Source organism: Musca vetustissima, unplaced genomic scaffold (assembly GCF_032173495.1).
Source record: "Musca vetustissima isolate MV318-11 ecotype Yass unplaced genomic scaffold, APGP_CSIRO_Mvet_v1 utg13690, whole genome shotgun sequence".
Classification (NCBI taxonomy): domain Eukaryota; kingdom Metazoa; phylum Arthropoda; class Insecta; order Diptera; family Muscidae; genus Musca; species Musca vetustissima.
In genome coordinates, this window is record NW_026880195.1 from 101,429 (window position 1) to 245,607 (window position 144,179).

A 144,179-nucleotide genomic window follows, 5' to 3' on the forward strand; every position below is an offset into this window, starting at 1 on the left:
CTAATTAAGTTTCTGGTGAGCAAGATAGAGGAGGGCCGGTACAGGGCCAACAAAACAAGTTAAATAAATAATAGAAAATATGTTCAATTCCCGTTTTACGTGGATTGGTTTTCTTTTTCGTGGTTACTTTTTAATAATCAATCATTAAAAAAAACATGTGGCTTATAAATTAATTACTTTATAAAAAACTGTATATAATATAAAAAAGTTATTAATAATAAAACAAAACATAATGTGTATTATTACTTCGCACAACGTCATATTGGTCGCCTGTCATCCGACAAAAAAAAAAAACCAAAACTCAGCTGTGGTCTATTTATTTCTAATTCGTCCATCTCCTACGCGAATCGTAGAGAGCTGGTCTGTACATTAATGATTGATCGATGCCTATTGTGGCAATTGACTTGATCGGCGTTTATCTTTTTCCTTTTCTTTATCGCCACCTTTTCGTCCGAATATTCTGAAAACGCCACTGCGACGATCTTCTTTACTTTTGCTGCCTTTAACACCCGATACGGAGGATATTGATTGAGCTTCGCTCTCACTGGAACTTTCGGCAGAGATGCGTGACAAATTAATGGAATCGGGTTGTAATGATACCGGCCGACTTGATTCGAAGCGACTTGTTCCCCAACCTAATTAAAAAACGAAAAAAAATATATATATTAAAAATTAATTCTTAATAAAAAGTAATATCAAATAATAGAAACACAAAGCTTAAATATTAGTATCATATGTTCAAAATGTTTATAGATATTCGATTTTTGAACAAAAGTATTGAAAATTTAAAAAGTCTTTTGAATCTAATCTAAAACATTTTCCTCATTTTTAAATGTCGTTTCCAAAATAGCGCATTAGACAATTTCAAATACAATCCGAAAATTACGTAATAAAAATATAATCCAAAACGTCAAATATAATCCATTCTTTTTTTTTTTTTGAAAAATTCAAACGCGTTAAAAACTACCTTTTTTTTTGAAAAAATAATTTTTTTATATTTTAATCGAATTTGTTCAAATTAAAATTTATAGAAAAAATATATTTTAAAAAATTCTTAAAAACTACCTTTTTTTTTGAAAAAATAATTTTTTTATATTTTAATCGAATTTGTTCAAATTGAAATTTATAGAAAAAATATATTTTAAAAAATTCTTTAACTTAAAATATTTCATATCATCACACAAAATTTTGAACATATGCATAAGTTGTATAAAAAACAAAATAATTTCTAGTACTTTGTAGACTTGTACGTATATTCGATCGACTCAGTTTAGCTGTTTTATAAAAATAGATATTTCCTGTGTCTGCATGCAAAAGAAACAAACCAAATGGAAAGTAATTAGATAATACTTGTTAGAGTGTTATAATAATTATTTCTGGATAAAAATCAAAAATAAAAGAAGTAGGAAAACTATATGAAATTGTATAGCGTTAGAGAATGTTATTTGTAAAAAAATAATTTGAGATTTTAGTGTCGCTAAATCCAAAAACATAGTTATGTATTGATCTGGCATCATTGATCTCTAATGTTGACATTTGTAACATATGGCAACTATAGTTATCTGCCAAAATTTGAAATTAACTGTAATTTTAGTCTTAAGTCATTTCTTACAAAAACAATTTCAAAGTCAATTTCAAATAAACTTTTAGATATAGTAATAAAACATTGCCGTTTCAATACATAAAACGTACGTTTTACAGATTATTGTACCCAGTCTTAGTATATATGCCTCATGCCTATCAGTGTTAAATGGTTTGCATTCAGGATACCGACCGTATTCGAACCGGAGGGCTACCATACATTTATACATAAAGCATATATTAAATTTGTTATTCGATTTGCAACACCTCGAAATATTTACCGGAAACCAAATGTAAAATTACATAGGTATATTATTTTTTAGTTTGTTTGGTCCTAAGAGTTTGTAACTCAGCAAAATATTGGTCCTTGGCCCACTTTATAGTATACCGATTGGGTTCTGTTTTTTAGTTCATCGAAATAATCATTTCCGGCCCTATATACATATATATATATTCTTGATATTCTTTGACGATCTAAGCACGTACGTCTGTCCGTCTTTTTTTAAACACTCTAGTATTTAAACGTGTTGAGATAGATCGCCAACATTTTTTGCATAGAGTCGTCTTTTGTCTGCAGACAGGTCATGTTCGAAGATAGACAATATCGATCGCTCCCATATAAGGGTACCACTGAATCGAATTCTCTGTAATTTGGTTTTTGTAGTTGTGTATGGTAACAAATCTCTCTCCCAAAAATTATTAATATCCGCCCCATATAACCCTTTTTTGGATTATCTGATTTGTTTCGCGTTTTGGACGTAGAACGTAAGGTTCGAGAATGAACTATATCGGTCCGCATTTGGGCCTAGCCCCCATATAATGACATCTACCGATTTTCGGTATTTTCAATATTTAGCGTAAAGGAAGTTATTCCGATACAAGAATGTTAGCTTCGTAATTGAGCAATATCAGTCCTCAATTAGGCATAGCATATCACATAATGATAATTACAAATGGTCGGTAATTCTTACACGATGTAATCAATATTGGTCCCGCTTTAGGTATAGCCTCCAGGGACGTACTTATACAAAATTTTTTCTGCAATGACACTTTTCATATTGAAACATCAGTTTCCACTCAACCCCCCAAAATAAAAACTGGGTACGTTGGTGACGGTCTCATATAACTGTGGCTTCTAAATTGCAGTAATTTGGCGATGTTCTACCCTACGATGCGTTGGTCCCCATTTTGGTGGTTTTAGGGAAAATGCCATTTAAAAATTGCTGACATTTGTGTTTGGTGTACATTATGGTTTATATAGAAATGCCGGTAAAGGGCCACTTTTTGGTATGTTCCCTATATTTTTAATTCAAGTATCTGTTAGTATACCTATGGTGGAGGGTATACAAAGTTCGTCCCGACCGAACTTAACGCTTTTTTTCACTTGTTCTGTTTTAGGATCGGAACATCACAAGTGTTATATACTCCTGAAGGACATATACGCGAGAAGTTGGTAGTATATCCAAGGTAGTATATCCAAGAGGATTGATCTTTAAATTGATACCAATTTTATTGTTCGGATGTGGAAGTTTTAATTAAATGCTTAAGGTGTCTTCGTATTCTGATATTGTTTAGTATTACCACATTAGACATAAATTTCAAGCTGATGACTGAGAAATTTTGAAAGGAAGGCGCCTATAATTTTCGATGATAATCAGATGATATTTCGGGCATTTTTTTTTTTGGTAATCTAGTCGCTCTACACGTTACAATTACTAGCCGAACTTCATAAATTTCTTTCCGAACTGCACAAACTCAATTCTAATTATATTTTTGTTTTTAATTATGACCTACACCTAGATTATAAAAATCTCTAAAGAGAAACCTAGTAAATTACTATTACTATAACCTCGTATATTCATGCAATAATTCTAAAAGTAATATTAGTATATAACAAAAAATACATGCAAAAATTGTAAGACAAACAAACCAACAAAAAATTAAAAATGTAGGTTGAGGTCTTTAGTGTGATGGAATGGATTTTATAAATAAATAATAATGTAATTAAAAAAATGAAAACCAAATACCATCACTGTTATTATTGTTGATGACACTCATATAGCTTGGATTATTTATGGAGTTATTTTCGGTGATATTTGTGTTAGGTGTTGTTGTGAAATGCCACACCGTACGACTATGTTGTGAGGATGATGTTATGGATGACGAGGATGATGTTGTTGTCATTATAACCGATGATGATGATGAGGATTTATTTGAACTGGTGGTGGTAACGGTTGAGCCTTGCTGTTGATGATGTTGTTGTTGTTGTGAAATTTGTTTATATAATGATGATGATGATGAATTTGTTGACTTAAGATTGTTGTTATTGTTAAGACGCTGTTGATTTTTACCATTGTTACTGTTGGTGGAACTGGTACTGCTACCGGTAAGTAGAATCACATTGTTAGAATTGGGACTACCACCACTGCCAATACTGGAATTAGAACTTGTGGACATGGTTGTGTGTACGGTACGTTTTGTGGAGGATAGTGTTGGTGGAGGATTGCCACCGTATTGTTGCATTTGTTGTTGTACACCAGCCGCGGTTTCCATTTCAATGAATTTCGATACCAAATCGGAACGTCCAGAGGTGGTGGCGCCCAGACTGTTACGTGGGGCTGGTATTAGTTTATGTTGCTGTTGGCTACGCATATAGCTGGCTCCAGATTGTTGCTGTTGTTGCTGTTCAGGTAATTGTCCAGAAGCTGCGGCGGCATTGAACGCATTAATGCGCTGTTGAACCTGTGCCTGATGTTGGTGGATTTGCTGACCAGCAGCAGGTGGCATAGTTGTTGGCAAAGGTGGAGGATTTTCTATACATACGACATTGTTGTTGTTGTTGTTATGTGTGTGATGTGGTTTTGTTTGTTTTGATTTTTTTTTTTTGGGAAAATGAAATACAATGATACAATGGTTTATTAAAATGGGGGACAAAAACACAGTTTATGATACCAAAAAGTGACAAGGGACAATAATTTTTTTTGTTTTGGAAACAAATCAACTTAGATTAATGCTTACCTGATAGTCTAGCCTCGCTGTTACGTTTTATAACCACGACATTATCGTCATTGGAACCATTTTGCAAACGTGACATACTGCTGCTAATTGTTATTTCCGAAGTGGCAAATTCTATAATTATAAAGTATATATAATTTAATTCAACTGCTTATGGGGGGAATGCAACACAAATTTATTGTAATTATTACAACTACTCTTTGAAGAAATTAAATGCAAACAAAAAAGAAAAAATACCTGAAGTTGCTGTGCTGGGATTTCTTAAGACAACCAAATTATCGGTACTTTGACGATTGGGTACTGGTGGTGGGGCACCACGTGGTGGTATGGGTGGTTTATGTTCAAATCCTATTGACGATGTTGGAGAAGATGGTGAAGGAGGTTGCTGGAAATCATAAAAAACGTTATAATAACAATTCATTTTAAGTTCCACATTTCTTTATTTCGCTTTAACATATACCTGTTGTTGTTGCATTTGTTTTTGTAAGAAGTTCATTTGAGGAGTTACGGACGAAGCATTTACCGACATATTACTGCTGGTCATTGAATTGGTACGTGATGCAGTTCGTCTTTGGGAATCAGGTGATGAGGTGCGAGAACTTACTGGCGACTCCATTGTATGAGCACTGGCCACTTTAATGTCGGGGAAACTGTTGGATTGTTGCTAAACATCACAAATTATGAAAAAAATAGTCTCTAATGAAATACAAAAACCAAAGAACTTCAGCTCCCCTTCGTACTTACCTTCATGGAATCGTCATAACTTAACAATTGTAGATTTGGCGGTAGACTAGCATGGAATGAAATCTTACGAACCCAATCGTTCATAATTTCCAATGATGGTGCTTCGAACAAGAATTCCGAACCATCGGGTAATTTTAGACGGAATACATATTTCTTCTTAGTGTAGTCTTCGGCACGTTCACACTTAGCTCCCAAAATGTTAACCGGTGCTGTTGCCGTTTTCTGTTGCAAGAAATCGTTTTCGTCCTTGAAGAAGCACAACAATTGGCCGCACAATACGGTGTGGAATTGTTTCCATGAGCGTACAGGAGCCTTTTTACCGCCAGACTGTAAGCCATGTTTACGTTCGAGCATACCCTGAATTTCCACCGGTGGCAAATCGAAACCTTCACCCTTTTGATTTTTGCGGAAGGATTGAGCACGGCGTCTGGTGGTGAATGAGGGAGTGCGTTTTGGCTGCTTGGGTTGTACCTTCATTGATTCGGCTCTCTTGACGTTTTGATCGGAACCACGACGCAAACGATCACCAAATATTGTGGATGAAGAGCTCTTTTGCAGACCGTATTGGTCCTCCTCGTAGGTTGGTCTCAATGGAACTTGTGAAATCTGTGGTGAGTTAGCGCCGGAGGATGGTGTGGTTGTAACCATTGGAGAAGAGAATATGGGTAATTTCTCTTGATTATTGGCATTATTTCTATTCTCCATTTGTTTTTCGGCACGTCTTCTTTCTTCGTTGAGTCTCTGCAGTTCCTTTTGCTTAAGCATTTCCAATCGTTCTTTCTCCAAACGTTCCTTCTCCTTCAGTTTGGCCAATTTTTCACTTTCAACCTGCTTGCGGAATCGCTGTTCCAACAGGGTAATACGTTTAATGGCCTGGAATTTGTCTTCTTGAGCTTCGACCGTTTTTTCAAAGTCAGAATGGCGGCGGAGCAAGTCTTCCACTTGGGGTATGGATTCACCGAGCTTTGTGTCCTTGAGCAATGGCTCGCGACTGACAATCCAATTTTCTAAGATGTCGGCATCCTTAAGGAATATTTGAGTGTCCAAATTCAATTCATAGATTTCCTTGCGTTGCTGCAGGGTGTTGTCCAAAAGTTCATGTCTTTGCTGCAGCACCTGGATCTTATCTTCGATTTCATGAGCCAAGAAATGTTTCTCCTTAATCAGTTTTTCACCTTTCGTCTTGAAATGAGCGAAAGCTTCATCTCTGGCCCTAATTTCGGCATGGTGCTCCTTAATACTGGCCAAAAGGGATTCAGCGCCGGCAACGGTATTGGCCAAATCGGGTGCTGTGATCTTGGCCAGCATTTCATTGACCCAGGCAATCAAGTCGCGGTATTCGTCAAAGTATGACTGAAGTTGTTCGGCTTGCTGTAATTTCTCCTTACGAACATTCGATTTTTCAGTGACATCGGCCCAAGCTTCAATAGTTTCATCGCGTTTAACCTCAATATGTTCCTTGGCATCGGGATAGATTTCAGCCAAGTTATTGGCTTCATTCATGACGGAGTTAACTTGATCGCGTATTGCTTCCAATTCGGTTTCGAATACCAAATGCTTGCGGTTCAGGGCTTGGATACTTTCCAAATCCTGGCCATAGTCTTCGGAAATTAAATTGGCTTCCTTTTCGTTAATCAAAGCAATGGTTTCATCGGCAAAGCGATCATATACATGGACTTGTTTGGCGCCATCCAAAGCATCTTTACGTGCGGCCACTAGATCCTTAAGTTCCTCCCAAAGTTGTTTAGTTTCATCGCGCTTTGTCTTAATCGAGGTACGGTAGGGATTATTTTCTTTGATCAGATCTTCGCCCTTCTGGAGATGGGCTTGAACACGGGACTCATTGGCCGTGAGGTTGGAAACGAATGTTTCAAAGACCAAAATCAATTGTTCGACATGTTCAACATCCTCGCCGTAATCTTCAGAGGCCGTCACAACCATTTGATCGTTAATCCATTCGTGGAGATCTTCAGTCTCACGTAGATATTCGAAAAGAAGTTTACTTTCGTGTAAACGCACTTCGCGATCCTTGGCTAGACGCAAAAGTTCTTCGTACTGTTGGTTGACGGATTCTTGCTTGGCCTGGATGTTGGCGCTATCGAAGTGATGGCGTTCAATCAAATTGGATGCCAATTTATTGACCTTTTCAATCGAAGGTTTGAATGACTGCAATTCTCGCTGGAGCACTTCCAATTTCTTCTGGTGAGTTTGAACGGACAATTCGTCTTTACCATAATCGCTGGACACGACAATTGGACGCTTCTCACGTATCCACGATTCCGCCTCATTGGCTTCGACATAGAACATTTGGGATTCGACGGCATCCAAAAGACGCAAACGTCTGATGCTGGACAATTCACGTAGCTTCACTAATTTGCCCTTAATGCAGTCACATTTGTATTGAATTTGTTCCAAGGCAAAGTGGTTGTCACGAATCATTTGTTCACCTCGCTGAAGCAATGATTGAATTAAAGGTTCTTGCGAGAGAAGTTCTGCCTCCAATGCTTGGTGTTTCTTTTGCAGGGTTTGTACAGTCGTCAATGAAGTGCCCAAATCTTCGGATGCAGCAATGGCTTCCTTTTCATTAAGCCATTGTAATTCGTCTTCGGCATCACGCAAGAACTGTTGTAAACTTAGAGAATCTTCAAGATTTTCTCTGCGGATACCCAGAGGTTCATGCAAAGTATGATAACGCTTGATGGCCGCCATAGCTCGTTCATGGATATCATCTTTAAGGAAATGATCGGCCTGGAAGAATTTTTCATCTTGCTGCTTTATTTGCTCAGCTAGTTCGGCATGATGAGCAACATCCGCTTCTAGACGTTCATGTTTCTTGATCAAATTTGTAACGCCAGCTAAATCTTTACCATAATCCTCGTTGGAGACATGCGATTCGACTTCATCCATCCAATTGTTGAACTCTTCCAAACTACGATTGAAGGTCAGTGCTTCGTAGGCTTGGTTGAGCTTATGTTTCTTTTCTTTGGAGGCTGACTTCAATTTCAACCAATCAGCTTCCAACATTTCCAATTGTTGAGCGATTTCCTCCTTGGCAAAATGATCCAACTTGATGAGGCGTTCACCCTCCTTGATGACGTCTTGTACGCGAGATGCGTTATTGAGGAGTTCACTGTCGAAGGCATTGTGTTTCTGTAATTTGCTTTGCAAGTTACTGGGTTCCCGATAATTTTCATCCATGGCCACTTGCATTTTCTGCACCAGCCAACGATCGATTTCGTAAAGACTGCGCAAGAATTCCTGTAGTTGAAGGGATTGCTGCAGACGTTGTTTGCGTTCTTGTGACAAACTATTTAGTTTGTCCTTACGTCTAACCACATAGGCCAACTTCTCTCTTATGACATCAGCATCACTAGGTTCTCCCTCGAGGATGGACTTGGCAAAGTTCTCCAACTGGCTGACATTGTCTGAATCCAAAAGTTTTTCGAATGCTTCATGCTTCTTCAAAAGTCTTTCGACGGCGGTGTACGAGTCGCCCAAATCATCGTTGTTAAGGAATGCCTCCTTGTTACCCAACCATATCTCAACTTGTTCCACTTGGGCCTTAAACAGTTGCAGTTGATGGGCCTCAGTTAGTTCGCGAGCACGTTGATTCCAAGCGTCATGCAAATTTTGGTGCAATTCTTCCAGAACCTTTAGATTCTTCTTTACTTTGTCGGATTTGTCTTTGTCCGATAATTTTTCTCCTTGCGACTTAAGATCCTTGAATGCCTTGTCACGTCCATCAATTTCGACCTTGCGCTCTTGATGCAATTCCAATTGAATTTCACAATCAGCAATGGTCATGGGTGTGGGTGAAGCGTTCATTTTCTTTACCATATCATTTACCCACAGTTCCAGCTCGCGTACATCCGATACGAATTTGTGGACTAAATATGCTTCGTTCAAAAGATTACGTCTCTTCACGGCCAGATCTTGCAGTTGCTTCCATGATCCAGATAGTTCATCCAATTTACCAGCAATGTCCATGGCTCTTTCGGGATATTTATTCTGCAAGGAACGTGCATTTTGCTCATGTTCGCCAATCTTTTGTTTAACTGCGGACATATCACGCTCCAAAGCATCCTCACGTCTAATTAAAGCTTCCACTGCCGCTAAATCACGTCCAGTGTCTTCCGATGACATTGCCAAGGATTTCTCAGCAATACGTTCAGCAGTATCTTCCACATCACGATTGAATACATGAATCTCATAGGCACCACTCAACAGTGCGCGATAGGCATTAAGAGCTCCCTGCAGTTGTCTCCACTTGTTGTTGAAGTCACGTCTACGTTTATCTATGTTAGCCGATTCCGCTGGCACTTCTCCTTGATTAATAAGTTTATCGGCCAGACTGTTGATGTGTTTAACCCTTTGGTCGTCAACTCGCATATCCGAATCAACATCGTCAAGTTTGCGCATCAGCGCATTGCAGTGCTCCAAATCTCTGCCTGTGTCACTGGCCTGGACCATCATTTCCTTGTCTCTTATCCAAGCTTCAATCTTGTCCAATTGGTTATTGAATTCCAGAATGTCCTGGGCTTCCTCCAAACCACGACCACGATTATCCAGTTCATCCAACAAACTCTTCCAGGCAGATAGAACGCGATCGATTGCTTGTTTAATTTCAGGTGATGACTCGTGTTGTTTGGATAATAATATGAGACCCTTTTCTTGGATTTCCTTGATTCTGCCTTGGTTGGCGGCAACCTCAGCCTGGAAGGCTTGGTGTTTCTGAAGCTTCTTAATCTTTTCATCCAAATTGGAGACCTCGTTATAGTTTCCACCGTCGGCTTCCAATTTCTTCTTCTTCTCGTTGATCCAAGTTTCAGCTTCAGCACAGTCTCTAACGAATTGGGCATAGAGGAGAGCATCTTCCAGTTTGTATCGACGCACGGCACACAGGTCCTTAACCTTTTGACGTCTGGCCAAAACGCCTTGCAAAATGGTTTGAATGTTGGCACTGTCGTAATGACGTTGCTCGATCAATTTGCGGCCATGCTCCTGCAACAGAGCCACCTTTTCTTCTTGGGTCTGTATGAGTCTTTCGAATTCGTCGTGTTTCTTAATTTGATTCTGCACATCCTCAACGGTCTGGCCAAAGTCGGAACTGGACAATGCAGCCTGCTGTGAACTGGACAAGTTATCGATTTGTTTGGCATCCCTCAAGAAGCAGAAGAGGTCGATCTTTTGTTCCAACATTATCTTCTTCTTGTTCCAGGCGGTGTGCAGTTTGGCGCGTTCATCCAACATAGCTGAACATTTTTCTTCAACTTCAGCCGCGGCATAGTGTCCAGTCTGGACCATAGAATCGCTAAGTTCATTCAATGATCGGAATTTATCTTCACGAGCCTCGATTTCACCATAAATGGCATCGTGTTGAATCTTAAGGGCTGTAGCACCGGCAGCATCGCTAACATGTTCCTCAGCCTGTAAAGAAGCGCGCAAATGCGAAGACCAAGACATAATATCACGGACATCTGTGAGGAATGTCTGCAGATCGTAGCTGGCAGCTAGACGGTCGCCACGAGCACCAGAACGTTCTTTCAAATCGTTCCAAGCAGCCACTACTTTGTCCTGTTGTTGGGCAATGGCAGCAGCATTTGAGGGATATTTGGCCTGAAGGCGAACAGAGTCTTCGACCAAAACCTGCAATTGGGCCTCCAGAGCTACCAAATCATTTTCAAAGCCTTCGTGCTTACGCATTAATGCCAAAGCGGAATTTAAATCTTTACCCAATTCTGTGGAGAGTGCTGCATTTTTGTCTTGAATGCGGAAGAGGGCCTCGGCAACATCACGATGGAAACGATGGATTTCGCCAGCGGCATGTAATTTCTGCTCCCTAAGGTTGAGCAACTTGAGAAGATTTTCCCAAGAACCACGTAATTGTTCTTGCCTCTTTTCCACATCTGGAGCATAGGGACTCTCAGTATCGATAAGTTTCTTGGCCAACACTTCGCACTGGTCAACGCGATCAGCGCCAACTTCAACACGATGCTTCAAGTCATCGAATTTATTCTGTAGCAATTGCAAATGTTCGTAATCTTGACCATAGTCTTCTGACGAGGCAACTTGTTCCTGTTCTCTGATCCATTGTTCAACCTCATCCGATTCCAAGAAGTACTCGTGCATATAGAGACTCTCCATTAGACGCAATTGGCGTTGGGAGGCGAGTTTGTGGAGAGATTTGAGCATTTTTTCAATCAGCTGTTGTTTGGCAGAAAGAATCTTGCTGTCTGGATGATTAGCGGATACCATAGCAGCGCAGTTGTGACCCATTTCGGTTACAATGCCAGTATAGGTGTCCAATTCCAATTCAATTGTTTTGTGTTTGGTTAAGAGTTTGGCAGCTGAATCACGATCCCTACCGTATTCGGTGGAACGTAAAACGTTTTGTTTTTCGCCCAACCAGGCCTCAATTTCACCAGCATCATACAAATACTGTTGGGCCTTGAGGGACATATCCAATTTCTTGCTACGTTCATTGGTGTTGTACTCCAAATCGTTCCAGGCATCCTCGAGTTGGTTGCACAAATCTTTAACCTTTTCTTGTTCGGGGTGTTTTTGGGCAACCAGGGCTTGACCAGCTTGTAGAGCTTTGTTGATCATGGGACGATGTCCCTTGATTTCAGCTTCTAATTTCTTGTGTTTTTTGGAAAGTGATTGGGCCTGATGGAGATTTTGTCCTAGTTCATTGGACTTGGCAGCGGGCAAGTGGTCGTTAATCCATTGGAATTCGGTATCCAATTCAAATACAAATTTGTGGTAATTGAGGCTCTCCTCCAGTTCATCACGTCTCTTTTGCATGGGATCACGCAAAAGTTTGAACCGATGTTGAATATCCTTGGATTCATCCTTAATATTGGCTGCATTGAAATGTCCTTCCTGGGCCATTTCTTCACCTGATGAAACTAATTCACCAATCTTCTGTTCCCACATTGTAATTTCGGATTCCAGTAATTGTTGCTTGTTGATCAAATCTTTACAGCTTCTGAGGTCATTGCCAACATCCTTGCTCTTGAGAGCAGCATCCAGTTCACCGACTTTCTTTTTGGCATCTTCAATGGCCCGATTGTGTTCACGCTGGGAGGCAGCTTGTTCCAGTTTACGTCCTTTATCTTCCGACAGTATCAGGAGGTCTTTCCATTTCTTGTTGAGGTCGGAGACTCTCTTCTCAACCTCGGGTTTGCGATTGTTGGCGGCAATCAACTGTTCACTATCCTTGTTGATGTTTCGCAATTGACCTTCGTTGGCACGAAGTTCTCTTTCGAAAGCTTGATGTTTTTGCAGCTTACGTGGCAAATTGACTAAATCGCGATAATTCTCATCACCGGCAATTTTAGTTTTGTCATTGAGCCAAGCATCAAGATCATCGGCTTCGGCGGCGAATTTATGGAAATCTTTGGAGGCCTGTAGAGAACGTTTACGTTCAAATGCCCTATCCTTGACAGCTTTGCGTTTTCCCAAAACTTGATTGCGTCTATCATCAATGCTGAAATAGGAGATGAGATGGTCGAGAATATAAGTGAAACGAATAAAATAGTATCGGATAATTCGACTTACTACTTGGAATCATAATGATCGTTGGCAATCAATTTGTCGGCATTATCAGAGAAAGCTTTTAGGATTTTATCCTGGGCCATTAAACTCTTCTCAAAGTCCAAATGACGTTTCAAAATAGCTTCAACTTCATCCAAGGAGTTCTGCAAATAGTACAAAGAGAAAAGTGAGTGAGGATAATTTTGCGAGATATTAATTTCATTCATTTATCGAAACTTACGCCCAAATTATTGGGTGCCAAAAAGGCTTCGTGACTCTTGGTGGTGGCATCAATTTTATCAGCTTCCCGGTTGAATATTTGCAATTCAACACCCTGTTGCAACCACTTCTGTTTCTCCAACCAGCCACGATGAATTGCATCCTGTTCGGCCTTCAAACGGTCGCAGATCTTTACAATTTCCTCCGTGTTCGGTTTACCATCGGACAATTGTTTACCAAGCTGAATAACTTCAGCAAATTCATTGTCGTGGGCCTTGATATCATCACCCAAGTCGTTGTGCTGTTTCAATAGCTTATTGGCAGTTTCAACATCGCGTGCAGGCTCATCAGAATTCAATTGATCCTTGACGGATTCGATCCATGCCAAAAGTGTTTTGGCACTGTTGTTGAAGATTTGGGTTCCAACGGCACTCTCAATGCGCGCCCTTAGCTCGCTGCTCTTGTTGTGGACTTGCAACCACATTTCTTGAACTTCTTGTTGGCGGGCGGTGACGTTGTCGCGTTCTGCGGGATATGCATTTTTCACAGAGTTACCCAAATAGTTGACTCGATTCACTTTGTCTTCAATGGGTGCCAGTTCACGTTCCATGTTTTGATGACGACGTTGCAAGGCTTGCACAGTCTTCAAATCGGGACTAATGACAGCGGTGTCCAGCTGAATCATTTTCTCACTCATCCATACCTTCGCCTCATCGCAAGTGCGATTGAACAGTTCCACACTGGAAGCGCCCTCCAAACTCTTCTCCTTTTGGGCCTTGGCATTGTTGAGTCTCTGCCAAATTTGATGAATTTGACGCTGACGGGCAATGATTTTGTCCAATTGGGAGTGACCCTGTCTGCGGAAGGTATCAACAGCTGAATCGATTTCCTCAATGCGCTTTGTGGCAGCGGATAGGTCTGTGAGGAATTTCTCGAATTTACGTTTGGCATTTTCGACACCTTCACCTCCTTCGTCACTCTTGATAATGCGCTCTTTCTCCTTCATCCATTTCTCAAAATCGTCACACTCACGATAGAAACCGAAGAGGTGTATGGAATCCTCTAAGAGTGCATGACGTTTCTGGGCCATGTCCTGTAGTTCATCGTAGGTGGCATTGATACGCTTCTGTCTCTTTTCTACACTGTCCGAGTTTTCGTTAATACTGTTCGTGGATGTGCGACGCTTGATGGCTGGCTTGGGAGTCACTGTCATGGGTTTCACGCGTTTCACTGGGACCACCTGTCTTACCAAAATGGTTTTCTTGACCTTTTGCAGGGCCTTTACCTTTTCTGCTTTCGGTACGATGCAAGTGACGGGACGTGGTTCAATTTCCCTCACATAGTTGGCGGGTACGAAACCTTCGTGACCATTCTCCTTACGCACACACCACCAATCATCGTTGGTCTTGGATTTTAACAGCATAATTTCACCCTTCTCCATTTTCATACCTTGACCGTCAAAGGGAAACATGGCACGGACATGGGGCAACATTTTAGTTTCGGTTACTTTACGATGTTCCAATTTTTCGACCCATTCATCTTCCCACACTTCCTTGGGAACCAGACGTGTCTCGTTGACCCACTCCTCTTGTTGTTGTTCAATTTCTGGCATTTCTGGTTCATTGGCGGAAAGTTCCAGGGTACAGATGCCAGCTTTAATAAGTTTATCGGCCTGTTGATTTAGGTTTAGAATATCGCCGGAATAGGCATTTAATTCGCCTTGTAAATCACGATGTCTTTGCAGGAGGGCTTGGGCAGAGGGTTCATCATTGCCGTAATCTTTGGAATTGACCAAAGCCATTTTTTCATTCAACCACGATTCGGCTTCATTGGCATCGGTGTAGAATTGATAGGCCTCGGCTGCATCCTCCAATTGTTTGCGACGGGTTTCTACCAACTCCTCCAAGGCCTTCCAGTGCTCTTCCAAGCTTTCAATGCGTGACTTGACTTCTGCAGAGCGAGGATGTTTCTCAGCCATCAAACGTTTACCGGCATCGGACATTTGCTGCGATTTGGGTTTGCGCACTTTAATCTCGTCCTCCAACGCCTTGTGTTTTTGTTGTAGCGACAGAACAGCCCTCAAATCCTTGGCCGTTATGCCAGTCTTGCAAATACGTTGCTTGTCCACCAACCATCCCTCTTCGTTGTCGTAATCCTCCATGAAGTGATGGAAGTTGCGTGCCTCTTCCAGACAGGCACGACGTTTGGCACATAATTCCTGTAGCACTTTGTAGGCAGTTTCCAGCTCCGCCAGCTTCTGAGCCAACACAGCGGCATCTTTGTGTTCGGATGTTCTGAAGGGTTGTGCTTGACGTGTAAAACGTTTAATGGTTTCACCGTAGGTATTTACTTGCAGCTCTTGCAGGGAGTGAGCTTGTAGCAACTCCTCGACACCCAACAAATGCGGACCGACATCTTCTGATTTGAATTGCATTTGCAATTCTTTTATGGACTCGGTGGTACTGGCCACCTCACGCAACAAATTCATTAGAGTGCTCATTTGTGACAGGTTCAAACGTTGATTCTCCAGTAATTCCAACAGTTTGCGCCATTTTTCCATAACCTCAAATTCGCGACGTTTAACCCGCTCCTTGCCATGGTAGTTTTCGCGTTCCAATTCATTGGCCATAGCTGTTAAATCATTGAAACGTTCAACACGTGCCAGAATATCGGCGGAAATGGCTTCGTGTTTTTTGAGAGTAGCATCGACCTGACGCAAATAGCGGGGATCGGACAATACCTGAATCATTTCCTTCAGATAGCCTTCACGTAAAACCGATTTCTTTTCGAATTTATAATTGAGCTGCTCTAATTTCTCTTGACGCAACAACTCTTCTCTCAGTGCAACTTCCCGATGATGTTCGGCATATTCGAGTAGTTGCCAAGCTTTTTCGATATCATTGACCAGCTGACCATCCTGTGGATTATACGGCGGTTGATTTAAAGCCTTCAGCAGAGTGTTGATGGTGAAATATAATGCTTCGATTTCACTGCGTTCCTTGTATCTGTAAGAAGTGGATAAAAAAGAGATTATTTTTAATGATTTATTTTTTTAAGGAAAATATTTGGGATAAAAATATTATTTTTTATTTAAAAATTCATATATGACCGAGTGTCATGTTTTTTTTTCTATATATCTACTTACTTTGGTGGTTTTTCAATGGTTCGGTACTCCTTGAAAGCCAATAACTCCCGTTGAATGCCCTCCAGTGAGTTGGGAAAATCACGTTTTTGTAGTTCAATGGTTTTCTGACGGATCCAGCTTAATAGATTTGTGGTTAAGCGTTCGTAATAGATTTTCTTACGATCGGCATCCATTAATTGACCCACAATCTGTTTAAAAACAAAATATGAAAATAAATTAAACAATCAATAACAAGACCTCATTAGGAAAGCAATAACTTTAATTAAATTTATTGTCATAAATGTATCTGTCAGATATAACTGCATATACACGGTCTCAGAGGTGTTTCCCCCCAAAAGTAAGGGGGGAAATGCCATTGCTTATTTATGTTTAAATAGACCGGAACTATTAATGCAAATGATTTGCCATAATAGTGAGTGGAATTTTTTGCAGGCACAGTGGATTGAAAGATGAGGAAAATAACAAAATTTTGAAAAAATTATTTCACTATATCCCGACACGATTGTAGTTGATTTTATATACTGATTCGAAAACGGGTTTATTCTAACTAAGAAAATATGTAATGGTATCTGCACTTCTGATTTTTAAACTACATATCTTTTTCATTTCATTTTACTGTGCTGCGCTCAATCTTGAAGCGAATGATAAATTATTGGAGAAAATTAGAATCGGAACAGATTATAATAAATATGTTTGTATTTTCATTTATTATTAACTTACATTGGCAATACGTTTTCCACTCTTTTGCTCGTTCTTCATGCGAGCAAAGGTGTGATAATATGAGGCCACATATGTAAGAATGGATTTTTCATCGGGTCGTGCAGAATCAACATCTTCGGCATCCAATAGACTAGAAAATAGGAAATAAATAAAAATTATTGGTTTTGTCTTCTAATTTATTAATGCAAATATTTTCTTACCTTGGTATACCCAATTCGGAGGCGGCCAAATCAAAGGCATGATTCAAATTATCGATATTTGAATTTTTCGAATTAACAATTGTGCTGTACTCAAACAAATCGGGACGGTGCGAATGGATCAAAGCATTGAAACCCAAACCGGAACGCCATGAGGAGGTAAAATCTTGTATATTAACACCGGGATAACCGTGAGTTTTACGCTGACACCATAACAATAGAGCATCTTTGGCAGAACGTTTTTCAGACGATTCGTTTTCCTCGTCCTGTGGAAGAGAAGAAAAATATAAATATTTTACTAAATATGATATTCAATTAAAATAATAACAGACTATAGGTTTTTTATGTTAGGTGGCCTATGGCAGCATATTCGACCTAAATAAAGACAACTTAATTAAGGGGACCCCAGCCATTCTCGATTTCAAATTTCGACGAGTTACAACCGGCTGGAAAATGAGCATACATTAGGTATTAAATGTTTAAATTTACATATTTTTGACCTGCAAAACTAACACGAAAATCTAACTTTCTTCGGTTCTATATTCTGAGCCTGGCAATATTTCGTGATATTTGCAGCCTCCTGACCGATTATAGGTCAACAGCTCTATTTTATAACCATAGCTCTATTGGTCACCTTAAACCGATCATCATCTAAACAACTGTTCTAAATATTTGGCTAGATCACCTTCATCGTTTAAAATATTAATAGGAAAATCTGAAAAAAGGGAGGGCAATGAACCGAACATTGCCCTCCCTAAATATCATTCCAACATTACCGAATATTATAGGCATCGTCTTTGATCATAACCGGAATTTCATGTAAAAGCGATCTACTGGGGTAATTAAATATGTACGTATTACTTTAATATCCGAGTACATACACCAATATAATTGGTATCAATTTAAAGGTCAACCACTCCAAACCTATCGGACCTATGTCCTTCAGGAGTTAATATATAAATATTCAAACAAAAGTCTGGGTTCATTTGACCCGCTAAATATTGACTCATCTTTATCAAAACACGCATTCTTTGGACTGATCCCCTTCTCTATGTAAAATTTTGTGATGTTCGGGTCATAATCTGGCCTCTGCAGCGACCAGAAAAACGGACAAAAATTAAGTACTTGGTCCACTTCATCCTCTATATATTAACCCGAATAGTGCTGTAATTATTTTTTTCGAATTGTGGGACGAAACTTTCAGCGTCTCTGGATTGTGGGCCACAGAATTCAAACATTTGATTTGTATCCTTTTTTCTTATCAGGATCAATTTTTGGGCGGTGGCCGTATTTTCACACATGTTAAAAGACAGGGGTCTTCTTTGGCCAGAACCTGACCTACATGCAAAATTTGGTGAAGATTGATCCATAACTGTTGCCTGTATCGGACTTACAAAAAGTATGACGATCGGTATACTTAAAGGTGGGGATGCAGATAGTTGTGTAGGATATAAAAATCGATTTTAACCAAGGTCTCCTTAACGCTTGGGACAGAAATATATTCGAGATATTCATAGGACCATATATAGACTTTGAAAAGAACTGTCAATGGGGATCTGCACAATCATGACCTTTCCAATATATTGAAGACCTTAAGGTAATTTTTTTTATTAGACCTCGTACGTAGATTCCTTAAATTAAATATTTTTTTAATGTCACATTACTTACCACATCAATTTCAATTTCTTGAATTTGAAACCGCAAAATTATGGTCCAAATCAAACCTAAAATTAAACGGGGATTGCCATCGACAATGTCCTCAGCACCAATGGATTCCAAACGGACCTAAAAATACAAAAGAAAAAAATAAATTATTATTAAAAAAAAAAAAAAAATAATTTCATATATTTTTAAATAAATATCTTGATATATTTTTTGGTCATGTAAAAAATAAATCTTAAAGTACATTTTTTGGTTTTTAAATAATGTTATGTTTGTATGTTAGCTTGTAATTTGCAAATATTTGTTAGCCAAATATTGTTTGTTTGGATTTCGACAATTCACTCCCACAAAAAAAAAGAAACAAGTTTGACAACACCTGTTGCTGTTGAATTCAGCTAAATTTATTTTTTTGGGGTTGGGGTGTCCTCTGTAGTGAGTTTGTCTATGTGTCAGTCATGTCTGTTTGTCCACAACTTGTATATGACCTAAGGTGAATAAAAATAATAAAAAAAGATATTTTGCGTGAGCCCGTTTGACGTTGACGGGGCGGTTGGTATGGGCAAATAGCACCACAGTTACGTGGGGTATGCAAGCCTCCGCCACATGTCTCATTGTTAACTTTTTTGGAAAAGAAGTGCAGCAATCATTTTTTCATCGTTGATATGCATCTCAGGTTTTCGTGAATTATAGCCTTTTTTATGTTACGTGTAAGTATGTATGTACATATGTCGCGAAGAAAGCACACACACTCAAGTAAATATGTTCCATTTCCATTAGCTGCATATCAAGTCGTCATTGATGGACGAGCCAAACATATGCGGATCGGTGAGATTTGTAACACAAACCTTATTTGTTTTCATTTGAGTTGTAAATGATTTTCTCTTTATTGAGAGATATTGATTTATATATACGTACAAATATGTATGTACATATATTTCTACAGAATACCATAAATCTTAAAGTGGACATTTAATATATCTAAAATCTATTGGGACTTTTATAAGGGGAGATGAATACTGAACAGGTTGAAACATTGAGCTTAAATACCGAAAAATTGGGTCCCATAAAATGGGGGACTACAAATCGTGAACCGATATTAATAACCTGTGGTAGAAACATTTGCCGCCTAATGAGAACATGAATTAACAAATTAGGCCCATTTTTCTTTTAAGAATATGCTCAAAATCTTCAAAATAGCAAAATAGCGAAGTGTCGGTATATATCCTGTACCCTGAAACTTGAACCAATATTGGTAATTTTTGGTATGGAGATTTTCTATCCACTGAGATTCCAAAGAATAAAATTGCAGATAATTTGTTTGAAAAAAATGCGAACAAACTCCGCAAAAATTACAAAATCTGAGAGGTAGCCTTAAATGGGGGCTATGGGGGGTCCCAATCCCATTCCGGGTTTACAAAAAATTTATTTTTTTATTTCATATGGCCCTATAACTTCTCAAGAATGTCGCTATAAAATTTCAAGTGAAAATCATAAGAACTCTTGAAGATATATCCGACTTATTGTGTCAGAATCAAGCGACGACAACAGTCTTTCTCAAAATGTAAACGAGTTTTTCTCGAAACAGTTTTTCTTCAAAAACTATAAATTCTATCGGTTCCAAATTTTATCACGTTATTCTTGACCTACATAGCTATCGAATCTGTAAAGGATTTCCCAATTTTGTGCTCGAAAACAAGAGATTTCCAAAAATATAATTATCCTAGATCCGCCATTTTGCTAATTTCCGAGCGAAGTCAATGATCGTAGTTCATATCAGAGTCAGATATGTAGTATTTTTAATTACATTGAAATTTTGCAGCCCTTATATGGGTATCATGTCAAAACATGGACCTAAATTGAAAGCTTACTGCGCAGAACACGAAATGTCTAATTACTGCCACATCGGTCGAAAAAAGGCTTTTATGGCCATGAAAATAGCTAACATGGGGCGGAACCTTAATTGAAAGATACCGACCAAGAACCTGAGATGTCAAATTACTGCCCCTTTTTTGTACGGGGCCGATACGTTTATATGGATAATATGTCGGATCTTGGATCTATATTGAATATTTCTGAGAACGTTTTTTTTATTTACCAAGGATTATGCATAATTACTATTAAAATACGGGGAATGGCGTGGAGGAGGATATATCCGAACATGGACCTATAGTGAACATTTTTTGTGGAGATATTTCTAACCTAGCAATTACACAAAATTTCAATTTACCTACCACTATTAAAAAATACATAATATGTGGGCTATGACAGAAAATACACCTATATTGAATTTTTTGATAAGGTGTTTACCTACAAAGTTCACGGAATGCAAATTGTGGCCACTTCAGTTGGAAAATCCACCTCGGGACATCAGCATACTAAAATTGGGGAGGGAAATTTATATGAAAAGCTATACCAAAACATGGGAAAATGCGCCTAAGACCATTAAAATCCGAAAATGGCGCGGAAAGCTTATATGGAGGATATATCCGAACATTATCTACCAATTTCGGATTATCAAAGTATTAAAATGGGTTGGGAACCTGAAATAGGGGCTATGTCAGAAAATGGATATTGTTTTTTTTTTTTGACGAGGTATTTGAAAAATCCGCCTAGGAACATCATAATACTAAAATTGAATCGAGGCCTTTATATGAGAGCTATGCAAAAACGTCTATAAAAATATACATTATATCTGAAATTTATTACCCACTGATACATGGATCTAATTACTATATTTTGATAGTGTTACTAATAATTTTTCTTCAAAATGTTTTCTTTATCTAAAAATAGAATTAATTTTGGTGCACTATTAAGATTCGTCTTAAATTTCAATATTAGACTCAAAATTTACTCTCAAATGAATCTCTCTAACTCATAACCTAATAATAACAATTGTTAATTAGTAGTACAACTAGGCACTTGCTTAATGTTATACATAACATACGTACATACATGTATAATAGTTGCATACTACTACTACAACGAATATATGTGTATCGGGACAAGTTTATATAAATTTGTTAGTGATTTCACAGCAAGTGCATTCGTCCGATCGTCATCACGATCATCAACGTTGTTACTGTTTGTATGTTATCTCCATCCACCATATGAGTGTAACAGCGGAAAAGTGAAAGTTTTCTCTTTTCTTTTCTTGTTTTTCTTCATATTTCTATATATGCCATTCCGTCCACAAGTCCAAATAAAATCTAACAAAATATGCAACATCATATCCATATATCACACTTAACTGATGTGTGTTTTTGTGTGAGTGTGTATGTACCAAAAACAACAACACAACGTATGTACTTATACGTCATTGTGTTCATTGTTCGGAGTACGGTGTTGATGATGATGACGATGATGGATCAGTTTTAATGATCACCAGTTATTTGCCTTATATATCGTATTCACTTTGTGTGACATGAAAGTGAATATTATGGCGTTTAAACACGCACCCCCAAAGTGCAGCAACAAAAATGCAGTTATAAAGTGAATGTTGTTGTTTTTCTACTCATATTTTTTTGTCTAGTGAGTTAGTTTGTATATAATTAGAAGATAAATCTGTCTAGTACTTGGGAGACCTTATTAATGGATTCTATTGGGACAGAAACAGACAGGTGTGAGGGTCTTTCGTATACAACCAATTTATTTGTATGAGGTAGAGAGTATAAATTAAATTTGTCATTCCGCCGTTTGCAATCCCTCGAAATATTCACCTGAGATCATATAAAGTTTATATATTCTTGATCAGAATAAAGCAGGCGATATATCGCTTCGGGATTTCGACCGCAAACGGTAGCCCCTAATTTTAAAGTTTTTTTGTGCACACATTTTCAACCTAATCAGCTGTAATTTGGTAGATACAAAATGTTCCTTGACCGCATTCACTAGAATGGCGTCTTCTTTTTATTTCATCATCATTCTTCCTTCGTTACATATGAATCTTATGATCTAATTGATAGTCGGTAATTTATTACATGGTTGTATTTTGACAATTATGTCAATCTAAACAAATCTACTACAGCTTGGCCAACCTGACGGTTGTGACCGACCCGGTCACCCACGAATTATACTACTTACATTCTACTATACACAATACAATTCAATATTGGTAAGATCAGCCCTAGGTGCCCCTACGCGAGTCTTCAGATTTCCAAGGCCTTATATTGCAGGCTTCGATTACACTATCGTAAGGCATTTGTGTGATCTGGCAGTTTTTAATATCTTTTATCACATATCGGTCATTCGGAAGTACTTTGCTTACTACATAAGGGGTCCAAAAAGTTCTCCTCTAGGTATTCTGTTAACTTATCAATTACTTCCCAAACACTCCAAACAAAACCTTACTTGGCGTATCACCAATTGATCGTATTATTAAATGCAAATTCCACCTTGCTTAAATGTTTGGCCCAGTCCGCATGTGCTACCGGTTTACTGAGTTTTGCTAACATTCCCACCAATGTCCTATTCCCACGTTCAACTTGACCGTTTGCTTGAGTTGAATGTACGGCTACATTCACATGGTCTATATTCCTTTCTGTCAGATACTCTGTAAATTCTTTTGACGTGAAATAACTTCCTCGATCCGAAATATACCAGATAATATTTCCGGTAGCCCTCATACATTGGTACCAACCATATTCGGTATTTTAGGGGGTTTCAGCCTATGGTTTACGGAGGCCATCGAAATTACACACATGTTTTATTATTCGCTTTATATATGGTATATATTGTTGTCAATGAGGTTTCGGATTTAATGTCAAATCAAATCGGTTATTCAATTCGCTTCAAATTAAATAAACAAGTTTATAAAATTTTGACCATTTGTGGGGGAGGTACCAGAAGGAGTTTGATTTTGGCTTGGTAAAAATAATTGGCTGTGGAAAGATTGGTCCAAATCGGATATTCTTCAATTTGATTAATATTGAATTTCTATACATTGAAATTGTTGACTCTTTGTGGGCGAGGTACCACAAGGAGTGGACCGATTGGTCCCATCTTCGATCTTGTTCTAGGCTCGACAATGATAATCGGTTGTCTAAGTTTAATTCAAATGGTCAGCTATTGTATTCATATATATTGAGAATTTTGCCCATTTGTGGGGGAGATACCAGAAGGAGTGGACCAATTGGTCCCAACTTCACGTTTGACTTAGGCTTGCCATAGATAATAGTCTGTGCGCAGTTTGGTTCAAATCGGACAGTCCGTTCTCATGATATTGCAAAATTGATTTTAAGCACAATGTTGACCATTTTGTGGGGGAGGTACCAGAAGGAGTGGACCTATATTAGTCATTTTCGAACTTGAACTAAGTTTGGTAGAAATATTATCATGTGTAAAATTTGGATGAAATCGGTTACTCGCTTCGAGAGTTATTGTGTGCACCAGCTGGCCAGACAATCGGACGGACATGTGTAACAAATTGTCTGAAACGGATTTGGTCCAAAGAAAAATGGGGTCTAAAACTAATATTTCGATGAGGCACATTCATATTTCGGCATTTTGAAGGCTTTAGCCGCATTTTCCCACCGATGTGACTGTAACATTATTTTTTGGAGTATGAACAATCCGATTATACATAATGCAATAATATAGTCACAATATAACATAGAGCTTTGCAATTTTGCACATACATTGTTATTGAAAAATTTTATACATTCTATTTGGTATAGGTAAACGTTCGGTATTTTAAAGGCTTTAGCCGCATTTTCCCCACCGAAGTGCCTGTAATTTGATATTTCGCTTTCTTGGCGCGTACAAAATTTCTGTATGTCTTGACATAATCTCCATATAAATATCCCGTCTCATTTTAAGTAATTTCATGCTCCTGGCCTAATTTTCTAACCGTTTTTTCATTTTTCGAGAACCGACTCCAATAACTGCTTTAAAAACTCATATTGGGTTCGGTGGTAAACATATTCACTTTCTTTCTCTCACTGAAGTAATGATAGGGTACACATCGCACATTCTATTGTTTTTCTTATGCTGATGAGAGAGAGAGAGGGAGAGATATAGTGAGAGAGGGGGAAGGGGAGTTTGTAATTTCCCCCCACTAGTTGTTTTCATTTTTGTTTTAATTAATTACGTGAATTTAATTTCATATGAATTTATTTGTTTGTTTAACACCATAATGGTAGTAGTAGTAGTTGTTGTAGAAAAAGTTATTGTTGTTAAAACTACAACAACAACAAACATACAAAAAAATATTTTAATTTAAAGTTAGTTCGTTCGTTCATTGGTATGTTAAACATGTGTTGTGTTTAATTAGATTTTAACGGCTGAAGCAGCAGCAGGTTGTGGCTGTTTGGCTACATAGAACAACAACAACAAAACAAAAACAAATGGTAATTTATAATCATGATGGTGATAATGATGATGTTGAAGATGACTGATATACACACCGACATATCTATGTATGTTAGTAGTATAATGGCTTAAAATGATTTAAGCCAAACTAAGTAACATATATGTACATATGTTTGTGTGTATGAAATGTATTAGCTTAGTTTTTCTATTTTCTTCTTCTTCTTCTTTTTCGTCGATTGAGTCACAGTGAGTTTCAAAAGAGAGAGATTTTTGCTGAAATGAAGTTTAATATATAGTCCGTCCGTCCATTCGTTTAATCTTATCTGCAAAATATGATTTTTTTTTGCTTTAAAATTTGACGACTGATTCATTGTGATAAATTTTAACATTCGAAAGGTTGTGTCTGTCTATTCGAACTAAATGCGGGTATGATTCCGACAACTGTAACGTCCGAATCCAAAAATTCCGTAGATATTCTAAAGAGTATATTTGTGCCTCAGATATGAACTAGGATTGATAACATTGCACAAATATTAACCAAATGTAATTTTTGATTAATTCCCTTTTTTACAAAGAATCCTTGTTTAGAAAATAAAGAAGATCTTTAACGATTACATTTATCCTAGTTCATACGATAGATATGTATGTTCAGTATAATGTGAAAAAAATTTGAACGGATTGAATTATTAGTTTTTGAGAAAAAGGCGTTTAAAGTTTGATAAGCTGCCGTCGCTTGATGCTGATACAATAAATCGGCTATATCTTCAAGAGTTGTTGAGATTTTCACTTGAAATTTTAAAGGGACATTCTTGTATTAGTCAGGTTCGAATTAAATAAATAAAATCGATCGTGACTTTTATAAGGGTGCTCTGTCAGACAATCTGGCTGGAAAATTGGTCTAAAACACTGAAGATTTGGGGGTAGCTATATATGAGGGCTATATCAAAATGTGGACCGATATTGATAATGTTTTGATGGGAATATTTGGCACCCATGAGAACCAACAAATAAAATTAGAGCTAATTTATTTAAAAAAAAAAAAAACTTCGCAAAAACCGATTTATGGGGGTTACCGCCATAGGGGAAATATTGAGATTTTATACCGAATTTAAGTCAATTTGGTTAAAAGTGTACATATATCTCTCAAAATGCTGAAAGTTGGCAGTTCTGTACATGAGGCGAGCATTCAAGACATTTAAAATTACGCGGAACTTTTAGATGGGGGCTATGTTATTGTAAATTATCTGTCAGTAGGTGGTTTTCTTTTGGGAAAATTAAATTCCTATACCTATTTACACGGCATACCGAACGAGAATTCAGACAAGGTGACAGTTTGTCGTGTGATCTTTTTAACATCCTACTGGAAAAGGTCTACGCCGATGACAACGATATAATGGATCGAACATTGCGAGCGGTAACAGCCACCTTTGAACAAATTGAAAAGGAGTCTGCCAAAGTGGGTCTGGCAGTAAACGTCGAGAACACCAAGCTGATGGCTTGGGGTCGATCTGGGTACGGGCCGATCTGCGTCGACGTTGAATATCGGCGTCGAATGAACCACGAGCTTTACAATTTATACGCGGACATCGATATAGTCAGTCGTATTGAGCTGCAGCGACTACGGTGGCTAGGCCATGTTGTGCGGATGAATTAAAATGCCCCAGCTCAAAAGGCATATAAAAATGAGCCTACTGATGGTTCCCGTAGAAGGGGAAGGCCACGAATTAGATGGAAAGATCAAGTAGAAAACAACATCTTGGAACGTGGTCTTCCAAATTGGTGGACTTGCGCACAAGAACGACGCGCTTGGAAATCTTTTTTAAGCTCGGCTTATGGAAACACCTTTCTGTAACAAGCCAGCTAAGTAAGTAAGCTATATTATTGTAAATTATCTGTCAGTAGGTGCTTATCTTTTGGGAAAATTAAATTCCTATACCAATTTACACACAGGTATTATTATTTTTATTGAGAGGTACCAAAGAGAGTGCAACGGTGGTTTATTACAATTTACAATGTTTTTTTTTTAATCGGACGTTCAATTCGCTTGATATTAGATTAACAAATTTCAAAAATGTTGAAGCTTTGGGGGAAGTGCCTGAAGGACTAGACACACGGGTCCTATCTTCGGACATAATCTATGTTCGGTAAAAATATTACGTTGTGCAATGTTTCGATGAAATATTTTCAATATTTTCACCCTTTGTGGCGCAGGCACCTAAAGAATAATAAAAGGATAAGCTAATTAAGCTACTGGGCTCTACCGATTTATAAAGGTTCTAATCCTTTTCCTTTTAAATTTTAATAATTCATGAAAAAGAAATATATTTTTTAGCTATTTTAATAATAGGAACTTTAATTGTTATCTCAGAAAACTCTTGAATAGGAGCCTGAAGAGGTTTAGAAAAAATAATTTGTTGGCGTTGCGTAAGCTAATAGCTTATTCTTCAATTAATCATTTAGGCTACATACAATAGAAATATTTGATTATTATATTTTTTTATTATATACTTTTTTTTAACTTTTTCTATAGTATTTATGTTTAATATATTTAAGATTTCTTATATTAATAAATTATTTTCATAATTTTGCTATGAAAAAAGTATTAAATTTTTCTTATTTATTATCGGTTCGAACGATATTATAAAATTTAATTTCAGCATATATATATATGGTCAATATATAAATATGGTCAAATATTCTGGGGAAGGTACACGAAGGAGTCGATCGATATTCCCCATTTGTCAATCGCCTTCAAATTGTCTGAAACGTATTGTGTCTAAGGAAACATGGGGTCTAAATCCAATATTTGGATGAGCACATTTTTGCCGTATCAAAGCCATAAGGCTGAGGACATAAAAATTATGCATATGGACAATTTTCAATGTAGGTACAGGTCGCCATATAAAGGTCGCGGATCATTTTAGCAATTTTGATGATTATGAGCACATTTAGCAAACGATTAAAGACCTCTAGAAGGAGTTTAAACCCCATATTTCGATGGTTACAGGGTAAGTATGTTTATTGCCTAGTCGTCTGTTCATCATCAGCCATAAGGCTGAGGACATAAAAATTATGCATATGGAAAATTTTCAATATAGGTATAGGTCACCATATAAGGTCCCGGATCATTTTAGCAATTTTGATGGTTATGAGCACATTTAGCAAACGATTAAAAACCTCTTGAAGGAGTTTGAACCCCATATTTTGATGGGTATAGGGTAAGTATGTTTATTGCCTAGTCGTCTGTTCATCATCATGTATTCATCATCTTCTGTGAGATACACTTCACTCAACGCAGAATAACAAATGAAAGTAGCAAATTTATAGACAAAGTTAGCTACATAATTTAGCTGAGTCGGTTGTTCGAACATTTACTGCTGCCATGGCTTAAGCTAAAATGCGATTTTTTTGCAAAACAATGCGAAATAAGAAAAAAAGCATGAACAAGTGGTAGTAGTAAAGATAAAAAAGCAAATACAAAATGTGAAATTAAAAGAAAACTATGTCACACGCCAACCTGAAGAATTAGCTGTAGCATAAAATAGTAGCTTGGAGTAGTAGTAGTAAGTACACTTTTGCTGCAGCAGATCGAATACAACAGATTTCCATTGCCGCAAAAACAAAACGTTTTCGAGTGAAGAAAGCCAGTCATCAAGTCGAGCAAAACGCATTTTCAAGTAAAATATACACATAAGTATGTATGTTTGTAACAAAAAAGAAAAAAAAAAAATAGTGTGGATGATGATGATGTGGAAGCCTTTGAAGTGTTGAATTGTCGCCATGTCATGTATGTAGTATGCATGTTCGCAGTGACCGGCCACGGGAAATATACAAAACTTTGCTAGAGGTGGCTTGTGATTTTACCTATAGTTTTATATGTTTGTATGTTGTTTTTGCTTCTCTGATAAAGGATAGACTATTTAAATCCATTTAATGAGTTCTGTTTTAATTGTATTAAGAAATTGTTTAACATTTGGGAATTGTTTGTTGATATCTATGCGCTAAAAGCTTCAGCATGAAACCGGAGACCTACTTATTGTAATCGCAAAGCTGAACGAACAAACGAACGGTGAGTGAACTTTGTGGTCGGTCCCACAGATAGATAGGTAATGCGTTACACATTTTATTTCACTGTTTTCAATCTTGCCACCGCAATCTTGATTTGTCTCTTCATCTTTTTATTTGGTATTTATACGCAGTTTAATGTTTTCCTGTTTCAGACGTCTAGGTTAAAGTTACAGTTTGAAGCTGTTTACGTACAAGTTAAAGACAACATAAAACAACAAAAAATGTCGTTAAGCTCGATTGGGTCGAACTTCTTACACTCTGCACCATGAGGTGGGAATGTCCCTAAATGTCCCGATCTATTGTGTTCGCATTGACGACAAGTGTTTTTCAAACGTTAAACACTTCCTCGATCGTTATCGTTGAGGGCACTATAACTCAAAAACCAATAATCCAATCGGTTCCACATTTTAACACGTTATTCTGTACATATATAGCTATCGCATTAACTAGGATAAAAACAATTCGTCAAGATCTTCCATATTTTCTAAACTCGATTTGTGTACAAAAATAGGGAATTTTTCAAAAATTTTATTTCATATTTCCGCCATTTTGTTAATTTTTGTGGGATGTTAATAATCCTAGTTCGTACCAGAGCCAGACATGTACTTTTTTCGGATGCCGTTGGAATTTTTTGGAACAGTCGAAAAGAAAGGACACCCTGAAAGGATATTGGAAAACCTTTTCTCAGGTTTATAGAAGATATTGTGAAAATATTCTTTGTATCGAATAAGCTCTACAGTGTTTTTTTTATAGATGATATAGTAAAGTGAGAGGACCTATCTATAGAAGAGCTTCTGAATGACTTTTCAGAGATGATAGTGTAGAACTATTCAATCACTTTTTATTTCTAAAAAAGCGTTTCTATCTTCTATTTGTCTAAAAATTAGAGCTAGATCGTTACCCAACGAACTAGTTCAAAGTAACCTTTTCACAAATGGAACCATCGGTACTAGTTCCTTTTGCCCCAGCAGTTAATTTTTGCTCACGTTTTCCTTGTTCCTTATGCTCCACAATCGTTCATCTAAATCTTACCGTTCATTGACCAAATTAACACAATGAACAGTTGAACAAAAATGCAACTCTGAGACTAAATGAATAAACAAGATCGAACCGAAAAATAACGAAGCGCTCTATGAATAAAACGTTTTCTAGATTTTTAAGCATATACAATTTTTTATGCCTTCAGTAGTTCTAATTGTATTTTAGAGCGACTTCTAGAAGACCAATTATATGTTCTGTCTTAAAATTTCCTTCCAATAAGAGCCGGATCGTTCCCCACCGACCTAGTTCAAAGAAACTTTTCCACGAAAGGAACGATCGGCATTAGTTCCTTTTTTTGCTCTCGTTTGCCTAGTTCCTTATGCTCCACAATCGTTAATCTATATCTTACCGTTCACTGACCGAATTAACTCAATGAACAGTTAAACAGAAAGGAACTTTGAGACTAAATGAATGTCAATATTCGAATCGATAAATAACGAACCATTCTATGAATACAAGTTTTCTAGATTTTTGAACATAAAATAAATTTTGGATGCCTTCAGTAGTTCTAATAATACTCGTTTTGCCTAGTTTCTTATGTTCCATAATCGTTTATCTAGATCTTACCGTTCATCGATCGAATTAACTCTATGAACAGTTGAACAAAAATGAACTATGGAACCAATTGACAGAGCAAGCTCGTACCGAAAAATATTGAACCACCCAAGGAACCCTTCCTTTAATAAAACGCTTCCTAAACTCAATAAAATTTACACAAGTTTCTCTATCAAATACTGGAGGATCAAACAGGGCTTTAATATGGTCGTTAACCAGAAATATGATTCCTTTAAAGCTTTCAAGGCTAAACAGAAAGTTTTACCTCGTGCATCACAGCCAGTATTCTTAAATAGATGACATAATTTTTCTATATCACTCCGACGAACATTGTTAATATATACAGCCGAAAAGAAATCATGTAAGAATGTATACAGAAGAGTTGTGTAGTTCCGGAACGAACTAAATTATTAGAACGATTCCGATAAAGGAACGATAGGAACTAGGTCCAGTTCTTTAGTTCCTTTATAGATCTCGTTCTATTCACTGTTATCGTTTCTTCAATCGTTCTGGTTCGTTTCTCAGATGATTGTTTGTTTTTTTTATCTATCAACAAACCAACATGGAATGAAAAAAAAAAAACAAAACAAAAAGAACGAAGAACAAGAGAGGTTCAAATGAACTCACTAGGAGTCTGAACTAGATGGAGCAAAGGAGCTATATTAAGGAACTAGTTCCTTTTTAAAAATGAAACAAGAACGATCGATCCGTTCCGTGAACTAGATTGCCCAACTCTAATAATTAAGCATTCCATCTAATACCCTGAAGTTTTGAAAGTCTTCTTTAAAGTATTATGTTTATAGATAACTTCAAGATTTATAAAAGATTATTTTTATTCAGCAGTGCACTAGATTATTTGTTTTTTTTTTTCATACATACCTTGGTGTGCAAGAATGCCAGACTCTTGTTGACATTTTCGATTTTATGGACACGCATGCGACCATTATTTGGCTTTCCCAGCTTTTCACCGGATATGATTTCAAGTAATTTTAACAGTTTGACGCCATCTGCTAAATCCGTAAACAGATCTTCGACCTCTAACTTTGCCTGGAAATTGTAGAGAGAGGGGGAGCGATTGAAAGAAAAATATTTCGATTAAAACATGTAAGTAATACAATAAAAAAAAAATTGTCAACTGGCAATCAATTTTGCAAAATAATTGCTTTGATTGATTTAAAACAAGAAATAAAAAATATAAACAATTGATTGCATATTTTTGCGTCCAGAGACGACGATAACCACCGATCGATCGGCCGTCCACATTCCAAACATACATACCTTTACCAGAAAGGAATTCATCCATTTTGTGAAGGTCTTCTTTTGTATGTGCAGACGTTCCTCTTGCAAAGTTTTAATTCGTTCATTTTCGAATTTCATTATGCCATCGCGTTGTGTCATGTTGGCTGTGTTGCGACTCGTCTGTGATTGCAATGAATAACCGCCCGGTTCATATTGTGATGCTGTAACCAAAACGGAGAAGGAAAACAAACATTAATAAAATGTGTGAAATGTTGATGGTGAATATAACAAATAAATTGCAATGAAAAATATATTAAATATTTATAAAGAAATAATTGCCAAATTCAAAAAATAATAACAATTCATTTCCATTTTAGCAAGTTTAAAAAAAATATTGGAATTATTTTAGTTCAAAATCCAACCGATGTTAAGTAGCTAAATTCGAAATCGTTTATACGGTACCATTTATAACGACATATCGGTTATAACGACTTATCCAAAGGTAACAACTTATCCAAAGGTCTGCCTTTATTTTGATATCGTTTATAACGACATATCCCCTATAACAACCTATTTCGCCGGTTCCTTGGCCGTCCTTATGAGCAATTTCGACTTAGTTCCAGCACTAGTTTTAAACCGTACTAGTACCAAGTTTTACCCTAAAGTAATGCAAACGTAACCAAGAAGAAGACACCTACGATCCCAAAGAAAAAAAACTACAATTTTTTTAAACCAAAACAATGGAGAGAATTCTTAAAATTTTATTTTCGAAAAACCAACAAAACCTCGTTTTGAACGATTTCTTGACAACAAATGAACCGTTATTCTTAAAAAATGGTAGTGAAATTCGGTTTGGAAAGAACCATTCTCATTGTGACCTTTTTTCCAGAAGCTGTTCGCTCTGCAAAATAAACTAGGTGTTTACTTTGGTTCCATTTTGTTCAATAGTTTCTGTCGTTCGCGGTGGAACTAAAAGAACGCAAAAATGAATGAATATGATATCCTACAGAAGGAACTAATTGAGCGGAAGCAAAAAATTAACGTCTGGAACAAAATGAACTTATTGTGATCGTTTTATTGAGAGTTGGGAAATCTCGATCTTCTTTGGTTCGCATCGCAAAAGGAACTAGATGAAGAAATCCAGTAGAGGGAATTAATTGAGCCATAGCAAAAAATGAATGTCTAGAGCAAATTGAACTTATTGTGATCGTTTTAAATAGGTGAGATATCTCGTTCCTAAAGCGGTTCGAACTTTGAAGTATTTCGCTTCGCAAAATAATCAAGGCCATTTATTTCGTTCACTGGTATACGTCAGAGTTCATTCAGTCAATTCTGTCGTTTGAGCTTCTTCTTCTAGGTGGAAGTAAAGCAAAGATAAGTTCTAGATGAACAATTGAAGGAAAAGGAACTAGCTGAACGAAAGACTTGACCTAGTACCGATCGTTCATTTTGCGGAATAGTCCATTTGAACGGGTCTGTTCCGGAGTGACTGTAGTTTTAATGAAAAATTTTAATGAATATATGGTCTGTTCCAGTACTATTTAATAGTAAAGAAAAAGGGAAACATTTCAAAATCGCTCTCTGAGTACTACTTTGTAGATTTAGTATATTCTTTTAGGTTCTGGAATGGAACTAAAGTCTTTTAAAAAAAGTAAAATTTTATTTAATTTAAATCATGGCATAATTACAGAAGGAAGTCTCATTTGAGAATTTTACAATGGCAACCCTTTTTAATTTGGAACTTATCTATCAATTTGAAATAATATGAAAAACCAGTGAGCGGAACAGTTATTTATACTCTTTCGAGTCGAGCTTAATGATCTAAGTTTTGCAATGAAAAGGAAAGCCATATGGTGGGTACGTAGGTTCTTCTCCTGGCTTTCCTTTTCATTGCAAAACTTAGATCATCAAGCTCGACTCGAAAGAGTATAAATAACCACTTAAAATTTGTATTAGTTTAAAGGTCAGCCACTCCTCTTGGATATACTATCAACTTCTCGGGTCTATGTCCTTCAGAGGTAAATCTATACGCTATAGAATACAAATTTTGTCATTTTTCACAAAAAGTCAGGGTCCATTTGACCCGCTAAATATTGAGCGATCGTCATTAAAACAGGCATCCTTATTATTTGACCCAATCTCCTTCTCCAAGTAAAAAATTATGGCATCTGGAGCCAGAAAATCAGACAAAAATAAAGTTTTTGCTCCATTTCGTCCCTTAAATATTAGCCGATCTTAACCAAAAACAATATGGTTCTTCATTGGCCAGAACCCATCCTACGTGCAAAATTTCGTGAAGATTGGTCTATAATTGTTGCCTGTATCGTGTTTACAAATTATAATGGACAGACCGACGGACGGACACACATGTCTAAATCGACTCAGCTAGTCGAGATATTACGATCGGTATACTAAATGGTGGGTCTAGGACCAATATTTCGCAGCGTTACAAACTTTTGGAGCTGCACAAAGCTATAATACCCTGACAAAATAGTTGTGTAGGGTATAATAAATTCTTTAAATTTTATGTATGTCGATTGGCATATTTTCAATAAATTAAACAAAATATATTTTCTACAAAAAAATCGTTCAGAATATTTATAAATAATAATTTGTAATTAATTAAATAGAGTAATCTCTACCTTATCATGTGTTTTTGAAAGGTGTTTTTCAATTTTTATTTTAACTGTGAGGTAATTTTCTAAAATAAAACCAAATTTTTTTGATAAAAACAAAACAAAAAAATCCCCAAGCAAAAAAAAATCAACTCATTCCTTCATGGTTGACATACAAAAGACGGTGGAGGAACTTTATTTGATTTCTCGTACCCCAGACCCATAGTACAAATAGACGTCATATCTTTGGGTTTGGGTTTTTGACAAATTGAGTTGTTATTGTTTTCGTTTTTCAAGGTTTCCTTAAAAAAAAACAACGATTTAAATTTCATTTTGTAACCTAGAAATAAATTGAAATACCAAACATTCTTATCTTTAGATAAGAGTGTTGGAAACCGAACGACGGAACTATCGCAACAAAATCCAAAAGAGCGAAGCGGTCTATTTTTCCGTTTTGAAATCATTTAGAAATTTGTTTTTTCGTTTTTTTTTTGAGCAGGAAATAAATTCTTAGGGTATTTAGTCACATTACGAAAATGTCTATTAATTAAAGTTTGATATTTTTTTTGAAAGAATAACAATTTGTGGAAACACCATAGCTTAGAGTTGAGATAGTCCATATGGCGGTATGTTAAGGGCATTGGTAATAAATTGTTCTTTGGTTTCATTTTTTCTTTTTGATTTTTTGATAAGAATTAAAGGTTAAATGTTGGCTGTTAGGTTATTCACCTGATATATTTAGCACCCGATATCAAGTGAAATATTTGCTTTCGATTAATAAAGGTGAGATAAATAAACTTACATAGTACGTGTATGGGTATTGAACTGATATTGAATTACAAGGAAAAATAATAAATACGTTCAACTTAAGGTACTTCAGAATAGCGCCTCATCCTATTCTGGCAGAATTAGAAACGTGGTGAAACACAAAAAGGGAAATCCAGTAGGCGTATAACAGAGGTGTTTGAAAAACAGAGGTATTTTTTCAAGGGCTATGTAAGGCGTGAATTTCTGAATAATTTTTTTTTTGGCTATCAAAGGCGTGCATTTTTTAAAGGATTATCAAAAATATGCATCAATTTTATTATGGCTTTTTGAATTATGCACTTTTACCTTCACTAGTCACAAGTCTTAGGGAATAAAAATGGTAAATTTTTTTAACTGACAGATTGACTGTAATTTCATATTATGGATTTTCATTGGCTGGCAAATGTTCCTACTAAAAACCAGTAGGGAAAGTAGTAAAGTCCGGCGGATGTCCTTTACCACTTTGGGTATATTGAACTGATGCATCATAACAGACAGCGTATTTTTGAAGCACCATTAACATGAAATTGGATGAACTAAACGATGTGATCTTTATCTAACTGTGAACCGACTTAGACCAATCCATAAACATGTCATTCTGCAACTTATACTAAATTTTTCATTTGTACAGATATAGAGTCGTTTGTTACAAAGGGACAACATTATGTAAATCGATTTAAATATCAATGGGACACCCGTTGATTATATATCTAAATCTGAACCGATACCAACAAAACTTGACACACGTTAGTTTTTACTAATTTCAGTGCGTTGTGCAAAATTTTGTAGCAATCCGCCTAACTTCGAGTTTTTGGCGCACAATTTACCTAAAATCGGACGAAACTATATGTGGGAGTTATATCTAAATCTGAACCGATTTCAACGAAACTTTACACATGTTAGGCTATTATAACTTCAGAACGTTGTGCAAAATATTGTCGCAATCGGACAAATATTAGAAGTTTGGTGAACCACGGAACAAACTATATATGGGAGATATACATAAATCTGAATCGATTTCGACAAAATTTGGCATACATCAATCTGGACCTAATTCTGTATGCTGTGCAAAATATTGTCACAATCGGATAAATATTTGGAGTTTGGTGCAGATTTTACCTCAAATCGGACGATACTATATATCGGAGCTATATATAAATCCGAATCGTTTTTCTCCAATTTCAATCCGGTTCGCCCTTGCATCATATAAGTGACCTTTGCCAATTTCATCCAATTCGGATCGTAAATGCGACCGTACAATTTGTTTACAATTTAACATGGACAGACGGACGGACATGCCTAAATCGACGTAGAATGTGTTTTTATGCATATGCTACTTTACTGAAAGACATAATACTCCGTACCAAAGTGTGGTGAAGGAATCAACTCTGATCCACATTTTAGTGTAGCCTTCCTCCGAAATTTCGGTATTTTGAGGTGTATTGGGCACATTTTTCAATCGAAATGACCATCATTTTATATTTGAGATTCGAAAATTATCAATATTGTCACAAGTTTCGTGGTACGCTCCATATAACGTAACCTTTCATTATTCAGTATTTTAGGTAGGTTTTTCAATCCAGATCTTCGGTGCTGGTGGGCGCATTTCCGCCTGTGGCTCAGCCACTGTGAGGTAGGCCAATAGGCAGGTACTCACACAAAACTCTTCAAGATACTGTGTGTCAATATTATCAAAATTGGGCCAAGTTTCGGTGTAGGTTGCATATAAGCATTCCACTGATAATTCAGTATTTTTTCCGGATTTTGGACATTTGTTCCGAACGAATTTGCTCTAATTTTATAGTTTGAGGATCTCATTTGGTAAAAAAATCTTCCTACAAACGGTTGTTGATATTGATCCACTATTTAGGAAAAGTTTGGGGACATTTTTGAACCGAATTGCCTGTAAGTAGTAACTTAGGTCAATTTTTTTATTCCTATTTAGAATTTCCATACCTAGAATTTTCAATATTGATCTATTTTTAAGGGTAGCCCCCCATATAACGGTACCTATCAAATTTCGGTATTTTGGGGATTTTGAGTACGTTCACCTACCGAATTTTCTATATTTTGATATTTTTGGATCTCATTATACCTGTTCTGATTTTGATATAGCATCCATATAACAATATGCCAATTTTTTGGTATTTTGGAGATTTCGGTATGTTTGGAGATTTATGATATGTCGTCTTCCACCGGCAGCAATTTACCTTGACGAAATTAAACAGGTTTTTATTCAATTTTCATTATTAATATGAAATAAAATTCCCTTAATTTATCTCTACAACTGAAATTTTTCTTCGAATGCCAAAATAAAATTTCCTATTGAAAATCCCTGCACTAGAAACTCTGTACTTCCGATAACTATTTCCCAAATCTTCTTGATTGGAAAACCATACATAAAATTTTCTTATTATTTTTTTTAATATAATTTTTGTTTCATTTCTTTTCTACATTTTCTTATGAACAAAACAAAAAAAAAAACATAACCTTGACCAAAAATTAAAAAAAGAATAGCAATAACAAAATGTTCCACAACTCTACGAATGCTACTGCAAACAATACGAGCTTTTTTCCACTCCACAAAATGACAAAATAAATAAATAAAAAACAATAAAAAATATTCTAGCATGACGTTATTTGGTGGAAGGCGGGCGATAATAAATGTTAACTAATTAAACTGAAAATTGAAATTGAATAATTTGTAGAGCAAATATTCATATGTGGTAGTGGTGGAGAGAGTGGTTGCTGGGAATTGTGTACATGGGTATGCAATGTCGGTGCGGTATTGTGTGAGTAGTAGAATGCAAACACTTCGCGTTTTCGATTTAATTAGGCACAACAGTTAGAATATGGATGAGTTGTCAGAGTTATAATGTTTTATAATATAGGGTCTTGGAACACTTCTTGTGATCTGTTTACGGAAATATCTATTTGCTGCTTCAACAACGCAAACAAATTAGATACACAGGTCTCTGTAGAGCTCCTAAAAAAAGAGAAATCGTCTATAGGTATTTTCAAGATCAACAAAAGGTCATTCCGCAAAATCGCCAGTTTTTAACTTTTTTCGAAAGAAGAAGTCATAAATATTTGAAATAATCTGTCATCTTTTTTTAATCACAAATTCAAAATGGAAAAAGAGTGTCATTTAAATTTATCTAATGACTTAAATAATAAAAGAGAGACAAAAAACAGAAATTGAAATTTTATCAAACTTAATACAAACAAATAAACTTGAAATTATTTTTTTTTTGTTTTCTTACATAACTTCAAGCAAATACGAATACGTATGTGATGATAAGGCGGCCACGCCAGCCCTTCATTGTTCAGTTCTTTCAGTGTCACACACAACGTACATATTTACTTTCAATTCACACTCATTTTTTTTCATTTCGAATTCATTAATTTCGTCACATGTATTTTCAAACACGGCGGAACGTGTGATTAACTGACAAATATTTTTTTTTTTAAATGCCCAAAAAGAGTAAACTCTGGCAGTATAAATAAACGAACACCCGGTTAAATTAAAATCGGTGTATTTCAATGGAAAATTTGGCAAAATGTTATGGGTGGAGAATTTTTTTTAATAGGGAAATAGGTGTAGCTGTTTTTACCCATTGCCAATAAATTGGGTTTTATAAAAGTTGCAATTATATATACCCAAATAAAATCGGCACATAACATATTATCCTCAGCCTATGACATATTACTCATTTTCTGCATGATCGGTATGGTGATAGATGGATCCCATAATCGAGATAAGTTACTTTATACAATTGTTATTTTATACAAATAATTTTCAGCAAAATTTTAATAATTTTTTTGGGGAGTTATCAGAAGGAGGTATTTTTTTCCTCCAAAGGTCTTACACAAAGCATGGCCATCTTTGTGTGATAGTTTCATTAATCATTGTCCTTTTTCCAGCTAGGTTTATGATTTGTCTGCTGTAACCTGGCCTAGGTTGTGGGAGCGCCATCTATCGCCTAGCGCCTAGAAACAACGGCAACAAAATGTTATATTCTATTAATAATAGACCATATGATTGGAAGTCAAATATATCTTTTTGTACTATATAGTTGGTTAGTAATTTATCCTCCTCATCAGTAAGTTGATAAAACGAATAATCAAACAAAATTTCAATATCAAGCAGCAGCTTAAAATTTAGAGTGGCGATTTTATGAAAAATGAAAAAAAACAATCATTTCCAATTAATAAATGATGACCATGGAATCCTGTTGCTATAAAACAAAACCACAAACTGAATCAGCAATTCTGAATGGAGCTTCAAGATTGAGTAGTTTGAAAAATGATTTCTTCCATTAACAGTAATTCCTGATGTTAATAAAATTTCGGTATTAAATAAATTATTTTTCGTAGTAATCTGTAGTTATGGGTACTCCATTCACTGTGTTATTTTATACAGCTATTTTTTATGAAAGATTTTTACAATTTTCTGGAGATGTAGCAGAAGTTGGGATTTTTCTTTCTTCATTGCGTGTTAGTTTCGTTAATCATTGTCTTCTTTTGTTCCAGCTAAGTAGATAATTGTTCTACTGTAGCCTGTCCTTGGTGAATGCCATCTATCGTTGCCTAGAAACAATGCCTTTTTAAAGTTTATGCATTAGTGTCGCCATTTCCCTAGGGGTGGCGCAATCTCCTATCATTCCTATGATGTGTTATCCTCATGTGTTGATGTTGACGGCGCGGTAGGTTATAAGCTAGGTCGCGGAGCTTCGAATGTATTTCATCTGAATTCTTCAGAAAAATTTTAACCATTTTGTGGGCATCAGAAGGAAGGATTTTTTTCTCCATTTACTTCATCCCGATAGGAGCACATAAAGCACCACCATTATGGTGTGTAAGTGTCGTTAATAATTGTCTTATTGTTCCAACTAAATAGCTGATTGATCTGCAGTAGCCTGTCCTATGTGATGAGAATGCCATCTATCGTTGCCTAGAAAACATGTCTCTTTCAATTTTGTACAGTAGTATCGGAATTTTCCTCTGGATGGCGACATCTCCTATGATTCCAATGATGTCTTATCCCCATGTTGACGCCGATTTTGGTATGTAGGGGGACTCCAAATACATTTCATCTGAATTTTTCAACAAGATTTTAGCCATCTTGTGGGTAGGTATCAGAAAGTGAAATTTTTTCTCCTGTTACTCCTCTCGGGAACTAAGGGCTTCAATAAAACATATCCATCTTTGTGTTTTAGTTTCGTTAAACATTGCATTTTGTGTTCCAGTTAAGTAGATGGAACGTTGTTACGATATCATAACAACAGAGCGAACAATATTAAACATTCTAAGCGCTATATAGCAAGCTTATTAAATAAACAAATATATTTTGAGTGCAGATCTCTGATTTTATTTACATTTTATAAACACATTATGGCGTATTGGCGTTTTTATTGTAAACATGCCTCTGTTATACCTGATTCCCCCTGGATATTTTTTTATAAACTATTTTGTCAAAATGCATTTTGTCGAGTCTTTACGGTTTCTATGTCTTTGTGGTTGCTCTGCTGTAACATTGTTCCAGGTTATGGGAATGTCATCTAGCGCTGCCAAGAAACAATGCCTTATTAACTTGTGTGCAGTAGTGCCGCTATTTTCCAATGGGTGGCGCTATCTTCTATCATTCCTATTTCTTGCTATGTTGGGGGGCTTCGGATGAATTTCATCTGAAATCTTTTTATTCCTGTTACTGCTCGGATGAGGCAAAAGACTTCGACAAAGCATCGCCATCTTTCGTTTGTTAATTTCGTTAATGATTTTCTTTTTCGATTGATGTGGCCTGTCGTATTTGATGGGAATGAAATCTTCCGATTTTTGTACAAAAGTGTCGACAATCTCCTATAGCTGGCGCTATCTCATGTCATTCCTGTGTTGTGTTATCCTCATGTGTTGATGTTGAAACCGTGATTTTTCGCCTTGCTACTTTTTACTCAGATGAAACTACGTGAAAGTTAAGGTTTATGTCAATAGCCCAGCGAAGATTTAAGGCTTCAAAGATAGAATTCGTGAGGCTATCGAAGACATCGGGTGATTTAGTTATGCAAAATTACATGAAGGTCATTACATGACCTATAAGCGTGCCATTATGGCAGCCAATCTGCTATAAGATGGAGTGATCAGAATTTGCTGTCTCTAGAAATAACAATAGGGTTCGCAATATGTAAGATCTATCTTTAAGATGTACATTGCTACAGCTCATTGGATGCTTGGCATTGAAAATGGATTGGTATTTTGGATTTCGTGTTTCGACTTGGCTATAATTTGGTAAATCTTTTCACCAAAAATTACAAAAACTGATCCTCTGTTTTGGGGTAGCATTCATATAAAATGTACTTCCTAGTTTTGGATTTTTTTGGTCATTTTAAACAGGCTTCGGCTTCTCACTAGAAATTTCAATCCTACAAAGAATTATTAATATCGGTCTACCTTTTTTGTTATAGCTCCCATGTAAGGGTACGCCAATTTTTTATTTTAAATGTCCTCCTCATAATGATGGGTACAAAAAAAGTTCGATACGGCTGAAAATAACACATCTTATTTGAAAACACTGTATTTGAAAAATCTAATTGCTTCGAGTGTTGTGTGACAGGTGCTTATAAAAAGGCCAATAAAAAAGGTACGCTCTGTTACTGAATAGCCGTACTTACGAAGTTTTCAAATACAATAAAATTTTCAAAAATTTAATTCCAAAACATTTCACTTGATTTTTTTCACTAAAGATTACTTATTTTTTTGTTCTCAGATTAAATTGGAAATTGAAAGAAAACCTACCCAACGATTGACGCTCATACGAAATGTAACGGCGATATTCATGTCTACTAAAATTTGAACGCATTTTTGCGAATTATTTTTTATGTGTGTTTTTGATATGTTTCTTTGCAATTTTTAAGACATTTGTAGATTTCACTGAAACTTTTGGTTCGTTTTCTCTTCGTGTTTTGTTGTTGGTTTCTATTCGTTTTCACTTTCAAGAAGACGACGACTGCGACGTTGGTTTAACCAAAATTTTCTTTGCTCCGATCTTAACTGCCCGTTTACCGATTAACCACTGACGATCTTGATATTTTCTCGTATTTTTTTCGAAAAGAAAAAAATTAAAGTACTAAAGCTTTTTTAGCAGTCAGCTGAGTTAGTGGTAAGGGTCTTTGGGGTTCGATGGTGGAGAAGGAGGAGGCGGGTGTGAGACGATAATAAGTTCTAATTGGTTTGCGTGTGCTTTTTTTTTTTTGGTTGTGGTGGATAGCCTTAGCTTATCTATGTTAACTGAGTAAAACTTATCGCAAAGATATGAAGTGATAGGGAGAAGTAAATACATGCATACAAACATATATAAATTCACTAAAATCGATGTGAATATGCAAAAGTGAAATATGATTATTTTTTTATATTGTATTCAATTTAATTATAAAAATATAAATATATAAGTTCTATTGCAAAGTAGTTATCATTTGTTGCAGGGAGATCGAGAGAGAGAGAATGGCAGTGAGAAAAAAGTACTTGGAATTTTATCATGTGTATTGTTGATAAATAAAGTATAACAAAAATTTTTATATAAAAATAACCATAACATTTTTTTCGCCTCCTTATCTGTGTGGAACCTCCACGGCCCCTGTTGTTATCTTATCGGCCGATAACAGGTTGATTTATCAAAACCGGGCTGCATCATCAAACATGACTACAGAAATATTTTTGTATTAAATTTATGGATGATTTTTTTGTTATTGTTCGTGTTGTTGGTATTACAACAATGTACGAAACATAACTGACTTATTTTTGCAAAACCTCATTTCAATGAAAATTCTTGTGATTTTTTTTTGTTGTTGGGGAGGAACAATTTTTGGTTTTTTTATAGACATTTTTATTATCAAATAGTTTTATGACCAAGAAATGAATCAGAATTTTTGAGAAATAATGAAATTATTTGCAACAAATTTGTATTTCAATAGATAGACAAAAGGGTCGGGTGTGACTGTCAATTGCAATAAAAATTTCGGTAAAAAAAAAACATTACATTACATTACATGGTATAGTTTTTGTTTAAGCCAAAAACCACAATTTCGACGCGATCATCACGAAATTTTAAATGGAATGCCCTTTACAAATTGCAATGATTCTAGCAGCATTTTCCAACCGATGAATTTACCGCACCTGCAGTGTGGTATAGGTGTATGTATTACAATAGGATTATTTTTTTCCTATCCAGACCAAAGCCAACTGTTATTCTGCACACCATTCTTAATACTCCTGTAGCTGTTGGTCAATTAAGATGTCACATCGTTGACATTGTGTCAATTAAAAAAACACGCACACACACGTTTTTTTGCATTCGATTACATATCCCCGTAAATGCTAAAATGTACGAGGTGTGATAAAAAAATAACGGTTATTTTTAAATTTCTGGAGTTTTGTATATGGGCAATATTGCCAATTTTTTTAACATAGCTGAAGCGGAGGTTCACCCCTTTATAACTCGGGAATTACTTAAGTATATGAAAAAAGTGAATAGTTTTGGGTTAATTGGTCTGTCGTTGCAAACTGTTAATGATATTGACCTCCAAACTTTATTTTGGTGGAAGCTGTGTCTACTTTAATGTAAAAAAATGTGTAAAAACTGTTTGGGACGAACCAGTTTTTTATGATCTCTATCGATTTGTGACTAAGCCACTCATTTCACGGTCTTCGTGTCAAAGTAAAACTAGAAGCCAACAAAATGGGGACTACGCGCCTCACGTATCATTTTTCAAAATTTTAACTGCATCTACCTTCAAATGATACTGACATTTTTAAGCTCGATTTTGAGTGTATTTTTTTAATTTTACTTCTAGCTTTAATATGCCAACAGGAATTTCTAAAAATCGATTATAAGATTATTGTAGTCGCGAATCTGCGTACTTTGATATGTATTTTGTGCATGTATGTAGTATGCACAGCTTCAGAGTAATACTCATCCGATGGTGAAAATTTTGTGCGATCAAATTTCTAAAAAACCTATTTTTCGGGCCAAATTTTTAGATGTATCAACTGAATGGTCAATACGTTTTTTTATATATATATAAAATATTATTCGTGAAAATCCATCTGCTGGAACAGCGGGAACTGGCCTTTCAAAAACACGAAATTTGGCAAAAAATGTTTTTGAAAATATCGCGGATTTTTTTGCGTTTTCTGTGGATCATTTCCGCTTCAATAAATGACCTCATATGGATTTTGATCTTTTTCGAGAAGAGAACTTTAAAAACTTCAGCCGAAAGAGAGATGTACCCAATTTATCTCAAAAATAGTGCCAGCTGGCACATCCATGGTTCCTAATGCACCACATTGAAATCGGTATAGATCGATGTATTTTTTTAGGGTGCATACGAAATCGGATGCGCGCTAATGGCATATGGAGTTTTCGGAAATTATTCGCGTTTTACGAGTTTTTGGGTACTTCAATGCAACATCTAGTACATCTTAGCCGTCAAATGAAATTTCGCAAACTATATATGGATTGGAAGGTAAACTTCAGTACTTCCTGGAAACCGCATGCGCATCAAATGATTTTGAGAATTACGCGATTTAGACGCAATTTAAAATGTATATTTCATTATATTATTTTATTTTAAGATTTATTACTATTTATAGAACCCTAAGATTTATCGGAAGGGTCTTGATATAATCCGCCAGGCGTATACTTATACACAAAAAGTGATTATTATATATGTCAATTTTTCGGCGAAATTCGGGTAAAATAGCAGAATAACTCCAAAATTTTTTTCTGAAATTTCTTGTATAAAATTAAAAAAAAGAAATATGATGAAATTATTTTTTCGAACCAAAAACAAATATTTTTCTTCAATATCTTGTTTTGCTTGTAGGTAGTAAATTTCGGTGTAGACCCCATATAATGTCACCTCCCAATTCAACCAAAGAGCCTTTAATTTTTCAAACCAAATCGTCTGCAATCTAGTATTTTTTTACTCTCATTGGTAACAAATCTCCTTACCAAATGCAATCGTTGACTTGACTTAGGTTTCTATATAACGGTACTCCATATTATTCAGTATTTTAGGGATTTTTGGTACGTTTTTCAGCCAAGGATTCACCATTAGGTAGCAAATATTCCCCATAAAATACCACCTTCCAAATTTCAATATTTTGGACATTTTGTCAATCCAAGAGGCTGTCATATCGTATTTTAAGCTCTCTTTGAATAGCAAATCATCCCATCAAAATTGATGGACATTGGGACACTTTTTGGAGTAGTGCTCATACTTTCCAAATTCCGATATTTCGCGGGGTTTGGACACATTTTTCAAAACAAATTGGCTGTAATTTTTTGTATTCTCATTGGCCAACAATGTTCCATACCAAAAATTATAAATATTGACTCAAGTTTCGGTGTAGGCACTGGTACTGCCTACAAGTTTCGGTGTAGGCACTAGGGTACTGCCTATTATTTGGTATTTTAGGGATATTGGATACGTTTTTCAACCAAAGATGCTGTAATTTAAATTATTTTGAATTACCATTGAGTAGCAAATCTTCCTGCCAAAAATGAACTGAATCGTGGATTTTTTTAAAATACTTTCTCAAGGACTAGAACAAGCATAGATTTTTTATAGAATATTTTTTTTAATGATCAACAGAAGCGTCGATTTTTTAAAGAATATTTTTTTAATGATCAAGCATCAACAGAAGTCTGGATTTTTCAAGGATCAACAGAAGCCTGATTTTTTTCAAAGACCTACAAAGAAGTGGATTTTTGAACAATATATTTTTAAGGACCAACAGAAGCATGGAAAAAGTTCGGATTTTTAAAAGAATATTTGTTTAAAGACGTGAATTTTTTAGAGAATATATTTTCAATAATTAACAAAAGCATGAGTTCTTTTTAAGGATCAACAGAAGCAAAGATTTTTTAAAGAATATTTTTTCAAGAATCAACAGAAGCGTGAATTTCTTAAGGAATATTTTAGAATCAGCTTAGATTTTGTGAACAATACTTTTAAAGCCTCCACAAAAATCCACGCTTAAGATGGTCTTTTAAAAAAACCTCAGAAATTTCTGTATTTTGGGGACTTTTGGCACGTTTTTCAACCGAATTGTTTATAATATATTTTTGGGTTCTCATTGGTTGTCAAAGACCCCCTCCAAATAGTGCAGATGAATATTAGATATTTTAGATTTTCACATTAAGCAGGCGGGTGGAATGGAATGTGTTTGTGGAATGTGAAGGATCCAGATTGCCACGAAATGGTCATAACTGGTGACGAATCATGAGTGTATAGCCCAAACACAAGAAGAAGTCACAAAGGTTTTTTTCCACAAATCCCAAAACTGAAGACACCAAGGATAGCGCATTCTTGCGATTGAGGAGTACATAATTGTTCTGAGTATTGAAAAAATGACACTAGGGCTGGTTTACGCCGGACATATAACTATGGCAGTAGAAGGCCTGTTGTGAGCTCCAGAATGGAAAAAACGTTAAAAGAAGGCATCTTAAGATTTGTGTCTCCATACTTCTAGGAGTTTTGGGTTCTTAGAGAAATCATTTAGTCTTTTTTCATTCACATCCTCTTTGATCGTGCAGTTCGTGAATAGTATAAATTCGCATGAATTGGGTTCGAAGTTTCATAAAAGCTGCACAGTGGCATAGGAAATGTTGCAACGATTTCGCTGGGCAACCCCCTACACGTTCTCCACCTGCAGCTGGCATACCTTAGGGCTACTGCAGCAGTGATAGCTGTGTAGGTTATCTTTGACTCTGACATGCTCTGAAGTACGACATGATTTATTCAAGTGAGAAATCAATTTCTCACATAAATAATTGTGGGAAATTGATTTTGTATCTGTGACATATATGGGCATTTGAAAACGATTATTTCTTTATTTTTCAACAACTTCTGGAACCAATTGGATTAAATGATACCGGTGTTAACTTGGCCATAACTCAATTTAAAACGGCTTATTTTTTATTTTCCATTAATTTTGGGAACCAATTCGCTGAGATAATACCGGCGGTATAGTTGCCCAAAACTCAATTTCATTATGACTAAACCGATAATGCAACGTTTCGAATTTATTCGACGTCTAATACGACTGTGTTCGGCATTTTGTGGAGCCGATGTTTTCAAATTAAATTATCGTGTGAATTTTCTAACGGTGATTGTGTTCACGTGTATATATGTGTATTTTGCCTGTACCTGCTATACGGTCTATAAGAATATCTATATCGATGGCGAATGGACCCATATGCTGAAGACTCTGTGCATGATTAGCAGTGGATTGCAGGTGGGTATGGGGTGTAACAATAATTTGATTCACCATTTCATTTGTTGCATCGATTTAGGGATATGCGAAATTGGTGAATGCCATTTGGAATAAAACGCATTTGCGCTATTTAATGGACGAACTGTACGAGATATACAAGGACTATCTGGATAAAGATCATATCGATTATCGAAGATGTTTGGGCAGGTGCATAAATTCCACCGTAAAAGGTATCCGACTACTGACATTCATATATATTATGGCTGTCGGTTGTCTCATTGTTATGGTGCTGGTCTACCGATTTGCCTTCGATCAACGTATCTTTGTGCTGCAATTTGAAATTCCTCGCGTGGATATCAACACCGAACATGGCTATTTGATTACGAATTGTGTACATAGTGTTTGCATAATGTTTGGGGCCTTTGGCAATTACGCAGCCGACATGTGTTTCTTCACATTTGTCAATCATGCTGTCCTGTTCAGGGATATTCTAAAGTGTAAATTTCGCGATTTGAATGATGTGCTCGAAGAACCCGCAGATGCAGCGGCACGTTGCCATACCTTGATCCAAGATATTTTTCTGTGGCATCAACGCTATATTAGGTTAGTAGTGACCGGATACTTAGTGTCATTTAAACGTTAATTTTTTCGTTTACTTCTTCAGATACATCGAAGTCATAAAGGATAATTATTTTTGGGTGATTGTTGTGGAAATGTCCACAGTGGCTTTCAGCATTGTATTGACTTTGTTTTGTTTGATTTTGGGCAGATGGCCGGGTGGACAAACATATTTGGCTTATTGCTTCATTATGATGTATCTTTACTGTGCCATGGGCAATGTGGTCGAAGTAACGGTAAGCTTTTCATCGAGATCGATAAATGGCATTAACAAATTGCCATTTTGTATTATTTTTGTTTTTTTTTTTTTTTTTTTTTTTGTAGAATACGGGCATTGTTGAGGCCTGTTATAATGAAGTGCTTTGGTATAGACTACCATTGGCGGATCGCAAAATGTTAAAATTTATGTTGATGATGGGCCAAAAAACCGATGGTATCACAATTGGTGCCGTTATCCCTCTAACAATGGCTACCGCTTTGGATTGGACGAAAAAAATCTACAGCATGACCATGATGTTGATCAATTTCTTAGACAAAGACTAAAAAATTTTGTTGTTGTTATTGTGTTTTGAATATAGACTATATGATTTGTTGTTGTGAAGAATACAAGAATGTCCTAAAGTGGACCTTACAAAAAAACTTTATAGTGAAACATGAAGAAATGTCGTTAAGTTTGGACTAGCTGCACATTCAAAATACCTATAACAAATCGGAACTATGCTATGCTAGAAGAAAATTAAATACAGACTACAGGTTCATACAGACTCAGGCTGGAAAATTGGGCTAAGCGGACTAAGAGGATCATACCTAAATCCTGAAAATACCAAAAATTAGGGGCACCATTATATTGGGATTATTTCAAATAGAGGAAATATATTTATAATTTTTGGTAGGAAGATTTAGAACCGAATGACAACCCAAAATATTAAATTAGAAAGATATTCAAAAATATACTTAAAATACCGAATAATGGTAAATCCACGCTTAAAAAAACTGCCAAATTTCGTTATTTTGGGGATTTCGAGCAGGTTTTTTAATCGAATTGGTTTTGGGTTTTCATTGGTTGTCAAGGTCCCCCTTCAAATAGTTCAGATGCATATTAGATATTTTGAATTTCCACCTTATGCTGGAGGGTATACAAATTTCGACCTGAAGGAACTTAAATCCCAAACACAATAGGTTTTCTCACAAACCGTTTAATGCCTATACCATCGATTGCATCTGATTTTTTCCCTTTCCCAAAACTGAAGACACCAAGTAGAGCGTTTTATTGCGATTGAGGATTACAGAATTGTTCTGAGTATTGAGCTTAAACAGCGGGGTGGCAGTGACAGGTGTGTGGGTTATCATTGACTTTGACATGCTCTGAAATATGTCATGATTTATTTATGTGAGAAACTAAGTTCTCACATAATTAATTGTGGGAAATCGGTGTTGTATCTGTGACTCATATGGGCTTTTGAAACAGGTTATTTTTTTATTTTCCAATAGCTTCTGGAACCAATTCGCTGAGACAATATCGGTGGCATAGTTGTCTAAAACCCGACTTCATTATGACTAAACCGATACTGCAACGTTTCGAATTTGTTCGACGTCTAATACGAATCTGTTCGGCATTTTGCGGAGCTGATGTTTTAAATTTAAATTATCGTCCGAATTTGTTAACGGTGATTGGGTTCACGTGCATATATGTGTATTTTGCCTGTACCTGCTATACGGTCCATAAGAATATCTATATCGATGGAGAATGGACCCATATGCTGAAGACTCTGTGCATGATTAGCAGTGGATTGCAGGTGGGTGTAACAATATTTTGAGGCTACTCTTTATCTTATTTGTTGCATCATCGATTTAGGGCTATGCGAAATTGGTGAATGCCATTTGGAATAAAACGCATTTGCGCTATTTAATCGACGAACTGTACGACATTTACAAGGACTATCTGGATAAGCATCATATCGATTATCGAAGATGTTTGGGCAGGTGTATAAATTCCACCGTCAAAGGTATCCGACTGCTGACATTCATATATATTATGGCTGTCGGTTGTCTCATTGTTATGGTGTTTGTCTATCGATTTGTCTTCGACCTGCGTATTTTTGTACTACAATTTGAAATTCCCCGCGTGGATGTCAATACCGAACATGGCTATTTGATTACGAATTGTGTACATAGTGTTTGCATAATATTCGGAGCCTTTGGCAATTACGCAGCCGATATGTGTTTCTTGACAATTGTCATTCATGCTCTCCTGTTCAGGGATATTCTAAAGTGTAAATTTCACGATTTGAATGAGGTGCTCGAAGACCCCACAGATGCCGCGGAACGTTGTCATACCTTGATCCAAGATATTTTTCTGTGGCATCAACGCTATATTAGGTTAGTAGTGGCCGGATACTTAGTACCATTTAGTAATTTTGAACGCTATGTTTTTTTTCTCTTACATCTTCAGATACATCGAAGTCGTAAAGGATAATTATTTTTGGGTGATTGTTGTGGAAATGTCCACAGTGGCCTTCAGCATTGTATTGACATTGTTTTGTTTGATTTTGGGCAGATGGCCGGGTGGACAAACATATTTGGCCTACTGCTTCATTATGATGTATCTCTACTGTGCCATGGGCAATGTGGTCGATGTAACCGTAAGCTATCCATGGAGATCAAGATATAACTCCAGGACCAAATGGGATTAACAAATTGTCATCTTGTACACTTTTTTTATTTTTGCAGAATGATGGCATTGTTGAGGCCTGCTTTAATGAAGTGAATTGGTGTAGTCTGCCATTGGCGGAACGCAAAATGTTAAAGTTTATGTTGATGATGGGCCAAAATACCGACGGTATGACAATTGGTGCCGTTATCCCTTTAACAATGGCTACCGCTTTGGATTGGACTAAGAAAATCTATAGTATGACCATGATGTTGATCAATTTCTTAAACTAAGAATACAATATTGGGTTGTTGTTGTTGTGTTTTGAATATAGACTATATGATTTGTTGTTGTGAAGAATACAAGAATGCCCTAAAAAAACTTTATAGTGAAACAAGAAGAAATGTCGTTAAGTTCGGTCAACTTTATCTGGTACCATCGCAAAAAGGGTTACAATTTTGAAAACAGTGCAGATTTCATATGAAGGGTGCGGTGTGTTCAACTTCGGTTCACACGTGCTTTATAGTGAAACAAGAAGAAATGTCGTTAAGTTCGGATGGGCTGCACATTTAAAATACCTATAATCAATCGGAAATAAAATCGATGTGAATGATACTCAATGATATGCTAGAAGAAAATAAAATATCAAACTACCGACTCTCAGGTTGGAAAATTGGGCTAAGAGGACTAAGATGAACATACCTAAATCCTGAAAATACCAACAATTATGGGCATCATTATTTTGGGATTATTTCAAAAAGAAGAAATAGATTGATAACTGTTGGTAGGAAGATTTAGAATGACAATGAATGGCAACCCAAATATATCAAATTGGAAAAAAATTCAAAAATGTTCTTAAAATATCAAATAATGGGGTGTATCGTTATCGGTCAACTTTATCTGGTACCATCCCAAAAAGGGTTACAATTTTAAAAATAGTGCAGATTTCATATGAAGCGTGCGGAGTGTTCAACTTCGGTTCACACCTGCTGATACCTCAACATATTTCATAGACTCTTCATATAGACCCTTCATATATAACCATTGATTTTTAAAAATATTTTTTAGATCCTTAGTGCTGGTCTCTAAGGATCTAAAAAAATATTTTTAAGAATCAACGGTTATATATGAAGAGTCTATGAAATATGTTGAGGTGTCAGCAGGTGTGGCGTGGATTTTACGAAATATTTTTAGATGACAATTAAAAGGCGTTTATTTAATTTTTGTGTTTTTGAAAAAAAAACTTAATTGGGGGAAATATCAGTATTTTTTTCTAATATTTTTCTAAAATTCTAAAAAAATATGTTCATTGCCTTCCTAAAGGCGTGCATTAAAAAAAATATCAAAAACCTTTCTCTATGGCTCGAATAGGCGAGGATTTATAAACAAATATTTTTTAAGGCCATCCTAAAGGGGTGAAATTATAAAAAAATAAGGCCATCCTAAAGGGGTGGATTTATAATATTTATATTTTTAAGGCCATTCGAAGTGCGTGGATTAAAAAAAAATATGACCTTCCACTGGCAAGGATTTATACAGGTTACAGGCTAGAATTTATAAAAAAAAAATATATTTTTAAGGTCCTGTGAGATGACCTTAAAAATATATTTTTCGATTTATTAAATATAATTAATATATGGTCTGTGCATATCGTAATATTTCTTCCAAACATAGATCCAATTAGAATATAGGGAATCTCGATCCTCTACTGATACCTTTCATACAAAGGGTCAACATATTGCAAACTTGCAAATTTCATATCGAGTGGAGTATTCTGTGCGAACGATTGAATGGGTATCACAATGTTTTTACAAAATCCAGTTCCAGAATATGGAACTCCTCGGTTCCATTCACTCAAGTTTCTCCACAAAGTGTTAAAATTTTGAAAAAGGTGGCAAAATTTCTAATGAAAATAATGGTGCATCCAATTTGATCTATTGAGTGTACATTGTAACCTGCTAAAAGCCTCCACAAACTTTATAATCGAAAAAAAAGTCGGGATGAGTGTATAATACATTTAGCATAGGCTGATGGTATGCAATATCTATCCGGCACTGCCGATAATTCAATTACAAATCTTATTTATTTCCAATAGAAATGCTGGCCTCCTCCTCCACTCCACCCCCTGCCAGCATTGCCGAGTGTCAAGTGTATAAACACTACAGAGTATCGAACAGCATTATGTCTGGGCTGGCCGACCCTGGCATTTGGATCTTCAATAAACCATGCAGATATTGTGAAGCTGTACAAAACAAACAAATGCATCCAACAACAACAACATCATCAACATCTCCAATGACTAACGTTGAAACTATTGAAAAGAAAAACTCCAGCTATACGTCCGTTATTTTTATAGAAAAACAACAAAAAAGGAGAAATAAATAAACAATATCTTCTCTGTAGAAGAAGTGGTAGCCGAGGTAACCTAAAAATAGAGAGTGTCGGTAGGTCCACAAAATACACACATTTCCAAGTGGAAAACAAAATAACACAAAACAGCCGATGAAATGCAGCTTGTCAGATAGGCAATCAGCCAGCCAGCCAGTCAGTTAGGCTGCCATCTAGCTAGTCATCCCGCAGCAACAGCACATTAAAGAAAATCAAGTTCATGCTAATGAATCTGGCAGAGTCCAAAAGACAAAGGCATAAATTTTACAACAACGGCAGCACCAGCAGTAGCATCTGAGCCTATACAAGTGATGACAAAACACCATAGACTTGGGGAAAACAGGCAGACAAACACACACAAAAAAAGGTCGCTGCACTTGCGCCGTATTAGGTCTCACCGGTCTTCGGAAGGGGAGGTAGGCAGGCAGGCCAACACTCGTCAAGTAACGCAATGACATGTGTGTACTTATTTATGTGCAGTTGTTGGTGTTGTTGTCATGGTTCATCCATGTGTGCATTGCCTCATTGCCTGCACATGCTAAATTTAACACATTGTCTATATAGCACGCCTGTGTGTATGTGTGTGCGTGGTGTTGTAAACGATATAATAAAACAAAGATAGCTAGCGGTACTCTTGAGGGCCGACTCCTATTTCATTATTGTTATGGAAAAGAAGATTCATTTCACAACTTCCTCGGTTTCTATTCATTTTTTTTTGTTTTTGGAAAATTGATCTTCAGCCAGATGCATCAGATTGGTACTAGAACTGCCCCAATGTTGTTATTTTTAAAATCGCAGTTGTAAATAATAACAATAAGAACAACAACAAAATTGTTGTACTATTTTAAAAATTGACATCGAACATGTGGCTACCAGACAGACAACATGAATTGCTACTAGCCGGAACATTTATTTCAGCAGCAGCAGCAAAAGGATGTTCCCGAAAAAAAACAAAACGGATGTTTACACAAAGTAGAGCTATTAAAGATTTTGAAAAATTGCATTACATGTTTTCGAATTTTTGAAATAGAAAATTTATTGTTTCGAATATCAAGTTGTAGCTGAGGGAAGGAGCGCTTTTATGGACGAATTAGAAGATGGGTTGGGTACACCAGCATAACGTGGTATTTATAGGACAACTAAAGGTCGAAGATGAGTAGTAGGGGTTTTTAAAGGATGTTTGCAACAAATTACAACTTTGTTGGGAAAGTATGGAAGAAAAGTTTGGAACAAATATTATGATGTGCAAAGATTGGAAAACGGACACGGCATTCGCCTGATATGGGGCATAAATATTTAAAAAAATCAATCTTTGTAGGAGTTAGCACATCTTCGATCTTGATCTAGGTTTCGTTAAAAAATTACAATGTGTAAAGTTTGTGTAGAATCGGAAGTCGATATATTAGATTATTATAAAATATTAGATTATTCAAATCGTGTACTTCATTCGTATTAAATGAATTCAAATGAATTTTTTTGGGAGAGTTACCATAATGCGTGAACCCTGATCTTCAAACTTAATCTGGGTGTGGAAGAAATTTTACAATTTGCCATATTTGGATCAAATTGGTTACTAGGTATGAGATTTATCGTGCGGACCAGCTATCTAGGCCGACGTACATTTACAAATCGACTACAAATTGTCTGATAACGAATTTTGTCCGAATAAAATTGGAGGTCTCACACCTATATTTCCATGGGGGAACACATTTTGTCGTAGCAAAAATTTTCTAATCAAAGTTCGCAAAACTATATAATTTCAGGAAGTTCTACATAGACAATCTGAAGATTAAGAATATAACCGAATATAACCGAACCAAATCGGACTAGTGATTTATTATAGATTATCTAAAAGCCAAGAAGTTTTCCACATAAGCTGAAGATCAGGAATACAAGCAGAGGTTCATTCTAAAAGTGTGAGAAATTATAAAACTCAGTAAGATTTCTTGTATGAGCTTTAATCGAGGCAACCTCATTAGTTGTGGTTAACTTCGAGGGAGTCATTTAACAGACCTTATCGAAGTTTTCAATAAAGAAGTCTTCGATAAATATTTTGAAGGTCAATAAAAGGTATTTAACAAGCTTTCGGTATTTGGAATATTTTATTCATAATTTTTAAACCGATGGATTTGTCGGTACAGTTTTTTTTTTTTTTTTTTTTTTTTTTTTTTTTGTATAGCTCCCGTATAAATCCATACATGTGCCATTATACAGTCTACGCTATATTAACTTTAGTACATTGTACAAACTTGTCGGACAAACGTTGGGTCTTTAGTGCACAATTTACCAAAAAATCGGACGAAAATATATATACGAAACTTAACTCACATCACTTCAGATTTAATTCAGTGCGCTATGCCAAATTTTGTGCAAATCGAAAGATATATAGGGACTTTGGTTCACCATTTAAATTAAATCGGAGGAAAATATATATGGGAGGTATATTTAAATCTGAACCGATTGTTCCCAATTTCTATTGGATCAAATAAATGATGTGTGCCAAATTTCATCCAATTCGAATCATAAATGTAAGTGTTTACAATGTGTCATAGACGGACGGACATGCATAAATCGACTCAGAAAGTGATTCTATGCCTGTTACAAACATATACATAAAGACATAATATCCTGTAGCACAGTGTGGTGAAGGGTATAATGCATTATATGAGTCTCTCATTACGAATAATAGTTCCCATCTAAACCTAGGTCCTCGGAGCAACACAAATGTTGCCAAACCACTTAACGTTCTGAGCCATCAACACACTTCCAAAACGGTTGCGCAAAAACATGTGTATACCACGGAAGCAATTGTAGGTGTGTAGATTAATTATCCATCGCCACAACAAAAATCTCCTTTGAAAAGGACTGTTCCTAGAATGAGGACAAATGTCCAACATTGACAAATTTGAATTTAATTCGCATATGCAAGTTTCGCATCAGGGCGAAATAAATACAAGTTATCAACGTACGACCTTTGTAAAGCCACATAGCCCAATATGCCTGACGAGCCGCTTAACCAACAGCGAAACCCGTCGCATAATGGTGGGTGCGTAGGTTCTTCTCCTGTCTTTCCTTCTCATTGCAAAACTCAGGTCATCAAGCTCGACTCGAAGGAGTATAAATAATCACTTAAAAGTTCCCATCTAAAGGTAAAACAAATTATATAATTTGATATTTTGGGATCTTATTGGCTAGAAAATGTCCTTACCAAAATTAATCAATGTTGGCGCTTCTTTAAGTATAGCCTCCATATAACGGTACCCCCAATTTACAATGTTTTGATAACACATTTTTCAATTTGAGATTTTCCCCTACAAAAAATTATCGATATCGGTACAAGATCGATAGATATGACCCCTATTTAAAAATATCTCCAAATATAACGGTCATGAGATTAATAAAAAACGTCAAAAGTGGCTGCAATTTTGTGTATTTGTTGCCCGCTGGGCCATATAATCTCCATGGAAAACATTGTCGGTAAAGGAAGGCCTTTGTCATTACAATGAAAATTAAACTACACTTTCGCTACAATTTTGAGATATCGACAGAAATGTTTCGAAGTTTAATAACATTTTCTTAAAATTCAATATACATATATATTTTTAAATTGGTTGCATATCTTGTTTAAATAAAATGAATTTTTTTCTCCGAACTACAGATTATATCCATATACATATCGGTTATTCTATAAAATGACCTAAGAGTGGTATGGGAGAAAAATAAACATATTTCTGCATTATTGCCATTCGTTTTCTTTTCACAGTAAATTAAATATTTGTATTCAAATTAAAAAAAATTGTCGCTTCTCCTCCCATTCGTTCGTTGTCATAAAATGTGAATTCCAAATAAATACAAAAAATAAACAAGAAAACGATTAATTTCTTATCATGGCACGGTAAAGGAGATGATAAAAAGTAAATGATAAGAAACAAATATAGAAGAAGCTTTTTCTTGTCAATATTTTTTATATTTTCAACAATAGCCCAAAAGTATGCCAATTTTTTCGATAATATTTTTTTCTTTTTTAAATAAAATATTTATTTATAAATGTAATTGAAAAATGATATAAATAAATAAATAATATAACGATATTTATATATTATTTTTTAATTATTTTAACATTTACTTACAAATCATATTGTTAACAGCTGTTTACACTAAACGGAAAAATTACCTGAAAATTAAAAAAAAAATATTATGAAATGAATCAATTTTATAAGTTTTGGCTTCAAATACATAATAAATAATAATTAATTAATATACAAAATATAATCACATTGAATAAGGAAAATGTGCTCGCAATGGAGGTTAATATTCTGCTCTAACATAGAAGTTACTCTTCAGACGACCTGATTATAAAAAAAAAAATATCAACGGGAGTTTTTAAGGGTGCAAAACAACGAAAACTCACATCCAAATTGGAAGGGGAAATAAGCCTTTCAAAACTGGTTTAATGAATTCAATAGTGGCCGCCAATCTGCCTTAAAGACCCAGTTCGCAATCGACCGAGTGGAATAGGTTAGTCATCCGTCACACAGTCCAGATTTGGTGCCCAAATGACTTATTTCCATTCTCGCACAGCAAGAAAAAATGTGTGGTCAACGATTTTTGTTACCAAAGGATGCTTTAGGAGCTTTATAAACCATGTTCTGCAGATGCCTTAATAGGGGTTCAACAAGAGCAGCTTCGAAAATTGATTTGAACGCATGTGAAAATTGTAAAAATAATGCTGGTGGAGAAAAAAAAATTCTGATAAATTTTGCGCATAGGAATTGTAACCATTGTATATGCCCATGTTTTGATATAGACCATATATAAAGGCCCCCCAGCAGTTTAGGTATTTTCATGGTTAGACGCATTTCTCAACAGAAGTGTCTGTAATATGGTATTGGGGGTTCTTGGAGTCCAAACAATTTCCTCGCAAAATTTTATTTCCTTATGAAGGTCCGACCCATTTTAGATATTTTTATGTTTCTAGGAGCTTTTTCTAAACGTAGTGGCTATAAGGTGAGGAAAATCGTCTTTCCAGAAATTTTCACTATAGGACCAATTTTTACGATTATTTTGAAGTTTTAGACGCATTTTCAAACAGAAGTGGATGAAATTTGGCAATTAGGGTTCTTGGAGGATAGAAAATTTTGCAAAACTTGCCAATGGATCTTATTTCATTTTTCTCCACATTAATATCTCATCCTATTTTAGGTATTTTGATGTTCCCGGTGGACATTTCAGTTGTCCAGAGTATAAAAAACTACTACATTTTAGGTGCATATTTTCATCCGTGTTTGACATAACCGCCATATAAATAGCCCGACCTATTTTAGGTATTTTTAAAGCCCAGCTCATGTTGGTGGTTACAAAAATACCACCCAGACGCAAGAAAAGGCATCAATAGGCAGGATATAAACACTGAACTCATGCTGGAGTCTACAAACATATGACCCAGACGCAAGAAATTTGGCAATCAGGGTTCTTGGAAGATAGAAAACTTCGCAAATCTTGCCAATATTTTTGGTATTTTAACGGATCATATTTCCTTTTTCTCCACATTAATATCTCATACTATTTTAGGTATTCTGATGTTCCCGGTAGACATTTCGGGTGTCCAGAGTATAAAAAAAACTCCTGCCAAAAATTTGCAAATGTAGGTCCATATTTCCAGCTCATTTTAGGTCCATATCTTCATCCGTGTTTGACATAACCGCCATATAAATAGCCCGATCTATTTTAGGTATTTTGAAAGCCCAACTCATGCTAGAGGTTACAAGAATACCACCCAGACGCAAGAAAAGGCATCAATAGGCAGAATATAGACACTCTTTTTTCACCGAAATTGATTCCAAAATCATTTACAGCTTTGGCAAAAAGAAAATTGTCATGACTGAGTTATTGAAATCGATGCCTTATGGCTAATGAGGGTATATACTAAGGCAAATAGGCAAAAATATGCCTCATCGAAATATTTGCTTTAGATCCCACGTTTCATTGGACTAAATCCATTTCAGATAATTTGGAGTCGATTTACAAATGTCCGTCCGTCCGTCTGTCTGTCCGTCTGGTGCGATTAGTTTCAAATGTCTTTTTATTCAAATTTTAATTATCTATTGTTTATGTTCAATGTGAGGTTTTTGTTAATGTGATTTTTATTATTATTTTCATTTTGTCTACACAAAAAAAAAAAACACAAATATGAAAAATATTCGGTTACGGTAGCCAATAACGTGGATAGAACAAAAAATAAAACAATAAAAAACATTTAAACATGGCATATTTCATTAATTATAACCTTGTAAAAATAGTTTAATAATCAATGCAAATTTTGTTAACTTCTCAAAAGTAAACAAAAACCGGTTTTTCGTTTTCTTTTGCCATTTACATACAATTGCAATAACTGCCATCTTGTCAGATTTTCTAATTTGTTATTTAAATGTTTGGAGATATTTTTTGTTAAATTTTATTAGACAATAAAAACAACAACTATTTTTGTACTTGATTAGAAATGTTGATTGGGTTCAGACAACTACGAAAAATATACACATGCGCACGCATGCGCTTTGCCTATGTCTCAGCACATAATTCTCAAGCCACATACATACATTTGAGACCTGAATAGTTTTTTTTTTTTCAAAATCAAATTTTAAATTCTAAACATGTTAACGAACAAACATAAAAAAAATCATAACTCTTTGCGGTGTGTGTTAAAGAATTCTGAGTTTTTTTTTTGCTAAACACGCACACATTATGTTTAGTTAAATAAAAATTTGAGAATAAAACGTATAAATTTAAATTCAAAAGCTATAAATAAATCATTAGTTAAAAAAATAGTGGAAAGAAATTACCTCATCGTAAAATTTGAATGTGTCATTAGTTTGGTTCGATTATTCATATTTTTTTGTATTAGGTACAATTAAACGTACATACATTTATGGGGTATACTTATACCTATTTTCCACAGCTATTTGTAAGAATAATGTGAATTTAAATACACCGGTGAATTATGGCGAAAAGTAATTTATATATTTTTTTAATCAGACAATTAATGACTAATTTTTTTCTTCAAATCTTAATTTCCAGAATTAGATGAAAATTTTAACCTGATTTTGTTAGGACGGTCTGTTGAAATTTCGATAGAGATTTTAATATTTAAAATAGAACTAGTATTTACACATGGACTGTCTTTTATAGAAAAATAAGATATACCAGTTCACTTCTTGCTATGTGCCCCATATATTTAAGTTTTTTAAGGAGACCCAACAGGCGTGTATTTTTTAAAAAAATATTTTTGAGGAGACCCAACAGGCGTGGATTTTTTAAAAAATATTTTTGAGGAGGCCCAACAGGCGAGGTTTTAAAAAATATTCTTTTGGATTATTTAATAAAATATTTTTGAGGAGATCCAACAGTGGTGGATTTAAAAAAAAATATATATTTTTGAGCAGACGTGGTTGTATTTCCCTGAAGATGACTGCTGGAGACAATCGAAATATTGGAAAAAATATTAACAACAAGGAAAAATCATAACCAACAAGTTTTTCAATTGACCTAGAGCCAAACAAAAATCCACAAGAAGACGTGTATTTTGTAAAATAAATATATATATTTAAGGAGACCCAATGTTTTTTTTAAGGGACCCAAAAGGCGTGGAGTTTGAAAAAAATATTTCTGAGGAGACACAACAGGCTTGGATTTTTAAAAATAGTTTTTGAGAGACCAAATAGCATGGATCTTTTAAAAAAATATATTTGAGGAGACACAACAGTCATAGATTTTTATACCCTTCACCACACTGTACATATGTTTGTAAAAGGCAAAAGGAATCGAGATAGCCCCTGGTTCCTTTTGAGAATATGCATAGAATCACTTTCTGAGTCCGTCTGTCCGTCCGTCCACGTATTTTTGTGAACAAAGTACAGGTCGCATTTATGATCCGATTTGAATGAAATTTGGCACATATCACTAATTTGGCCCAAGGACGAACCCTATTGAAATTGGGAAAAATCGGTTCAGATTTAGATATAGCTCCCATATATATTTTCGTCCTATTTAAGGTAAATAGTGCACCAAAGTCCCTATATATCCTTCGATTTGCACGAAATTTGGCACAGCGTACTGAATTAATTCTAGAACGATGTGTGTTAAATTTCGTGAAAATCGGTTCAGATTTAGATATAGCTCCCATACATATTTTCGTCCGATTTGAGGTATATAGTGGACCAAAGTCCCCATATATCCTTCGATTTGCACGTAATTTGGCATAGCGTACTAAATTAAGTCCGGAGTGATGTGTGTTAAATTTCGTGAAAATCGGTTCAGATTTAGATATAGCTCCCATATATATTTTCGTCCGATTTTATGTAAATAGGGCACCAAAGTCCCTATATATCTTTCGATTTGCACGAAATTTGGCATGGCGTACTGAATTAAATCTAGAATGATGTGTGCAAAGTTTGGTGAAAATCGGTTCAGATTTAGATATAGCTCCCATATATATATATATATGTATATATATATATATATATGTATTCATTCCATTTTAGGTAATTGGTGCACCAAAGTCACTGAAAATCATTCGATTTGCACAAAATTTGTCATAGCGTACTGAATTAAGTCTAGAATGGCCATTCGTGCTAATTTTCTTGAAAATCGGTTCAGATTTAGATGTATCTCTCATATATATTTTCGTTCGATTTTATGTGCTTGGTGCACCAAAGTCCCTATATATCTTTCAATTTGCACGAATTTTGGTATAGAGTACTGAATTAAGTCTAGAATGATGTTGCTCAGCCTCTTGAAAAGATACATAGCTAGGCCGATTGACACAACGTACTGAAGTAATATAAATTAGTCTAATATAAATTAGTCAAAGTTGCGAAGGGTATCATATAGTCGGCCCAGTCCGACTTTACTACTTTCCTTACTGGTTTTTAAACATATTTTTAAGGATACCCAATAGTCGTGGCGTTTTTTAAAAATATTTATAAATAGACCCAACAGTCATGAATCTTTAAAAAAAAAGTATTTTTTATTGGACTAGGCGTGAATTTTTAAGCAGATGGCGTGGATTTCTTAAAAATATTTTTGAGGAGACCCAACAGTCATAGATTTTTTTAAAAAATATTTTTGAGGTGCCCCAACAGGCGAGATTTAATATATATATATATATATATATATATATTTGAGGAGACCCAACAGGCTTTAATTAAAAAAATATATTTTTGGGGAGATCCACCAATCATGGATTTAAAAAAAATGTTGGGACTCAAGGGTAATGGGTTTAGAGTCCTCTAGAGGTTTTCCACAGATAGTGTATATTTCAGAAGCCTACATGGACTTATACATGCATGTATAACATGTATAAGTCCAAATAGGGTCATTTCCTTATTGGCCATGAAAATAAAATGTTTAAATAAACAATTTCTAATTTATAACGTATTATTGTGCCATTGATAGTACCATAGGTTCGAATGAATAATCAACGAACCTTTTTATGGCATGATGATTTACAAAAAAGTGACCGATTCAAAGTTTATTTATAATAACCGATACACCATTACATTGTAGAGTAATAAAAACACTATCTATATTCAGTTCTATTATCACCATTCCCATAACATAGAACAGCTATAGTCAATTTTTTTTTATATTTATTGATTTACTATTTCGTTGGAAAGAAAACAAAAACAAAGTCATAAAAAGTGCAGCTTGAAAAACAAAACAAATATTTATTTACTATTTAAGAAATTTCCGTTAAATTTTTTTGGTTTCAATATTTGATCATTTTTTTCGAATTTCCGTTAAACGTAATGAAATGAATTGTTATTTGACAAATAAACAAACACAGCACTGAGATAAATGGAGTTTTTGTTCGTGTGAGCTGTTATGAGTCAATCTCGAAGACAATACTAGTAACACCCATCAATTGTAGAAATGCCAAACCCCCTTAAATATTTCACAAGAGATGAGGCAAACAACAAATATGTCATAGACATTTATTATTAATTAGAAATTTAAAAAGAAAAATAAATCTATAAAAAAAAACTTGCTTTATATTTTAATAAATCACCGCATAGTTTTTGTTTTTAGTATTCTAAACAAGTTTCATTAATGAAGAAAATTTTCGAATTATGACTCATTTTTTTGTTTTTAATTTTAAAGGAGGTCTTAGAAATCTCTCCCAAATTTTTGGATGCTTAATTGTGAAGTGAGAAATGTTGTCGCACAAATTCTTTCGGTTTACTAAAATTAATAATTGTGTCACACATTCCTCACATTGTTTATTGTGGTTGTGGTGATAATGATGGGAATTTTGTTAATTGTTTTTAAACAGATGTTAATGAAAAGACATCCCATAAAATAATAAAATATTTATAAATAAATTCTGTTATATTAAAAAATGTGTTTTCACATTTGAATATACAAAAATAATGAAAACAAATTCCTTGACTTAATATTAATTATTAAATTGAAATGAATTGAACTGAAGTAGAAATTAATTCTGTGGAAGAGAAAATCAGAGAATTAAAAAATATATATTTTTTAAATCATTTAAAACCAGTAAGGAAAGTAGTAAAGTCAGACGGGGCCGACTATATGATACCCTTCACCACTATGGGTATAGTAAACAGGACTATTAACATGAAATTGGATGAAATAAAATATGTGATATTTATCTAAATGTGAATCTACCTAGATCTATCCATAAAGTATATCGACTTCAAACAAATATAAATAGGTCATCCGTTGGGCTATGCCTGTACTTCTAGAAAACGCAACTACGTAATTCTATGCTCAATTTTGTACGTTGTGCAAAATTTTATGTCAATCTGACTATCATGAGGAGTTTGATGCCCAATTTACTTGAAATCGGGCGAAAATATATATGGAAGCTATATCCAAATATTAAGCGATTTAAAACAAACTTGTCACAGGTTAGGTTATACTAATTTCAGAACGTTTTGTTCCTATTGGTCCTTGGTGCGTCAATTACTTAAAATCAATCTATAATAAAAGGGAGCTATATCTAAATCTGGACCGATTTTCACGAAACAAGGCAAACATCACTCTAGGCTCAATTCAGTACGTTATGCCAAATTTCCTGCAAATCGAAGGATATATAGAGACATTGGGGGCACCATAAACATGAAATCGTACGAAACTATATATGGGAGCTATATCTAAATCTGGACCGATTTTCTTGAAACTTGGCAGACATCACTCTAGGCTTAATTCAGTACGTAATGCCAAATTTCGTGCAAACCGAAAGACATATATAGGGACATTGGGGGCACCATTTACATGAAATCGGACGAAACTATATATGGGAGCTATATCTATATCTGGACCGATTTTCACGAAACTTGGCAGGCATCATTCTAGGCTCAATTCAGTACGTTATGCCAAATTTCGTGAAATAGAAAGATATATAGGGTTTTTGGGGCACCATTTACATCAAATCGGACGAAACTATATATGGGAGCTATATCTAAATCTGGACCGATTTTCTTGAAACTTGGCAGACATCACTCTAGGCTTAATTCAATACGTTATGCCAAATTTCGTGCAAATCGAAAGATATATAAAGACTTTGGAACACCATTTACATGAAATCGGACAAAACTATATATGGGAGCTATATCGTGGATTTTCACGAAACTTGGCAGACATCATTCTAGACCTAAATGATTAGGCTGTACCAAATTTCGTGCAAATCGAAAGATATATAGGGACCGTTTACATTAAATTGGTTAAATATATATATGGGAGCTTTATCTAAATCTGAACCGATTTTTCCCAATTTCAATAGGGTTCGTCCTTGGGCCGAATAAGTGACCTATGCCAAATTTCATCCAAGTCGGATCATAAATGCGACCTGTACTTTGTTTACAATTTAACATGGACAGACAGACAGACGGACGGACATGCATAAATCGACTTAGAAAGCATATTCATATTGCATATTCTCAAAAGGAACCATGTGTCTATCTCGTTTCCTTTTGCCTGTTACAAACATATGCACAAAGACATAATACCCTGTACCACAGTGTGGTGAAGGGTATAAAAATATACAAATATATAATATTTTTAGGCGTAGATTAAAAGAAATAAATGTATATAATAATAAAAATATTAATATATAATATTAACATACGTGGATTTTAAAAAACATATTTTTGGGAAGACCCAATAGACGTGGATTTTTTAAATCTATATTTTGAAGAAACCCTACAGGCGTGGATTTTTTAAATTTATATTTTGAAGAGACCCTATAGGCGTGGATTTTTTAAATCTATATTTTGAAGAGACCCTATAGGCGTGGATTTTTTAAATCTATATTTTGAAGAGACCCTATAGGCGTGGATTTTTTAAATCTATATTTTAAAGAGACCCTATAGGCGTGGATTAAAAAAATATTTTTGAAGTGACCAACAGGCGTGGATTTAAACAAAAAAAATTTTTTTTTGAAGTGACCAACAGGCGTGGATTTCTTAAAAATATTGTTTTTGCAGACCATAAGGCTTGGATTTAAGGATTTACAACAAATTTTTGTTGTTGTTTTTTGTGATCAAAGAAAGGTCCTTATTTTTGATGGCGGGCATGATAACTCCTCACTGGAACATCGGAATCCGAAAATTCCAACGGTGTTAGAAAGAGTACATGTCTAGCTCTCGTATGAACTAGGATTATTGACTTCGCTCTAAAATTAACAAAATGGCGGACCTTTGAAAAAATAAGTTAAAAAATAAAAAGTTAAAAAATAAGGAAGATCTTCACCGATTGGCTTTATCCTAGTTCATACGATAGCTATACAGTCACAGAGAAACGTGTAAAAATTCGATTGGGTTATTAGTTTTTGAGTTATCGTGCCCGCCATTCGCAAAAAAATGTTTAGAGAAAAACGCGTTTAAAGTTTGAGAAGCCCTTCAGCCGTCACTTGATGCTTACACAATAAATCGGCTATATCTTCAAGAGTTCTTGAGATTTTTACTTGAAATTTTGTAGGAACACTCTTGAATTAGTGTAGATTGGAATTAAGTCAACAAAAATTTTATTTAAAAAACAAATATTTTTAAGTCGACTATAAGGGAAAGATTTTTTTTAATATTTTTTTGGACGACCATAAGGGATTGATTTTTTAAAAATATTTTTTGGGGCCAACATAAGGATTTAAAAACAAGGTAGACTTTTTAAAAAATATTTTTTGGGGAGACCATATTGGGCAGATTTATTGAACAAATATTTTGGGGGAGACCATTAAGCGTGGAATTTAAAAAAAAATATTTGGGGGAAACCGTTAAGCGAGGATTTAAAAAAAAATTATTTTAAAGTGGATATTTAACAAAATGATTTGGATTTGGATGTGGATTTTTTTTCAATAATTTAAATTCCACCAGTAGCCCATTACAAATTTTTGCACTCAAATAGTTCATATTTTTAAAAACACTACAATTTTCAGTGTCCCGCGTTTTCAAATTTCAATTTTTTTTATTTGCTAAGTCTGAAACTTTGTTTCGCCGTCATTTATTAACAAATAATGACATCATCTCACATAAACAAAATCTAAACTTCTTGGTTGGTCTGTCTATTTAACAAAATAGCATTGGCGTCGACAATAGCAACAGCAAAAACAACATCAACAACAACAACAACCAAACCCCATTGAGTTAGACAATAAATAAATTACTATTTTTGAACAAAAACGAAAAAAAAAACAGCAGCTTAAACAAAAGTTGATTTATAAATAGACATGGTGAGTCGAAAATTGGCAGACAGACATCCAGCCAGACAACTAATTTTGAAAAAATGCGAAATAAACTCCCCCTCAATGTTCCACACACACCATGAATTGAAATGATTTACAAATTAACTTTAAATTTTATAAAAAAAAAACAACAACAACAAACTTTAATCTTCTTCGTATGAGAGTTTCAATGATGGTCATGTGAATTTCAACGATTTGAAACAAAATATTCTTGAGAAGATCACAAGGTATGGATTAAAACAAAAATTGATCTAAAGGCCAATATGAGCCAATATAATGGTCTGTTTCCGAAATCATGGGCCATGCGAAAAATAAGTTACCCTTTATTGTTTACTTTTATCATAAAATAAAAGATAACGATACTCTTTAATAATCGCATAGATTTCGTAGATTACCCCATAGATCTAGTTAATTATCTCAGAGATAACAGGCTTATGTAGGCATATTGAGACAATATAACCATTATTTTACAGATGATGGCCTATTTCCGAAATCATCGGCCAAGGAAACGATATGAGGCCCTTTATGGTTATCTTCTGTCATAAACTGTTACTATAAATTATTTATATCAATAGTTATCTTATAGATAATGGACTTCTATGAACATTATCTGAACATATAGGGTGGGCAATTATCTCAGAAATGAAGACAATTGTTATCTCACAGATTTAACACGACCATATATCCATTATCTTGCCAATAATACAATAAATGACAATTATCTTACAGATAATTCGCTTATTTAAATAACCTGTAATAGTTTTCAAAAATTGTCGCTCTGTACCACCTTTTAGTTGTTATTATTTGAAATTTCCAACAAAAACACCACAATGGAATACAAATAAAGCCTAGTGCGGAACTTATGACATCATTCAAAGTCGAGTATACCCTTAAAGAGACGAGACGATAGACAATAGAGTTTGCACGACGACGACTGCTGTTCGTGTGTGTTTGCAAAGCCATTGATCTGCAATAGTAGTCGGTCGAACTATGAAGCCGGCATATTTTGTTATGTGTTTTTTTGTTTATTTTATTTTTTCGCGTTGCTATGTTTGGCGCACCACAATGTGGAGTGGTGGAACTTACGCTCCACGCCTGTATGTTACGCCACGCATGCGCCTGATCTCTGCCATTTAATAGGTACGCCGCTTAGGTACGTCACTGCACTTGGAATAATAATAAATAGAGATTGATGTATGGATGGTGAATAGGTTCGGTTTTATCGGTTAAGGGGGTGGGGGAGTAGTGTGTATTACTTATTTTATTATTGTATTTTTTGTTGTTATTGTTAATTATTTTATAAAGCTACTGGTATTCGATATTATTTGCTTTTTTGCTTGAGAGATTTTTTGTAAATAGTTTTGTGGGCGAGCTTTTAAATGAATATTTCATTTTTTTTGGCCTTACGGTCACGTTTTGGATTATTTTTTAATACCCGTAACGTATCTCTCTTTCTCAGCGATTTGTTTCGCTAACAGACAATAACAACAATAAAATGGAAACTATAGGTGCTTGAACCCCTCCCCGTTTGGTCAGCAGTATGCTATTCCAATATATGGAAACTTTGGGGCATTGTATTTTTTCTATTTCTGTAGAATGACTATTTTCAAGTCCAACAAGTATGTGGGTATTCAAATTAACTGAACAAATAATTATTGGGAGGGTATTTAACTCTATACTCGATGGTGCGGTGCTAATAATAAAATATGCTAAATACTTGGAATATTAGCCATACAACAAATGAAATGAATCATCGGTTTCAAAAAAAAAAAAAAAAATAAATAAATAACAAACAGTATTTGAATCAATAATATTTGAGAGCCTAATTAATAACGCTTTGCTACAAAATGAAGGTATTAATTCGACACCCAAGAAAGACCCTATAAAACCAAATTAATAAACGAGACCAAAATACCGAATAATATTAAATATGGAACCTACCCCGAAACAGGGGCCAATATTTATGACTTTTGGTTGGGGAATTTCCCGGACCAAAATGAAAAATTGTTGATCAGAAGATTTGCTACCCAATGTGAATCAAAAATGCGAAATAACAGGCATTTCGATTGAAAATATTTCCAAAAATCTTCATAATACCTAAATTTGGAAAGTTGCATTATATGGGCCCAATATGGAAAATTTCCGGTGAGAAGTTTTGCTACCCTAAAATATAATAAAAAAACGAATTCGCTTGAAAAACGTGTGCAAAATCCGCAAATACTGAAATTTGAGAGGATCCATTATATGGAGGCTAAAAAGTCGACTAACATGACAAAACTATTCTAAAATTCCGGTCTTAGATGAATATTTTCAGTTATTTGAGGTGAAGTATTCTCCAGTATGATTTTTACACTTGTTCATGCACTCAAACCATCATTGGATCATGCTCAATAAATTTGCCAACCGCTCAAAAAGTCCCAAGTATAAATACACGATTGCTCTATTTCAGAAAACGTTTGTACGATCGGTGACGAATGCAGATTGAGGAACTTGATTCGAAATTCTAAAGATAGCCTCAATCTGACGATATGTATCATGACAACGATTTTGCAGTCCTGTTCTACAACGACTGTTTTTGGGTGATCTTCACGTACTTCGCCTTTGAGCGAGCATCTCCACGATTAAATTCATTCAGTTTTTCCAGGGTGCTCAAAAATTCGCTCGCGAATGATTCGAAATGCATTCTTTTCATTTTGTGCTCATTTTAATAATGAATTTATGGCAATAAATTCTTTACCAAACGAACATTCGCCAAAGAATGGTCGCACACACACATAACAAACGAGTGAGAGCACACAACAACGTTCGTTCGTTTCGTTTGGTGGTTGAAATTCTTTCTGACATTCTCTCACGAATGAAAACAAACATTCCCGAATTCTCGCGAATACTCAAAAAACAACTCAATAGTTGTTGGGCATGTGTTTTGTTATTCCACACACTTTCTGCTACACACACATTCTTTTGTTGTTTGAGTGTGTGTTTTATGATATTTTTGTTTGTGGTTGTTTTTAACAGTGCTCGCAATAATTCGCGAACATTTGTTTTTTGAGTTTTTCAAAAGAATGTTCTTCAGCAACAAATGCTTGCGAAAGAATGAATCGACTGCGCTTGCAGCGAAATTTTATCGTTCGTGAATTTTTCATGCAATGCGAACATTCGCCAGAGAATGCAAATGCTTGTGCATTCATTGTAACTTTATCATTCGCGATAAATTGAAAACCTTCGAATTCTCGGCCGTGAGCATTCGTGAGAATGAGCGTATTTTAATCATTCTTCGCATCCTGAGTTTTTCACTGTGCTTCATGTTCATACAAAAATTTCAGTTCATCGATGCTATCTTGACGTTATATTCCACCACAAAAGTTGTGAAAATGTTCACAAAATAATTCAGTTTTTTTTTTTTTTGGCAATAACACAACACATGGTGGTACGACAGACTGTACAAAGATTTCAGTTCTCAATCTTGTCATGAAATCCACCACGATGTGAATAATACATCCCATTAACGTAACTCAAAAACTGCTAAGAAAACGGCAGTCTAACTCATATGAATGTTTGAAAGAAAACGCAGGACTGTCCATGCCTCGTCGTGGCTTGGAATAAAGGCTTGGGTCTTAGGGTTTCTGAATTTCAATTAACACATGTAAAACACAAATCTGCCGGTCATCGTTTGATTGAAGATCTTGTGTGTTTTGGCACCTTGCGACTTCATCCTTCGAGATCTTATTTATAAAATTCATAACATTATCAAAGACATTAGATAACCACTGTGCAATTTCCTTATGCAAAAATTCATAAAGTGGAACTAATTAAACAAATTTATGCTACAATTATAAACATAACTGTACTATGAACCTTTTCGCTAGGCGTATAACAAAATAATGTTTTTATTAACAAATAAAAAAAAAATCACCAACAAAAGATATGCCTAGCCAAGGTAATAGAAATATTTCGCATGTCATAAGTGTCAAGTGTCAGTTATCGCGCGAATATCGCATTTACCAAGCATTTACCAAACAGCCATGGTCCATTGTTTGCGGAGGCAACTTGAATAAGAATAAAAAAACCACTCTTAGGCATTTTGGTAATTTGTTAAATCTCTTCTTTTGTTTTTTTTTTACTAAACCAATAATATTTAATTTTGTGTTGCTAAATTTTAAAACGAAGTTTTTTTTCTGTTAGCCTTAGGTGACAATCTGTCAAATGGTTTTCTTTTATGGTGGATGGAGATTTATTATTTTTCTTTTTGTTTTATTATGATGAGATCATTACTTATGGTCAAAAGACTATTGTATCGAAGAAATAAATAGGTGGAAACAAATATGGGCCTTCAGTCGGGTTGACAGGGGCAGTTATAAATTATTCAATTAAGTTTTTATAAACCGAATTACATTTTTTTAAATTAAAAAAAGAAAAAAATTTAGAAAACCAGACACTAAAAAATATTCGAAGAAACAATAGCTCATTTTTAGGGATCTGTATAAATAAACATGAAAACTTTTGGAGATTTTCATGTGAACATTTTAAGGGACATTCTTGAATTAGTGTTTCTCAAACTTTAAAAGGGAGTTTCTTGAAACAGTTTTCAGAAAAATTCATAGGTCCGCCATTTTGTTAATCCATCATTTATTGACACACCAATTTGAATTTAAAATCAAGGGAGCAGAGCAGTGTAGTCGGACGGGGTCGACCATTTGATATCCTACACAACTACCACTTAGCTCTAAGTTATTGGGGATCTATATTCCGATGTTCGGTATTATTAAACGATATTTGTACCCTCTTGGCCGATTAGAGGTTAATAGCTCCTCTGCGTCATCTTTTCCGTATTAAAAATTTACTCTATAAGATTAAAATGTGGTTATTTTACACAATAAAGTTTTTGTTCAAATGACCGTTCATCATCAAGACATCCATTCGAATTAGTTGATGAGATCGCCTTCCCCATGGAAATTTTGTAAAGGTCGACTTATAACTATGGCGTCTGGAGCGACTGGAAATTTTGTAAAGGCCGACTTATAATTGTGGCGTCTGGATCGACTAGAAACTAGTCAAAACAAAATTTTCGGAGGATTTCATACACGAAAAATCATCATTGTAAATTGTAGCCGTCGTCTTTACCATAACCGGAACCTCAGGAAAAATTTCCTAGCCATCAGCGCTACATTTCTGCCCTCTAGTGTGGTAATGGTAAAATTAAATGCTAAGTATGCCTCTTTTGATACAAAAGTTTGCCTATTTAACCCGCTAAATATTGACCGTTCTTCATCAAAACATGCACTCATATTCTTTGACCTGATCCCCATCTCCATTTTGTTATGTTCGGGTCAAAATTGTGACCTCTTGAGCGACCACTATGGCCTGTATCGTGTTTACAAATTTGATAGACAGACGAACGGACTAGATCGACCCAGCTAGTCGATATATGGCGATTGGTATACTTAAAGGGCTGCACAAAGCTATAATACCCTGACAACATAGTTGTGTAGGGTATAAAAATTATAATCTTGGATATTTTTGAAGACTTTTTTCGAAAACCGATAGGTTTAAAATCAAGTATTTCATGGGGTTTTTGAGGGACTAGCAGATTTTTTTATTAAGGGAATTTTTTCAAGATTTTCAATGGGCTGGTAAATCAATACCAATGCTTGTTACGGTTTGTAACTTTGCACATATATATTTGAAGATTTAAGAAATAATTTACAAAAAAATTTTGTAATTGTTTTGTTGTTGTTTTTTGTAATTAAAGAGAAGTCCTTATTTTTGATGGCGGGCATGATAACTCCCCACTGGAACATCGGAATCGCAAAATTCCAACGGTGTTAGAAAGAGTACATGTTTGGCTCTCGTATAAACTAGGATTATTGACTTCGCACTAAAATTAACAAAATGCCGGACCTTTGAAAAATGCTTTTCGAAAATCGCCGATTTTTGACAAAAAAAAAAACCAAGTTAAAAAATAAGGAAGATCTTCACCGATCGGCTTTATCCTAGTTCATACGATAGCTATACACTAACAAAGAAACGTGTAAAAATTTGGAATCGATGGGGTTATTAGTTTTTGAATTATCGTGCCCGCCATTCGCAAAAGAGAAAAACGCGTTTAAAGTTTGAGATACCCTTTAGCCGTCACTTGATGCTGACACAATAAATCGGCTATATTTCAAAAGTTCTTGAGATTTTCTCATGAAATTTTCTTGAATTAGTGTAGATTCGAATTAAATCAAAAAATTTTTTGATCCCAAGAATGGGGGGGTCCTCTTAAAGGAAAATTTTTAAGATTTTTTAATATGTGTTTCCAGAGATTCGAAGGGATTACAAGCTGAATTTTTAACAAGTAAAAAATGTGTCAGTCGTTGTTGCAGATATATATCCGCAGCGAATGACATAACGTATGTACTATATATTATTGTTAACTTTGCGAGGGAGGTACATGATTAAAATATTAAATATTCTCTGAAACTTCCAGGTATTCAAATGATTTACACTTTGTGGGGGTTGTATCTGATGGAGTGAACCGATGGAACCAAGGACGGACCTTGGTACTTGATTTTAAATTGATAAAAATTCTATGAAGTGTATCAAAAAATAAAAATGTTGACACTTTATTGGAGAGGTACTAGAAGTAGCGGGACGATGGCTTCTATCTTTGGACTTGATTTAGGCTTAGTAAAAATATTATTATAATGTGCATAATTTGGATCAAATCGGACACTCAATTCGATTGGCACACATTTTCACTTTGTAAGGGGTGTGTAAGGGGTTTCCAGAAGGGGTGAACCTATCTTCGCACTTGATTTAGAGTAAGATTTAGATAAAAATATAACGATTTGCAATGTTGAGACCAAATTTTGACCCTTTGTGAGGTAGGTTCTAAAGGGAGTGGTATAAATGCCTGGTTAAAATATTCGATTGTGCACGCTTCGTTTTACCTAATGATATTGTAAAGTACAGGGTATTAGCGGTAAATAGGCTAATCGAATCGAAAATATAAACATATTTGAAAATGTGACCTACCTACCCCAACGTTAATTAGTTCACATTATCAAGAATTTACTGTACTTGACTAAAAGGACTTTACGAAATATTCGTTGACTTTAAAATGATGATAACTTACCCAACATTGGGAAAATGTATGCAAAATATTCAACCAATTTGCTAAAATTCCAATAACCGAACAAAAAAATTTCCAGCTTTGATAAAAATTTGGTAATGACACAATAGAAGTTCACTGGTTCACTGATCCATTGAAAAGATTTCGATTTTAAAAGAAATCTTTGTGTGGGATATTTATAATTTTTCTGATTTCATTGATTTTCAACATCATTTCAAATGTTTCGTAATTTTGGAAAATTTCCCAAAATCAATTAGGAACGTAACCACGCTAACAATTGAAATTTGTAAAACAGAAAAAAATCTCATGATTTGACAAACTGTGAGAATCAATTAAAAAACGATTACGCATTTAACACCAACTCTCCATATGGAAGAATGTTGTTACGCACATTGCGTCATATTGTCAATTACCCGGCCAGGCAGCAAGACAGCCACCCAGTTTCCAAAGTGATAAAATTTTAATTAAAAAGTATCGGCAACAAATGATCAATTGACTACTAGCATTTTGTTCGACATTAAAAAAAAAAAATTGGGGGAATCAAACCTGCCACCGCTTGATGTGTAAACATGAATTCAATTCCAACAATTAAATGTTAATTCAGCAGCTGGTGATCCTCCATCGAAGCCGGAGCAATCGCAAACATTTATGCGTAATCAAAATAACAATAACACACTCTACCGACAATTGTATTGCCATTAAAAGCTAATGAAAGAAATCAATTTTTATATGTGAGGCTCTGTGCTATTCTATAGATCAATTGTGAGCCGCCACTTGGAGTATTAAGGCATGCTGCTGCAGCAAAACCTCACAATGAAGTTCAGATTTTTTTGTAGCCACACATTTCAATTGCCAGTTTCTTCTTTTCCAAATTCCGAAATAATAATTTCTTGTCTATGTATTTTGTTGTTATTGTTGTTATCACAACAAACACGACCTGAACATACAGACCGAAATAAATATGGGGAGATAATGATGATAAGAATATGGAACAAACTCCGAACTTACCAACCAATATCTGGCAATAAAAAAAAAAACAGAAATAAAAAGACAATGCCAATAATCATTGAACAAACATAAACCAAATGTCATCATTTGGTAATAAATTAATGCATGTTTTGTATTGGCGGGGGGAGATGGAGGAATGTTAGAGGGGTAGGTAAAAATGAAATTCAGTTAGAAACCATAAATATTTCATTAATATAAAATGTTTAATGAATAACAAGTAAAACCGTCGTTAAGTTCGATCAAGGCGGAATTTATGTGCCCTCCACCATAAAGTGGCATTCAAAATACCTAAAATCGGGCTTTCATATGGGGTCTATGACATGATAAGTTCCTACCAGGAAAAAACGAAATACCAAACTACAACTGGGATTCAGCCTGATTTTTTTTTTTTTTTTTTTTTTAAAGAAGCAATAAATAGCTTCTGGGGAGAAAATCCCAACAAAAAACTAAGGGAACTAATGAGAATCAGTGGCGAGATCCGAAATTATAGTCTTCCCTGTCTTACCCTTCGGCGAACAATGCCATACATTCTCCACTGATAAATAGTTGTTTTTTATAAAAACAAAAAAAAAACTGGGATTCAGCCTGACTATTTTACAAAGAATTTTTCAAAACCCTAAAATCGATCCGGACTTTTATATAGAGCCTATGTTATTGTAAATTTCTGTCAAGATGAAACGAAATATCAAACTATAAAAACCCAGAAAATTGAAAATGAACAACATGTCTGAAATTCTCAAATACCTCTCAAAATACCAAAAACATTTTGGTACCCTTACATACCGAAACGAAGATCGGAGGCTCTAAAGGGAGTGGTTCGATACGGTCCATATTCAAGCATTATATCGGTTGAAATATTTGGTTATACGCCCTATGGCTTTACGGATACTTAAATCGCAAGATTTTAAAAAATTAATTTTCAGCAACATATTGATCATTTTGTGGGGGAACTACCATCTTCGAACTTAATCTGAGTTCGAAAGAAATATTACGATCGGTTACGCCCCTTGAGAGTTATATCACCCACCCAGCCAGCCAGACGGAAATTTGTAAATCGACTTCGAATTATCTAAATTGTACTTGGTCCAAATTAGTAGGTAGATTTGGCCTCCTGTGACACATAACAAATTAATAAGATTAAAAAAAGGTGCTCAAAATTTAAAAAAATATATATATATATGGATTTTTTACCCAGGCCGACATTTATAAATCGACTTCAAATTGTCTAAAAATGTACTTGGTCCTAATTAACTTATGACCTAAATCCAATATTTCTAAGAGGCACATATGTACCACAAATTTAGTAGGACAATTTGGCAACCTATCAATTAGATTGAAAAACTTGCTCAAAATTATAAAAATAAATATGGGTCCTAATCCGAGACTTGAACCGATATTGTTCACTTTTGGTAAGAGGATTTTTTAACCATTGATATTTCAAAGTACTCAAATTTTATGGAACAATTTGACCAAAGTTCCAAAGTTATCTTAAAAGTGGACCAATATTGATGATATAGGGAAGGCAGATTTGCTTGCTACCCAATGAGAATCTAAAATACACAATATTGATTGGAACCGTTGTCTGGGGGCCTATTCTGAAGTTTGAGCCAATAGATTTTGGTAGGGTGATTTTGAATCTAATGAGTATCCAAAATATGAAATATAAGGACTAGCTCGACATGTGTATCTGTGTCTATCCATTATACATAGCAAACACGATACTGGCCACATTTATAAACCAATCGTCACAAAATTTTGCATGTAGAACTGGTACTGGCCAAAGTAGACCCCTATTTTTACCGGCTATTGTTTTGATATTGTTTACCATTACCACACTAGACGGCGGATATGTCGCACTTAAAAGTATTCAATGAATTTTTGGATGGGCATCTAATAGCAGATGTTATAGAAAATTCGAACCTGTACAGATTTTATAAGCCTTCTACATACTTCTAGAGTTCTTCTACAGATAGAAGACCTTCTAGAAGCGTCCTACACAGATACACGCTTTTAGAAGTTTTCTACAATTGTTCACGGATATACGTCTTATAGATAGAAGACTATATAGATTTCCGCCGATAGAACACTTTGTAGATATCTTCTACAGATGAACGACTTATTAGAAAACTTACACACTCTAGAATACATATTTGAAGTCTTCTAGAAATATAATTCTAGCAATTTTCTTCGACATATAAAAGACCTACCAGGGGATTTCTTCTACAAATTGCATACCTTTTCAGACGTTTCTACAAATAGCAGACATTTTCGAATTCCACTTCAATCCGAAGGCCTTTAAAATATTTCTCTACAAATGAAAGACCTTCTACAGTTTCTCTAAAGCGAGAAAACCTACTAGAGGTATTCTATAGATAAAGAACTTCCTCAATGGTATTCCAAAAATAGAATGTTTTTTAGAAGTCTACAAAATAGAATACTTCCCATAGATAGAGGGCCTTCTAGACTTGTTCCACATATTGAATACCTTCTAAACTTGTACTCCAGGTTCTTCTACAAAAGACAACCATTCTAGAGGGTTTCTACTGATTGATACCCATCAAAAGTATTTCACATCTAGAGATCTTCTACAGGACGTCTACATTGAGAGAACCAAGTAAAATTTATCCAAGGATTGAAAAAAATCTGAAGCTCTTTCAGGGAAGGTCTTTAGATTGGAAATTGCCAGCATATGGGTGTCCTGTTAGACATCTTCTTGAAAACCTTCTATAAATTTTCTTCGAATCGAAGACAAAGATAGAGTTTACATGTTCTTGTCTTGGGCCATGTACAATATTAAACATTCGGTGAAGGTTGTTCCTCCTAATAACCATTTTTTTTTTATATATTATATTTGTCTTTTATATCGAAATAATTTGGGAAATACATATGCGAATTTTATAACACAACAGTAATAGTGTCCAAAATAAAGAAACGATGAAATACAAAACTAACTACAATCGAGAAAGTGGACAGACGGCGGTTGTTAGTAAAACAGTTTGAAAATTAACAACCACCATGTGTTATGACAGGTGGAGGACGATTTTGGTGGTGGCGTTTTCGTCAGAATACAGAGAGAGAGAGAGGGAGAGAGAGAAAGGAAAATATGAGCGCAAATAACAGTAAAGTAAATGGAAGTAGGAAACTAATTTTGATATTAATGAAATGTTTACATTTTTCGTCAGAATACAGAGAGCGAGAGTGAAAGGAAAATATGAGCGCAGATAGCAGTAAAGTAGATGGAAGTAGGAAACTAAGTTTGATATTAATGAAATGTTTACATTTTTCGTCATAATACAGAGAGAGAGAGAGAGAGAGAGAGTGAAAGGAAAATATGAGCGCAAATGACAGTAAAGTAAATGGAAGTGGGAAACTAATTTTGATATTAATGAAATGTTTAAATTTTTCGTCAGAATACAGAGAGAGAGTCAAAGGAAAATATGAGCGCAAATAGCAGTGAAGTACATGGATGTAGGAAACTAATTTTGATATTAATGAAATGTTTACATTTTGTTTGGATTGTAAGAATTTTATATGGAAAAAATAAACTTTGAATTTTCTGGGCATAAGCTATTGTCTTTCAAATGATAACAGTCTATACCGTTTATAACGACATATCGATTATAGCGACTAATATCGCCGACACCTTGACCGCCGTTATAAGAAGATCTTACCGTCCTATTTTGCTAGAGAGGAATATAACCTTTTTTTACAAAGAATCAGGCAATCATTTGCTTCGAAGTGCTTCTTTCTCGGACAACTTCTACAAACCCAACTAGCTTAGACGCATAGATCCATGATTCCTCATTTATGAGGATTTAATAAACAAGTTTTGAGCAGTGATCGATACGAGCCTTTTTTCGAGAGATGGTCAAAATGATGCTTCATCGCCATATAAAGATTTAAGTACATCGATGTACTCTTGTCATGATAATCCTTGTCGAAAGTTGTGAACAAAATTATTGTACGGAAATGTTTACGATTTAATTGTATTGTGTTGGGCAAATTAAATTTTTAATTCACTAAAAACAGAAACATATGCTAACCAGTGAGCGGAGCAGTATAGTCGGACGGGGCCGACCATATGATACCCTACCCAACTACCACGGAAAAACCACAAATAAATTAAGTATTCGGTCCACTTCACCCCCAAATTATAATCTGATCATCATCGAAAGTTATAGACGTTGTCCTTGGCCATAACTGGAACCTCATGGAAAATTTCAAAGCGATCATCGCTATATTTCCGCCATCTAATGTTAATGGGTTCCTAAATAATATATGAATACGTAAGCAACTGTAAATATTTAAGTATATCTCCCACATCTGACTACATACGACAATATAATTGGTATCAATTTAAAGGCCTATCACTCCTCTTGGATATACTATCAACTTCTCGGGTCGAAGTCCTTCAGGAGTAAATGTATACGCTATAGAATACAAATTTTGTCATTTTTCCACACAAAAGTCAGGGTCCATTTGACCCGCTAAATAATGACCGATCTTTATAAAAACAGGCATGCTTATTCTTTGGCCCAATCCCCTTCTCCATGTAAAAATTCGACATGTTTGGGCCATAATCGCGGCCTCTGGAGCGACCAGAAAAACCAACAAAAATTAAGTATTTTGTCAAAAAACAATAGGGGTCTTCATTGGGCCGAACCCATCCTACATGCAAAATTTCGTGAAGATTGGTCCATAACTGTGGCCTTTATCGTGTTTACAAATTATAATGGACAGACGGACGGACAGACACATATTTCTTGATCGACTCAGCTAGTCGAGATATAACGATCGGTATACTTAAAGGTGGGTCTAGGACCAATATTTCGCGGCGTTACAAACTCTTGGGGCTGCACAAAGCTATAATACCCTGACAACATAGTTGTGTAGGGTATAAAAATGTCAAAACTTTCCAATGGGAATTTCATATGGCGGAATACTAAGTGTTGTCCTCTACATTTATGAAAGGTCTTATGTCAATTTTGTGGTTTCACGGTTCCTCCTCTAATTCAACGATATGTGTCTGGAAATTATATAGGTATACAATATATATGGCCTTCCGGAATTTCTTCCACATATTATAACCTATAGACATTCTTCTTGTTCTGAACGACCTTTTGAAGGTCTTCGAATAGTGGTTTCATTTCTGAACAATATTTTTTTTGCAATTGTTTTGATTATAAAAAATATCAAGTGATTGTACATAAGCTTAGGTGTTCTTAGTGTTTTGTTACTTTGTGTCTGCCGCTCCCCCTTCCCCTCTCTTTCTTTTTTCCACCACCGGTTTCTTGATCAATTGTTGGCCAAAAGAAGTAAGGCAAATAGACACGTTCTTCGACATACCACAATAAGAATAATAGCTATAAATGTGAATTGAATTGAATTTTGTATTTGCGGCCGTTATAGAACGTCGTAATATTTTTGCACACACATACTAATACACAAATACATATATGTACATGTACGTGTAGTATTTTATTTAATACTTTTTTAAATCTATTATTAATTGGAGGAATTTAATTTTTTTAACTTAGCTTTTTTATTTTTTTGCAAACAATAAACAACTTATCGCCGGCAATTGCAGACAAAAAGGAAAAAAGAACAACAAATAACAGAATTGAAAAAAGGAATAAAATTGCAAAAATAGTAGAAATTGTGTAAATAAAACACATGTGTTATATAAGGTGACAATTGAAAAAAAATCCAACCACAAACCAACAACAACAAATATGAATTATGAAATATTTTTTTATTGGCAGCAAAAACATTTCAATCAAAATCGAAATCTTGTATAATTTTCGTATTTACATGGTTTATGGGGTTTTGAGGTAATTGAGGTTAGAAAAAAAAATACGTAATGTTTTTTCATCTTCAGAAACTTTAGACATGTATTTGTGGTTAAAAGAGGGGCCAAACTAATTTAGTTTGTATACATATATAAATTTGAGAAAAAATAATTAACAACAAATTTGAACTTCAGTTGAAAAGCGAACAACACCTTAAAAAGATTTATCCCTTTCAGACCCGGCTTAATCAATTGTGAGATCTGCAAATTTTTAAGAGAACTTAGCATAAACATGTGTATGGACCTGTTAATTAATTGGTTTATTGGTTATTGGTTTAGTATAGCTTTGTAATCCATTTTAGAATATAAGAAATAGAAATTAATAAAAATGTGGCTCCCGTTTTAATTTGTCTACAATCCGAAAAAATGTTAATGTCTTTATGGTAGTCCATAAATTCTTTTAAAATTCTCGGCCAAAAAACATCCAAATTGTTTTTATTTTTTCAACGAATATAAAAAAATGCGCATTAAATATAATAATTCAATTTTTAAAATGCAAAAAATCTGCACCAAGGGCTTGCCTTGACTAACATTATTTATGGACTTGTTGGGTGCACTTGCCGCACGCACTTTTCTCTTTCATTGTCTTTTTTTTCTTTTTTGTTATTCTAGTCACCATATGTTCGAATAGTTCGTTTTGTATTATTGGCCCCGCCATCAGCCACAAGGCATCTAAAATCCAATTAATATTCAATGCAACCCCGCCGAACATATGACTTTCATTTCATTGCATTGCATTTTCTTATCTCTGTAACACACGTACGAAAATAACTTTTACACGAATTTATAGACCGCTTGAGTAGCGGTATAATTTTCTCTTCATTTAGTATTCCAATTGGGAACAATAAAATTGGTAACTTTGTTACGATGCCGACTACAGGTGAAAAAATAAATAAATAAACAGGTGAAAAAAAAAAAAAATAAATTTAACATAAAATCGGACGCGGGGATTTTGCTTCTACAGAGCATATAGCAATAGATTTTTTTAATTTTAGAAATCCCAAGGAAGATCTTCACTGATCGAAGACGTCCTATGGTTCTTCTCCACTTGCAAGGCTTTCTGTAGTTTTAGCATTTTGTTTGCAACACTTTCAAATATGGGAATATCGACCCATGTTTTTGTTTAGCCTCACATAACCATACCGCCTTATTTTCGGTGTTTTGTAGACTTTAGCCACAATTTCCAACCGATGTGGCTGCAGTTTCCGCACCTAATGGCGGAAATCATCTAAGCCTTCTAAAAGGTTTCTGCATATAGAAAAGCTTCAACATTTAGAAAATCACTGATGTATGAATACGAGCCTTTTTTCGAGAGGCCTTCTACTGATGAGAAAATCTTATGCTAATTTTTAACAAAGATCTTAAAGAGTTATTGTACAAATAGAATACCTAGCATGACCTTACCGTAAACAGAAGACTTATTAGAGGTCTTCTCTAAAAAGAAGACCTTCCAAAGCCTCTGGAAGGTCTTCATTTTTAAAACTTTTATGAAGTTTTTTCATCGAATCGAAATCTTCCTGCATATATTTTATAAATCAAAAACATTTATCTACCCTCCAAATAAAATGGAACCTATAGAAGATAATCCTCTATACGACCTATAGAAGGTATTATCTGCGTAAAAGATACACCGAAGGTTAATCTTCTTCTTCTCTGGGTAGAAAACCTATACAGTAGATAATATAACCTCGGTGTTTTTGATAATCTTTCGATGCGATTTTTTCTTATATGAGATGTGCTTATATCCGATATCTACTGTAGAAGGTTTATGACGACTTATAAAAGATTTTCTCTGTGTTTGAAGGCATATATAAGGTATAGAGACTTCTCCAAAAAAAGAAGACGTCCCAGAGGCTTTTCATCAATGGAAGACTTTTTAGAAGTATTTCTCAGATAGAATCGAAGTCGTACTTCAGATATTTTTAAAAATCGAAAAAGTCATCTACCTTCCAAATATTTGTCTATATAGAAGACCTATAAGAGGTAATCTTTGTATTTAGGACCTAAAATTGAAAGTATATAAGACTTACTATTTTTGGAGGTATGCTCTACAAAAGAAGACATTTCGGAGGCTTTCCACAAATAGAAAAAATGTCTTCTTTGGGTTTATAGTCATCTACAGATGACTTATAAAAACTTTTCTGTGTATCAAATGCCCATAGAAAGTATAGAGTAAATATTAGACGTCTTCTCCAAAAAGAAGACTTTCCAGAGGCTTTTCGAAAATTGAAGACTTTTAAGAAGTTTTTTTTTCAGATAGAATCGATATTTGCAGATATTTTATAAATCGAAAAATTTATCTACCCACCAAATATTTTATTTTTATAGAAGCTATAGAAAATAATATTTGTATAGAGGAGGTTTATGGAGTATGTATAGAAAGTCATCTGACTTATAAACAATTTTATGTGTATCGAAGAGCTTTCAAAATCTATCAACAGAAGACTTTTTAGAAGTCTTTTTTCAGATAAAATCGAAGACTTTCTGCAGCTCTTTTATAAATCGGAAAAGTCCATATATAAATACCTATAGAAGATAATATTTGTATATATAGAAGACCTATAGATGGTCGTTACTGGGTTGAAAACTTACAAAAGGTTTATAAAGGATTTATAGAAAGTTCTATTTCTACAGATGACTTGTAAAAGATGTTTTCTGTGTATACCTATAGGTATGAAAGAGGGGTCTTCTACAATTAAGAGTTTTCAGAGGCTTTTCTGAAGTCTTTTTGAGGTAGAATCGAAGTCTTCCTGCAGATCTTTAATGAATCGAAAAAGTCATTTATCTTCAAAATATTTTCTATATAAAAAAACATTAATGCTATCTTTGTATACAGGACCTATAGAAGATCTTCTATGGGTAGAAGACCTATAGAAGGTTTTGAAGTGTTTATAGAAGGTTCTATGATAAAAGATTTTCTGAGCAAAGATTTTTCTGATAAAAGATTTTCTGAGCATATAGGCCCTATAAAAGGTATCAGATCGTAACATGTGACGAGTCGTGGAGTTTGCGTATGACTTCGAAGCAAAACAGTAATCGATCGTGAGGATATTTGAAGTCGAGCTAAATCCATCGATTTCATCTAGTGCCATGTCATAACACGGATCTACATTCTACAAAATTTTCCGCCAGTACGATCTTTTTTAAAATAGGGAATGAAAGCCCATGGTGGGTATATGAAAACCCCAGAAGGAAAAAATCCCCATAGATAAGTTTGGTGATATGACCTGGTCCATTTTTTCCGGAACCGGATATTTAAATAATAAATATTCAGATACGCACCAAGGCCTTTCAACCCCAATAGGAATTTTCCACCAATTTAAAGCAAAAATTTAGCTACTGTGGTTGCCTAAGATTATCAACATACCTAATATAATGCGGGGCAATAAAATCTTTTTTGCGAATAAGTCTTTCGACCTCCGAGAACCCGAATTTCCAAATTCAATTCGGCAGAGAAAATATAACTCAAATTTTCAAAATGGCGAAAATGGAACGATGTTGCTCCTAGGAGTAGTTGTAATATATCAATTTTAAATATTGCGAGCTCTATTGTGATTTCAACACACATACAGATGAATATCTTGAGAAGTTTCGCGTGAAATGACACTCCACCTTGTAGTAGAGATTATAAAACTTACATTTTATTTCACTATCCTACGATCTAATAAATATATTTCATTGTTTATTATTTTATGTATGTCGCAATTTGAAGAAAAAAATCCCAAACATTCACACACGCACACATATGCATATGAATGTATGTACATTTTTTTCAATTGAATACCATCATGATCTAGTAGCAATAAGAATTTTATTACAAAATCGATTGGAGTGTAACAAAAAAACAAAGCTCCAATGATCACGATTTAGCTTAACGAATTTTGCCTTCAAAATTTATTAAGCTGACAGACAGGCGAACGAACCGACCCCGGCCACACAGATGGGTGAAGACGCAATAAAAATTAAAGTAAAAAATAAAAAAAATATAATCATAAAAATTATTTCTCATTTTGTGTAAATTAATTTATGTGGGTATGTGATATGGTTGTGTGAATTTAAATGTTTAATTGTAAATGTTTTTGAATGCTAGAATTGCTTGTGATGTCAGTCTATGTTAATTGTAATAATTGTTACTCATAAGTGTAAAATGTATATTTGTTTTTATGTGACATACAAAATTTCCCTCTATCTCGCGCTTCTTCAGCAATTTAATGAAAACAATTGTAAAATGTCAAGATTGGGCGCCATTCTAATTGTTGACAAAACAAAGCCGAAATCAGGATTCGGGCAATCATTTTTGGTTTACTTCACAGAAGGAACTAGTTCACACATTTATTTCCATTGTTTTTTTTAGTTCAATCGTTCATATATACAGCTCAGTATATTCGGTCAATTATGTATATTTTTTCATAATATATAATAAAAAATAAATTTAATAAAATTAATTTAAATAAAAAAGGTTGTTCATTTATTTTTAGTCACCTAATAATTAGAATTGAATCGTGTTTCATCATTATGAAGATGGAGAGAAAGGAGACAGATAAATAATTGTTCATGAACTGATGGAAGCAGATAGAAATTACTTATGAACCAGAGGGATATTGGAGCAAAATTCACAAAGCGAACGAGAGGGATTAATAAACGACTAAAGCAAAAGGAACTAGATGAACGAAGGAGCTGGGACTAAAGCCGATAGTGACTTTTGCGAAATAATTCCTTTGAACTAGTTCGTTCCAGAACGACAATCAACGATTGCAGCATATGAACTAAGTGAACGAAAAAATTAAAATTAATGATCAGAGTAAAAGGAACTCGATAAAGGACGTGCCGGACCTAGTATCAATCGTTCCATTTGCGGAATAGTTCTTTTGAACTATTTAGTTCCTGAATGATACAATTCCCCGATAAATAAATTGAAGAACATAGAATTTAAATTTGCACTTTCTTTTCATACGGAACAATTATTTAGTGATTTGTAGGGTTGAGTCGTTCCGGAACGAACTAGTTCAAATGAAATATTCCGAACCAGGAACGATCGGAACTAGGTCCGGATCTTTCGTTCACCTAGTTCATTTTGCTCGCTCGTTCCTCTTGGATCCCGCTCAGCAAGCTCATTTTGCTTCAGTTGTTCCTATTTACTCTCGTTCGCCAAATTCATTCATCATCCGTTGTTCTTTTTCGCTTTTTCTCTCCTAGTTCTTTTTGCTCCCGTTGTTTATTACGTTCTACTAACTCATATATGTAAATCCGTTAATGTAACATTCTTTTATTGATAATAATTAAAGTTGTGTAATAATTAAAGTTGTACATTATTCAAGCAAAAAAAGAAGAAGAAGTAGCATGAATGACAGTATTGAACGAACTGTCGTGTACCAGTGAACGAGTGAACTAAAAGTTCCTTTTGCGGAGCTGAACGAGAAAGATCGCACCACTTAAGGAACAAGATAGCCTAGTAATTTAAATATATATATTTCTCTCGAAATATACTTACAAACTGTGGTGGAAACTAATTCCAGACATACCTGAAAAGAAAAAGAGGATATTTAATTTAAATATTCGTCCATTATAATTAATAGAAACTGAAAAAAATATTATTCAAGATTGTTGTAAAAATATGTATTTGGTACTCTACTACAACAAAAAGGGATCTTCAACAGGAACTGTTCTTTTAATTAACTAAATCATTTTTTCGTCGTTGTGAACCATCTCGTTGAACCCCACTGTAGAAATAGGTGAGAAATTGCCAGAGACACGTTAACGATCTAAAGAATAAAACTCGTTCACATCTTTTAATAACAACTAAAAATATTTGCTAATTGAGGATTCTCAATTCTCCATCGTAATTTGGAAATTGAACATTAAACCGTATATTTACATAAAGACTTGGATCTTAATACTAGATAGCACAACTCAAATCAGCCGATCATTAACAAAGTCTTGTATGGTTGAGGTCCTTGGACTGATGAGACCTACTTCTACCTCCTTGGCTACGAAACCATAATAATTATCTGATTTGGGGCTGGAAAAACGCAAGAGTTTTTATTGAGTTATCTATCCACAACGTGTTACAGTTTCTTTAAAGTCGGAGGAAGATCGATTGATGAGGACAACGTTTATGTTCAGCAATACGACGATACGTGCCACATAAGCAACAAAACGAGTGATCTTTCAAATGCAAAAAATTCCAGACTGTGTTACCTCTCGAAGAGGTGACACAATGTGATTAACAACTTGCGACATCTTCCTTTGGGACCACATGAAAGGTGATAAGGTCGGCACCAACAATTCAGCTTCAAATCAAGACCTCAAAGTAACAAATCGTAAGGCTTTCAAGAAGATGTGGCAACAAATTTGGTTATTTAACATTTCAGGGTTTGGCCCAGAAGCCCAGTTAGACTGAAACGAAGGCTACTATATATATTTCTGGCCTAATAAAGAAAATGTTCTATCAATTCCAGGTATTGAAGGGTCAAAAAGGCGATGGTCTAAGCCCATGTGTGAGAGATCGAATTGTCATGATACGCATTATTCGTTTTTTTTTTTGTTTTTCGAATTTCTGCGAAGACTTCACTCAAATAATTTACGGTATATCAGACAGAATTGATCGTCCTATATTGTTCAAACGGGTTTGTTTATGAAAACAGGCGACCTGACAATAGATTCAAAGTGTTTTTCCATAGAGTTGGGCAATCTAGCAGAGGCTCATTGTTTCTCGTTCCTTTTCTAAGAAGGAAGTGGTTACTTAACACTAGATTTCCGAAGGCGGTCATTTTGACCGTTTTTCAATTTCAAGTACAATGACAACTGTGCATATAATGACACTTTTTTTAAATTCGGTGACTTTTTTATAATAAACGTAATCATATGTGGCACAAAAAGTCACCAAATTTAAGGGAACCCCCTCCATTCTCGATTTTAATTTTTCAATATTTTCAATGGGCTGGTAAATAAACACCAATGCTTTTTGAGGTTTGTAACTTTTCACATATATGTTTGAAAATTTAAAAGAGAAGAAAAATAATTTACAAAAAATTTTTGTTACTGTTTTGTTCTTGTTTTTTGTAATTGAAGAAAAGTCCTTATTTTTGATGGCGGGCATGATAACTCCTCACTGGAACATCGGAATCCGAAAATTCCAACGGTGTTAGAAAGAGTACATGTCTGGCTCTCGTATGAACTAGGATTATTGACTTCGCTCTAAAATTACCAAAATGGTGGACCTTTGAAAAAATATTTTTGGAAAATCGCCGATTTTTTACCAAAAACCAAGTTAAAAAATAAGGAAGATCTTAACCGATTGGCTTTATCCTATTTCATACGAGAGCTATACACTCCCAGAGAAACGTGTCAAATTTTGGAACCGATTGGATTATTAGTTTTTTTGTTATCGTGCCCGCCATTCGCAAAAAAATGTTTAGAGAAAAACGCGTTTTAAACACAGCTTATTTGATGCTGACACAATAAACGGATATATTTTGTTCGATCTGTTTGTGTTTTTCGAATTATATCACATAGTTCCATATGCACAGTTGTTTTTGATGAAATTTGTTCGTTGATGTCCTACACAGCTTATTTCGATGCTCTAACTTTTGTCGATCTGTTTGTGTTTTTCGTTCACATAGTTCCATGGTGATTTGTTCGTTGATGAATGAAAACGCGTTAAATAAATTGGAAAAAGCTTTGGCGAGTGTACATTTATCCGAAAAATGAACGTAGAGATCAATAGAGTTGGGTAGTTCCGGAACGGACTAGTTCATTGGAACTATTCCGAGAAAGGAATGATCGGAACTATCTCCAGCTCTATAAGTTAATTAACATATTTTTTCTTTTTTACACATTTTATATACTTTTTCATCCATCAACGAACTATGTGAGCGAAAGAATCAGAGAAACTATCTAGGAATCGGAACTATATTAAAGAACTAGTGCCTTTTTAAAAAATGAACGAGAAATATCGATCCGCTACTAATTCACGTAGTTTACTCTAAAGATCAACTAAAGGAACAAAATAAACTAAAGGAACTAGGTGAACTATAGATGTGGACTTAGTTCCGATCGTTTTTTTTTAGGAAAAGATGGAATTAACCTACATATATTCTTCCACAAACGTCTGAGATAGATACATAGATACATTGTGTCATCTATGACATCCAAATCGTATCTTTTTTTAAATAGAATCCTTTTTAAGCAAAAAAAAAATTTCAATCTTTCCCATGGCCAGAAAGTGAGAAGGTGCCTATAAACACATAGTGCATCCTATAGCCTAGATGTATATAAAAAACCTCGCCCAAGTACGATTAGATTTTCTCTCTCTAAAAAAAACATCATCTGTCTGATTTTTTTCTATAGAAGGTAAATTTCTCAATATTATTGTTATGAAAAAATGTGGAACCCTATACGGAATAAATTTTAAAATGCCCATACATTTTAAAAACAAAACCACGTGTTTAAATATATTTTTTTTAAATTAATTTAAATTTAACATTTATACACGAATTCGTTTAACTCGCATGTCAGCAAATTGTTGTCGTTGTATTTTTCAAATTTGTTTTAACTTATTGAATATGCAAAACATGTTTTAAGCCTGACAGACGCTCTCGCCTTAAGCAGAGAAACAAAATTAAGTCAACATTTATATAAAAAAAAGTAATAATGATGAACTGTTTTAAAAATTGTGTTTATGGAATTTTACTGCCTATACACAGGGGTTGCTATATATATTTCGGGATGAGAAAAAAATAATTTTTATTTTATTTTTCTTTTAAGCTATTACAAATCTCAAGACTAATACTTTAAATATGAAAGATGAATTTATATCGGAATCTGGACTGAAATTATTGGGGACCTACTTTATGGACCATGCGCTATCACACCACTTGTTTATTTCCACTCCCTCCTCACCAAAATCCCGAAATTATTGTACAGCATACACCATATGGAATGGTATATTCAGAACAGGTCACAAGTATCGAAATTTCATTTAGGTCCTCATTACAAAAAAATCTCAATTTGCTCACTGGCCATGTGATCAGGCTATAACATCACATGATCAACCTGTTTCTCATTGTTTTACAGCAACATTTTTTTATGTTACATTTATTGATTTTTATGTTATTTAAGTTATATATTTTCAAAATACATATCAACAATTGAATACAATATCTGTTGATTGATTTCGATTTGAGTTAAACGTCCTCTGGAAATCACAACGGCCTTTCATTTCTTTTTTTAAATACAAAAATTTAATTATTTTATTTTTATGCGAGAGAATAAATTGATAAGAGTTCAAACAATGACAACAACAACAAATTTAATTGACTGATAGACAATTTGCAAAAAAAAAAAATTAAAAAAAAACAACAAAACAAAAACATGCCAAGGGGAAATTAGTTACTATCTGTCAATCTTTAAATGATGACTGCGGCAAAAAAAAAAACTATTTAATTTCCCCTTCACAGGTTTTCGAAAACACGCTCACAGAATATTTCAAGATTTAATTACTTGATTAATCACTGGCGTTGCGATGACATCACTCGCAACTATTACAATATTATTTTCAGACTAATTTTTTAATAATATAATTAGAATCGCATCCCTATCACGGCTGATCATCAAGCCGAACATTGTAGAAAGGTGATGATGACTAAGAATTTCAATTTCCTTTTAATTGAATCGGTAGAAGTAGCGCGGGTTGTAAATACCGATAGCAACTGATAAGAATTAATTTTTTTTTTAATTTCCAATTATATTATTTTAAAAAATTAGATTTTTTTAATATTATGCTCAGCGAGGAATTAATACTTCAAATTTTATTTATACATCTTTAGGAAAACAAACTTAAAAAAAAAAATGGAAAATAATCATTACCACGCCTATTGTTGGTCTTGAAAAAATATTCTTTAAAAAATCCACGTCTATTGTAGACTTTGAAAAAGTATTCTTTAAAAAAATATTCTTTAAAAAAATCCACGCCTACTGCAGGCCTTTAAAAATATTCTTTAAAAAAATCCACGCCTATTGTAGACCTTGAAAAAATATTATTTAAAAATCCAGACCTATTGTAGACCTTGACAAACATTCTTTAAAAAATCCACACCTATTGTAGGCCTTGAAAAAATATTCATCAAGAATCACCACGCCTATTGTAGGCCTTGAAAAAATATTCTTAAAAAAATCCACGCCTATTGTAGGCCTTGAAAAAATATTCTTAAAAAAATCCACGCCTATTGTAGGCCTTGAAAAAAATATTCTTTAAACAATCCACGCCGATTGTAGGTCTTGAAACTACATTCTTTAACAAAATCCACGCCTATTGAAGGCTTTGAAAAAATATTCTTTAAAAAATCCACGCCTATTGTTGGTCTTGGCAAAATATTCTTTAAAAAATCCACGCCTATTGTAGACTTTAAAAAAGTATTCGTTAAAAAAATCCATGCCTATTGTAGACTTTAAAAAAGTATTCGTTAAAAAAATCCACGCCTACTGCAGGCCTTTAAAAATATTCTTTAAAAAATCCACGCCTATTGTAGACTTTAAAAAAGTATTCTTTAAAAAAATCCACGCCTACTGCAGGCCTTTAAAAATATTCTTTAAAAAAATCCACGCCTACTGCAGGCCTTTAAAAATATTCTTTAAAAAAATCCACGCCTACTGCAGGCCTTTAAAAATATTCTTTAAAAAAATCCACGCCTATTGTAGACCTTGAAAAAACATTATTTAAATAATCCGCGCCTATTTTAGGCATTAAAAAACATTCTTTAAAAAATCCACGCCTATTTTAGGCTTTGAAAAATATTCTTAAAAAGTCCACGCCTATTTTAGGCTTTAGGCTGAACAAATAATATTTAAAAAATCCACGCTTATTGTAGGCCTTGAAAAAATATTCTTAAAAAAATCCAAGCCTAGTGTAGGCCTACAAAATATATTCTTAAAAAAATCCACACCTATTGTAGGACTTGAAAAAATATTCTTTAAGAATCACCACGCCTATTGTAGGCCTTGAAAAAATATTCTTTAAAAAATCCACGCTGATTGTAGGTCTTGAAACTATATCCTTTAAAAAATCCACGCCAATTGTTGGTCTTGAAAAAATATTATTTAAAAAATCCACGCCGATTGTAGGTCTTGAAAAAATATTCTTTAAAAAATCCACGCCAATTGTAGACTTTAAAAAAGTATTCTTTAAAAATTATTCTTTAAAAAATCCAAAACGTAACCTGCTCAATTAGTTTCATCAAATTTTGCTTTCAACATTACAGATCGGATCAGATGTTGTAATAACCAAACAATTTCAAATAAAATTGTACTTCGTGCGGTAGTTGTGTCATAAAAAAAATATTTCTTGAATGCATTACCCGTAGAACCAGATACCAAGTTTTATGAGTCATTCATTTGCTTGTTCGGTATGGTTCGGTTCATTCATTCATTTATTGCTTATTAACCACAATTGGCCCTAAAGTTCATTTCGAAAAAATTAAATCAAATTAATTTCAAGTGAAACTTGAGAGTTTGCAGCCAGACGACAAGTGTTGCTATACAAAGTTGCTTGGCTATGACGCAAAAATCGGCACTTGAAATGCAACCTACACTAATTCAAAAAAAAAATAGTTTAAAGTTTAAATTAGCTGAAACATTATAATTGACACTTGAAGTTAGTGATGTCAATTAAAAAATTAAATTGGAAAAAAAATTAAATCGAATATTAGGATTTTTTTCCGATCACCAAGAAGTATTCTTAACTGCTATGTATATTGACTTTTTTCTATTTATAAAATCACCAAACGAATTTTTTTGTCATCAATCTGTTATAACCCCCTTCTACCTCTCCATACTACCTCTCAGAAATTCATTACGAAGAACACAAAAATACCAAACATGATCCAACAGTTTTAAGGTTTCTTTTGATTTGCTGCAAGAATGTAAAAAAGGTTTTGTGCATTTGCCGTTACAGGTGAAAGAATCAAAGTAGAATGAAATAACCACACACACACCTACATACACATACATTCATACCTATGTAACGATGCACTTTCATTGTCTTTACATTTCCTGTCTGGAATGGGTGGCTGGCTATCCATTCCACACAGAAAAAAGTGTCATGAGAAAATGTTAAAATTGTCCGAATGAAATTGGATGCGGAAAAAAAGAACAGTTAATTCTGATTTTAGCGGAACGGTTATGATTACACGGGAGGCTACTACTGGAGGGCTGATATCTTTCTCCATAAAGAAGAGATATGGTCATCTCGTTTCATTGAAACTTTAACACTTCTCTTACCTGCGAAATATCTCAAGAAATTTAGATATTTCTCTCAGATATTTTATACCGGAAATTTTAATGTGTACAGTATTGGTCAAATAACTAGCACACCAAATTGTTCCAATTTTTAGAAAGTGTATGGGGTGCAGAACTTTTATGGATCAGTATTGATATGATTTTCGGTATAGATGTATGTTAGCCTCCAAGAACAAATTTGAAACATTTCGGTTGGAAAATGCGCCTAAAACCTTCAATATGCCGTTAATTGGGCGATATTGATAATTTTAGCATAGATTTATACTCACCTACAAAGAACCGAAATCCCAGCCTTTTCGGTTTGGAAATGCGTTTGAATATGAGGCTAAAACCTCCAAAATATCAAAAAATTAAGCCAGACCTTTATGTGGGGGACCTGACAAAATTGCGACTCACATCGACAATTTACGGAAAAGGTATGTTTCACCATTAAAGAATTTGGAATGTCAAATAACAGCCACTCCGATGGGAAAATTCGACTGAAACTTTCAAACTTCCAAAAAAAATTCCGTAAATGTGTTTCTTCAAATTCGGTTGGAAAATGCAGTACCGAAAATATGGATGCATCTTTATATACCAAGGACCATTATTACTAATTTTCTGCATAGAAGTATGCTGGCCTCCAAGAACCCGTTATGTCAAATTTCATCCTTTTCGTTTGAAAAAATGTGGCTGAAACCCTCAAAATACTGGTAATTGGACAGTACCGTTATAAATGAACTATATATATCAAAACATAGACCGATATACACCATTTACATTACCAAACATCCTAGGAATAATAGCAATGACATTGCTAAATTTAATAATTAACAAAAGAATTTAAATCTAATTCAGACAGGAAAATCGAAAAGAGGTGGGTGGGTTTAAATAGGTGTAATGTGGTTCTAGCCCCTGCTAGGCATGTGTTATGTTTTTAGCCATAAATTTGTGTCTAGCAGAAATTGAGGCGGTCACACCATTTGGTCTTAGCTACGATTATGACTACTCGTATCTGACTAGGCAGCTGTTTTCTCCTCTGCTGCTGTGGATAGTGGTTCATTCCGAAGTATAGCATTTCTATGTTATTGTTCCACTGTCTGGGTCTGCTATTCACACTTGCCTGATAGGTCCGTTGATCTGAAGATTCACTCTTTCTCTCCCTTTCTAGAATATGAATATCTATGCGGAGTCCAGACGTGCCTGGGCGAGGATTGTGTAGATGATGATCTTCCTCTGATCATGAATATCTTTGAGGAGACCAGACGTGTCAGGGCGAGCGAAGCCTGTCCGTTAGGCTATGGCAGGAGTGTTCCCGACATTAACACCTAAAAAGTTGCTGATTCGACAACATTTGGTTGTGTCGATAGACGGGGTATGTTCTTCGTCTCCACGAGAAGTCAGCCTGTTGTAGTTTATAAGTCGGCATTGTGCCAGATCTGAATGTTCCTTTAAATAGCAATGGCTTGCACATGCGACTTGAACGTGTCACACTCAATATATTGTGCGTAATTGTTGATCGGAATCTTTTCGACTCGAAAAAAGCTGCCGAAAGTTACACCCATTATCTTTTTGGTAATGGATGAAGTATGTTCTCCTCAACGACCATTATGTTCAGCGGGAGCTACATTTTAGCTGTCCTAATTGGTGATGGGATTCTGTTCTCCATCGCCGGGATCCTCATTTTAGCAGATTAATATGCCTTCCGATGGATGTGGAATATCCGAAAGGTTAAGGTTGAACTGTTCCGGAGAAATAACCTCCCTTTGGGTAACTCATGTTTTTTACTCACGAGTCTTCGGCTCCCTGTTTCTGAATTCCACATATGGGTGGCGTTCGTACATATAGCATGTCACATACATCTTGTCAAACACCACTGCAGGTTTATATTCTCTATGTCGAATTTCAAATTGCATATATCGGTCCACGTTTTGGTACAGGCCCCTCATACAGCGGTACTTCAATATTTTGGGGATTTGGGGCCCTTTTTGCATCCAAATTGCCGATAATTGTTATTTTGGGTTTTCAATTGGTAGCATTTCTTCCTATCAAGTTTTATGGTAAGCCCTCCCCCACAATTGAATTGGAAATGCGCCTACCGAGAACAGTCAATATTGGTCTACTTTTAAGAGTAGCTCTTAAGTTTCGGTACCTCCCAAATTTCGGTATTTTTGGAGGTTTGCTCAAATTGGCTGAACATTTTATATTTTGAATTTTCACTGAGTGTCCTTTCCTTTTTCAATCGTCAATCGTAATTTCCGATATGTTCAAAGGTCTAGCTCATCCTGAGTGTCTCAGTTCTCCTGGAAGAGCCGATTTAGGTATTTTGCATGTCCTCCTCATGATGGAGGATATAAAAAGTTCAGCTGCGCCTGAATTTAATAATTTTTTTTATTTGTCAAAAATACATCTCGAAATGCTACACACTTCGAATTAACTTTGGTGCTAGCCCAATGGGCAAAAATATAATTGTGTTGTAACTTCAAAATTGCCATCTCTGTTATATTAAAGAAAAACTTAAAGTCTTAATTATTTCCCGCATTTTTTTCATAACATTTTTCGATAAATGAAATAAACATTTAGCCAAGCCGATAGACAGATTGTCGATCGTCAAAACATTACATTAAAGATGTCTTCAAAAAAACCAACAACAACAACAAAATTACTTTTCTGAAAAAATAGGCGTTCTGGCCTTGACTTGAGACTACAAAACAATTGATCTTTAAAATCAAGTCAAGCTAAATGTCTGTCTTAGCCTGTTTGGTCGACAGTTTTCTCTACAATTTCAAATCAAACAAAAAATAAATAAAAATATACAACATAAAAACCGGCTTAAATTGTGGTTCAAGCCAAGACTTTTGTCAAAGCAATGAATGTCTGTGTGTTTGTGTTGTTTGGCCTGCTTTTTTACTCTCCACCATAAGGTGGAGTGTACAGTAAATTTGCTGTGCCGTCTGCAACACCTGGAAATATTCGTTGGAGACCCCATAAATAAATCTATTCTTGATCAGAAAAAAATTCTAAGTATGTCTGTTGAAATAACGATAGCAATCGCCGCGATCCACTTTTTGGTATAGCTTCCATACAAAGTCCTGTCACATTTTCGGTATTTGAAGGATTTTAGCCGCATTTTCCAACCGAAAAGGCTGACGTTTTGGGATTTTGTTGGTTAATTTACATCTTTAGGGTGGGCCCTATACTACCGAACCTTCCAAATATCAGTACTTTGAAGAGTTTGGATACATTTTTGAAACAAATTGGTTATAATTTTGTTTTTTGGATGCTCTTTGGGCAGAAAATCTCTATACCAAAAATTATGAATATTAGTCCAAGTTTCGCTGAAGCCCCCATTATATAAAGGTACCTCCTAAATTCCGGAATTTTACGCATGTTTTTCAATCGGATTAACTGTGATTTGGAATTTTTCTCATTGAGCACCAAATCTTTCTAAAAATGATCGATATTGGTGCTCATTTTAGGGTGGACCCTGTATTACCGAACCTCCCAAATTTTGGTGTTTTGACGAGAGTGTGCACGATTTTCAACCGAATTGGATGAAATTTGTTACTTTTGTTTTGGGCTATCTTTAGAAAAAAACTCCCTTCCAAAAATTATCAATATTGTGCAGAAAATTATCATTACAGGTTCATTATTTGACATAACCCCCATCTATTCCTTATTTGTTATGTTTTATCCACATTTTCTCACCGAATTTGGCATTCCAAGTTGTTGGAGGCCGATAAACATCTTTGCAGGAATTTTTTGATATGGGTCCATGTTTTGACAGTGAGGTTTTATCCTTATAATTTCCATCGAAATGGCTGTAATTTGGCACTGCGAGTTTTTGATTTAGCAAAAAAATTCTCCAAAAATTGTCGATGGTGTCCAATTTTTGCCTTGGCATTAAGGTTCGGCTCTTTTTTTATATTTTGAAGTTTTTAGCCTCACATTCCCCATCGATGTGGCTTCAATTTGGCATTTTGAGTTCATGAAGTATGAACAACGTTTTTTCAGAAAATTTGTCGATGTGGGTCCCAACTTTGACATAGCCCTGCTCCATTTTTATATTTTGAAGATTTTAACATCAAAGTGGCTGCAATTTGGCATTTCGTGTTCTGGAATAGTGAAAAAATATTCTCTTTCCGAAAATTGTCGATGTTGGTCCTAATTTTGATATATCCCCCACATAAAGGCCCTGTTTCATTTTTGATATTTTGAAGAGGTTAGCCTCATTGAAATGGCTGTAATTTGGCATTTTAGGTTCTTGAAGTGTGAATAATGCATTTCTCAACTGAATGGAATGGTATTTCGGGGTTTTGCAGGCTAAATTACAACTTATCCTTATGGGTCTATGCTTTGACATAGCCCAAATATAAAGGTCTCGCACGATTTTCATATTTCCTAACCGAAAAGTCTTTAATTTAACTTTCCAATGTCTTGGAATAAGGTATAAAGGTCCCGATTTTTTTAAAGAATGTTTTGAATATTCACCACAAGCTGAAGGGTATAAAAAGTTCGGACCGGTCGAACATGACAACGTCTTTTCTTGGCGACTCATTTCAATTGAAATAAAAAACCAATACTACGGCCGAGTGAGAGAAAATTGCAACATCAAAAAACATGTTGTTGTTGTTTTTCCTCTTTTTAAAAGTGGTTATTGCCCTCATTGTTGGTTGGAAAATCGCAATACTCAATAAAAATAATAATAATAATGGAATTTCCAGTGTAGCACTATTTGAAAAATGAAAACTAACGACATGCCATAGAAGAGCTTAATGCCTGTCTATTGGTATACATGTTTATGTATGTGGTTCTCCAAGAGAAAATAGCCGCAACAACAAAAATTGTCATTATTCTCTAAAAATAGTCAAGACGTTTGATGACTGGAATGTAGACATTCCTGGGGCAAAAGTTGCCAAGCCGGACAGCAGCAATATGAGAGGAGAGTCTGCAGCTAGCCATTAGCCACCAGCTAACTATGTGCCAATAACATTCAAATGCTTGACGGCTAGCTAACGACTATGTGATCTGGAGAACTGGTCACTTGTGGAGAGCGAAAGAAAACTTGATTCTTGACAATATTTCAGGTGGCTGGCTGCCTCCATGCGACTACGACAGCTATCTCAACACAGCTGCAGCCACCAAAATCAATATTCAAATGGTCTATTCTATGAACCATATATAATAACAATAATACGAAGCCATTAGGCGAAAAAGTAGGTAACACAGAAAACCAGACACCAACCAAACAACAACAAACGTCATCACCCTGTTGTTGTACACACATGACCCTATGGTACCCATTAGTTTTTTTTTTTCTTGTTCTTATGTTGCCCCAGGTCTTACAGCCGTTCGCTCGACCACCAACCAACAGCCCCAACACACAAGCAGTGAGAATGTGATACTCTCAAAGGTTAGATTTTTTAGCAGAACAACAGCCGAAAAACAATTTTGATATTCGATTTGACCAGCCAAGCAAATGTTTTACATGTGGCTACTGGTCACATGCTGTGCTTTTCATTTTGGGTTTCATGATCAAAATAAAACAATTAATGAAAAAAGGTTTGGGTGTGGGAAGAATATTCGAAATATTGAAATAGGAATATTTGAAATATTTTCTGCGAAAGACATACATTTTTTTGGGTCGTGGATTTACTTTAAGAACTTTTTTATGGTCGATGTAAGCGTTAAAAAATAGCGGATCTTCCTATCCACAATTATTAATATTGGCTCATGTTTCGGTATAACCCACATATAGCCGAACCTTCTATATAATCGGTATTATGGGAAGTTTGGACACACTTTGAACCGAATCGGCTATAATACGGTGTTATTCTCATTATTATATAATATAGGTTCTCATATTAGGGTGGACCCTATGTTACCGAACCTACAAAATTTCCGTATATTGAGAAGTTTGGATACTTTTTTTCAAGAATATTGGCTGTAATTTTGCAAAAAGCATGAATATTGGTCCATGTTTCGGTGTAGCCCCCATATAAATTTCGGCATTTTAGGCATTTCATTACAAGAAATGTTCGATATGGGTCCATGTTTTGACATATGTGAAAAAAATGTTTCCGCATATTGTCCCTGAATTATTCCCCGCATTGTGGCTTTAATTTGATACTCCGAGTTATTAATTGGTGAAAAGTTTTTTTTTTCGAATTTTGTTGATGTTGGTCTCAATATTGACATAGGCCCCACATAAAGGTCCGGCTCAATTTTTGATATTTTGGAGGTTTTAGTCGCATTCCCCCTACTGAATTTGTCATTCTGAGCTTTTGGAAGCCAAAAAAAAAAATATTTACAGAAAATTTTAGATATAAGTCCACGTTTTGATATAGCTCTCAAGTTAATCCCCGCAATGTTTTCGGTAGTTTGAATGTTTTAGCCAAATTTCCACATTGAATTATCTGTAATTTGGAATTCCAAGTTCTTTAATGGTAAAAAATATTTCTTTTCCGAAAATCGTCAATGTGGGTCCCAATTTTAACATAGTTACCTTATAAAGGTTCGGCCTCATTTTTGATATTTTGAAGGTTTTTAACTTGATATTCGGCGTCGAAGTTGCTGTGATTTAGCATTTCGGGTTCTTCAAGTGTAAAACACATATTTACAAAAAATTATGGACGTCCATTTTTGACGCAGCCGCTCAGCACTATTTCCGATATTTTAAAGGTTTAGGCACATTTTATAATCGAAGTGTTTATAATTTGGCAATTAAGTCCTTGATGTATAAACAATTTATTTTCAGAAAGAGCCACCACATAAAAGTCCGGCCCCATTTTTGATATTTTGTAGGCTTTAGCCTAAAACTCCTTGTACATTAGAACTTTTTACCGGGTTAACCTACTTTGGGAGGATTTATTTGACATATATTCAAAGGAAATGACAATTGAAACCCACTGGGTTAACGAAATCCGGTTAAATGTAAACGTACTGTAATATTCCTCATCGAAGTGACTGAAATTTGGATTTTCAGGTTCTTGAACTGTGAAAAATGTCTTTCTAAAAATTTTTTATATATTGTCCCAATTTTGACATGGCCCTATATAAAAGCCTGGCTCCATTTTTGACATTTTAAGATTTTAGCTTTAATTTGGATTCCAGGTTCTTGAAGTGTGAACAATGCTATTTCGGAAAAATGTCGATGTAGGCCCACATAAATGTCCGGCTTCATTTTTATTTTTTTGTAAGGTTTTGGTCGAAATAACTTTAATTTGGATTCCAGGTTCTTGAAGTGTGAACAATGTTATTTCGGAAAAATGTCGATGTAGGTCCACATAAATGTCCGGCTTAATTTTAAATTTTTTAAAGGTTTTGGTCTCATATTCCGCATCGAAGCAGCTGTAATTTAGCATTTCGGATTCTTGAATTGTGAAAAATATCTTTACAGAAATATGTCGATAAAGGTCCATATTTTGGCACATCCGCCACTTAAAGGTTCGGCCCCATTTTTAATATTTGGAAGAAATTTTCCTCATATTCACACCTCGAAGTAGCAGTAATTTTGCATTTCGAGTTTTGAATTGTGAAAAATATTGTTTTGCGAAAATTGCCGATCCCAATTTTGACACAGGACTTGGTACGGGTTTTACAAGCAACTATGTTGAGTTCTTAGAAGTGAGAGGCATAATAAGTGACAAGGGGCAGAAATTCAAAAGAGAATCGAAGAGAGCAGCAGCAGAGTTGCTTAAAAAGTTCCATGTATAAACCCAGACTTAGCAGGATTATCTCCTCAAAGTGACTGTCATTTTGCATTTCGGGTTCTTGTAAAAAAAAAAAACATATATCTAGACGATTTTCGATGTAGGTATGACAGCATGGATGGCTAAATACGTATTCTCTTTTCGTCAGTCATTTTGATGATACGCTCTTACACCCTTAAGGGCTAAGCAGAATGCTCGCGTTGAGCCATCCGTCACGAACATTCTGCTTAGCTCTTTACTCTCTATTCAGATCTATTCTACACTGAATTATGGCTTTCCGATCCGATCCATTTTCGATATTTTGAAGGTTTTAGCACCGGAGTAGCTGTAATTTGTTATTCCCGATTCCTGTAGAATAAATAGTTACTTTCCAGAAAGTTTTTAAAAAAAAATTTCAATACGCACCACATGGGATAGTGGATATAAAACTTCGGCCCATCTGTTTTATTTGTTAAATATGTAAAAAAAGATGGGAAATATGGGCTAGACATTATGGTCGATTATGAAAGAAATATATTTTTTATTTCTGTTTTTATTACATTTTTTCCAAAAATATTGGGGCAATTTTCGAGTGTCCCGTATTTTATTTTATTGTTTTTTTTTTTCTACAATTTTGTTTTAATGTCATTATTATTTTTATTATTATTATGACGAGCTTCAAAATTGTGTCTTCTATTTTACGACATGGTATTTTTCTCTCAATCTCCATTCCTCATTAAACATTCATTCACTTGTTTCGACTGGCTGGCCGTCTGTCTGGTCGGCATATTAACGATCAATTATGATTGTCTGTCGTTATCTGATCTTTACATCTTTTTGTTCCGTAAACTATGATGACGTTGGTAGTTATGATAATAATAATGGCAATATTCGCTTTGTCAGACGTCCAGCGGGGTCATTACATTCATGCTGTCACTGATGGTGGTCACAAAAGGGTTGGTCATTTTTGTACTTTTATTTTTGCCTATAAATATTTTATTACACATTCCTGTTAGAAACGATGCAGGTTATCTTGTAGTTAGCCGCATTTTGTTTATTTTTTTACAGACTATCATCATTATGCAACACGTTGCATTGACATGAGGTCGGGTTATGTCGGGAAGAGTGGTAGGCCACCTACCACTGCTAGGTGCCAATAACACCACTGCGCCTGGCTGTTTTAAGCTACTGTTGTTGCTGTGTTTTTTGGTGGCGGGGTGTTGTTGCATTTCGTTTTGTCTTTATTTTCGGTTTACACAGGTTTTTTGGTTTTTGTTTTCTAATTTTTCATTGACCCTAATTCTCTCCGTCTTTCACGTTTAATTCTTAATGGGATTTTCTGTTTACGTTTCGAAATTCGTTTTAAACGGCAGCATTCGTACGTACATACGAATGTAACATAAATCACAAATACAACACGTCGTCGTCAATTCATCGAGAATAAGAAGAATAAGAAAGAGACACAAAAAAAACAAATAAACATTAAAGTGAAACAGGTTAAATTCTTAATACAAAACGTCAAAACAGCAACGTCAGCCAGTCATGGGGGTTCTCGGTGTCCCGGTTCTGTGTGGGACATGTTGTCATGTTGTTGGAGGTGAAAGTAATCCGGCTGGAATACCAAGAAACGTAAATAAATCTATGTATGTAAATGAATTTTTACATAGTTCATTTGTGATGATTCCACATATGTGTTTGGGAGGAAAGAAGAAGAAAAAAAACAATTCAGGCGAAGCAAAGGAAACCCAATTTGAAATATTAAAATGATGAAAAAGGCTAATGTTTGGGCGCCATCTGATATTATCAATGGGAAGTTTAGCATTTTTAGCATAAACGTACATAAACTGTACGTTCGACGCACTTCCATGTGTTGTGTGATTTACAGTGACCAAGCTGCCCAAATTATGTGGAACTAGTTCGTGACTATTTCCATTCACTAGTGAACGACGCTTGTTTACGCTGATCTTAAAAAAAGAGGATGACATAGGGGATGATAGATACCAAGCAACGGATCGGATTGGCTTTTACATGGCAAAGCCCAGGCTTATATTGGCCCCTCTTCCATCTCAATTGTGGACACAGACCTGCCCGTGGTGTCACCTAGGGCAGCTACATTCATGAGGTAATATGTGTTGCGGGTTCACCCATAAGAATATAAAAAAATGGGTTGAGGCGTGGGGTTAGTTGCCCACAATCGGAAAACCCCTCCTAGTATGAAAAATCAACGACAAAGAAAACCAAATCATACTAATGTTGACGACCCCCGCAAACTTATAAAGGGCCAATATATGCGAATCTGCACTTGGATTGTGAGCACGTTGTACAGAACAGGCGAAGTTTTCACTTTGACGGATGTACTAAAAAAGTACAAAGCCGATATTATTGCCTTGCAGCAAATGCGATGGAAGGGATGATTACGCGCTGTATTATAGGTGGCATGAAACGAGACATGTATTTGGCAGGGGATTTATGGTTAACAGGAGAACAAAATACCACGTCTCCAGATTTACTCCAGTACATGAGCGAATTGCTATAATCCGTATAAAAGCGAAGTTCTTCTACATCAGTCTTATTTGCGCCCATGATCGGACGGAAGATGAGCAGACCATGACATCAAAATTCTGCTAGGAGATTTTAATGCAAAAATCGGAAGAGAAAATATTTTTAGCCCAAGGCATGAGATTGATTGACTTCGCGGCAGCAAAAAAAAACATGGCAGTTAGCAGCACCAGATTCAAGCATCTCGACATACACGAGACTACCTGTCTTTCTCCCGATCAAACAACGAACAATTTTGTGATAGACGAAAGGCATTCATCCAGTGTTTTAGACGTTCGATCGATCCGCGGAGCGAATATCGAATAATGTAGCAGCAAAGGTGCGTTCCAACACAACACGAAAACGCGACGTCAACAGACAGCAGAAGCCTACTTCCGATCAAACAACGAACAATTTTGTGATAGACGGAAGGCATTCATCCAGTGTTTTAGACGTTCGATCGATCCGCGGAGCGAATATCGAATAATGTAGCAGCAAAGGTGCGTTCCAACACAACACGAAAACGCGACGTCAACAGATAGCAGAAGCCTACTCCGCTCAAATTACCCACCTGCTTGGCGAAAGCACTCCTTGTCCCGATAATAATATAGAAGCACAATGGCAGAGAATTGCCCACTCTCTACAAACTGCAGCAAAAGCAACACTTGAGTACCAAAGACCACCATCAAGAAATCCGTGTAGGGCAACCCTGGAGACAGTAGCATCACTTAATACGAGAGAGAATTATCGGGAGAAAAGGAAAGAGGAGAAACGTATTCTCAGAAAAAAAGAAGAGAGAACAAGAAAAAGGTGAGCGTGAGCAAATCGAGATGTACAGAAGTCAGAATGAAGTTCGCACATTTTACCAACGAGTAAAACACCGAACCGAAGGCTTTGGCGCAGGCACTTCCTCTTGCAGAGATGAAAATGGTAACCTGGTGACAGATACAGACAGCATGTCGAGAATCTGGAAGGAGCATTTTGAATAGCTTCTGGTATCAAATAGTGGCGGCGAGGAAGATACCTCAGAACCAATGACGGTATAGAGTGTATATCACCTAGCCAAGATGCGATCAGAATATCAATCAATCGGCTGAAGAATATTAAAGCAGCAGGTGCCGATGGATTACCAGCCGAACTATTAAAGAGCGTTGGTCAGATTATTACAATTTGGCTAAAGGAATGCATGCCTAATGATTGGAACTTCTGTGTCCCATGCTCAAGAAAACGATATATGGCAAATTCCCATCGTGCTATGCGAACGACTGAAGCCAATGGACAATGGCATTATAGGATCATACCAGTGCGGCTTCTGACCTTGAAAATCCACCATTGATCAGAGTTTCACTCTGCGGCAAATCCTGCAAAAGACCCATGAAAACACACATCGACACACATTCTACCATCCATTCCTCGACTACAAAGCCACATTCAACAGCCCAATCCGCTCAGAGGTGTTTAAAGCCATGTCTGCATTCGGCATTGCTGCAAAATTAATACGGCTATGCAGGATAACTTAAACTGTCACAGCAATATCAGCAATTAAAGTCGGAATGGATCCCTCGGAACCCTTTAATACCGCACGAGGATTTTTGTCGTGTGATCTTTTTAACATCCTGCTGGAACAGCTCATACGAGAGGCAAAGGTGAACAGAAATGGTACTCTGTACACAAAACTACTCATGTTACTCGCCTACGCCGATGACATCGAGATAATGGGTCGAACATTGCGAGCGGTAACAGCCACCTTTGAACATATTGAGAAGGAGTCTGCCAAAGTGGGTCTGGCAGTAAATGGCCCAGAAGAACACCAAGGTGATGGTTTTAACGCGCAAGACGTCCAGGAGACTCGAACCAACAGTGGAACTTGAAAACTACTGCTTCAAGGTGGTAAACGATTTTTGGCAATAATGACATAAGTTGTGAAATTTTTAGAAGGATAGTATTGGTCAACTTGTGCTACTATGTTTGGGAGAAAATTTCTCCGAAGTTGTATCATCTATTCTCGGACATAGACATTGTCAGCCGTATCGAGCTGTAGCGACTACGGTGGCTAGATCATGTAGTGAGAATGGCATATAAAAGCGAGCCAACTAATGTTTCACGTAGAAGAGGAAGACCACGAATTCGATGGAAAGATCAAGTAGAAAACAACATTTCGGAACATGGTCTTTCAAATTGTATTACGCACAATTATAATCCTGCAAAGTTGTTCAAAAAATACTATAGCGGTGCTTTAAACGTCATGTAGGTCACGAGTCGTGGATCTATGCGTATGAGTAGCTTATAGTTCAATTAATCATTGATAAATGTCGTTCAATGAGCGGGGAGAACTAGTTCCGACTGGAGCAAAATTTCGGAATAGTTCATTTATGCCAGTTCGTCTCAAATCTGCTGTCTCTGCAATAGCATATGTTTGTACCAACTAACTCTCTCGGGTCTTCTATGTAAAAAAAAACTTCAAATAAAACGACTACGTTATATTAAACATACACCAGACGACATGCATATTTAAATGGCGGCGTCAAACCTCTTCAGAAAAGTGCGCCGAAGTGAAAGGTGCGGCTTAAAGATTAATTTATTGTACGTGAATAATTTGTTAATATTTTAATATGTATTTTTTAATTCAAGTGGTTATAATAACTTTGTTGTATGTGAATGGCATTACTATTTGATGGCTGTCATTTTTTTATAATAACATCGGGGAATGATGAATAGATGTTAACGGTTTTCGTAAAAAATCAAGAAATTTTGAAACGAACAATAGTTATACGAAGTAATATATTTAGCCCATAATATATGTAGGTTAAGTGCTTGGAATAAAATATCAAAAACATTTTTAATGAAATTGTATAGCATTTTTTTACCGTAACGTATATCTCGAATGTTATCGGTAGAGAAAACCCTGTTCGATCCTTCAAAGAGTCTATAGAATAGCCTAAAACATTTTGTATTTATTTATTAATATAGATCACTATAATTGTTCGCCATTCTGCTCTAAAACTTCAATTTCGTTTTCACTTAGCAATTTCACTTAAAATTTTAAGCGCTGAATGAAAAAAAAACACGCACACACCCATGCTATTTACCGGAATACTGCGAACGGTCGTCATCTTCTTCATGTAACCGAAGAAGTTTTACAAGGTTACTTTTGTGGAATTTCATGCATCTCTTCAGATTGCGCGCTTCTTCTTCGAAGCGAAAGAAATATTTCATGCATTTTGCTCGCGATCCAACATCATTTTGATCGTTTCTGTTTTTGTAGTTTTTTTATTTTTTTTTTTTTAAATTGCCACTTTTTTGCGTTCTTTCAACACCAATATAAACAAAGTTGGAAAACGTTTGTTTCTCTTCTTTCTGCAACAAAACACCGACTAAAGTCAAGAGAACCATCGACAACATCAAAACTTTACAAATTGAAACAAACAAAAGATCACAACAAGGCCAACAGCGATCCAACCAACCATTCATCCAACAGTATTGTATGTAGGTATGTGTATACGTTTTTACCCAACGTAATTTATACAAAAACAACAATAACAATAATAATAAACAATCTTCCCACCTTCTTTACCGCCCGACTGAAACGCCCAACAGTTGCGGTTGCAAAATCAGCATCAGGTCGCATCGCCAACCAGCCGGCCAGCTACAACAATGGTTGGTTAGCTGCAGCACAGTGGGACTAGACTAGTGGCACAGGAAATTGTGGTGAAAACAGTTTGACGTATGTTTTTCACACCGCGAATTATCACGATGAGAGTGCACAGATAAATTTAAATCGATGTATCCCTATGAAGCAACAACTTATAGAATAAAAAATTGGAACCTAAAAAATCAGTACCCGATAGTCCTGAGCAAACTGTCACGAGAATCCATAGACTGGCTCACAAAGGAAAGAAACTGTTAGCTGGGGAACAAAGGCGAGATCAGGATGAACCGTACATACAAGTTCGAACGGCGAACTGAAGCTCAGAAGGATAAGCCACATCTTTGGATGCAGATTTGGTCGCCGGATGAACAGACAAACTTCAAAACTCCCAAAAGAAACCGAGCCAACCAAAAGTCAAAGGAGACGGTCAGGAAAATCAATAGACTGGCTCCCAACCAGAAAGAAACTGTAAGCTGGGGCCCAAAGGCAAAAACTGATCAGGATGAACCGGAGGTACAAGTTCGAACGTCGAACTGATCCTCAGAAAGATAAGCCATTTATTTGGAAGCGGAAAAAACGGAAAAGCAAGTGCAAATAGTAAAGTGCTCTTCAGAAGAATAAGCCACTTCTTTGGAGGAAAACTAGGTCTCCGGAAGAACAGAAGAACGTCAAAACCCCACCAAAAGAAAGCCGAGATATCTCAAATTCATAAGAGACTGGGAGCAGCGAAGGTGGCTCCAGTATTAATAAGGCGATAAACCGCAGGAGCAAGTGCAAACAGTAAACTGCTCTTCAAAAGGATAAGCCACTTCTTTGGAGGAAGACTGGGTCTCCGGAAGAACAGAAGAACGTCAAAACCCCACCAAAAGAAAGTCATAAGAGACTGGGAGCAGCGAAGGTGGCTCCAGTATTAAGAAGGCGAGCGCTGCTTCAGAAACATTCGTAAATAACGAAAATCTCAAAAGGCCTGACTGACTTTACGAAAATGGGAGAGGACACAACAATTCTTAAGGAACCGCAATCTTATACGAAGGTTGTCAGGACGCCAAAGACGAACTCTGTTTTGCCGTGATCTACGAAAAAGGTACATCCGGGAAAGTAAAAAAGGGATATCCATTAGATGAGGTGATGGCTGTGTCAAAAATAATATCATGGATCGCCTGTTGCATGGAGGCAACCGCCACATCGATTTGGACAGATAGTCCATAATGCTAGAATCTGAGCCCTGAGGAAACTAGTAACAAACATTGTCTTCATAGGCGAGACACTCAAGCTGGTGAGGAAAAGAGACATTTCTCAATTACAATAGGCAACGGTCTTCATCAGAGGTTGGGACAACGAGTTCACGACTGAACACATGGTCGAAGTCTTTGGTCTGCAGAACAAGACTATACTGATGATGAAGGAGAAATCTTCCACAGGTCGGAGAACAAAGGAGGAATTCTACTTGTGGTAGATTTGGACAGGTCTTTAATTACAAGTCTGGCCAAGACTAAGGTTAAGTAGTCCAACGCATGGATTGGATAGGAGGTAGTCACAAAAAACAGCGAGGAAGAAGCACCAAGCAACAAAAGTGAGGGAGTATACCTCTGAGAAAACTAGTAACAAGCTCGTGAGGAAAATAGACATTCATGAAACAACAAAAGTCGAGGGTCTTCGTCAGAGGTTGGGATAGCGATTTCACTACAGAACGCACGATCGAAGTCTTTGGTCTGCAGAACAAGACACTGCTGGTGAAGAAGTGGGAAATCTTCCAAAGGAAAGAGAACAACAAACTGACTCTTCTTGTGGTAGGTTTGGTCAGGTCTTCAATGACAAATCTGGCCAAGACGTACTACGTGTCCAACGCTGTTTATATCGAAATAGAAACACCCAACAACAAAAGTGAAGAATATACCTTTTGAGATGACTTTTATAAATAGAAGACACTTTGAAGATCTTCTATAAATGTCTTTTAAAAGGTGTTCTATAAATAGAAGACCCTTTGAGAGGTCTTCCATAAATGAAGGCCTTTTGAACGGTCTTATACCAATAGGAAACTCTTTGAGATATATTCTATATATAAACACTTTTAAATAACTTTTTTTCGAAAATCACACTTTTGAAAGGTATTCTATAAATAGATGCCATTGCGAGATGTCTTCTATACATATAAGACCCTTTTGGATGTCTTTATACACAGTAGAAGGCCCTTTGACTTTTTTAAATCGAAAAAAAATTTAAGGTTTTTTCTATTTACATAAGACCATTTTTAAGAAGTATTGCATAAAGTGAAGGCATTTTGAAAATTCTTCTACAGGTACATCGCCTTTTAAGATTTTTTGATAGACCTACTTTAGGGGCAACTCCCATTTTACCCACTGTAAAACAATAAAAAAATGTCGGGTCATATTGTTTATGTTTTCATTTTTCAATTTTTCTGTTTTGCTCCAGTCCTCGTCATCATCAGTATCGTGGAATATTGAACGTCAAGAAAACTTTCCGTCTTCTTAAGTAAACTCAGAAATTTATGATATTTGTATATTTTTGTTTTGCTGATGATGCCAATTCTGGTAGGTATGTAAGTATGTGTGTCGGTTTCTTGCCTAGATTCTCTGGGTGCTGGGTTTCAGCATCACATCGTCAGTGCTTCGCCGTCATCATCGTAGTTGTGGTCGTTCTGATGGTTGTGGTCGAACTCTTTTACTTCCTCATGTGGCCAAACGAAACCTGAAACTGTGGATTTTTTGCAAGGGGTACACACACAAGCAAAGTGTTCAGCACAGTTATTTTTCGAATTGTTGTTGGATGCTGTTAGCTTGCCTAGACGTTGCGCCTGTGCGTGTGGGAGTTGAATGTGGCTTAAGAAAGCAAAAAATTAGCCTGAGGGCATGTTTATGCCGATTGGCGTGGCAATGTTTTGTTATGGATGGGGTCTTAATTTAATTAATTCCAGGATTATAATCAATAAAACTTTGTTTATATGGATTTTTGTATTTACTTTTTTCTTTTTTGTTCTTTCGTTGTGTGATGTCTTAACTTTCAAGGTTTCCGCGTCCATGTGGGATATTCTGCCAGGCATGGGAATTATGATGCACATCGGTTGATTTTCAATAAGGTGTAAATCGTATTCACTTATTTTTTCATATATAAAAAAAAAATTATATTTATTTGGGGTTGATTTGTGTTATGTTTACATTGTACTGAATTTCGTTAAACCAGTGGGGATGTTAAAAAATCCCTCAAAAGAAAAGAAAATTTTCGAATGTATATGGCGTTTTAAATCAAAATTTTATAGAAAATGTGTACTTTTCAAATAATCACACATTGGGCGCCACTTTCTTATTTTTTTCAACTGATCAAGAAATATTTTTTTCTCATAGCACTTAGCGCACGAATCAGTTATATTTTGTATTGATATTTCAATATATCAATTTATAGGAATTAGGTACTATAACTGGGTCCTCGAGTTGAATTTCCGAAGGAAAATTGAGTATTCGAACCACCACCCCCCCCCTTATATTGAGATATCAGCCCGGCTATTTTATATCTCTAGGTCGAATATAAGAATTACTAAGAAATATCCCAGCAGAACGAAGCGTTGTTCATGATATTAGCTGAGTAACATAATCGGAAAAAGAGACTACAGAATCTTTCGGTTCTTGGACTCTTTATATAAATTCAGACAGGTTTGTTAATATCATCCAAAAGTGTTGAGTCGGAACAAATGAAGTGTGGTGATATTTGAGAAGTTCTACTTTTCTTCTACAGATCTTCTATAAATCGGAAACATTTTGAGAGCGTTTTTCTAGATAGAGCAAAGTACTTCTTCAGGATATTGGTGGTTAAAAAACTTTTTTGTAGAATTTTTTTATATAAGTCCATATTTGGACTTAGCCCCCATATAAAATTCCCGCAACATTTTAGGCATTTTATAGGTTTCCAGATGAAATGTGTTTGAGGTTGACTTCATCAGGACCTGGCTTCCAGACCTAAACCCCAGTGAGCACGCGTGCTGTGTTTTGCCTGATGCGGATCTAAAGCCATGCTTACTGCTGCAGTTTCGTATTTATACAAATGCCCATCGTTTTGCAGTGCGTTGGGCCCATGTTAAACCATTACCTTGAGGTAAGCTGCAGGGTCTAAAGCCGGCACAGATAGAGGGCAGACGTGTGGGGCTTGCTTGAGGCGATCCTAAAGCCATGCTTACTGCTGCAGCTTCGTATTTATTCATATATTTCTTTTGCCGGAGGATACAAATTCTGCATTGATTAATTCCTAAGTACAACCAAAATAGTGAGTTGGCCCCACGAGAAACCTGGGCGAGAATGAGTTTGAGGCTTCATAACATTGAGGTAAATTTCAGGGCCTAAAGCAATGCTGAATGCTGCGGTATTGTAAAAATGAGGATCGGGTCTAATTGCACTATACCAAACCTGCAATTAGCCAATACGTACGGAAACGGAATGTGAGGCAGCAAAAAGTTCCCTATATCGATCAATCACTCGAACCTACATTGATAATGGAAATATGTTGGGTAGTGAAAGAGAAACTAAGGGCAAGAGGGAGGAAAGTATGGGCGGATGCACGTTTATAAAATCTTCTCTTGCGTAGTTACTGGTTCCCGAAGATGCCGTAAGAGGGAGGAAAGTATGGGCGGATGCACGTTTATAAAATCTTCTATTGCGTAGCTACTGGTTCCCGAAGATGCATGCGACTTCATAATCTTGAGATACACTTCCGAGGGCTAAAGCCATGCTGACTGTTGCAACTTCTTAGAACCAATAATTGGCTAATAGCAGGTCATCGAAATGAAGAAGCACTATAATGGACGTGTAACTAAGGTTCTGCGATAATGAGTTTGAAACTGCATTACCTTGAGGTAGACTTCAGGGTCTAACGCCATGCTGACTTCGTAGAACTGACAATTGACTAATTGCAGGACAATATACTAAAGAAACAATATACTGGACCGATGCGTACGGAAACGGACTGTGAGGAAGCGATAAGATGCCCTAGATCAATCGATCGAACCAACAATGATAATGAGAATATTTTGGGTAGTGTAAGATGAGCTAGACGCGAGAGGGAGGAAATTTCGGACGGATGCACGTTTATTAAATCTTTTCGTTGTTTCTGGTTACCGAAGTTGGGGTACGACACCATCGATTCTCCTTCAATGGAGTAGAACATCAACAAAATAGTAAGGCGAACAAACTTCAACATTCCGATACACAGCACAAGCTATGCGCGGGTTTACAAATGACAAGTGATCGATTGAAGACTATTGTTTTCCGTATACTCAAATAAAATACAACGACTGTCCCAGTGGATTTTTTTTTTGTATAGGAGTTCAATCGTTCGCAATTATGCCCATTTATTCAGCTGTCGTTATACTTCGGTCGTTCTTTTGATAGTTCATCGCTCGCTCTTTTAATGAACTAAAAAGAAGGACTTTGTAAGACCTAGTTCAATCGGTCTTTTAAGTGAATCGTTCATTTGAACTAGTTCATTTGTGAACTGTACAACTCTAATTGCATGCGGGCTGCTGGTTAAAAAGAGATTTATTTAAGTAAATTAAATGACATTTACATTATATCTTTTTACCGGGTTAACCGACTTTATGAGGATTTATTTAACATATATAAAATGGAATTGACAATTTTAACCCACTGCATTAAATCTGATGCAATGTAAACGTACTATTATTCAGGGCTTCTTGGGTTATTGGCGGTTTTAGGTCAGTGAAAAATAAAGTTTAAGACCTGGTCGCGATTAATTTTAAGTTTCCCACATGTAGCCCATCGCTCCTTGAGATGTTTTGTATATTGTGGATTACAATCTATTTTTTCTGTGGAGTGGCTTCAAATCTTGCCATCTTAAAGAAAATTGAAGGATATAAATCCCCGGCCAAATACTAAATCATGGAAATTGTGTTGACAGTATAAAATCTTTCCATAGGCGTATTTAACCTCCGCCGAGAATTGTGAATAGCACCAAGGGGTCGATTCCAATATAGGCTAACATAATATCCTCGATTTTATGAGTAGCTGGGATTTCTGGACAGATTTCAACACATAACATAAAATGTGTGGACCATTCGGTGAACGGGGTAATATCTGAGCCTAGATTTCCTTTCCGTCCGCCTCTATGAATGTAGTTTTCTTGAATGTTTATAATTAAAAAAGCCTCAATTTAAAGACCATTTTTGAAATCGAAATGTAATATTAATAATGTTTTTGACAATTTACTTTACAAACAATAAAGAAAAAAGTTTGAAACCATATGATTGTCACTTACACCTTATTAAATACACCTTGCGTTCAACTGTTACTCGATTTGCAATTACATGGTTGTATCTAATTGTACATTTATACAGGGATGCACATAAAAGGTATCTACTACTATTTTATCTTGACAAAAAAAAAAAAATCCAGCCAGAACAAATTTTCTTCGAAATTCTATTTTTATTTTTCAAAATAAAAAGAAGATGTATTGAAATTTAAATTCTCCGCTTACCTTTAACAGCTTCGTAATATCCCAAATCCAGCGTGAATGATTTTCTATTAAACCGCCAAAGAAAACGAAGATTCTTATTCCAAAATTTTTAGCAGCAGCAATGTGTTGTTGCGCCTTCCTGCTAATAAATCTCAACCCTTAAATTTCTCAAAGATGGGAAATTGTTTACAGATGTTTGTTAGACGTTTTTCGGAAACTCGCGCACAAGGTTTGATTTTTTTTTGTGATTGCCGCGTAATAGAAGATACGAATTGTTGTACGAAAATTAAAATTCGAGGTGATCGCGCGTAATACACCAAATATTGTACACCACCTTAAACAACCGGAAAATATCAAAGAAACCGGTAATTTTTGCTTTTATTATTTAATTTTTTTTTATTTTGGCAAAAGTTATTTTCTTTATATTTTGGGGGATAATTTTTTCTTTCTTTCCGTTCTTTTCCGTTTCGTATTTCTAGCTTCTACGCGCGTTGACGACGACTGATTTGATCTTTGCGCACTGTTTTTTTCCAAGCGTTGCTCTGGGGGAGACTACTCTACTACTAGTTAAACTTGTAGTTGTTGTTGGTGTTGTTGTAAGTTTTGTGGCCGGTGTTGCTGCTTCTGCTGCTGCTGCTGTTGATCATTACCAGATACTTTCCTCCTCTAGTGTTTCGATTGTTGTTGCTTTATTGTTGTTTATGTTTTGTTCGAAGCTATTTTTTTTCGAAAAAAGAGAAAATAAACAAAGAGAGGGAGAGAAGAGAAATAATACAAATTATTATTTAGAGAGCTTTATTTGAATATGTTAATGTTTTATTCTGGAGTTGTTGTTGTTTTTTTTTTTTGTTTTTTTGCTTCGGGGAGAAGTGAAAACAGTTCAATCTTTGAAAACATAAAAAGCTCGACTTGACCTTAATTTACACAACACAGAGAGCAATCGGTACGATACTCTCATACACAAGAAAAAAAAAACTCCCGGGAGAAACGAAAACTTGTTTTCATACCTATTTTTTCCACAAACAGAATAACACAATTTTGAAAAAAAAACACACCTCAGCAAAGTTTTTTTTTCTGATGACGTAGTTTTTAATAAAAATCATGAACGAAAAACCAAATAACTGGACTTGTAATTTGTTTTTGTCGGTTTACTTTTTCGTATAAATTGTTGTTTACATTTTTTGCATTGAAGCGATTTTTTGTTAAAGAAATATATTATTTATTGCATGTATCGTCATGCTTTTATTTTCGTCGACTAAATAAATTATATTTAAAATCTAAAGTTTAAAATAATAATAACAAAAATATAGAGACGATATTGCATTTAAAAATATTTAAATATAACCAGTGAGCGGAGCAGTATAGTCGGACAGGGCCGACCATATGATATACTACACAACTTCCACGAAAATCTAACATTCTGTGGTTCTACTTTCTGAGCTTCGGTAATATATCGCGATATTTGCACCCTCTTGACCGACAAACAAATATTACTACTATTCAGTACAGCTTTTCTAGTCACTTGTCCAGATCCCTTCACCGTGGCTTGTGTTGTGATGTTCGGCTTTCAATTGCGGCTTATAGATGGACTCGAAAAAAAGTTTTCAGTCCACTTCCATCCCACTTCATCCCAATATTATTATCTGATCATAATCGAAAATTATAGGTGTTGTCCTTGGCCATAACTGGGACCTCGAGGAACATTTCAGGGCGATCAGCGCTATATTTTCGCCCTCTAAGTGTGGTAATGAGTTACCAATTAAATCTCAGTACGTAAGCACCCTTAAATATTTAAGTGTAACTCCCACTTCCGAGTACATACGATCATATAATTGGTATCAATTTAAAGGTCAACCACTCTTGAACATACTATCAACATCTCGGGTCTAGGTCCTTCAGGGGCAAATACATACGCCATAGAATACAAATTTTGTAATTTTTCACAAAAAAAGTCAGGGTCCATTTGACCCGCTAAATATTGACCAATCCTTATCAAAACAGGCATGCTTATTCTTTGGCCCGATCCCCTTCTCCATGTAAAATTTAATGATGTTCGGGCCATAATTGCGGCCTCTGGAGCAACCAGAAAAACGGAAAAAAATAAGTATTTGGTCCATTTCGTCCCCTAAATATTCATAATTGCGTCCTCTGGAGCAACCAGAAAAACGCACAAAAAATAAGTATTTGGTCCATTTCGTCCCCTAAATATTTACCGATCTTTGCAAAAAAAAAAAAAAAAAAAACAATAGGGGTCTTCATTGGCCAGAACCCATATTACATGCAAAATTTCGTGAAGATTGGTCCATAACTGTGGCCTGTATCGTGTTTACAAATTACAATGGACGGACGTACGGACACGCATGTCTAGATCGACTCAGCTAGTCGAGATATGACGATCGGTATACTTAAATTTAATGATGTTCGGGCCATAATTGCGGCCTCTGGAGCAACCAGAAAAACGCACAAAAAATAAGTATTTGGTCCATTTCGTCACCTAAATATTTACCGATCTTTGCAAAAAAAAAAAACAATAGGGGTCTTCATTGGCCAGAACCCATCTTACATGCAAAATTTCGTGAAGATTGGTCCATAACTGTGGCCTGTATCGTGTTTACAAATTACAATGGACGGACGTACGGACACGCATGTCTAGGTCGACTCAGCTAGTCGAGATATGGCGTTACAAACTCTTGGTGCTGCACAAAGCTATAATACCCTGACAGCATAGTTGTGTAGGGTATAAAAATCAATTCAATAGAACTGTATCGAGATTTTCGTACAGTGAGGCACAGTCAAAAGTATCCTCTTGGTTCTTTGTAGTAAAAATGCCATAATAATTTCAAAAGCTTCTTTGGATAGTCTTATGCGAAATAAAATGGATTTTAAGTGTCGTTTCATAACTGAGCCCCAAAGAAGGCCATAAGTTCACTATAGGATTCAAATCCGGGTACAGAGGAGGTGTTTGAGTCACTTTGGGACAATTATTAAGCATTCATTCTCGAACGATCTGGGACATCTGGGTGTTTGAGGTCATTATTTGGATCAAATTTCAATATTGTCCCCAATTTTCAGCACTTCAATTCTAATTATCTTTTAGAATGTTTAAATAATAAATCTTTTCCAAAATTCCTTCAATAAAAACGAGATTTCCTTCTACGGCAGCGCACATGCAGCCACATACCATTATATAGCCTCCTCTGTCCTATACGGTCGGAATTGTGTGCTTTGTGTCCACAAGTTTATTCCGATTCGCCATACCTTACTTGGTCCATCCGACCAAAACATGTAAAATCAGCTTTCATCAGCAAAAATAACAGATTTCCAAAATGCAAAATTCGTTTTTCGTGTTCTTGAACGAACTTCAATTGGAGTTTCCGGTTTTTGGGGTTTATGCAACTTTCAGTGCAACTCTACCTTGAAAAAAAAAAAATACTAATGGTATCCCAAATAACCCGCCAACACTACTAAAGTTGTAGACGCAGGCACGGTCAAACTGTTTGGTTTATTGTTTTAACTTGCAATACCAACTACAACGTTATGTGCATTCGTCACAAAGTGACGACACATAGCAGTGGGAAATTTTGTAGTTGTCTGCAAATGTCTTGTTGACCACGAAGTCAGGCACCAACGAACTTCTCATTGAGGTCGTATTGCTGGTAACGTAAGAACATCGCTTTGTCACAAGAGGCATTTGGGTATGAAAGGTTTTTGGTAAAGAAGCAATAAATAGCTTCTGGGGAGAATATCCCAACAAAAAACTAAGGGAACTGATGAGGATCAGTGGCGAGTCCGAGACTATAGTCTTCTCTAAATAAATTATAAATAGAAATAGAATATAAATTGTTCAGTGTAGAAAAATTTAGCTACTGGGAAACCGGAATACGTCAAGACTGCCGATGATCAACAGTGTCATGACTTAGCTAATTGGGTCATTGAAATGCTTGAAACTAATCTGAAATTCCATCGAAAAATAATATGCATCCATTTCTACCTCGATGCCTACATGAAAAGCAAAATTTGTGCCAACCAGGAATCGGAAAAGCCTAATGTTATTGACCAGTATGGTCATTAAACTTACTTTTTCGAAAAAGTAATCGAGAGATAGAGAGGAGGAGATGGGTTTGATAAAACTGATTTGATAAAACTTCCATATAAGAGTGCCCCTCAATGTTCGATATTTTGGGGAAGTTTGGGCACATTTTCCAACTGAATTGAACTTAACGAACTTAACGGCCTTTTTATAGTTTAAGGGGACCACCCCCATTCTCGGGGTGAATTTTTAATTAGAATCTACACTTAATTAATTAGAATCTACACTGATTCAAGAATGTCCCTACAAAATTTCAATTGAAAATCTCAAGAACTCTTGAAGATATAGCCGATTTATTGTGTCAGCTTCAAGTGACGGCTAAAGGGCTTCTCAAACTTTAAACGCGTTTTTCTCTTTTGCGAATGGCGGGCATGATAACTCAAAAACTAATAACCCAATCGATTCCAAATTTTTACACTTTTCTCTGTGAGTGTATAGGTATCGTATGAACTAGTATAAAGCCAATCGGTGAAGATCTTCCTTATTTTTTAACTTGGTTTTTGGTCAAAAATCGGCGATTTTCCAAAAATATTTTTTCAAAGGTCCGCCATTTCGTTAATTTTAATACTAGTTCATACGCGAGCCAGACATGTACTCGTTCTAACACCGTTGGAATTTTCGGATTCCGATGTTCCAGTGAGGAGTTATCATGCCCGCCATCAAAAATAACGAAACACTTTAAATTTTAGCTATATTTTTTAAAAGGTTTATGATTTCCACGGAGACTGCTTTATGATTTCTTGGAGGCTGTAATACATCTGATTTTACATTTTACAATATGTTTGGCCTTCGCGTTAAGATTTCTCCCCAATTTAGGTATTTTGTTGAAACTGGTGTCCTCATTTCCATGTGATAAAATTGCATACTAATTTTCATAGCAATCCACATAAGTCAATATTTTGTTCAACCTGCCTGAAACATTTATTTAAGGGGACCCCCCCCCCATTCTCGGGGTCAAAATTTTTGTTGATATAATTCGAATCTACACTGATTAAAGAATGTCTCTACAAAATTTCAAGTGAAAATCTCAAGAACTCTTGAAGATATAGCCGATTTAATGTGTCAGCATCAAGTGACGGCTGAAGGGCTTCTCAAACTTTAAACGCGTTTTTCTCTAAACATTTTTTTGCGAATGGCGGGCACGATAACTCAAAAACTAATAATCCAATCGGTTCCAAATTTTGCAACGTTTCTCTGGGAGTGTATAGCTCTCGTATGAACTAGGATAAAGCCAATCGGTGAAGATCCTTATTTTTTAACTTGGTTTTTGGTAAAAAATCGGCGATTTTCCAAAAATAATTTTTCAAAGGTCCACCATTTTGATAATTTTAGAGCGAAGTCAATAATCCTAGTTCATACGAGAGCCAGACATGTACTCTTTCTAACACCGTTGGAATTTTCGGATTCCGATGTTCCAGTGAGGAGTTATCATGCCCGCCATCAAAAATAAGGTCTTTTCTTTAATTACAAAAAACAATAACAAAAATTTTTTGTAAATTATTTTTCTTCTCTTTTAAATCTTCAATTATATATGTGCAAAGTTAGAAACCTTAACAAGCGTTGGTATTGATTTACCAGCCCATTGAAAATCTTGAAAAATTAAAATCGAGAATGGGGGTGGTTCCCTTAATTAGCTACGCATTTTTTCTGGAATCCTTTTTATCCCATCCACCATATCCTTCCAAAATCCACAATAACACCTCGAAATATTCACCAGGGATCCAACAAAGTATATATTCTTGATCAGACTAAAATTCTAAGTCGATTTAGGCATGTAAATCGACTGTCTGTCCGTCTGTTGAAATCGCGATAGAGATAGCAATATTTTAGAGTTCTGAAATTTTTGCACAGACATAGGATATATGATATTGCAAAAAGAATATTTTGGTCCATGTTTTTGTGTAGCCCCCAATATTCGGTATTTTGGACACGTTTTCCAACCGAATTGGAGGTAATTTGATATTTTGGGATCTCATTGAATCCAAATCAAATCATTGATATTGACCCAAGTTTCAGGGTAGCACCCATATAACGGTACACCCAGTATTCCTTATTTTGGGCGACTTGAACATGTTTTCCAAACAAATTGACTGTAATTTTGTATTTTCGGTTCTCATAGAATGGCACATTTCCGTACTAAAACCAGTAAGGAAAGCAGTAAAGTCGGACGGGGCCGACTATATGATACCCTTCAGCACTTTGGGTATATCCAACAGATGGAATCCTAACAGACGTCGCATTTTTGAAGGACCATTAACATGAAATTAAACATGTCAATCTGCAACCTATACTAAATTTAGGTCAGATATAGAGTTGCTTCTTGCAATGGGACAAAAAATGGAAATAAATTTAAAGCAAAATATAGAAATCAAAACCGATTTCATCGAAACTTGCCACATGTTAGGTTACACCTATTTCAGTGTGTTTTTTTGCATTCGGCCTCATTTTGAGTTCTTCATTTACTTATAAATCGAAATTTCGTGCATTTACATAAAATCGGATCCAAATATATATGGGAGCTATATCAAAATCTGAACCGATTTTCACGACTTAATTCAGTACGCTATGCCAAATTTCGTGGAAATCGAAGGATATTGCACTTTGGTGCACTATTTACCTAAAATCGGACGATAATATATATGGGAACTATATCTAAATCAGAACCGATTTGTCCCAATTTCAATAGGGTTTGTCCTTGGGCCAAATAAGTGAACTGTGCGAAATTTCATCCAAATCGGATCACAAATGCGATCTGTACTTTGTTAACAAAAATACATGGACGGACGGACGGACATGCATAAATCGACTTAAAAAGTGATTCGATGCATGTTCTCACAAGGAACCCTATGTCTATTTCGTTTCCTTTTGCCTGTTACAAACATATGCACAAAGACATAATACCCTGTACCACAGTGTGGTGAAGGGTATAAAAATTAATTTTGAATCACGTTTAAGGGGTAGGCCCCATAATAAATATGATAGCCCCCCAATATGGGGTTTCTTAACAAGTGTTTCAATTTAATTGGCTGTAATTTGGTATTATGGGTTCTCATAACGGTTTCACCACATCTCCACACTAAAAATTATTAAAGTTAACCCAAGTCGGTATTGTGAGAATTTATGGATCCGTTTTTCAACCAAATCGGCTGTAATTTGATATTTTGTACTCTCATTGGTTGCCAAATCTAACTACCAAAAATATAAATATTGATCTCCGTTTTAGATATTTTGAGAATTCCAATCATCTTTTTCCACCACACATATTTCGGTATGTTCAAGGTCCTATCATAACATGATTTTTCTTCTAGGAGCCCCCATTAATATTAGATATTTTGATTGTCTTCCACTCCACTATGAGGGCCGAACTTTACATCGTTTTTACTTGTTTTGTATTTATTTATTTGTATTATTTATTTAATATCATTTTTTTAAGTTTTGGCCAATTTGGCGGATTTTTGGCACTTTTCACTTTTTTTTATTTTTTTAATACTATTTTAAGTTTTAATTTTTTTTTTATTTTTTCATAAAAACATTTGTATTTAATTCATGATACTAACTTCAGACAACATACAACAACATGTAATGGTTTTTTATTTTATTTTTTAATACTTCTTTATAAAACTGGTTTTCATTATTTTTTGTTTTTACTTTTTTTAATAACATTTGCACATTCTAGCTATTCTGGTATTTCTTGTGTTCTTTTTTAACAATTATTGTTAATTTCCAGGCGAACAACGCGCTGATTCGAACCGATTGCCACGACGGATTGAAATGAATGCCAAACAGCTCTTGGAGCTGAGACCAACACCAACGGCTAGATTTTATTTGTTTCTTTTTTTTTGAAATTTTGCGGCCCCTTACAGCTTGTGAGTGCGGCGAGTATCAGTTAGCTGGGCAGCATGTGTACACGAACGAATACTCTGCGCAATGTGCTCTGCACTCTGTACTCTTTCGCTCAGAAGTGACTAAAATTTGAGTTGTGTTGAGGTGGCGGTTGGCTGGTACCCCACCTTTGTTTTTGTTGCTGTTGTTGTTGTTTTTATTGTTGTAGGTTATTTAGTTTCAGCGTGTGATTGTTTTGTTTTTGTTTTCTGTTTATTTGTTCCCCCTGTGATTATTATTCTTTTGTTGATTTACTATTTGGAAGAGGTTAACTCGAGAGAGAGCGCGAGGAAGAGTTGGTAGCATTATTGGTATGCTGGGCCATTTGTCCCCTCATTGATATTTGGTCTTGATGGCACAGTGAAAACGACCCACTGTACCACCACACCAATGTTTGTTGTTTGCATGTGTGCGCTTGCGAGTTTGGAGTTGGGTTTGTTCTCTTGGTCTTTGCGGTTGTTGCTGGTTTTCTTGTTCTTCTTTTGTTGTTGTTGTTGTTGTTGTTGCTTTAACACAAATACTCTGGCACATCACATCACCGCCGTACAATCCACAATACAAACTGGTTTTAGCAAATTTCAAGCAAAAAGCAAAAAAATATTTATACAAAACTTATCCAGACAACATTCCAAAGCTTAAAATTTAATTTGCAAAACTTAAACTTAATTAATACAAATTGCTGATTTCACAAGAGCAATTAACAACACTTTTTTCACTTTTCCCCAAAAGAAAATCAATTATTTAAACAATTAATTGCATTACACACACACATACAATTTTTCATTCTCCAAAAACAAGGCGAAGAAGAAAATCACCAAAACACAAGAATCTTGCTTAGTTTTGCGACTAAGTCGTTTAATTTTGTATTTATTTTTTATTTTAATAAATTTTGTAATTGCAAATAAACAATTATTTTTTCTCTTTTTTGTTTTACTTCTTCGATTTTACTTTGAACACGATTCTGTTGGACTAATTTATTTCTTTTTCCGTGCACACGTCCGCTCGATTTCAAACACAATCTCTCAACTGAAACTGGAAAACAGAATCTTGAACATAGGTGCCCAAAATTAAAATGCGTTAGTATGTGTGAGAGAAAACAGAACAGTACCGAACAAAATTGTGTGTACATTTTGGTGGTCGGAAAAATTATTGAAGAATTTAATTTTTGTTATTATATAAATTAAAATCATTATTAAAAATATTTTTATATGAATTACAAATTGTATATGTCACAAAAATCTAATAAAGATTATAAAGTAGAATATACCGAGATAATCGTATTGTAATATTAAATATTAATATTAAATACTACGATAATTATCAAATATTTAATTCTTTTAAAAAAAAATAGCAATTGTTCTGTTGTTTTTAAAAATTTTTAAACATACAAAACGCATTTTGAATAATAAAATAAAAATCCAAATATACTGAAACACTTTTATCCCTAAGTGTTATTTCGTTGATTTTCTAGTTCTGCGGACACGACGACGTGCGCGCACCCCAGCATGTGTTCATTCGTTGCCTGTCAAACAACGACTGACTGAAAGAGCATAACAATGCGTGTGAGTAGGCAGCTACTTTAAAGTATACTGATGGGCACCTATGATCTTGAAACAATTTACCGACAATTTCAATTCAAGAGTCGGTTTTGGTTGTTTTCTACTTGTTGCGTACTTCTATGCTACCGCTCTCTCCCTCTCTCTCTCTCTCAAATGCCAACACACGCACACACAAACACAGCCAATGTATACGGCGTATACATTGGCGTATACCAGGCATGCTTACCCATATACGCTACCGTAACTGAGGGTCGATGGGTAAACACATTTTCTCTTTCTTTCTCTTTACGTCAGTCGTTTTTAATGGTGAATTCTCAGTTACGCTCGCACACACTTGCTCTCAATTTAATTTTGCCCAACACTGGCGTATACTATACGCGTATTTGCCCCACTGTTTGGCAACTCTTTTTTTTTTTTGTTAGGCCAAGTATCTCAGCTGAAATGTTTGCTCTCTCACTTTTTTTGTTGTTGCTTGTTTGAATATGGCGCGTGTGTATGCGTCCGTGTGTGTTACACATACAAGATCAACAACAACACGAGGAGAGAAATAATCACAACACCTCAACCTAACTAGACGCTCTCCAATGGAGTTCACATCCAATATTTCAACTCCCTGTGAGGCACAAGCGGATTTTTATTATCCGTGGACAGGCTAAATGGAATGGCATGCTTAATTTTGATGGGCTCTTGTGCTACTTTAATAGGAAATGTATTATGAAAGATTATTATTAATTAGTAAAAAATTCAAAATAAGAAAAACAAAACAAAACCAATCAGAAGTTGAACTCCTATCTGTTTTACTTGCTTTGCCTTTCAGATTTTTTTTTGTATCAATTAAAAACTTGCAAAAATGTTTTTGATACTTAATGCAAGGACAGGCAGGGATACGCTCTTTTTCGTTTTTGTACACTCAAAGAAGGCACGCGTGCGTTGGTTTGCCTGGTGCTGACTTATTGAGGCTTGAACGGAACTATTCCCTTTACATATCTTGTTTAAATGGGAAACCAACAAAAAATACAATAACTGCTCCTAACAATATGCTACAAAAATGTGTAATGTTAGAATTGTTGGCAATAGAAGTGTTGCCAATCAATTATAAGAAAAAACTCGTTATGGTTCAATTCATAACTAAAACACAATAGCGCCGTTCCTGCAGTTTTTTTATAGTAAAAGAACGGACTATGAAAAATTACTCTCACAATACAAAATTGTCTCAAAAAGTAAGCGAACAAAAAAAATAGAAAAAAAAAAACTTGAAAACGCATACAAAAACATGACATGATTGGTCTAAATTTGTTTGTCACAACCATGCTCTATGGGCCAGAGATCTAATTTTTTGGCCATAATTCATGGTACAATTATAAAAGGTAACAGCAAATCCCAGCTGATTTGATTCCAACGTAATACTAGTGTCAATATGAATTTGACAAACTCCCGTATTCAATTTACTCAAATCTTTCTTCATTGAATAGCTCACAATTCCCTGCATTTTCATATGTGTTACACATATAAGTGGCAATAGCTCAATTATAGGAAAGATTTGGAAGCGATAGATATATAAATTATATAGATTTTCATTCATGTTTTTCAGGATTCGAAAATATTTCATCTTTAAAATAAATACATTTTTCTGTCATGTGACACTAGTATAACTTACAAAAACAAATTTGCATGTGGTTGTTGTATCGTTTGTTGTACAACACTTGCTGTTACCTTATATTATTATACCATGGCCATACGTCTGCAGTCTGTGTGTGCATTTGTAAAGTGACTTTAGTGGCGTTTTGCTCGTGTTTTCCCTGATTTATTTTGCTTTAGAATAAAGTGGGAAGTGGAACCCGCTCTCCCAGCAAATTGTCATCACCTGCACCACGTAGCGGCGGTGCTGGACGAAGCAACTTAAAACAACGTAAAACCACAAGCAGCAGCACAACTGCTCCCAGAAGCCGTGCAGCTGGTGCCGCTGGTACCGGTGAAATGTGGCGTTTCTATACCGATGATTCTCGCGGTTCCAGTTTTGGTAATGTCAATGTCCATGATTTACATGCAAATAAAAATGCAACTATGTTCCGTTCCAGAACCTAAAATAATCTACTAATTTTACAAGTTTTGCAACTTTTTACTCAAAAACCGTTCTTGAACCCACAAAACTAGAAAAACATTGAATCAAATTTAAGAGAGCCCAAAACAAAATGACGTTCTCTTTGTAAACTTTTTACTCGAGAAATTTGGCCGAGTAAAAATGGTAAACAGGAATGCCTACTTCTGATTGGCTGTTATGTTGATTTTGAAGTATTGCCATCTAATTTTGGCATATTTACTAGATTTGCGTTCCCGAACTTTTCAAATTATTTTGTACTCTGAGAGCAATTTTGAAATGTTTCCCTTTTACTAGATATACTATTAAAAAAGTACTGGAACAGACCATATGTAAATATTTTGTAAATAGTACCAAAAACTACATCACAGATATTAATACCTTTTCATGAGTAGTACCTAAGATCAATCTAATTTCAATAACTCAATCTTATTTCAATATTGGCAATAACTCTTATGAGAGGTAGCAAAATTCTGGACAGAGAACATTTCAAGGCGTCGCACAGTGGGTTAGAATAACCTGTTTCCTTGGATTAATTAAAAAATTAAATTTTAAGTATCGTTAAAAATTTTTGCACACGGTTAAAGTATATAAAATTCTACATCACTTGTCGTTGAAATAAATGTCAAAAGTGGACTGGTGTTTTTGTAGTGAAACTTCAAAGTCAAACTTCATACAAATTTTTGTGCCAAAAAAGGCTGAAAAAAGTGAAAACGTTCCCGTTGAAAATTTTATTTATTTTAAAAAGTATTGTAAAAGTTAAAATTTTTTCAATGGAACCATGAAGTTTAGGTTATTTTGCAAATACTTCGTTAACATTTGAGTATGAAATTGTGTTTGGAAGTGATTAAGATTTAGTTATTTATATTGAAAATGCCAAAAAAATTAATATTTTTATATTTTAAATGGATAAATAGTTATTATTCGTCCACATTCGTGTCATAATTTTTGGTTTATATTAAAGAGGACATAAATCTGTGTTATATTGCAAAATTTTACGCTGCCCTTTTGTGCCTTTTAGAAGCTATGCATTGTTTAATACAAGTATTGCAGCAGTCAAATTAGCTAAAAGTCACATTGATCTCGTGGCTGGTGATGTTGTTGAGTGTTGTGTTTTCTTGTTTTTCATGTTATTTTTTCTAAATATTTTATTGTTATTATTTTTGTTTCTTTTAATAATATTCTTTGTTACAATAATATTTTGTTTTTGTTTATTTTAATAATATTCATTGTTTTGACAAATAGTGATTGTGTTGTGCAGTTTCAAGTAGTCGGGTAAAAGGGTTCTTTATTAGCATTTTTTATAGGTACAAGTTCGAACGTTGTTTTTTATAATCGTCGAAGCTTATGATGAATTCGAGCGCTCAAACATAAAAAAGGCACCAAAACGCTAAAAAAATCTGCCGAAATAACAAAAATATATGTTAATTTAATAAAAATACACGTGTTATAGCTGTATCCAGTGGCCATGAGATTAATAATGAAAAATTTCAAATATATGCACACAATACATGACGACTTTTTGTTGAAACGTATCCTTGGTATAATATGCCTACCACTTTGCACAAGTTTTTTATTCACGGACCCGAAATTGTGTCAAATGCCATTTTACATATTGAGCAATTATCAGATGTTGGTGATGCTGCGGACAGAGATGGCCTGTCAGAAACAGTGACGTAAATGACATACATTTCCGACGTAGAATACATACGTCAGAAACGTCGGAAACCCACTCAAAACCATTATGTTTTTTATAAAATATCTATTTACATTTATGGATTTGGAAATAACGTATGCTTTACTCAAATTCATATCGAATATCAAAATTTTTTTCTTAAAAAAATTCAGAATTTTTCATCATTTCTAGTAAAGAATAGCCAGATATACAGTAAAAATAATATATGTTCTTGAAAATTACTGGCCACTGGATACAGCTATAACACGTGTATTTTTATTAAATTAACATATATTTTTGTTATTTCGGCAGATTTTTTTAGCGTTTTGGTGCCTTTTTTATGTTTGAGCGCTCGAATTCATCATAAGCTTCGACGATTATAAAAAACAACGTTCGAACTTGTACCTATAAAAAATGCTAATAAAGAACCCTTTTACCCGACCACTTGAAACTGCACAACACAATCACTATTTGTCAAAACAATGAATATTATTAAAATAAACAAAAACAAAATATTATTGTAACAAAGAATATTATTAAAAGAAACAAAAATAATAACAATAAAATATTTAGAAAAAATAACATGAAAAACAAGAAAACACAACACTCAACAACATCACCAGCCACGAGATCAATGTGACTTTTAGCTAATTTGACTGCTGCAATACTTGTATTAAACAATGCATAGCTTCTAAAAGGCACAAAAGGGCAGCGTAAAATTTTGCAATATAACACAGATTTATGTCCTCTTTAATATAAACCAAAAATTATGACACGAATGTGGACGAATAATAACTATTTATCCATTTAAAATATAAAAATATTAATTTTTTTGGCATTTTCAATATAAATAACTAAATCTTAATCACTTCCAAACACAATTTCATACTCAAATGTTAACGAAGTATTTGCAAAATAACCTAAACTTCATGGTTCCATTGAAAAAATTTTAACTTTTACAATACTTTTTAAAATAAATAAAATTTTCAACGGGAACGTTTTCACTTTATTTCATTATGAAATAAATCCCTAAAAAGCAATATGAAATAACTCCCCACCGAAATGAAGGACTTACTTACTTAGCTGGCTTGTTACAGAACGGATGTTCCATAAGCCGAGCTTAAAAAAGATTTCCAAGCGCGTCGGTCTTGTGCGCAAATCCACCAATTTTGAAGACCACGTTCCAAGATGTTTTTTTCTACTTAGTGTTTCCATCTAATTCGTGGCCTTCCCCTTCTACGGCCACGGCATAGCACGGGTAGTATCAGCGTCTTGTAAAGTGTGAGTTTGATCTGGCGGGAGGTGGCCTTGTTTCTAAACTGCTTACTTAGACCATAGTAGCATCTGTTTTCCATCACAATCCTTCTCCGAATTTCAAAACTGATGTCATTCGTCTTATTTATGGCGGTATCAAGGTATATAAAGTCTTTAACTACTTCGAAGCTGTAGTCTTGCGCGTTGATACCATCAGCTTGGTCTTCTCGCGTTTACTGCCAGACCCCCTTTGGCAGACTCCTTCTCAATTTGTTCAAAGGTGGCTGTTACCACTCGCAATGTTCGACCCATTATATCGATGTCATCGGCGTAGGCGAGTAACATTTGTTGTTTGGTGTACATAGTGCCATTTCTGTTCACCTTTGCGTCTCGTATGACCTTTTCCAGCAGGATGTTAAAAAGATCACACGACAAACTGTCACCTTGTCTGAATCCTTGTTCGGTATTGAAGGGCTCCGAGAGGTCCTTTCCTACTTTAACCTTGTGCCACTTAAAGTTATCCTGCATAGCCGTATTAATTTTGCAGGAATGCCGAACGTAGACATGGCTTTAAACACCTCTGAAACGGATAGGGCTGTCGAATGCGGCTTTATAGTCGACAAATAGGTGGTATGTGTCGATATGTTTTTCGTGGGTCTTTTCCAGGATTTGGCGCAGAGTGAAAATCTGGTCAATGGTGCCAGGTCTGAAGCCGCATTGGTATGGTCCGATGATGTTGACCATTGGCTTCAATCGTTCATACAGCACACTGGATAGCACTTTATATGCGATGGGAAGGGGCTCATCTTGGCTAGGTGGTATACACTCTATAACATCATCTCTTATTGGTTCTGGGGTATCTTCTTTAGCGCCTCTATTTGATACTAGAAGCTTTTCAAAATGCTCCTTCCAGATCCCCAACACACTGTATCTGTCACCAAGTTTCCTTCTTCATCTCTACAGGAGGATGTGCCTGCACCAAAGCCTTCGGTTTGGTGTTTTACTCGTTGGTAAAATTTCCGAACTTCATTCTGACTCCTGTACATCTCGATTTGCTCACGCTCACGTTTTTCTTGTTATTTCTTCTTCTTTCTGAAAACACATTTCACCTATCTCCTTTTCTCCCGATAATTCTACATCACGTTACGTGTTGCTACTGTCTGCAAGGTTGCCCTATACGCATTACGACACTCCTGATCGTATCATGGGTTTCTTGGTGGTGGTTTTTGGTACCCAAGTGTTGCTTTTGCTGCAGTTTGTAGGGAGTGGGCTTCTTTACTATTATTTCAATCTGTAAATGAGATTTTGTTTTCATTGTCCATATAAACAATATATTTTTAAATAAATCTACTTTCTGCATCCAAAAATCGAAATATTTTATGAATGGCATAAATAACCCTTCTCCTTTCATTAAACACCTTAGATTTTATCAGGGTAAAATCCATTAATTCTCTTGATGGACCTTTTTAAGTCCAACAAAGTCTTGTTTTCAATTACGTTCTTCCTGAAGTTTGAATGAAAATTGATTAGTTGTGAAATACGTAGTTATTTTGGACTCAAACAAACAAACTCGCGTGAATTGAAAAAACACTTTAAATTTTCTACATACCCTAGCTTATAGTGCGTTTATATTAGAGCTTTTTCTGGGTTAACCTAGTTTTTCAGGGTTTGTTCGATTAATCTACTCAAATTCATCCAGATTTACCACACAAATTTAAATCTTTTCATGGCCTGATTTATTTGGAATCTTGTTTGAAATCTTCATACTAATATTCTGCAACGCTGTTTTTGTATCAAAAAATGCAACTATTAAAAAAAGTACCAAAAGTTGCAAGTGTTTTCACAGCTAATTTGTATACATTTTCCTTTATTGTCAAACGTAAACAAAAGGAAAATACAAAAAAAAACAATATTTAGAAGTTCCCCAAAATAAAAATGGAAAAAGAAAGCGTAGAAAGGTAAGTATATATCTATTTATAAAACAACAAAGTAATAATTTTTATCTTCACAGGAAGTGCCTTAAACTAAAAAGGAAGCGTTGGCCGATAGAAGCAGAGGAAACATTACTGGCTTTATGGGTCCAAAATATATCAAAAATAAGAGGCGTCCGAAAAAATTCACACATCTTCTCCGAAATGGCCACAGAAATGGCTGCAAACGGGTTTGACTACGATGGCGAAGAAGTGAAAAACAAAATACACAATATAACAAACAAATACCGGTAAGTATATTGCAGCATAACTATAAACCTTCTGTTTTGAATTTACATATTTTGTTTACAGTGAAGAAAAGAAGAAAATTGGACCCTCTGGGGGATCCCCTTCCAATTGGGTTCTTTACGAACGAGTGCATACAATACTTGGGGGATACAAATTCCACAATCTACATACTGTAGTGGATGAGAGCATCGGTATGTATGAGTATATACCTAATCGGACTTCAGGGCGAAGGTATAACTTTGGTTGGCCCAAAAAGGAACGAGACTCACTTTCTGAACCGTCCGTCTGTATGTCCATGTATTATTGTAAAGAAAATGCAGGTTGCATTTATGATCCGAATTAGATGAAATTTTGCACAGCTCATTTATTTGGCCCAAGGACGAACCCTATTGGATTTGGTGAAAATCTGTTCAGATTTAGCTCCCATTTATATTTTCGTCCGATTTTACTATAGAGTACTAAAGACAAAAAATAAGAGGCGTCCGAAAAAATTCACACATCTTCACCGAAATGGCCACAGAAATGGCTGCAAACGGGTTTGACTACGATGGCGAAGAAGTGAAAAACAAAATACACAATATAACAAACAAATACCGGTAAGTATATTGCAGCATAACTATAAACCTTCTGTTTTGAATTTACATATTTTGTTTACAGTGAAGAAAAGAAGAAAATTGGACCCTCTGGGGGATCCCCTTCCAATTGGGTTCTTTACGAACGAGTGCATACAATACTTGGGGGATACAAATTCCACAATCTACATACTGTAGTGGATGAGAGCATCGGTATGTATGAGTATATACCTAATCGGACTTCAGGGCGAAGGTATAACTTTGGTTGGCCCAAAAAGGAACGAGAATCACTTTCTGAACCGTCCGTCTGTATGTCCATGTATTATTGTAAAGAAAATGCAGGTTGCATTTATGATCCGAATTAGATGAAATTTTGCACAGCTCATTTATTTGGCCCAAGGACGAACCCTATTGGATTTGGTGAAAATCTGTTCAGATTTAGCTCCCATTTATATTTTCGTCCGATTTTACTATAGAGTACTAAAGACCCAATGTTTGCCAAGTAATCTTGCACAGCGTATCGAATTTTAGTCTAGAATGACGTCAATTATGTTTTGTTGAAATATGTTCAGATTTATATATAACGCCCATATATATTTTTGGCCGATTTCATTTAAATGTAGCACCAAAGACTTCATATATTTCAGATTGAGATGAAATTTTGCACAACGTACCAATTGACATGTGTTGATTTTTGTTGAAAACAGTTCTGATTACATATCTCCCATATATATTTGTGGCCTATTCATTTAAGTGGTGCACCAAAGACCCAATTTTGTTTGTCTGATTGCGTTGAAAGTTCCGCTGGGACCCTTGTATTTTCCTATTTGGAAAACCATGTTTTTGCTAGAGCCAAAAATGTATATTGATCCATTTCACATATCGACTTAATATTTGTTTATACATGCCGACATTGGGTGCATTTACCCTACATAATCATGATCGGAATAAAATTCTATGCCGATTCATGTCCGTCCGTCTGTTGAAATCGCGATAGAGCTCTGAGATTCGCACATACATTGCTAATACTACTAAGATTTTTATACCCTTCACCACACTGTGGTACAGGGTATTATGTCTTTGTGCATATGATTGTAACAGGCAAAACGAGATAGGCACATGGTTCCTTTTGAGAATATGCATAGAATCACTTTTTAAGTTGATTTATGCATGTCCGTCCGACCGACCGTCCGTCTGTCCATGTTAAATTCTAAAAGAAGTACAGGTTGCATTTATTTTCCGATTTGGATGAAATTTCGCACACTTCACTTATATGGCCCAAGGACGAACCCTATTGAAATTGGGAAAATCGGTTCAGATTTAGATATAGCACCCATATATAATTTCGCCCGATTTATTGTAAATGTTGCACCAAAGTCCCTATATATCTTTCGATTTGCACGAAATTTGGTATAGCGTAATGAATTAGGTCTAGAATTATGTGTGTTAAGTTTCGTGAAAATCGGTTCAGTAGGCCTATTCTGCAACTTTTAACAACATTCGTTATTGTTTAAATTTCTTTTGTTATTGTAAAAACAATAAAACAAACAAATGAAATTGTTGTAAAATAGACAATATCGAATGTTGTTAAAAAGTTACAGAATACAGGGGCAGATTTAGATATAGCTCCTATATATTTTTTCTTTCGAGTGTGTGTAAATTGTGCACAAAAGACCCAAAGTTTTTTCTGATTGCCACACAATTGGTACAATGAACTATAGTTAATATAAGTTAATCTCTGGCAAGTCTCATTGAAATCGGTTCAGATTTTGATATAGCTTCTACAAGTATATATTCGTCCGATTTTACACATAATTGACACAAATTTTGCACAATGTACTGAAGTTAGTATAACCTAGATGTTGGATTTAAATGCTTCGTCAAGGTGGGTCCAATCGGCACAAAATTTTGCACTACGTTCTGAAGTTACTATAACATAACTTGTGGCAAGTTTAGTTGAAATCGATTTAGATTTAGATATAGCTTCTATATATTGTTTCGTCAGATTTTAAGTATAAGGCGCACCAAAGAGCAAAAAGTTGGGCCGTTTGCACACTGTACTGAATTTAGTATAGCGTACCGTGTGCTAGGTATAATAATAATCGGTTCAGATTTAGATATAGCACCCATATATAGTTTCGTCCGATTTTAAGTAAATGGTTTGCACGACGTACTGAAGTTAATATCACCTAGCGTGTGGAAAGTTTTGAAATCGGTTCAGATTTGAATACAGCTCCTATATATATTTTCTCCCAATTTTAAATACATAATGCATATAACTTTACCTGTGACAAGTGTCAATGAAATCGGTTTTGATTTCGATATAGCTTATCTGTATATATATATATTTAGTGTAGGTTGCAGAATGACATGTTTATGGATCCATTTTCATTTTAATGGTCCTTCAAAAATTCGACGTCTGTTATGATTCATCTGCTGAATATACCCAAAGTGGTGAAGGGTATCATATACTGGTTAATAATAAATATAGTTCACCTAGTTGGTATTGAAAAAGGGATATATCGGTCCACGTTTTTATTTTGAGGATTTTTGGTACGTTTTTCCACCGAATTGGCTGTATTTTGGGTTCTGATGGGGAAGCAAAACTTACTACTAAAATCAATTATAAATATCGGTTCACTTCTTGGTATGACGACAGTTTGGGCACATTTTCAATCGAATTGGCTTTAATTTGGTATATTGGATTCGCATTGGGTATCAAATCTCCCTACCAAAAATTAACAATATTGGTCCCTTTTTCAGGTAGCTCTCATATAATGCTACCAGGAAATTTTCGCACATTTTCCAACCAATATGGCTGCATTTTGATAATTTGGGGTTTATTCTGTAGCAAATATTCCTACTATAAATTATCAATATTGGTTTCCTTTTAAGGGTAGGTATTTTGAATGTCAAATTTAAATTGTAATATTCATTACAGATTCAGCTTTTGTGGAATACCTTGATGATGATGCCACGGAGTCTGTTTTGGATGAAATTCAATGCAATTCGTCAGTTGAAATGATAAACAGTGATATATATGTCGTTGATGTTCCTGTCATTAATTATAGTACACCAAAACCAAAAAAGATGAGGAACTGCGATAAGGAATATAAAAAAAGTATTCAAAAAAATATAGAAGATACTAATAGGGAGTTAGTAGATTGTATTAAAAATATGAATGATTTAAGTGAAAAAGGGCTCCAATTACAAAAAGAAATTGTTGATGTAGAAAAAGAACAGAACGGAATTCTGAGGGGATTTTTAGATATTCTTAAAAACAGTAATAGAAAATAGAGAAAAGAAACATATTTACACGTTATTACTTTTTTCATTCACATTTTAAATTTTACTGTAATATTTTATAATTATAATTTAAACAATGTTTAATTTTTTATTTTAAAAATATTGATCTCGGTGTTTTTGTATATACACCTTAAAAATGTACAAAAATGAAGTTGCTGGACAATAAAAAATGCATTTTTATTTATCAATAAATAAGTATGTTTCATTTGTTTGATTTTGTTTATACAGGACAGGACGATTGGACTTCTACTTCGTGTTCTGAAAAAGGAGTATAGATAAAACATTGATTTATTATAAAGTAATTTTAATTACCTGTTTCCCACAAAAAATCGGCAATGGATTTTCTTATGTCCCCGGCTTTGCCGTAAGTACCATTTAAAGCCATCTGTGGAATGTCATTTCTGGTACTTCCCACATCCTCCAACCATTTCTGATTAATGTTGTCGTTATGCTCATTAAGGAAGTTGTGTAATACACAACAACATTTGACTATAGAGGTGGCATATTTTAAATCGTTTTCAATGTCCCTTCCAATTCTACGAAACCTTGCCTTTAAGTGACCGAAGGCATTTTCGACCACCCTTCTGGCTTTTGAAAGTCGATAATTAAATAGTTTTTCCTTCTCGGAAGCAGAAGTCGAGAAGGGGAATGGCTTCATAAGCTGTTCTGTTAGTTGGGAGGCTGAGTCTCCAATTATAAAAACTGGAACATCAACCCCATTTATGTTTCGGGACTTATTTTGAAATATTTGGGTTCGAAGCACAGATTTTAATGTGCTATTTTCGTATATGTATGAGTCGTTGCACCGACCAGGTGCACCGACATTAATATATATGAAGCGAAACCTATAATAAAATGTGACAATATTGTTGAATTAACTCTGAATACATTTAGTAAGTTTTAATCCAACAATACCTGTAGTCTACTAAAGCCAACAGTACAATGGAATGCCATCCCTTATAATTATAATGATCATATGCCTCTTCCTTTGGGGATTTGATTTCAATATGACATCCATCTAATTTAATATGATAATTTTTTAAATTTTTAGTAGGTTATATTTATTAAAAATATTTACCAAGTGCTCCAAAGCATTGGGGAAATCCAATGTTTTCGAACCCGTTCACACATTCTTCGACCTTTTCCTGTGTGGCAATCTTGCTAGGAAGATATTTCGGAGAAAATATTTCCCATACCTTTGAGCAAAATTCTATGAATATGACACAAACAGTAGCTTTGGATACACCAAAAAGCCGACCTATTGTGGCATATTCGGCGGACGATCTTAAGGTATATAGGGCTATTGCAATCCTTTTTTCTAATTGGATACACTTCCTAAATCTGGTATCCATCCTTTTCAAACAACTGAGTCGTTGGCATAATATTCCAAAGCATTCGCGACTCATTCTGAAGCTTTCGTTGAAATAGCTTTCTGAGCATTTTGGGATGTCCAATTCCCAGAATTTCCCTTGCCTTTCCTGCAAAAATCGAGAATAAAATAAATGTTTTCAATTTATCCGTCTGGTTGAATATAGTCTGCCTCGGGTCATATAGCAGATATTTGCTACATGACCCGACTCATCGGTCAACTCCTTCTCCCCACAACCAGTCAAAATGTAGAAAATTTTTAATCCAATATCTACCGATAGGGTTGTGCAAAGTTCGATTTGACCCAAACTTTGCACAAGAATATGGGGCTTGTAGGTCCACTCCTTCTAGCACTTCACAAAGGGTCAATATTTTGAAAATTTGTACATCATCTTATGAACGGAATTACCAAATGTCTTCCCAACTTTACACATCGTAATATTTGTACCAAGTCCAAAGATGGGATACATAAGTTTCAAAAAGAAAGCCATCTTACAAATGTCCATATTCTTCCAGACATTCTTAAAGCTCGTTGTTGATCATTCCGTTTTTTTATTAAAATTATAACTTTTAACACCATTTTTCTTTGTTTTTTAGTAATATATTGAAGCATATGTTTTTTGCTTTCTATTTGAGCACAGCATTGAACCAAAATTTGTTTAACAATGTCAATATTTTCCATTTTACGTTTTCACAAACAAATTTTAAATTTAAATAATAAATTTTTGTATGTATACATAAAAAATATCAACTGTCAGTTACATCGTATAAAAAGTATATGTAAACGGTTAGGATTAACCCACTGGATTTTATTAATCCAGTGGGTTAATCTTCGCAAATATAAACGCACTATAATGCACACAAAGAAACAAAAAGTTAAACGGCGTCCATTGTGTGATTTTAATAATATTAATATTTATTGTTTATTTGTATAACTTAGATGAAAACATTATTGAATATTTGGAAGTGGAGTTTCCGACGACTCCAAGTCCGGAAAGGCTTACATGGCTGGACGCTACCAAAATGTTAATGTTTAGGGGCTCCACTCGGATCATTTTGAAATGATTACCGTAAGTAGCCCTCCTTGTGCTGACTACAGTGATATACATTTCATGTCGGGAAATACATACTGCCCGAGACATTGGCATTGAAATTTCGGAGCATATTTTGTTTAAAACAACCTTTTCAATTGCCACCAAGGCATTATAAAGATTATATCGGGTACTTTTTAAGAGAACTTAAGAATAAGACTTTCACATATGGAAGTATACATATCTCCCCATAAAATATATATCACTGTAATCAGTTCACCGAGGACTACTTACTGTAAACATGGCAAAGCGATCCAAGTGGATCCCCTAAACTTGACTTAAGCCCAAGATAATTGGGCCAATGTACACACATTGATTAGTACGATTAACCAATAAAACTTGATGATGCACGTTCCCAACCCAGGTCTTCTTTCTATAGTATCTTCATCTGAATCTTCTGCCAGCCATTCATCTTCGCTATCCTCCAGGAGAGAATAAAAAATCTGTTTGTCCATTTTTTAATTTCTTATTTGATATTTTTTTTAAGCAAATGTGTGTGCGTCTGTCCCTTTTGTTGAAGCGCTAAAGTGGCCCACACACGTCAAACATGTGCGTTCGATCGGTGTGAATCGAAGCAATGTTTGACGTGTGTGGTACGGTGTTCACACCGATTTACCGGTGCGCACACCGATCGAAAGAAATTAAAAATTTTTAATTTTTCGTTGTGCGACGCGCACATGTTTGACGTCTGTGGCCTGGTGTGTGGATATTTTCTCATTTGTTGCGAAATTTCGTGGAGTGAGGATCAGCGGACAATGTCAAACATATGAAAAAAAAACGTTTTGGAAAATTTTTTAATGTTTTTTTACACATATTCTACTGTGTGGAAAATAAACATGTTTTTCTGGAATAAAATAAAAATATTTAATACATTTATATTAAATAAAAATATTTGGTCTTTTTTCCGTCATCACTATCGCTGTCCATCTTAACGCTTCAAAAATAAATAATAAATGAAGTTTTGTGGATCCGTTTGACGTGTGTGGGCTAGGAGCTTCACACCGATCGAACGCACATGTTTGACACGTGTGGCCCACTTAACTTTCATGCGCTTTATTTCGGATTGTATATCTCTGGCAATCAAATGTCAAATTCATAATTTACTACATTTACTATTTCGTGCTAGGCCAAATTGGTCTTGCAGAAAATAGGAGAAGAGAACGCCATTTTGGTTTTAACTCTCTTAAATTGAATTTCAATTTGTCCTACTTTTCGTCGTAAGGGAACTTAAAATTAATCGCGACCAGGTCGTAAAATTTATTTTTCACTGACCTAAAACCGTCAATAACCCAAGAATACACAAATTCATTAATTATTCCTCAAAGAATATTTCTTAACAAAAAAAATTAATAATTGTTTTTGTTTATTTTTGTCAAAAACTGATTGTCAGCATGACAATTTAATTTTTATAACAACAATGTTGTTTTTGTAAAATATTTGTTGTTGTATCTGATGCATACACCTTATTAAATACACTTGGTTCCAGTACTTTTTTTAAAAGTAAATCTAGTAAAAGGGAAACATTTCAAAATTGCTCTCAGAGTACAAAATAATTTGAAAAGTTCGGGAACGAATATCTAGTAAATATTTCAAAATTAGATGGCAATACTTCAAAATCAACATAACAGCCAATCCATGGTACAATTATAAAAGGTAACAGCAAAACCCAGCTGATTTGATTCCAACGTAATACTAGTGTCAATATGAATATGACAAATTATGTTTTTAAAAATCACCCAACAGGAAAATTGGGAACTGATACAATTCGAAATTGTTCTTTATTAAATGTCCTCCCGTATTCAATTTACTCAATCCGCCTGCTGGGAAAGTTTGAGGAAGCAAATCTTTCTTCATGGAATAACTCGCGAATTCCCAGCATTTTTATATGGGTTACACATATAAGTGGAAATGGCTAAATTATAGGAAAGATGTGGAAGCGATAGAACTATAAACTTGATAGATTTTCTTTCATGTTTTTCAATTTTATCTTGAGGATTCGAAAATATTACATTTTCAAAATAAATAAAATTTGTTGATAATTTATTTGTTTGTTTACATTTTTTTGTCAAATAAAGTTGACACTAGTAAAACTTACAACAACAAATTTCCATGTGGTTGTTGTATCGTTTGTTGTACAACAACACTTGCTGTTACCTTCTATTATTATACCATGCAGCCAATCAGAAGTAGGCATTCCTGTTTACCATTTTTACTCGACCAAATTTCTCCAGTAAAAAGTTTACAAAGAGAACGCTGTTTTGTTTTGTGCTCTCTTAAATTTGAGTCAATGTTTTACCAGTTTTGTGGGTTGAGGAACGGTTTTCGAGTAAAAAGTTGCAAAACATGTAAAATGAGTAGATTCTTTTAGGTTCTGGAACGGAACTTTTATTTCTAAAAGAATTGAGCAAGGTCTTTACCATTCATACCGTTACAACCTATTATTGTGATGAGCATATGTAATATTAACACATATATTTAACAATGTGGCAGCATCTGAGAAATGGACGAGAACGAATGAAGAACGTAGGAATAAAGTAACGAGATATCAAAAAGGAACTGTAGGATCTAAATAACTGGAGCTAGTTCCTATCGTTTATTTTTATACGGGGGCAGTTCAGAAACTTCTTAGCCTAGCACAAAAAGCGCAGTACAAACATTTTTTATGAACACATGTTAAATGTTGTTTCGATCTGGCAACTTCTTCATATAGAAACATGTGTTCAAAAAAGACGCATCCGCAATTTTTTTACAATGGAAAAATTCGAAATTCGTGCTGTCATTAAATATTTACTTAAAAAGGGTTTATCGGGACAAGAAATTCATAATGAATGTGTTGGGTTGCTGAATTAAAACAACAACAACAGTAATTGTTCCCAAAGTGCATGACGTGTTATTAAATGATCGACGAATAAAACTGAGTGAAAGGGCTAATATCGTGGGCATCTTAAATGATCGAGTCCATTTAATTTTGCATGAAAAACTACAGATGAAGCAAGATGGGTGCCGCCGCATTTGTTAACAGTCGATCAAAAACGCATAAGAATGAACTTTTCTCATGCTTTTTTGGATCGTTTTAAGCGAAATAAAATGGATTTTAAGCGCCGTTTCATAACTGTTGATGAAACATGGATCCGCCACTATACTCCAGAGATAAAAACACAATTCAAACAATGGACTGAAGCTGGTGGAGGAGCCCCAAAGAAGACAAAAACAATTCAATCGGCTGGTAAGGTTATGGCAACGGGTTTTTGGGACTTCAAAAGTATTTTATTAATTGACTATCTGGATAAGGGTAAAACAATAAATTCAGAGTACTTTTACAACCTTCTGGATCAATTAAATTATGGCGTAATTACAAAAGGCAGTCCCATTTGAGAAATTAATATTAACAACCCTTTTTAATTTGGTACTCATATAAATACGATCAGCTGTTTTGCAACATGCCATATTTTGCCAATTGCTGGAGGCTGCAATAATTTATTTATTTTCATTGTATATAACTTTTAACTAATTTTATTTTTCTCATTATTTGCAGGTTTCCGAAGGATAAGCAATCGCTTCCGCCCTTGGAAGCTCCAAAAAACCCCAATGCCCTTCCAGTTTTTTTAATATGAATATATACTGGCTGCATTGCAACGTGGGATTAAGGGCTTGGGTGGGAGAAGTTGCATCCCTCCTTAGCATTGCACTCAGGTCCATATGCTAGTGTATGACTGTTTTTATGTGGTTTTGGTGGCATCCACAATGATGAAAAGGACACATGTGTGCGAAGCTCCACGCATTTTTTTCCAAGCGCCCGCAACAGTATATAAATAATTTGATATGTTTAAAATGTTTTTGGAGGTTTATATGCGGCTAGAACAAGGTACCTATATTAAAAGTTATCGGAACAGAAGATCAATTTTAAAATTATGATAACCAATGAAACAATTAATCGGATATTTCATGTAATTTATATGAATTATGAACGTCCAATTAAAAATGGGGTTTACAAATGCTTATGTTTATTGATCTTATTGTTAATAAAGTAGGACTAGTTTTATTCATAATCGGAAGACATTGCAATACACAAATGTGTTAATCTAAAACGTAAATTTTAGAAAAACAGAACGTATCTTAATTTAGATCAAGATTATCGATAATACAACTCTACTCTTTGCAGACAAATTGAATTGATATGAAAGTATTTATAAACATCTTAAATTAATTATATTTATATCCGAAAATAAATGGAATTAATTAGAAGAGAAACATATAAACAATTATATCACTTCAATGTGGTAATATAATATAATTAGATTTTGTATTTTTTTATTTAACATCCGATATTGGCAAATCTGTTTTTTTTTATTATAGACATCCCTAACTGAAATTATTACGAAAAGGAAGATGAAAGCTGAAATCAAACTTTTCAACATAAGTGTTAACATCGAAATTGTTGTTCAGTGAATTAAAAATCCCAAATAATAGAAAAAATGCCAAGACATTGTGTTTTTATGTGCAAGTCTTTTATACATTTATATGTGTTTCCAACCGATAAAATATTAAAAATTAATGCCACAAAAATCAATAAAAACTTGAGAATATGTGACAATCATTCTTTGTCTGAATATTGTGGTAAAGTGAGACTGAAATTAGGCGCTGTCCCAGGTTAGTGTATTTGTTTCAAAATTGTGTTAACGCATCGATTATAATAAATATCTGTTCCAGAATACGAGAATTTACAAAATATTACTACGATATAATAATAAATTTTTGCTTTATAATATCGAAAAAATAGTAAAAATTAGTAGATTCTTACAGTACTGGAACAGAACAAATGCTCTTTAATAAAGTTCAGCAATTTAATAAAATATTGCTGTGACTATTTTCCATTGATATACTGACTAAAAGAAACCAGTGAATTTGTTACACAGAGTTGAATAATTTTGTTCTGTTCCCGTACCGCAAGAATATACTAATTTTTATGATCATAAATGAAACATTAATACCATAAGTATTAAAGAATTGTATATTCTTGTAGGTTGTGGAACACACATAAAAGAATTTTCAAGGCATTTGACATATGTTATGATGGAATTTTTTAGTTATTCGTTGGCATATGTCGATATTTGTATATATTTTAGCAATCTATGATTTTTTAGAAGTACCAACTCAGGAGCAATATCAATACTTGAGCCAATATTTGAGAATATGTCCAGTGGAAGGGAATACCAAAAATTATGTTTACCAAGTAAGCGCTGTTCTCGAAGAAGGAAACGATTCAATCACATTGAAACAGGAGTCGCCGACTTCGTTATTGGATTCCCAGAAGAAATGTTCCTAACTGGCGTCAGCAAATGTACTGCTTTCATCTCAGGAAAATTACTTACATGTCGTGAAACCAACTAAATGCTATACGAGGAAAAGCTATGCAGTAAAATATACAATTGTTGAATCTCAACAATTAGTGTATGCACTTGCACATGTCATACATCGGAGAAGAGCTTCATTTCAATGAACAATCAGTTATTGGAAAATAACAAGAAATTGACAATAGAAATAGAGAGTCTGAAAAACATGCTGGAAGTTGACAAATCCATTCACGAAGCTATAATAATAAATAAACACGAAAATGCGGAAAAGGTGCTCCAACAAAAAGTAAATGAGATGATCACGGCCCTTAAGACAATCCACCGCAATTCAATATACTTAAAGAATGTGGACCTTCCAGCATCAGCTCATTTCTCTAAAATGATATGTAACTCCGTAATGCAGTACAGTATTACTGAAAAAATATTGTCCAGTCACTATATCTAGCTTCCAGAAGGAGCTACAATTTTATGAGAAATGAGCTGAATTTTAACCTTCCAAATCTTAAAAATTTATTGATCCGCGTTGATCCACACCTTAAGGATAATTTAATAAGAAGAATTGTCTCAACATTTTCACAACGGTAACGTCAAATAATGATAGAATTCGATGAAATGGAAGTGCGCAAGGAATTGGAATTCAATAAAGCGGACGACGTTGTGGATGGGTACCAAGATTTTGGAGGTGGCTTCAGGAATGGAGCTATTGCCCCAAAAGCCTAAGTGCTCATGGTGAAAGGGTGCTGCAGCAACTGGAAGTATATTATGAGCTTTTATGCCTCCTCAAATGCCGTACATACAGACCAACTAAAAAATCTATAGTTCGAAAACATTGATACTGCTACCAATATTGGTCTAGTGGTGAGAGAAATAGTTTGTGGCCAAGGCGCATCCAATTTGAGACTGCACAAATAAATCCCTAAGAAACAATTTATTTTCTAAATGATTCAAAGTGGATGGATATAACATTAATAGAGACCCAATAGTAGCGGTTTACGAGCATGACAAATGTCATGTCAAATTATGCCAAAAATTAACTGAAAGACATGTATATTTGTAAAGTCGGGACAAAATGAACGTGACCAGGGCAATTCAAGTTTTAGCCATACTGTGGCCGCAGCTATTGAAACCCTCATATCGAATGTAAAACTTAATGATTGGGCAAAGCCCACGAGCGAGTTCCTTAAAAAAATTAAGGACATATTCGACGACCTAAATATAAAAAAATTGCATTGAACCTAAAAATAAGCAAATACATAAGGGATGCAATGCCAAAATAGAAATGCTCAAAAATGGTTTGCAATATGTCCAAAAAATTGAGACACCAACATTGTCAAATGTGTCAATGGGCTTGCACAAACTATCCGCGGTATGATGTTAATTGTGTTTTAACGGGAAAGCTCAGCCTGGATGCTTTTGAGAACGCGTTCTCAAGATTTCGTGCCCAGGGAAACAATAGTCACCCATCCGTTCGTGAGTTGAGGATCTATATTGTAAGATACTCCTTACAACATTTTCTAGCTACTGCTCGGGGTAGCTCTTTGAAAAACTGCGAGGACGACAATGCCCAATACCTATTACATTCAAACCTGCAACTATTAATAAAAATCCACATAGAATCGTTGTTGAACAATTCCTGGAAGACCTCAACACGGTTCAAACTAATGACATTGAAATGCTGGCGGAAAGATATGTCCTGGGTTATATTGAAACGTGTAATAAAAATGGCGAAATGCACAGTACAGTAGACCACGGATATAAGAACATCAAAAAAATCGAGAAATTTGTTCTTATAAGCTGGTTTTTCTTATATGAATGTATTTTATATAACAAACTGTTTTCATTTATGGGTGGAACATTTTCTTATATCCGTGTTTTTCTTATATAAGATGTTCTTATATCCGTGATCTACTGTAGGCAAAAATAGCATGACAAACGAAATATCGGAAATGTTTATAAAAATGAAAAATTACAACGA

General features: G+C 35.0%; 2 protein-coding genes across 3 annotated transcripts; one reads left to right on the top strand and one right to left on the bottom strand.

Moving 5' to 3' along the window:
- Positions 1-323: 323 nt before the first annotated feature.
- LOC133325642 (spectrin alpha chain, non-erythrocytic 1) lies at positions 324-113,834 on the bottom strand. Of its 2 annotated transcripts, none has more exons than XM_061534365.1 (14): positions 113,758-113,834; positions 32,068-32,249; positions 31,669-31,836; positions 18,826-18,942; positions 17,161-17,423; positions 16,961-17,090; positions 16,241-16,428; positions 13,118-16,100; positions 12,901-13,040; positions 5,341-12,829; positions 5,057-5,260; positions 4,834-4,981; positions 4,600-4,710; positions 324-635 (listed from the first exon to the last, which is right to left on the bottom strand). In XM_061534365.1, exons 2-14 carry the CDS (start codon positions 32,185-32,187, stop codon positions 388-390), a joined length of 12,309 nt encoding a protein of 4,102 aa, XP_061390349.1. In that variant the 5' UTR covers positions 32,188-32,249; positions 113,758-113,834; the 3' UTR covers positions 324-387. The 2 variants fall into 2 exon arrangements, with proteins under 2 accessions (XP_061390349.1, XP_061390348.1); XM_061534364.1 differs by lacking the exon at positions 113,758-113,834 and adding an exon at positions 42,243-42,342.
- On the top strand, positions 47,502-48,884 carry LOC133325640 (odorant receptor 67d-like). Its single transcript, XM_061534362.1, has 4 exons — positions 47,502-47,744; positions 47,803-48,326; positions 48,388-48,577; positions 48,666-48,884. The coding sequence occupies exons 1-4, from the start codon at positions 47,502-47,504 to the stop codon at positions 48,882-48,884; spliced, it is 1,176 nt and encodes a 391-aa protein (XP_061390346.1).
- Positions 113,835-144,179: the final 30,345 nt, after the last annotated feature.

Coding starts and splice junctions, on each gene's coding strand:
- LOC133325642 (XM_061534364.1), bottom strand. CDS start 42,306: ATGCGTTCAAATTTTAGTAGACATGAATATCGCCGTTACATTTCGTAT. Junction 12,830..12,900: donor GATCATTATGATTCCAAGTA/GTAAGTCGAATT, acceptor CTCCTATTTCAG/CATTGATGATAGACGCAATC. Junction 636..4,599: donor CAGCGAGGCTAGACTATCAG/GTAAGCATTAAT, acceptor TTTTTTAATTAG/GTTGGGGAACAAGTCGCTTC.
- LOC133325640 (XM_061534362.1), top strand. CDS start 47,502: ATGACTAAACCGATAATGCAACGTTTCGAATTTATTCGACGTCTAATA. Junction 48,327..48,387: donor TGGCATCAACGCTATATTAG/GTTAGTAGTGAC, acceptor TTACTTCTTCAG/ATACATCGAAGTCATAAAGG. Junction 48,578..48,665: donor GCAATGTGGTCGAAGTAACG/GTAAGCTTTTCA, acceptor TTTTTTTTGTAG/AATACGGGCATTGTTGAGGC.